At 33.8% G+C, this 140,607-nt stretch overlaps 16 protein-coding genes, 3 non-coding genes and 1 pseudogene across 26 annotated transcripts; 11 read left to right on the top strand and 9 right to left on the bottom strand.

Moving 5' to 3' along the window:
* The first annotated feature begins 6,850 nt into the window (after positions 1–6,850).
* LOC18100622 (probable F-box protein At2g36090) lies at positions 6,851–8,241 on the top strand. Its single transcript, XM_006381905.3, has one exon. It carries the CDS (start codon positions 6,934–6,936, stop codon positions 7,975–7,977), a length of 1,044 nt encoding a protein of 347 aa, XP_006381967.1. The 5' UTR covers positions 6,851–6,933; the 3' UTR covers positions 7,978–8,241.
* A 7,564-nt stretch (positions 8,242–15,805) lies between these two features.
* Positions 15,806–18,244, bottom strand: LOC18109442 (small RNA-binding protein 11, chloroplastic). Its single transcript, XM_006387664.2, has 4 exons — positions 18,028–18,244; positions 16,493–16,561; positions 16,304–16,410; positions 15,806–16,230 (listed from the first exon to the last, which is right to left on the bottom strand). Exons 1-4 carry the CDS (start codon positions 18,158–18,160, stop codon positions 16,120–16,122), a joined length of 420 nt encoding a protein of 139 aa, XP_006387726.1. The 5' UTR covers positions 18,161–18,244; the 3' UTR covers positions 15,806–16,119.
* A 1,144-nt stretch (positions 18,245–19,388) lies between these two features.
* Positions 19,389–22,660, bottom strand: LOC18109444 (mRNA-decapping enzyme-like protein). The gene is made up of 8 exons (XM_024602791.2): positions 22,342–22,660; positions 22,197–22,237; positions 22,078–22,127; positions 21,854–21,998; positions 21,623–21,679; positions 20,955–21,078; positions 20,034–20,501; positions 19,389–19,761 (listed from the first exon to the last, which is right to left on the bottom strand). The coding sequence occupies exons 1-8, from the start codon at positions 22,498–22,500 to the stop codon at positions 19,705–19,707; spliced, it is 1,101 nt and encodes a 366-aa protein (XP_024458559.1). The 5' UTR covers positions 22,501–22,660; the 3' UTR covers positions 19,389–19,704.
* Positions 22,661–27,152: 4,492 nt separating this feature from the next.
* LOC7492239 (casparian strip membrane protein 3) lies at positions 27,153–27,476 on the bottom strand. The gene has a single exon (XM_002309378.1). It carries the CDS (start codon positions 27,474–27,476, stop codon positions 27,153–27,155), a length of 324 nt encoding a protein of 107 aa, XP_002309414.1.
* A 1,016-nt stretch (positions 27,477–28,492) lies between these two features.
* On the bottom strand, positions 28,493–29,663 carry LOC7492240 (casparian strip membrane protein 1). The gene is made up of 3 exons (XM_002309379.3): positions 29,306–29,663; positions 29,000–29,123; positions 28,493–28,879 (listed from the first exon to the last, which is right to left on the bottom strand). Exons 1-3 carry the CDS (start codon positions 29,563–29,565, stop codon positions 28,664–28,666), a joined length of 600 nt encoding a protein of 199 aa, XP_002309415.1. The 5' UTR covers positions 29,566–29,663; the 3' UTR covers positions 28,493–28,663.
* A 4,979-nt stretch (positions 29,664–34,642) lies between these two features.
* Positions 34,643–47,051, top strand: LOC7492241 (probable UDP-N-acetylglucosamine--peptide N-acetylglucosaminyltransferase SPINDLY). 4 transcript variants are annotated; one of them, XM_052453941.1, is made up of 18 exons: positions 34,643–35,039; positions 35,633–36,081; positions 36,857–37,018; positions 37,117–37,292; positions 37,407–37,482; positions 37,687–37,815; positions 38,069–38,192; positions 38,275–38,339; positions 38,426–38,507; positions 38,898–38,992; positions 39,767–39,831; positions 40,457–40,655; positions 41,155–41,349; positions 44,083–44,177; positions 44,282–44,417; positions 44,535–44,752; positions 44,976–45,103; positions 46,105–47,051. In XM_052453941.1, the coding sequence occupies exons 2-18, from the start codon at positions 35,671–35,673 to the stop codon at positions 46,551–46,553; spliced, it is 2,805 nt and encodes a 934-aa protein (XP_052309901.1). In that variant the 5' UTR covers positions 34,643–35,039; positions 35,633–35,670; the 3' UTR covers positions 46,554–47,051. The 4 variants fall into 4 exon arrangements, with proteins under 4 accessions (XP_052309901.1, XP_052309902.1, XP_052309904.1 ...); XM_052453942.1 differs by having other exon boundaries at positions 35,645–36,081; XM_052453944.1 differs by having other exon boundaries at positions 34,743–34,760.
* Positions 47,052–55,403: 8,352 nt separating this feature from the next.
* LOC7466021 (WD repeat-containing protein LWD1) lies at positions 55,404–58,415 on the top strand. Of its 2 annotated transcripts, XM_006381907.3 has the most exons (3): positions 55,404–55,532; positions 55,743–55,830; positions 56,911–58,415. In XM_006381907.3, exon 3 carries the CDS (start codon positions 56,967–56,969, stop codon positions 57,993–57,995), a length of 1,029 nt encoding a protein of 342 aa, XP_006381969.1. In that variant the 5' UTR covers positions 55,404–55,532; positions 55,743–55,830; positions 56,911–56,966; the 3' UTR covers positions 57,996–58,415. The 2 variants fall into 2 exon arrangements, with proteins under 2 accessions (XP_006381969.1, XP_052309483.1); XM_052453523.1 differs by lacking the exon at positions 55,404–55,532 and having other exon boundaries at positions 56,913–58,415.
* Positions 58,416–64,337: 5,922 nt separating this feature from the next.
* On the top strand, positions 64,338–68,184 carry LOC7466022 (vacuolar protein sorting-associated protein 55 homolog). The gene is made up of 4 exons (XM_024602665.2): positions 64,338–64,408; positions 66,926–66,965; positions 67,041–67,125; positions 67,728–68,184. The coding sequence occupies exons 1-4, from the start codon at positions 64,376–64,378 to the stop codon at positions 67,909–67,911; spliced, it is 342 nt and encodes a 113-aa protein (XP_024458433.1). The 5' UTR covers positions 64,338–64,375; the 3' UTR covers positions 67,912–68,184.
* Positions 68,185–70,996: 2,812 nt separating this feature from the next.
* Positions 70,997–72,786, bottom strand: LOC7492242 (NAC domain-containing protein 90). The gene is made up of 3 exons (XM_002309381.4): positions 72,564–72,786; positions 72,032–72,333; positions 70,997–71,639 (listed from the first exon to the last, which is right to left on the bottom strand). The coding sequence occupies exons 1-3, from the start codon at positions 72,721–72,723 to the stop codon at positions 71,295–71,297; spliced, it is 807 nt and encodes a 268-aa protein (XP_002309417.1). The 5' UTR covers positions 72,724–72,786; the 3' UTR covers positions 70,997–71,294.
* Positions 72,787–88,109: 15,323 nt separating this feature from the next.
* Positions 88,110–88,208, top strand: LOC112328062 (small nucleolar RNA Z266). Its single transcript, XR_002982713.1, has one exon. It is a non-coding gene; the product is annotated as a small nucleolar RNA Z266 (small nucleolar RNA).
* Positions 88,209–88,262: 54 nt separating this feature from the next.
* On the top strand, positions 88,263–88,386 carry LOC112328092 (small nucleolar RNA SNORD14). The gene has a single exon (XR_002982743.1). It is a non-coding gene; the product is annotated as a small nucleolar RNA SNORD14 (small nucleolar RNA).
* An 85-nt stretch (positions 88,387–88,471) lies between these two features.
* On the top strand, positions 88,472–88,594 carry LOC112328081 (small nucleolar RNA SNORD14). Its single transcript, XR_002982732.1, has one exon. It is a non-coding gene; the product is annotated as a small nucleolar RNA SNORD14 (small nucleolar RNA).
* Positions 88,595–90,904: 2,310 nt separating this feature from the next.
* Positions 90,905–91,859, bottom strand: LOC7492243 (uncharacterized). The gene has a single exon (XM_002309382.4). The coding sequence runs from the start codon at positions 91,750–91,752 to the stop codon at positions 91,054–91,056; it is 699 nt and encodes a 232-aa protein (XP_002309418.3). The 5' UTR covers positions 91,753–91,859; the 3' UTR covers positions 90,905–91,053.
* A 590-nt stretch (positions 91,860–92,449) lies between these two features.
* LOC7492244 (sorting nexin 1) lies at positions 92,450–96,546 on the top strand. Its single transcript, XM_024604792.2, has 10 exons — positions 92,450–92,794; positions 92,867–93,002; positions 93,093–93,226; positions 94,068–94,142; positions 94,650–94,809; positions 94,942–95,075; positions 95,207–95,275; positions 95,405–95,484; positions 96,032–96,092; positions 96,169–96,546. Exons 1-10 carry the CDS (start codon positions 92,642–92,644, stop codon positions 96,376–96,378), a joined length of 1,212 nt encoding a protein of 403 aa, XP_024460560.1. The 5' UTR covers positions 92,450–92,641; the 3' UTR covers positions 96,379–96,546.
* Positions 96,547–97,033: 487 nt separating this feature from the next.
* On the bottom strand, positions 97,034–99,798 carry LOC18100626 (40S ribosomal protein S9-2). Its single transcript, XM_006381910.3, has 3 exons — positions 99,592–99,798; positions 97,701–98,082; positions 97,034–97,420 (listed from the first exon to the last, which is right to left on the bottom strand). Exons 1-3 carry the CDS (start codon positions 99,617–99,619, stop codon positions 97,237–97,239), a joined length of 594 nt encoding a protein of 197 aa, XP_006381972.1. The 5' UTR covers positions 99,620–99,798; the 3' UTR covers positions 97,034–97,236.
* A 2,907-nt stretch (positions 99,799–102,705) lies between these two features.
* On the bottom strand, positions 102,706–105,870 carry LOC18100627 (40S ribosomal protein S9-2-like; annotated as a pseudogene).
* Positions 105,871–109,201: 3,331 nt separating this feature from the next.
* On the top strand, positions 109,202–110,901 carry LOC7492245 (uncharacterized). The gene is made up of 3 exons (XM_002308426.4): positions 109,202–109,698; positions 109,894–109,947; positions 110,579–110,901. The coding sequence occupies exons 1-3, from the start codon at positions 109,390–109,392 to the stop codon at positions 110,810–110,812; spliced, it is 597 nt and encodes a 198-aa protein (XP_002308462.3). The 5' UTR covers positions 109,202–109,389; the 3' UTR covers positions 110,813–110,901.
* A 518-nt stretch (positions 110,902–111,419) lies between these two features.
* LOC18100631 (uncharacterized) lies at positions 111,420–127,844 on the top strand. 4 transcript variants are annotated; one of them, XM_052454176.1, is made up of 10 exons: positions 111,420–111,679; positions 122,269–122,403; positions 122,759–123,185; positions 123,355–123,504; positions 123,589–123,830; positions 124,161–125,092; positions 125,190–125,533; positions 125,736–125,999; positions 126,093–126,298; positions 127,033–127,844. In XM_052454176.1, exons 1-10 carry the CDS (start codon positions 111,554–111,556, stop codon positions 127,729–127,731), a joined length of 3,525 nt encoding a protein of 1,174 aa, XP_052310136.1. In that variant the 5' UTR covers positions 111,420–111,553; the 3' UTR covers positions 127,732–127,844. The 4 variants fall into 4 exon arrangements, with proteins under 4 accessions (XP_052310136.1, XP_052310137.1, XP_052310138.1 ...); XM_052454179.1 differs by lacking the exon at positions 111,420–111,679 and having other exon boundaries at positions 121,988–122,403; positions 124,161–124,545; positions 124,660–125,092; XM_052454177.1 differs by lacking the exon at positions 122,269–122,403 and having other exon boundaries at positions 111,420–111,814.
* Positions 127,845–128,782: 938 nt separating this feature from the next.
* LOC7491929 (protein ORANGE-LIKE, chloroplastic) lies at positions 128,783–132,574 on the top strand. The gene is made up of 8 exons (XM_002308427.4): positions 128,783–129,165; positions 129,313–129,430; positions 129,588–129,707; positions 129,952–130,038; positions 130,900–130,976; positions 131,101–131,228; positions 131,606–131,742; positions 132,196–132,574. Exons 1-8 carry the CDS (start codon positions 128,963–128,965, stop codon positions 132,271–132,273), a joined length of 948 nt encoding a protein of 315 aa, XP_002308463.3. The 5' UTR covers positions 128,783–128,962; the 3' UTR covers positions 132,274–132,574.
* Positions 132,575–135,506: 2,932 nt separating this feature from the next.
* LOC7491930 (beta-fructofuranosidase, insoluble isoenzyme 1) lies at positions 135,507–140,226 on the bottom strand. The gene is made up of 7 exons (XM_002309383.4): positions 139,967–140,226; positions 137,696–137,704; positions 136,738–137,594; positions 136,479–136,637; positions 136,078–136,322; positions 135,887–135,977; positions 135,507–135,799 (listed from the first exon to the last, which is right to left on the bottom strand). The coding sequence occupies exons 1-7, from the start codon at positions 140,145–140,147 to the stop codon at positions 135,605–135,607; spliced, it is 1,737 nt and encodes a 578-aa protein (XP_002309419.3). The 5' UTR covers positions 140,148–140,226; the 3' UTR covers positions 135,507–135,604.
* Positions 140,227–140,607: the final 381 nt, after the last annotated feature.

Genomic DNA, 140,607 nt, shown 5'->3' on the forward strand with positions numbered 1-140,607 from the left:
TAATACAATTTTAAAAACAATTGAAAGACATAACAACACTATATAATTACTTAGATTACAATTTATATATGTAAGAAGCTACTTTCAATTTAAAAATATAGACATTCAAATCTTGCACTCAATTATTAGTAGTTTAAAAATCTTAAACCATAATTTATTAATATTGAAGGGGCAATCACAAGTTTAACCTTTACAATTCCTACAATTTACAATTCTATACTTCTCAATGATAATGATTAAACAATTGAAATGGACAATACTATCTTCATAACACTCCATAGATCACTCACCAAGAAAGTCATCTATTTACTATCTAGATGTAACGTTTCATCCATTCCATAGACTATATCGTTCGAACTTAATCAATGTATTGTTAAGGTGAACTTCTCAAAAACAGATTTTGTTTTTTGTATAATCAATCCCAAGCATTTCAAAATTTGAAAATTTAAAATGTGCACTTTTTGGAAAATGGCAATAACTAATGTTGTGTCATGGGGGTTAGTGTGTATTTGATAATATGATATAGAGTGTATTTCAAAAGTATTTTTCAATTGAGAATATATAAAAATATTTTTTTATTTTTAATATCAACATATTAAATTATAAAAAATATATAAAAATATTAATTTTCAAACAAAAAATATTTTAAAAAATAATAAACCACAAAAATAAACTAGCCTATAATGCATTGGAACTCATTATAAATATGTAGTGTTAAAAGGAAGCTAGCAAGAGAATGGCTAGCAACTTCACTTGCAATCTCAAAAAGCAACATTTAACTAATCTTTTAAACATGTTTGGGAACGCGGTGCAAACCGCGTTCCCAAACAATTTTAATTTTTTTTTTGTTAAAATTTAATATGGTTTGTATGTTTTGGATCGTTTTGATTTGCTGATGTCAAAAATGATTTTTTAAAAATAAAAAAACATCATTGACATGCATTTCGGTACAAAAAGTTATTTGAAAAGTAACCGTTACTACACTGCCAAGCAAAGACTCCCGAGTTTTGATATTGATATAAATACCCCTATGGAGTGCAATAATTAAAAGGGAGCAGGTGCTGATCTGTTGACATTTTAGTTTTTTCAAGAGGTAAGGAATTGCAAATGGTATGATAAAAAAGTTGATAAGCCTAAAAGAACAGGGAGAGTTGACTTATGATGTACGCATTACGCAGGATACAGTGAAAAGGATAGCACGATTAGTTGAAGAATGAAATTACAGGGAGATGTTTTAAAAAGGTTAATTGCTGCATGAATTTAATAATTTATTAAATCAAATGTAAATATTCTTTACTGTCACTTGAACCATCCCCTCGGATTGCTCTCTTGCCCTTCAAAACACCGTTTCCTAGAGCGTTTTCCGTGCCCTAATAAATAGATAAAAATAAAAATATCAATATCACCAGCATGCATAATATATTATTTAAAATTTATTTTTTAAAACCACGGCCACATATATTATTATAATGTATGGTTATCATAATTTGATTTTGATCCTCCTGTATGTTTTTAATTTAATTTCTAAGAAGAAAAATCCTTAACCTTGATATTGTTCATCCCTTTTCTTCCCTCATCCTCAACACCACAGACACCACAGACACTACAGTACCTCCCACAACACCCCAATCGCCACTACTGCCCCTTTTGGTTCCACCCAGCTCCGGCAGTTTTCCGGTCAAGTTCCAGTAGCTCTCAAGAGGTTAAAATCGAAAACCCTTTTTCTTTTTGGATGGGGTCAATTTCTTTACCGAAAATATAATGCCAAAGCACTATCATTATATTCTAAAAAGCAAAAAATAAAATCAACGACTCATTATAAAAAAAATTAAAAATAATAATGATTGTCGAACTCCATGAATTAAACTGTAGAATGATAAAATCAGGAAAAAAACTCATGAAAAAAAATATTAAAAAACAAAACACCAGCAAAACCAAATGAAATCATTAAAACCCGTAAGTAGTATTATATCAATCCTTAAATATATATATAAAAAATAGTGAATTAAAGGGAAAAAGAAAAAAGAAAAATCAAATTCATAAAAGAATCTAAAACATAAAAAAAACAAAAAAAATTAATTTTCAACGAATTCAATGATGATGGATGAAATTTTTAAAAATAATTGAAGCGAACCCGGTCCAATCTTCAAAATTTATGATACAGATCATGAGGTCAGATCACAACGTAAAAGGCAAAAAATAAAATATAACAATGTAAAATGCTAATCCAACCAAATAATTAGGGATAAACATGAAAAAAAAATTTAACAAAAGCACGATTTAAAAAATATAAACCTGAAAAGAAAGAAAATCAAATTTAACACAAAAAGTAAAAAAAAAAATCATAATGGTTGAAATTAGAAGATAATTTCAATTAAAAAAAAGATAAGAATAACTAAAAAGAATAAGGATTATATTTGATATAAAAATAAAATGTCAAGTGATGAAATCCAGAAATAAATTAATTCAATAAAGGATTCAATACCAAAAACATCATGATTAAAAGAATTGAGACCAAATATAATATAAAAATAAAGTGTAAAGAGATGCAAATAAAAAAATAATTAACTTAATAAATGATCCAAAATCAAACATTACAATTAAAAAATAAAAATAAAAATTAATATTAAAAAACAAATTAAAAAAAATTAAAATAAAAATTTAATTCAAAACCAAATACATTACATCCACCCCCACCGACTGCGTCCCATCAGATTCGCAAATCCAGAACAGAAACGGCACTTGATGACCGAAGTCTAAACCAATACCGGCCCTCGATCTCAGGTTTCAAACAATCAATAATAAAATCTCCCCGTTAGACTATAATATATATTTCTTGATAAGTCTCCAAATGTCATTTTCTGGAGCTGATCTGAATCTAACAAGCGAATTATTAGCCAAGTTCATGTTGATCAATAAAGAGCTGGTCTTACATATCTTGCCTTTTGAATTAATTACGGTAAGAAAAGCAACTACTTATTCAAGGGTCCATTAGACAGATTACTTTTAATCTTTATCTGATAAATTGCTCTTCAATTTATATATGTATATAAAAAAAAGAAAAAGAGGGGAAGGTAAATTCAGCATGCATATAGAAAACCTTTTACTAATCCCCGGAAAAATCAATGGCGTTACTGCTGGGGTATTTCAATCTTTTCGTATTGATTATTAGAAATTTATCTAGGAATATACTTGTTTTTTGTAATTTTTATGCACAGGAAAATAATTCGCCTTTGTGTCGTTGGGATCGCCTTCGCGTTTTCTTCTTGATGGTGCGACGCGTGTAGCCAATAGGAGATGATTTTTCACTGGTGGGGCTTTCTTTGCTTTTTTCTTATTTTCTCTCTCCTCCCCTGAAAATTACAACTTGGTCCTTTATATTGTTGTAATCTCAACTTCAGTCCTTATTCTTTTAATTTCTATTTTTTTGTTCTCAATCCTTTTATATAATTTTTATTTATTTTTAATTTTATTATTCAATCCCAATTTATCATATATATTTTTTCAATTTGGTCATTATCCTTTTTTTTTTCTTTTTTTTCTTTACCTTTTTATAAAGATTCTATTAGTTTTTAATTTCATCATTCAATCTAAATTTATGGTATATTTTTTTTAAAATTTCTTTCTCATTCTTTTGATATTTTGTTAGAGTTATTTTTCTTTTCAATTTCACCCTCCAATAAAAAAATTATAATTGCCCTCTAATTTATTTTGTATTCTAATTTTTATTATCATTTTCTTAATTACCATTTTTTGTATTGCATCGTTTATGTGTAATAGATTTTTCCCCCTAATTTCATTATTTATTGTTTAATTTGTTAGGGATTAGGCTTTATGGTTTTTTCATACATGGTGCTTCCGATCTAATGACTTATGTCACAAGTTTGAAAATTTAATGGAGGGGGGGAGGGTTGACATCTTTTTTGGCTTATTTTCTCTTATGATTTCATCATTCATCATTATCTTTTTTTAAAAATAGTTTTGGTTTTCCTTGATTTTTTTCTATTGAGTTATCTCGATCTCATGATCTAAAATGTGGATTTAGTAGGTTGGCCCGGGTTGACTTGACTCTTATTGCCCAGATTACTTGTCTATCATGCTAACTCGGATTGACTTGAATTAACTCGGGTTATTTTTTATCCCCTTTACCTAATTTTACACTTCTATATTTAATTGAATGGAAATTAAACACCATTATTTTTCTGTTCTTGAAAAAAATCTATTTCTCAAGTTATCATGATCTTTTTTTTTTGTTTTTTATTCATCTATTATTTTATTTTATTTTTTTAATTATTTGATTAAAATAAAATCATTTTAGTTGATCAGTCAAGACCATATCTAGAGACATAAAAAATAATATAAAAACACCAGCTTGCAATACTTATATATTATTTTTAGAAAGAAAATATAGACCCGAGACGTCATCCAGATACACATGAGTCCACACTACATGATTCTGGAAGTAAAACAGCATTTAATTCGAAAGTCAAAAAACGTTAGATGGTGTAATTATAGTCTTTTTGACGAGGAAGCACGTATGGCATTCCGTGCGTAAAGAAAAGGGTGCCCGTCGACAGGGACACCACCCTCTCCCCCCATTTGCAAATTGATATAAAATATCTGCAAATATACGGTGGCGTTCAAATTTCAACCTCACATGATCATCGTACAACGTCATAAATGACGGAGCAACTAGAAAAACGCTGCCTATAAAAATCCAATTTACAAGACAATTTGACTAAGCCGGCACCAAATGGCGAAGCCCTATGTCGGTGTGCAGATTTTCCACCATGGGCGCACGTCATGGATCAGCTCAAAATACTTTTGTTTATGAATTCCTCTAATTATTTAGCAATCAATGTCGACAAAAAGATACATTAAAGAAATTAAATTAAATTAAATTAATTCAATCAATGTAGGTACATTCTCCCAGTTTTTTTTTATTAACATGAATATTCGGGTTAGCTTGTATATACCTCGATTAATCCCACGACCCCTGAAGTTAACGGTCATATAAGCTTCCGGTGACTCTGAGATTTGTGAAACTCGAACTGGTGATTTTTAGGGAATAAACCTGAAACCTGATCAGTTAAACTATACCCCTTAAAGTTACATTCTCTCAATTTTTATATACTCTTGAAGTGGAGTTTTTTTTTCAAATTAGCATGGTTAGCAAACTTATTTTTCAACTAGTATAAGTGACAAAATAGTTGGGTATATAATATATGATTAATTTATAGGTCACGCATGTAGTACTAATATGACAAGTGGTTGCGTATTTAGCATATGCATAATTTATTGGTCTAGCAAAATTATTTATGCACGACCTATATATTATGCATATGCTATATTTGTGGTTATTATTTGCATATGTTATTAGTGTGATCAATGGTTGGGCATGTATTACAGTGAAAATTATTATTTGAAGGTATTAATTTGGAAAATAAGTTTTAATAATCTTTTGGAGCGGGTGACATGATAACACTTGGACAAGTCTTGTATTAGTGAGAAAATGATGAACATGAAGTTGTCTGAGAGTCAAAAACCAATTTAATAATCCTAATTCAGCTGGATTGGATTTTGGAGGATCCATCTTGTGCCCCTTCACATCCTTTGGAAGTTTACGAGATTCAAGGGTTACAGAAATGCGAGAATTTACAGGAAATTCAGCTACCTCGCTGCCACTCTTTCCATTTTCTCTTCTCCATGCTATTTGAAAACACAATTTCAACCATAATGAAAAAATGAAAAACTTCAGCACGGTTACTATTTTTTTTTAATTTTTTAAAAAACTTAAGTAATTATTTTTAATGTTTTTTATTGTTTTAATATGTTGATATTAAAAATAAAAAAAATATTATTTTAATATATTTTTAAACAAAAAAACATTACAAAAACCCTTCTAACCAAACAAACATGTACTTAATCCCTTCTTGTTTACAAAGCTAATCGGCTATGCTATTGTTGTTCCAAGAATTATAATTTTAATCCTTTTTCTGAGCTTAGTTTATATTTTTTTTCAATTTGTTTTATTTTTTAAAAATAAATAAATAAGTAAGGTGATCAAAAGTTTAATTAGGAAAGAAGTATTAAGAAAAATATTAACCAAGAACGGTGTACACTAGTTTAATTAATTTTTTTACAATCTAGTTTTGATAAATAATAAAGATTGAATTATAGGAACAATTAACACACCGATTTATTAATTTATCTATGTCCACTATTTAGTTAATAATCAAATTACAGCCAGATAGAGCTCAATAGGAAGTCAAACTAATCCTTGACAATAAAGCATGTGTACACATTATTTAGTTGCCAAGACCAGCAGCAACCAGTTTTCAAAGAAATGGAATTAGTAATCTTGATATCGTTTCTTTATCTCAAGAAAAATTATAAAAAATACAAATATAGTAACTTGTTTTTGAAGGGAAACGGAACCAAGAGCCAAAGGCTGTGGTCCTGTTTTGTGACCGGTTCAAAATTCATACTAGGTTTTGAAACCTGGCTTGACCTGACACGTCGAGTAAGTAAATTTAGGGGAAGAAAAGAATTTAATTAGTCTAGTTAAAAACTCAGTTGTAACTCATTAATTATTTTTTATTTTTTAACAAGAAAATATAATTTTTTTATTAAAAATTAAAATTAATATGATGATCTAGTCAAAACTCGTGAGCCGATCAAAGCCTGTGACATAGATCTTGGGCTGAGTTCCCTACCAGGGGTTTAAAATCTATGGTTCAAGCAACTCGGAAGGAATGTCATTTCCGTTAATAAAGACAATATTAGGGGCCTTTAACAAGCCACCAAGTACACTCCTTAAAAAGTCCTATATAAAGTGAACAAGTCGAATGGCTACTACACTCAAATAACGCCCCCGCACAAAAACCTTTTTTTAGAGTATTTCTTTGTAAGGAGACAAAAAATACACGACACATGTCTTTCTCCACGCAACCACCGTGTTCCTCCAACACCGCAACTACCACCGTGGAACCCTCCATTGCTACCTCAATCTCCACCATCCACCCGGACATCCTCCAAGCCCACATCCTAAACCGACTAGACGGCCTCTCCTTGGTCTCCACCGCATGCACTTCCACCGAACTAAATTCACTAGCATCCCAACAAGACTTATGGACCAACATATGCCACTCCATTTGGCCTTCCACTAACACGCCACGTATACGCGAAATAATCTCCCGCTTACCCAGCGGCTGGCGCTCTCTCTTCTCTGAATCCTTCCCTCTCACCACAGGCCCCCGGGTAAATCCCCCACGAGACCACGACCATCCATCAGAACTGATCTCAGCCGTCGATATTCATTACAAAAATAAGCTGATTTTTTCCAAGGTTGTAGAAACAGAGACCTCAAGCTCGTGGTTTTTGTGCTCTCCCTTCAGAATCGACATGCTTGATCCGAAGGACACGTGTCCGACTCCCATACCGAATTCAGGTTCTGAGGAAACATGTCGCGATCTGGCTGGTGATTTGAGTTTGAGCTGGATATTGCTTGACCCGACCCGTTTACGGTCGGTGAACCTATCGAGTCACAAACCGGTGTCGGTTCAGAGGCATTGGCTCAGCGGCGAAGTGCACGCGCGGTTTGCGACAGTGTTGGCGGCAGGAGAGAGAGGATCAGCATCAGAGAGTGTGCAGTGTGGGATAGTGGTCACGTGCGGAGGGGGAGCCCAAGGAGGGGAGATGCAGGTGAGGGGAGTGAGCTTGCAAGTGGAGGATATGGATGGTGTTTTCTTAAACGGGAAGGGTAGTTTGGGTGTTTTGAATACGGGGTTTGAGGGTAAAAAGGGAATGAGCGGGAGGAGGGAAATGGAGGGACGGAAAAGGTACGGGATGTTTTTGGAAATGAAGAGGGAGAGGAGGGAGAGGAGGTTGAAGAAGGAAGGGGCTTTGGACATGCTGTGTGTGTCTTTCGGGGTCATGGTTCTTGTCTCTCTTGGGTTATTTCATCTGCTGAGATGAACTTCAATCTTAATTTTCCCAGGTTGTAAGAGTTGTAAAGGGGGAGGGTGGAGAGAGAGAGAGTTAGAAAAACACTCCTATCAAACAAGTGTACAGGCGACAAAATTGTTATTCTGTGACACTCGTCGGTGGAGCCAAGCAATTAATTAGACGGCAGAGGGGATGTGGAGATGCATGTTGTGTCTAGTTCTCATCTGCTAAACGCTGCGTTGCATGTATTAAAACTCATTTCAATAATATGGTCTGGAATTAAGTTCTTGTCAATAGGCCGGAGCAATTTTGCCGGCTCGGAGAACATAGAAAATGACAGAAACGTGAGGAGTTTACGAGTATGGGAGCAGCACAAAGAATGCCAGATGCCAATGCCTCTGTTTGTTGATTCACGAGGAAATGCTTCCCTTAATTTTGTCATCCCTGAAATGAAGAAAGTTTTTACAACAAAGAGTGTCAAAAACATGATTGAAACAAAGAGGTTTTCTTTAAAAAAAAAGATTCCAATGATCAAACATACAAAAAGTATCTTTTCAAATAAGCTCTGATATTCTTTCCTTATAGACAAGTAATGGCGAGAGCTCAATTGAGCTCAAGACCAAAAAAAAACATGAATGCTGTCTTATCAAGGTGTTGTTGGTCCGTGCAAAAGGAAGAAGAAGAATAATAGACGAAGAAGATTTTCCATTGGATGCTCATTAGCTAGCGTCTCCTTCTACGCTACAGTACGCATAAGTCGGCAATGTGACACATAAGCAATCGACATAGATCATTTTTTTTTTAAAAAAAATCATAAAATAAAACATTATAATAATTCATAATGATTTAAAAAAAAACGCTACTTGACTAAATTTTCAACTAGTTCTATATTAAAAAAAAAAATCAAAGATAATTAAAAAAACACAAAAAAAAAAGACAATCTTGAAAAAAAAAACATGTAAAGCCCAAAAAATAGAAAAAAAAATGTGGGAAAAAAAAGGAAAAAAAAGAAATATAAAAAAAAACAAAAAACAAATATGGCATGGGAAAGCTACAGTACTTTCCCCACGTCTTTTAGAGTATTGTTAATTATAGAATTCTGTGCAATTTCTTTTAATAATTACAAAGTTAACGATGAAATTTATAACGTCGATCGGTAATTACCGGCAATATAAAAATTTCCCTTCAATGTGACAAGTTGAATAAGTTATATTCATTTAGGAATTTCACATATAACGTGTAAAAAAATATATAATTTTCAAATGAATATAATTTTGATGTAAACTATAAATAATTTTTTTATGCATAGTATAGTTTTGAATTGGAACATACAAGAAAAATTAGTTTATTCATACTGCATGAAAAATAATAAGGCCTTTACCTTAATTAATAGTGGTAAAGCTTTTTTTTTTTATTGCTGCCGGAGATTCTTACCAAGTTATCATCAATACATAAACAATAAAAAAGACTTTTTGAAAGGTAAAGCTGAAAGGAATGTTGCACCACCAGTACTATCAGGTGAAGAATTAGATAATGTAGTTTCGTAGTATGAGAACATTGTATTTGTTTTTTTATTTTGGTAAAAAAAAGTTTACTAGTTTTGGTGTAACTCATAATTGGATAAAACATAGTATTTTTTAAAAGCTTTTTTTTATTAGAAGACTAATGTTATCCGATATAATTTGGATGTCATGCATATCGAGAATAACGTGTTTAATAATATTTCTAACACGGTTATGAACGTGAAAGGAAAAATAAAGAATAATATGAAAGCTATAATGGATTTAACTTTGTATTATGACTTTTGGAATATAGAGCTTTTTAATAATAGGTTATGTATCACAAAGCCCAAACCACATTTACCTTATATAAGAATGCATTGTTTTTTATTTACGAATAACTTAAGAGTATGTGATTTCTTGATGAATGTGCTTCGACATAACAAGATGGTGAATTTAGAGAAATATATTGTCTGAAATAAAGAGTCATAACTTTCATGTGTTTATGCAAACATTTATTCCAATTGCTTATAGAGATTTATTGCAAAAAAAACATATGGAATGTGTTGAGATTTTTTATTGCTGACATTGTCAAAGTATTTCTGTTCAATAAATCCTATTTAGTAGGACACGTAGACTAAGTTTATAACTGATTTCCTATTTGTTACCACGTAAAACGTGGGTTGTTAAGTTTTCTATTCACCATCATGTAACGCTTATATAAGCCAACCTTTACGTTGATTTGAATAACATTTTGAGTGCAACATCAATCAATTTGCAGTAAGTTGTGTTATAACCAACAAATTGGTATCAGAGCAGGCTATGAGATTTAGTCGTGAGTGACAAGAAACTGCAGTTTCTTAAGGAGAGTTAAACACAGAGAGTTATTCTTAAGGGGAGTTAAACACATAGAGGGTTATCAAATGGCAGCTGGAAATTCATTTGTCCAACATGCAATTCCTAAGTTCGATGGTTATTATGATCATTGGTCCATGCTTATGGAAAACTTTCTTCGCTCAAAAGAATACTGGAGCTTGGTGGAGAATGGTGTTTCTATTGCAGCTGAAGGAGTCGAAATTACTGAAGCACAGCGATAATCTATTGCAGATCAAAAACTGAAAGACTTGAAAGTTAAAAACTACTTATTTCAAGCTATTGATCGGACTGTTATGGAAACAATTCTTAATAGAGACACAGCCAAGCACATCTGGGACTCCATGAAGCAAAAATACCAGGGATCTACAAGAGTTAAACAAGCATAGCTTCAAGCTCTTAGAAAAGAGTTTGAAATTCTACAAATGAAAGAAGGGGAGAGTGTTGATGCATATTTTGCCCGAACACTCATCATAGCCAACAAGATGAAGATTCATGGTGAAAATATACAACAAGTCGTGATCATTGAAAAGATATTGAGATCAATGACTTCAAGGTTTGATTATGTGGTGTGTTTTGTTGAAGAATCTAATAACTTAGACACATTAACCATTGATGAATTACAGAGCAGTTTACTTGCCCATAAGCAGAGGATGAATGGGCACCAAAGAGATTAGCAGGCATTGAAAGTTACATATGATAACAGATTTGGTGGGAGAAGAGGCAGTCAAGGACGTGGAGCATTTCGGGGAAGAGGCAGAGGAAGAATCAATCTAACATTTAACAAAGCCTTAATAGAGTGTTATAAATGTCATCAATTGGGACATTTTCAGTATGAATGTCCGAAATGGGAGAAGGAAGCAAATTATGTAGAGCTTGAGGAAAAAGAAGAGTTGTTGTTAATGTCATATGTGGAGCATAATCAATCTGGATGAGAAGATGTCTGGTTTCTTGACTCAGGGTGCAGTAATCATATGTGTGCACATAAGTAGTGGTTCTCTGATCTTGATGAAGAATTTCATCAATCTGTAAAGCTAGGGAATGGTTCAAAAATGGCTGTGCTGGGAAAGGGTACCATACGGTTGCAGCTTGCTGGAATTACTCAGGTAATCACAAATGTTATCTATATACCTGAGTTGAGAAATAATTTTTTAAGCATTGGAAAAATGCAAGAACGGGGAGTAGCTGTTTTCATCAAGCATGGAATTTGTAAACTCTATCATCCAGAGAGATGACTTATTGTGCAAACAACAATGTTTGCAAACAGAATGTTCATGTTGCATGCAACAGTTGCACCGAAAACTTCCAACTATTTTCAAACAATCATTGAAGACAATACTCATCTCTGGCACTGCAGATATGGACACTTAAGTTATAAGGGTCTAAGAATATTGCAGCATAAACAAATGGTCAGAGGATTACCACAGTTGAAAGATTCATCCAAAATCTGCATCGATTGCATGGTGGGTAAGCAACACAAGGAGGCAATTCCAAAGAGAAGTTTATGGAGAGCATCTCAAAGGCTGCAACTGATTCATGCTAATATCTGAGGTCCTATCACACCTGTTTCCAACAACAAGAAGAGGTATTTCATAAGTTTTATTGATGACTATAGCCGTAAGGTGTGGATATACTTCCTTGCTGAAAACTCTCAAGCATTCACTGTTTTTAAGAATTATAAAAACATGGTTGAGAAAGAAGCAAGAACTTTCATTTGCTGTTTGCGCACAGATAGAGGTGGGGAGTTTACGTCTCTTGAGTTCAATAATTTTTGCAAAGTTCATGGTATTAGCATACAACTCACTGCAGCCTATACTCCCCAATAAAATAGAGTGGCTGAACGCAAGAATAGGACTATCATGAACATGGTCAGAAGCATGTTATCGGGGAAACAAGTTCCAAAGAAATTCTGGCCAGAAGCTGTCAACTGGACAACACATATGCTTAATAGAAGTCCTATTTTGGCAGTAAAAGAGATGACTCCTGAAGAAGCTTGGAGTGGTGTTAAACCAAATGTGAACTATTTTCGGGTCTTTGGATGTATTGGCACGTTCATATGCTAGATAATTTGAGAAAGAAGCTGGATGATAAAAGTTTCCAATGTGTGCTGTTGGGGATGAGTGAAGAGTCTAAAGCATATAGACTATATAATCCAATATCCGGGAAGATAGTAACAAGTAGAGATGTGGTTTTTGATAAACATGAGTGTTGGAATTGGCAGGGGAATAATGAAGTACCAGTTTCTAATACTCTTGAGTGGGGAGACATCTATGAAGAAGAGAGTGAACGTGATCAAAATGAAGCAGAAGAAGAAATAGAAGCTGATCAAAATGACGAAGATGAAGAAGAAACAGAAGTTAACTTACCTTTGTGTAATACAGAAGCCAATGCAGAAGCCAGCTCATCTTCATGCAATCCTGCTAGAGAAAATTCACGGTCACTTGCAGCATATTCAACAGAAGTTGAAACAGCAAGGTCACCAGAAGAAAGGAGCAGATCATTTGCAGTAGGGAGAAGCACAGAAAGTTCGCCAGAGAACTTGCACAGTTCTACTATAGAAGGTTCATCGGCAAGAAGAAGCAGAAGAGTGCCATTCTGGATGGAAGATTATGTGAGTGGAGGAGAATTTACAGAAGAAAAAACTGAGCAAAACTTACTTTTGTTCACTTCACTCACTAATCCAGTCACATTTGAAGAAGCAGTGAAGTGTTCCAAATGGAGAATTGCAATGAAAATGAAAATAGACGCAATTGAAAGAAATGAAACTTGGGAGCTGACAGATTGCCTAGAGGAATGAAGAAAATTGGAGTAAAATGAGTTTTCAAGACTAAACTCAACGAAAATGGCGAAGTTGACAAGTGTAAAGCTAGATTGGTGGCGAAAGGGTATGCCCAATAACATGACATTGATTATACTGAAGTATTTGCACCGGTGGCTAGATGGGATACAATTCGAATGGTGATTGCTTCAGCAGCTTGACATGGCTGGAATGTGTATCAGCTTGATGTCAAAAGTGCCTTTCTGTATGGCAAGTTAAATGAAGCAGTGTTTGTTGAGCAACCACGGGGTTATGAGAAGAAAGTTGAAGAGCACAAGGTGTACAGATTAAAAAAGGCATTATATAGCCTTAAACAAGCTCCTCGTGCATGGTATAGCCGGATTGAAACATACTTTATCAAAGAAGGATTTGAGCGGTGCAGCTGTGAACACACCTTATTCATAAAAACAGGAAATGGAGGTACAATTTTGATCGGAAGCTTATATGTTGATGATTTAATTTTTACTGGTAATAGTGAAAGTTTGTTTGTTAAATTCAAGAATTCTATGAAACTTGAATTTGATATGACTGATTTGGGCAAGATGAAATATTTTCTTGGTGTGGAGGTTCTTCAAAATTCTGATGGAATTTATATTAGTCAAAAGAAATATGCAAAAGATGTTTTGGAGAGGTTTGGGATGGAAAAAAGTAATAGTGTGAAGAATCCCATTGTTCCTGATGTTAAATTAATGAAGGATGAAGAAGGAGCCAAAGTAAATGCTACTGTGTATAAACAGTTGGTTGGAAGTCTTATGTATTTAAATGCAACAAGGCCAGATTTGATGTATGTTGTATGTCTCATTAGTAGATTTATGGCAAATCCAACTGAAATACACTTACAAGCTGCAAAAAGGGTGTTTAGATACTTGAAAGGCACAGTGGATTTGGGAATTTTTTATCAGAAGGAAGGTAATAAAGAGTTGCTGGCATATACAGACAGTGATTATGCAGGAGATGTGGATGACAGGAAAATTACTTCTGGTTATGTGTTTTTACTTAGTGAAGGAGCTGTTTCTTGGTCTTCAAAAAAACAACCGGTTGTTACTTTATCCACTACTGAAGCAGAGTTTGTAGCAGCTACATCATGTGCATGTCAAGGAGTGTGGATGAGGAGAGTATTGGAAAAACTTGGTAATTCTCAAGGAAAATGTACTACTGTGTTATGTGACAACAGTTCTACAATTAAGCTATCAAAGAATCCAGTTATGCACGGGCGCAACAAACATATTGATGTAAGGTTTCATTTTCTGCGTGATCTGACTAGAGATGGAGTTGTGGAACTGAAGCATTGTGGCACACAAGAACAAATTACAGATATTATGACAAAACCACTCAAGCTGGATGTATTTTTGAAGTTGCGTAAGTTATTGGGTGTGTGTGAGGTACCAGGACTAAACTGAAAGTATTACTACATCCAGTTTAGAAGAGGAATTGTTGAGATTTTTTATTGTTGACATTGTCAAAGTATTTCTGTTCAATAAATCCTATTTAGTAGGACACGTAGACTAAGTTTATAACTGATTTCCTATTTGTTACCGCGTAAAATGTGGGTTGTTAAGTTTTCTGTTCACCATCATGTAAGGCTTATATAAGCCAACCTTTACGTTGGTTTGAATAACATTTTGAGTGCAACATCAATCAATTTGCAGTAAGCTGTGTTATAACCAACAGAATGTACTAACGAAAATTAGTCATTTTTTTAGAGATATTTGCTTGGACAAGTTGTATACCCATCATATGGAGCAACTTGATATGAACATTATTGAGATAATACACAAGTTTGAGATGATCTTCCCTTCCTTATATTTTTTTGACTTAATAGAGCACCTATTTATATATTTAGCATATGAGGTAAAAGTTAGAGGTCTTGTGCAGTACAGATGAATATATCCATTCGAGAGGATAGGGACTACATGGCTTTTAAGCAATTGTCTATTGTCCTTTTATAAATATTCCATTATTTAAACTTTATTTAATTCCTTAAAGATAATTGTTTAATCTTAAAAAAGGTTAAAAACAAATCACTTTGATACATAAAACATATATTGTTGAAGAAATTTAACATTTATCTTGTATTATTTTGAGTCTTATTTAAAAACAAGAATCAATCATATTTTAAGATATGATAATAATAGTGAATTGTGTTTGAGGAAGAATCTGTTCATATTTTATCATTTCGGATGACCATTATTAAAGAATAAAACGAGGAAAAAATATTTGAATAGAAAAACAAATAATTATGTGTTATTCAATTGTGATGAATTAAAATTTTTTATTTGGTAAATCAATTTTATAATTATATAATTTTAAATTATTTTCTCTTGTACTCAATCCATTAACTTTTTTAATGACAATCATCAATTATTATTTTCCAATCGGTGGATGCCGGTATACGTGTTGAAATAATGAAGCAGCTTTCTTAACTTGCAGATATAAAGGAGCGATCGAGTTTTCTGTGAACCTTTTTGTTTTTCGTTCACTCGACTATATACACGGATGTAGTATTTCCTATCAATTCTAGTCACGGAAAAGATCAATTTTGATGACACCTTTTGCATTAGAATATGCATACATGAAGGTAATATAAGTTGACTCAACATTCTGCTCTCTCTCTCTCTCTCTCTCTCTCTATATATATATATATATATATATATATATGAAGAATAAGTAACTTGTAAAGTTCACATAATAGAGATCCGTGGTCAAACTATCATTATTCTTAAATTCAGCATCTGGTAGCTCACACGAACTTCTATTTGTAGCCAGGCAAATCTAATTCTACTCTCTTTTAGAAAGAACAGCCTATCCATTGGTTTCAGTGTGCAGGTATTTGATTCAGGTGTAGCATGTTGTCATGCATTTGGAATCGCCAAATAAATTTCATCACTTGCAGGAGAGAACGAAATGCCAAGATTTAACTGGGATAAAACTTGCAAGTATCTAAATCTTCCTGCAAATGACATAAAATTATATCCTCGTAGTTCAACTCTCAGATGTTGTTGGTTCAGGAGGTCCTCTAGCAATTGGTATCCCACCACCAAAATTAGTTTTGAGCTTTGCATAATCCACATAGATGACTCGTCCATTCAGTGCCTGCAATACATTTTACTTGTTATTCCTGAGATTTTGAGTTCAATACAAAATGCAGAGAGGAATCCAAATTTACCTTCCCATTCATCTCATCCAGAGCTTTCTGAGCTTCATCTTCAGATGCATAAGTTACAAAACCAAAACCTTTAGATCTGTCCAAGGCTCGGTCCATCACAATTTTAGCTGGCAAAGGAAAAAGAATGTGAACTAGGACTGATCAAATAATCCATGCTTAGAGATTTTATCGCAGTGAACTTCAAAATACCTTCAACAACCTGACCATATTGAGAGAATGCTTCTGATAATCCATTCTCTGTGGTGTAAATTGACAAGCCTGCAACATAGCACATCGCAATGAAGAAAAGAAAAATTCAATTAGTTTTGGAGAATTACAGCCATGCTAAATATACATGGCCAACTAAGTTGCATATAGATATTTGCAGTTCATAAGTAAAATGACAGTTTTTGGCATGTTAAACTTGTGAAGAGATAATATTATAAACAACAACTACCATCCAAAACTCCGCAGTCTTGGGCAGTTTCTTATTTAGTTTACCACAGAAGAAACCAATACACATCCAAAACCAAAACCAAAGCCAGCCAGCCCACCTTAGATTGGTCTGGTTGAATTTGTTTACCGGTTACACCCAAACAACTCGCATTCTAGACATTCTTAATTTATACTAGCCTTTTATAACACAACCTACTTTCCCAGTATATCAAAAAACATCTTACAATATACTTAAGTTTCGGCACAGCTAGTCTGCTATATATATATACCTGCTTAGACTATGGGAAGAACTTAACTATCTGATGCAAATCTGGAAAAGGGACCCCTATAGTGCCGTGACCAAAAAGCCTCCACAAACATTAGGAGCTGCTGCAATTCTATTTCTTTCCTGATAGTATTTTCCTAGTTTATTATTTTCCTAGTTAGAGTTAGAGATTTAGTCTGTTATTGCTTTCCTAGTTTCCTAGTTGAAATTGGAAATAGTATGTTTAGATTAATATTTAAAGGCTGAATGAAAGGAACAGAGGATCATTATTTTTTTTGGCCAACTAACGACTTTGAATAAAGTTATCATTGGAGTGATTCCAACAAACACAGAGAGATTTTGTGTCTTACCCTGTCCTTGGCTTTAACGTGAGGTTGATTCAAGGATTGCACCACTATCCCAGTCACGAAACTTCTTTAGCACTACATTCAACATTATGTTGCCATAGCAGCACATAAGAAGAAGTGTTTTTAATAAGAAAAGTTGCAAGTTTCCCTACCATCAACTCTGCTAGCTTATTGTTGAAAGACTGCTTACTCCCCCCACCACACAAAAACCATGGATCTGATTGTGTTATTACTTCAATTAAAACGACCGGGGAAATTGTTAAAAGTGTTTCTTGGCTGAAACAAAGCAATGAAGTGTCAAGATTGAAGCAGCCAATAGATGAGCAAATTGTAAGATTTTTGTGGCGGGGATGGATGACAAGTTGATAACCCAACAAGAAGTTTTTTTTTTATTATTTTAAAGGGAGAAAATGGAACATAGAAATAAGCAGCTAAAATAATCCATCAAATTAAAAATTACGAAACATAGCCATGAACACACTCCTAAGTCAAGTAGTTTTTTGGTTCAGACACTTTTACAAACCATTGACGAAACTGATGGATCAGACAAAAAAAAATTCTTTAGAATCACTCTACTTATTCAATTTGATGTTTTCTAACATAGAAAGAAACGATAAATATCAAGTTTAAAAGTGTTATCGTCGTGTAGTAGAAGAGAAGAGAGTAGAGCAGAGTACCTCCAACAAAGAGTTTAGTGGTTATGCCTCGCTGCCAAATGAAAAGGGCAGTTGGAGCAGCAACAAGTTTAGCACGAATACTTGAAAGCATAAAGCTTTTCTCTCCTGCGATTCTTCTAAGTGCCGCAGCCATTTACCAAATCCCTGCTTGTGTTTGTTTTTTGATATTTTGGGGAGGAGAGGACGACTCCAGGTTGAGGCTGTTTCCGCGAGGAGGGTTCTGTTTGTATATTATGCCCTTCTGGGTTGGGAGGACTTGCTAGTTACGAGCATGTTTTTGACAGCCCAAGTGTTGGTGGTGTTTGTTTGTGTTGGACTTGGATCCTCTAGTCCACAGCCCTATTCCAATATCCATTCCTCGCCGCTAAGTCTCGTGTTATGTCACCACTCACCAGTTCGTGTTTGTTATTAGGGTGTAATATATTTTTTTATTTAAAAATATATTAAAATAATTTTTTTAATTTTAATATCAGCATATCAAGATAATTAAAAAAACACTAAAAAAAACATCAATTTGATGTTTTTTCAAAGCAAATATATTTTTAAAAAGCACCTAGAAATAAAAACTACCACATTCCCAAATGGATTTGTTTGTCTATTAATTATTAATTAATAATTAATATTAAAAAAAACTAAAAGTTTTTACTATAGCTCAATATACAAAATAATATGGAATTGGATTTGATGATTTCTTTCAACCAGCTTGATATTAAATTCTTTTGATGTCGGGGAAAACCTAGAGTTGGTTAATACTTAAATTGAAAAATAAAATTCTATTTTATTTCTTTTCAACCCAAACTAAATGTTCAACCCCATGTTTTGTCACTAAACTTTTTTTCTTTCAACATGATCCTTCCACGTGTTATTGAATGTGGAATTTAACTTGATGATTTTTTTTTATTGATTTTAAATTATTACGATACCATGAAAAAATTCTAAAACTTGGTTAATACTTGATTTGACAAAATAAAATATAATTTTATTAATTTAAAACAACTGAATATTTAGAGACTAGATTTGAAATTAAAACAAATATTCATCCCCAGTAGAGAATTGATTGAAAATGTTACAGTGTCAACTTGTGAACGATGTCGTTGTAATACGGTGATGCATGCAGCATCCTCAAGATGTAAGGGTGGCTAAAATTGTCTCGACAAGGACTTCCTCTTGAGATGGTGCGTGACAACAATGAGGATCCGATGTGGTTTTAGCAACCTATTTTTCTTCTCTCTCCCATCTCCTTGATTTTCAGACCTCACTCTTTCCAAATTATATTTACAGGACCATAAAAATAAAGACACCATTCTCTACTCGCAGGGATCAAACCACAATCTTCAAATAATTAGAAAGAAAAAACGAGATCGTGGAAGTCGAAAACTTCATTTCTCACAGCTTGTCCTTGCTGGCTTACTACTACACATCAAGACATAACCAGTACAGTCCTACTAGAGAACCTAAAGAAACTGACATCACAAGCTCTTTGCTCAACCTCTGAGGCGTTTTCTATTCCTACTGTTACAACATTACATTGAACGAGAGAACCCATTCCTTTGGACCAACCCAGAGCTATACCCCCATTATTTCCAAGGACCAAGAGCTGTACAGAGAACTCATGTTACAACCATTCTGTATTTGCCACATCTGTCAAAGGGAAGGTCATCGTGTATCTTCAATACCTCATGGATGGTGCACCTTCAGCAGTGCTTGATGAAACATGTCAATGAATTGATCATCCTAGCATAAGAACAAATCAACAAACAATAATTAGACAGATGCTCACTTCTCTCTTTTCTTACTTTCTTTCTTTTTTTTTTCAAAAGGAAAAGGAGAAATCAATAATTCAAAAATCGCTTAGTATCCAAGCAAAGTAGTGGCTTTTAAAATTTAAACAAGAGAGAATAGGTGGTTCTTTTACCCTGCACAGATATTAAAAGTACAATCTTACATTAAATAAGCAAGCGAATGACCTAAAGGGGAGATGTAAGGATAAGAAAAGGATCAAGCACCTGAATAAGCATCAGAAGTGCATCACGGACTTTGTCCCTGCTAATAAGAGGTGTAGTGGCAGTTGAACTAGGAGTAAGAGATGGTGGTGGTGTGGGAGGTGGGAAGGGTTGAAGCATTGGAGTGCCATATGGTCGTTGCAGATTTAGGGGAGGCTGAAGTGCAGGAGCACTGGTAAGTGGCGAGGAGATAGGGGGTGGCAGCAATACAGATGAGGAAGAAAGGGGTGCAAAAAATGAGGGCTTCACAAGATTAGTGACATGACTGCCACTGCTGATTGGATCAGGAGTGCCATGAATGGTTTTTGAGGTGGATAAAGATGAAAGAGGAAGAGAAGGTATTTGTGGAACTAGTGGAGAGGGCATAACAACACTAGGTGTATGGGAGGATAATGGAATGGTGGGAGAAGGCTGATATGGCTGTCTTGAATTTGCTACACTAGAAGCAGTACTTCCAATATTCATGGCTGTCTGCAAGAATAGTATTCAAAACCACTTAGGCATGTTAAAAAAAAAAAAATTATGGTTAAAGTACAGAAAATTTAGCGAAATCAGACGAGAAAAGCATAGAAAGCAAGCAATAATGGGATTGGTGGTTAAATTAGTGCTGGATAATAATTATTACTATTACACTGATAGCACTAGAAACTCAATCAACAAAAGGGGATCACAAATTAGGCATTTGACAATAATGCAAGTGTATATTCAGGCATGGGATTGATAGTTTTCAGTAGAAAACATGCAAGTTTGAAATGAACCAACCATGTAAAGTATCAAACTGACAAATGGAATCCTAAATGGCACCATAGCAGAATTTACCAATATATTAATTGGCAAACAAAGTATAAAATCTAAAGAGCAGTTCTCCACAGTGTGTACGTGAAAAATAACTCTTGAGAACAAGCAAAGAAGTAAGGCACTTACACTAAAGAAGTTCTCAAACGAAGAATCTTCAGTGCTATCGTTGGCAGCAGAGGCAGTTGATGATGGTTCCAAGGGACCTTCAAACACTGACATATTTGGGACTGCTTCAAGCTCCTCATATTCACTAAGTGATATACAGTTTGTGCAAACAATAAGTTAGATGGCAAGCTAAACAGTCCATTTTCTCAATCAGCATAACTAAACAACAAATTGATGATTCAACATTAGCAATCACAGTTACATGTTTATATTGAGTTTTTAAAATTCCAGAGCAACATCCAAATGCACCATCAATTTCGAAGTCATGAAAGCTTGAGGACAAAACAAACTGATAATATTTGAGGGAAGCGATCATGGAGATGCAGTCTCATTTATGTTCATAGAAGAAGAATTTCTTCACATTCTAATTTTACCAACATAAAATGTTTCTTAATTATTTAAAAATCACTTAAACAATCCACGTTGATTCTTTTCATAATCAACTATGTTAAGATTCCCATATCCAATCCCAACCAATTCTTGGTTGAGCTGAATTAAAGGCTATATTCACATAGAAATATTCTAACAGCAGTAAGCATATCATGTGTTAAATTTAAACACCATTCAAATCAACTATACAAGATATCCAATAAAATTGCAGATGACTCAATTATTCGAGAACAAAATACCTTTTGCCTGAAGCTACTTTTGGCTTTGCAGGAACCTTTGAGTAAGCATTAAGGATCCTGTAAACAACAATAAAAATCTAATTAAACCCAGCTACTAATAATGCAAACAGCACCTAATCATTCACTCAAAACCCAAGCTCTAAAATCTATTAAGGAATTTAGAATATTTAAGTAAACATCAAACAAAATCTAACTAAATAAGTTGTCAAAGTAGAATTAAATTGTATGTACCTAGTAAAGAGGTTGGCAACATCCTCACATTCACGCCGATTGTAAAACCAAATACCATTAACTTCTTGAGATTGATTCCGATACAACAAATACGGAGCTTGAACTTCATACTCAAAATCCCCCAATAAATTCTCCACTAAGTTTTCTGCTCACAATAAATAAATAAATAAATTCAAAAACCCACCCAATTGATAACATACAAAAAAAGAAGAAAAAATAGAAACCTGTGTTTCGCCGGTTCATTACAATAAACTGAAACCGCGGTTGAGTATTCCTATAGAACAAAAAAAAATCAATATAATAATAATTACAAAACACAAAAGAAATAATTAATTCAGAGTACCTCTTGACTACAAAGAGAGATCCTTCAACATCCTTGCGGCTCTGAAATCAGAAACAATGAAATTAAGAAATCAAGAATGATAAAAATCAAACATCAGGTTCGAATATAATTGAAAAAAAAAAGAAGTAAACAAGCACGCACGTACCCACTGATTGGTTTCAATATTGAAAGCGTAAAAAGTGACATGCGCAGCTGTGATTAAAATCTCTTCGATGAAAGGATCCATTCGCTGGAGTACAGTGAGATTGAGCATCTTAGTGCTCTGTTGATCCAGATTTGGCATCAATTTCCCTGTCTGTGACATTTCCTTCCAACCCTAACTCAAACGATCAGATTTTCCTTTCGATTTTACCGGGAAAGGTTGTTCTAGTTTTCAGTAGTAAAAGAGAGCAAGAGCCAGAAGGAAGAGGGGAAACGCGTGTGGGGCTGGGCCGTGACTTATGAATTTTGACAGTGAAGAGACGATACACTCCACTCCAATCTATGTTTACTTTAGTATTAATTATTATTATTATTATTAATTAAAAAAAAAACTAAAAGGGCAGTGAAATTGCTATAGTGTTAAACAGTATTCTTCCCGACAAATAATTATGGATTATAATAGTGTATTTTTTAATTTTTAATTTGATTTTCAAATTTTTATTTTATATAATTCAGTGAATCTAAATTAAAATCTAATTGCATTTAAAAAAAATTAAATTAAAAAATAGAAAACCAAAATGAAAAAAACAAACATAAAAGGTAATGACTTTGAAATTTGTTTGAAAACTTCTCATTTTTTTATCTATTATATAACCGATTTCTTTAATTTTTGAAAATTTAATTTTTATGCTAAACTTCATTTTTTTTATTTTTTGGTAGAAGAAAAGAGAAATACTCACCAGATTCCAGTGTAGAGAGCAAAATTGTCTTTGGTGACGATTCCGACCACCAAAACAATTAATTTTTGTGTCAAATAGTTTCATATGATGATATGAGTTCAAATTAGATTTTTTTTTAACCTTGAAGGTGCCTAAAAAACATATCTGAACTTGAAAAGATTTTTTATTTTGGATTGATTTTGAGTTTTGAGGTGGGTGTTTTGCATTTCTGGAGATCATGGATTGATTTAACAAGGTCATTAAAGTGTTTTCTAGGTGTTTTTGGTCAAAAACAGATTGAAAATGAGTTTTTAGATGAAAAAACAAGAACCTTATTTTTCCTACCACCACAGTGGTCGAAATTTGAGGAATTCCATACAACATACAATCTATTTTTTTAAAAAAAAAATTGTCGTTAGCCCTATTAACTTACAAAAAATTTAAGGCCCCCCGCAAACCCTTTCTTAATGGGCGTTTGGCCTGACTTACTAAGCCCCGCAACACCTGGCCTCGTTTTTTTTTTCTTTTTAATTTTGGTATTTATAATTAATACCTTTTTATATGTTTTTTTAATAATTTTTAAGTTTATATTTTAATCAATACCTTTTCTATGTGTTTTTTTGTTTATTTAGTCTTTATTAAATATCGATCTTTTTTAATTATATTTGATGTGTTTAATTTTTGAAGAGGTTAGTATGACTCATCTGTAATTTTTTTTAATATATTTTATATAGATTAAATTTATTTTTAAAAATAACAAATATTTATTTTTTATAATATTTTTAATATTTGCAACCTTGTATAATATTTTTTTCTTTTTATTTTATTAAATTAATTTTTTGTGTGTGCTGATTTCTATTAGAAAATAGTTTTAATAAACAAATTAAAAAATGTAAATGATTTGTGTTGTGATATTAAATATCTTGATCTACATTTATCTCTTAATTTCTCTAATTTCATTTTTATTTATCATTAATAACTTTTTTTCATTTATTTACACAATAATTCTTGATTTATTTAATTAGATGCATGCATACATTTTTTATTTACATTTAAGAATTTTTTATATAAAGAATCAGGTTGAAAAATTCTATATGTTCAATTTGTTTTATCATATATTGATATTTTCAATTTGATTCTTATTTTTTTATTTCCAATTTTTTTTCCTTGACTCTTTTATAAAAATTTTATTGTTTTTAATTTCACCGTTCAATCCAAGTTTATAGTGTTTTTTTTTTTCATTTTAGTTCTTATTCTTTTCATTTCTTTCCTTTTGTTAATGTTTATTTTTTTTCAATTTAACTTTCAAATTAAAAATTTATTGTTGCCCTTTAATTTATTTTTTATTTCATTTTTAACCTCATTCTTTTAATTGTTATTTTTTATTTTGTATTTTTTTGTGTGTTATATTTTCCGATTTCATCATTCAACGTTTTATTTTTTAGGGATTGAGCTTAATGATTTTTTCATGTATAGTGCTTCAGGTCTGATGACTAGAGTCACATGTTTAAAAAGTTAACAGGGGTTGACATCTTTTTTTTTAATCTTATTTTCTTTTCTGATATCATTGTTTGATATTTTTCTTTTCTAATTTTGGTAATTTAATTTTTATGCTCCATCATTCCCCCTCAAATCTTTTTAAAAATCATGTTTGAAAGATTTGACCAATAAAATAGGAAAAAAATACTTACTATTTTATACAGTTGATGTTACCTTTTTATGGCTTTTGTTAACATGCATACAAAAGAGATGAGTGTTCAATAAATTTATTTATTTATTTCTTTTAAATTAGAGAACTTAGTTATTTAGAAAGCGAAGAATATTTTATGCGAAAGCAGTGTTAAAGCATTTTGCAAGGAGATGTCGTATGGATAAGGATTTTTATTGGAGACATGAAGATTTCAATGGAGACATAGAGATCTCGTTGTGGATATTTTATTAGAGACATAAAGATCTCGTTGTGAAGATTTTATTGGAGACATTGAAACTCGTTTGGAGACAGAGAAATTGTTTGGAGACACAAAGATTTCAATAGACATGGTGAAACACTACTATTTTTATTAAAAAGTTTAGAAGATTTTCTCATGCAAGTGGAGATGTAATTTTTAAAAATTATCTTATCTCAGGTAATGCATCTTAGAGATCTTTTTTTATTTATTCGGGTTGCACTTCCTTCCTTACACACTGTTGGATGTGACCTTTGATGATCAATCTTTCCATCTTATATTTTAGAGCATAACATTTCTTAATATCATGACCATGGTCATGGTAAAAATGATAAAAAATTGTTATGGTATCTTGTATTTGTGCCACTCTATATTGATGATAAGTGTTGCACAAATTCCTTTTTCTTAATGACAACCAATACCTCACCTCGTGTGACGGCTAAAGAAGTAGTCATGAGCTCATGGAATATTAAACGGTTATAAATGGATTATTTGATGCTTTTTTGGATGCTCTGGTAGAAGATTGATGGTGTTAGGAAAATTCTACTATTTATGGATGAAAACAAAGGTGTTCTTGTTTGATCATGCTTATCTTATCTACTCGAATGTGGTTTTCCATCACCTGTTTCACATTGAGAAGAGTTCGGCCAGGGAGAGTATATAGTCTTTCATATAAAGAGTAGTTATAGACACCACTAATTAAGGATTTAGTGGCAATGAGTTCGATTAAATTCTCTACACTTGCCATTTTCTTGTTAAATCTTTTGAGATATGCTCTGATACTCTTATCTTCTCATTGAGTGATGAAAAAAAAAGTTTAATATTGCTCTTTTTAGTTGGTATGTTAGTGTTGAAACAAAAGATGAGTTCAACGCAAAGATCATGAAGTTCGAGGATGGAACTAAGCTCAAGGCTTTAATATCATACCCGAGTATGTTCATAAAATGTTATTGTAAGGATTTTGTATATAGCATCAATCTTTTGTATAACAAACTCTAAAATATTTCTCATGTTTTATATGTGCTCTCTTAAGTCTGTAAGGTCATCATAGTTGTCTATGTTGGCCTTCATAGATATGCAATATTTAGAGCGATGAGTATATAACACTTGATGACAAAGTGAAGAACCTCTCAATTGGTGAAGGTGATGTTCATTCTTAAAGGCTCATGTAGTTACTGATCTTATCTCGCGTCTTTGTTTTTTTAATAAGGAGCTCATAAGCGAGACTCAAAAAGAGATTGATGGTTGAAGTCATTTCTATTGCTAGGACTTGTTTAGGATTGCTCTTCATAGTAGGAGCGACTCATTTGGACAGTTAGAGTATGAATGTTCTCATGCCTACTAACTTTCATGTCATTCTACCCTATTCCTTTTGGGAACATGGGTTATCATTATAAATTCAATGGTGCATGCAATGGAGCTACATGTTTTATTTCTTATTGAGAGAGTTGAAGAGTGAAATTATTGTTGTATGGTTAAAACAATATCGTTAAGTATTCTCACTTGATGGAAGAGTTGTTGGGGATCTGAAGGAGCTGAAGTATTTGTTGTGGGGAGGTCAATTAATCTTTCATGTCCTAGAGTTTCCAAGTAGTTGGCCATGGAAATAAATTTTTAATGAGGGGTATGAAAAAGGAATGAACCAACTTTTGTTCAAGTTTCTACAAACGACATCACTGATGAAGTTGGTGAAAGATTTAGTATGGATTGGGTTTTCCATAACTACGTTTTAAGCTAGAATATGATGCTTTTTAAGCTAGAATATGATGGGCTTGAATTTATGCTTTCGTCATTAGTTTTGGTTGTTCTTGAAAAACAAGTTCTTTGTCGAAATAAGGGATCCTTTGATATTTAAGTTAGTAAAATGTAAGAGAGAAAAATGTAAAAAAGAGAGTAAAGAAAGTGAGAAAAAATGTATATGTGAGTGTTCTTACATGAACTTAAATTGCCTCTCCTTGCTTGAATATTTATATGGTGACAAAGGTATTTATAAACTTTGATCAAGTTAGCTTACCTCGTGTAGCTGTGGAAAGTGTGTTGCAGACCCCTCGGTATGTTAGTGTGTTGCAGAAGATGGTTTCTATGATCTGAATTCAATGCTTCAATACTGTGTAACAAGAGATCTATGGTAAAAAACTGCAATGTGGTATCTAAGTATCTAACAATGGTAAGCAGATATTAATCATTGTATTAACTAAAGATAATAAAAGATTGACGTACTGAAAAGTGGGAAGATCATCATAGCTAGCTTGGAATTGGAAGAACAGAGTGAAGAAGGGAAGGGTCTGATCACTAGTTCCCATTGTGGCAGCGGCAGCTCGAGCTGCCATTACAGCACCTAGCCTCAGAACGAAGTGGAATATAGCAAGCCCCTTCTTGTATCCTCCATTTTCATGCGTGGAATCTCCTATTAGAGGTGCTGTTCCTTTAGCAACAGCACTTGTTTCAGCAGGAATATCAACTCTAGTTGACATTTTAGCTTAAAGGACAGAGAGATGAAAGATTCCAATCACTTATATATGGAGAGCTAGAGGAGCTGGTTAAATCGAGTTTGTACTGAGGATTGCAATCTTAAACAGTTTTTTATTTATAGGAATAAGGGAGTTGTTGCTCACCATTTCCATTTTATCACTTTTGATTAAAAGCCGAGAAGAAAGTTGTGAGAAGCAGAGGAACATAAATTAGCTGGTCCCCAGCTCAAGGCAGCAGCAAGTTGACCAGATATCATCAACCATTCAATTAGCACTTGGAAAGGACTTTCTTGAAAATAATTCTCTTGGCAAACTTTTGAGTTGTGCTATGTACCTTGCGGCTATATGATATATAGATGATGAGCTCTATGTGCCTGATACAATGGCTCTAGAATTTCCTTTGATGCATGGCTAATTCTCAATTTAAAGATACTTAACAAGAATTTGAAAGTAGGTTAACATTTTAATTCCGAGGGATTTCCTTTGATGCACCTCTTGTAACTAATGTTCAACAACTCCTCCTTTGTCTTAAGCAATGCAATTATATTTTGATTAGAAGTTTGTATTTAAGACTTAGTTGTTGTTGTTGAGGAAATGGAGGTGCGCTATGTTGGATTTCGAAATTATTGTGGTAACGGTATTTTTTATTTAAAAATATATTAAAATAGTATTTATTTTTTTAAAAAATTTATTTTTGATATCAGCACATTAAAATGATCTGAAATCACCAAAAAAATAATTTGAAGGAAAAAAAAATAAAAAAAATTAATTTTTTAAAATTAATTTTGAAACGCAAAAACAAATAAACTCGTATAGTTTTATATTTATCATTTCTGCTTACACAAATACACTGGTAGATTTTGATATAATTTGTTGGATAGATATTAAAGTCATTTCTATTTGCTTTCTTTTGATCTCATGGCTTCAAGAGCTATTTAAGTAATTTGTGAGTTATAATTTTATAATAAGCAATAATGTTTAAACTGCAAATCCAAGCATATTCACAAGCGACACAGCTATATATATAAAACACTTCAATTTTCATTGTAATTATCTCTTACATTACTGTAAATCACACCATTACTCTCACCATTATTCAATAAAAACACTGACAATAACAATGATAACAACAGCATAAACACCAAACAAGTCCAGAGATAAAACAGAACAAGTTTTACTCTTTTTTTCTCTTAATGCCTTCGCAGAGCGAAAGCTGACAGCACAATCAAAAAAACGAAGATGACAACAGTGATGAATGATGCCACCACAGCTCCACTGACTTTCTGGCAGAAATCACCATACTGTTGACAGATAGCAAGCCAGTTTGTGTTTGAGTTGCCATTGTGAGCCAAGTAGACTATGGCAGCAGCTGCAGCCCCAGCAGCAGTGTTTAGGGTAAGTGCAACCTGAAAAAAGAAAAGAAAAGAAGGGGGGGGGGGGGGGGGTTGAGATTTTCTTGTTAAAATGAGTTAAGAATTTGGGATTTCACAGCGAGATGTTAATTATACAACATTTAGAGAGCTTACAGCGTCCAAAATAATCAGCAGGAGCCTTGGTCCAACTGCATGTGGGCGGACAATAGCTACTATGGAGAATGGAAGGGAAAGGACCAGGTAGCCACCAACTATTGCGATTGCAATGACGAAAAACCTGAAAACAGAGATGCCTTAGAATTTCTGTAGAAATCTCCATACCTTCTAAATAGGCTACTATGTTGATTTCACGCCACCAGCCTAAGACATTGTAAAAGTATCATCCCAAAAGGCGTGTTATTGTGTGTAAGAATTCAGTGCATATTATACTATCCCTAGCAACAGGTTAAAATCACATACTGGAAAGTGGGAAGATCATCATAGCTAGCTTGGAACTGGAAGAATTGAGTGAAGAATGGAAGGGTTTCATCACTAGTTCCCATGGCAGCAGCAGCAGCTAGAGCAGTCGCTATAGCAGCTAGCCTTAGAATGAAGTCAAATATGGCAATCCCCTTCCTGTATCCTCCCTTTTCATTCCTGGAAACAGCTATGAGAGGTGCTTTTCCTTTAGCAACAGAGCTAGACTCTGGGATATCAATTGCTGCTGATTCACTCTTCATTTTAGCTCTTTAGAGAGTGGAGACCTGAGGAAGGTTGTAATACGAGAGTTAGAGAGCACAGACTCAGAGTTGGTGTGACGTGATTGGGTGGATGGATGAACCTTATATAAAGAAACGAGCAAGAGTTGGCTAGAAAAAGTCTATACCCGAGGCTAAGAGGAGTTGTTGCTTAATATTTTCAATTCCATATGATCAGGTTCTATAAGAAAGCAAGTAGAAAGGTGATGGCCATCAAGATTAGTTAGCCCTGCTTCAAACAATGAAAGTCTAACAACTCCATTAAATCATTTATGTTTGTCCAGGATCTTGAATTCTTGATAATCAGCGGTAGCCATTGTGCATGGAGATGATGTTATTGTGATATACCATGTAATATACCTTGGCTTATTTAGATTGAAAGATGAGAAGAAGAGGGGATCTATAAAAGAGCCTGGCATAAATTTTAATTAATTACTTAATTTTCCATAACTAATAAGTACAGATCTTTGCCGCTCACTCCAGATCTATACCCAGTTTTATTTTTTATTTTTACTATTTTTTCTTGCTAGCATGTTTTCAAAAAAATATTAGTGAAATAATTCTGTTTTAAAAAAATAATATAATATAATACTATATATATTAGGATTGAAAACACAATATTTATAGGTTGTTGCTATTCAAAATAACAATATTTAAAAAATTATAAAATGGGTTGTGAAAAAAAAGAAAAAAGACACTAGTTATTTTTTTATATATACTTAGACTGCGGATTTGACGGGTTGAATTAATTTCTTTTATGGTTGTTATTTTTTTAAAAAAATTAATATCTTTTACATTCTATCCTTCTACGTTAGATTATTTTAAAATTGAGCTTCATAATATTTCTTGATTTTCCTTCTATTTGGGTTATTTCACTCACACAATTTGGGACGCAGAGTTTAGTTGGCTTGTTTGGTTTGCTTTGTATTTTTTTTTGTCCTTCTTTTGTATTTACCTCTTTTAAATTTTATTATTCTACTTTGGATTTGTTTTGAATTAAATTTTAGCTTTTTTTATGTGTTTGTTTTTTATTAACTTATCTCGGTCTCATGACCTAACTTGCATATTTGATATGCTCACTCAAGTTGATTTAAGTCATTTTTTTTGTTCATTTACATTTGATTTTGCTGTAATCTTAACTTTATTGTTTTTTTTTTGTTTTTTTTAGTAATTTCTTTTCCAGGTTACCATAATTATTTTTTGTTCGAGTTGGGCTATTTATTTTTGTTATCTATATTTTTATTATCTAATTAATTATACAATCATTTGTTGATCAATCGGGTATATGTCCCAAGCTATGGTTATTTTTTTATACACGCTTGCATTACCCTAATTTTTTTTTATTGATAAGAAAAAAATATTCTAACATGTGTCTTAGTGCGCGAACCTACAAATCTGTGCGGTTGTTTTTCAAAGTGTTTTTCGTGCCGAAATGCATCAAAATGATATTTTTTCATTTTTTAAAAATTATTTTTGAGATCAGAACATTAAAACAATCCAAAACATACAAAAAAAAATTTAATTTTAACAAAAAAGAAAAATTAAGTTTTTTAGGAAAGCAATTTGCACCACGTTCTCAAATCAAATTAAAAGTGATGTCTTTATTGATTTATTTTTTTATTTTCTATTGGTGTTTTTAATTAACGCCTCATAATTCCAAACACAGAAGGCAATGCAAGAGGGCGTTGCGTAATAAAAGTCCATAAACAAATACACTTAGTTTAAATGTAGATGTAGATTAATTGCATAAAATCCGATCTCAAAGATATTTAATATTAGAGGGTTTAATCACCCTCTTAAACAACTAGAAATCTGTAGATTACTTGGTGGAGACAAAATATGAGAACAGAAATTTCAGAATATTGTAGATGAGAAGTTCTTTAGATGGATACTACGGAGAAACACTGTAAAAGTGATCATTGTAGATGAGAAGTTCTCTACTTCTGGCACTGATTGTTCAAATAACCAAGGCATGGAGAATTTAAAATACAATCTCCGTTCTTCTTTCTGCATGCAGGTGGTAGTATTTTGAATTCCCAAGCTGAAATTTAGAATCATTCAATCCTATCATAATTTGCTTGGTGACGAGCAATGTGTGGAGCATGTTCTAAGAATCCTCCCTAAAAGGTTCTCTACAAAACAACAATCTTTCCTTGCTGCTCTTGTAGTCTGCTCAAGAGGTTAAAAGGGTCACGCTCTCTTTGAATAGTAGTAAGGCCCCTGTTCTTTCAAGTCTGCCTGCGACTTTGTTAGCGATGAGGTGACCGATGCTCTATTGGATTCCTTCCGAGCTGGTAAAATGTTGAAAGCCATCAATTCCACTACTATCACTCTTGTTCCTAAGGTTGCAAATGCGAGTAAAGTAGTGGGTTTTAGACCTATCAACTGCTGCACAACTCTCTGTAAATGCATGTCCAAAATCTTGCAGATGAAAATTTGTCTTTATTTCATTATTAGACAAAATCAACCAGCTTTTGTACAAGATACGAGAACTGGAGAGAATGTTTTTAGAGTCCGATATGCAATCTGTAAATTGGCTACATGCTTGTATCTCCACCACCAGCTTTTCAGTGATTATTAATGGCAGTCCTTCGAGGTCATTTTAATGGCGAGAAGGGTTTGAGAAAAGGTGACCCGTTGAAATCTTATATATTTGTGGTCGTGATGGAAGTCCTATCATGTTCGTTGAATGTTGCTGCTGCTAAAGGAAGTCTCCCTTACCATCCAAGGTGTAAGAAAGTCTTTTTCAACTCATCTTTGTTTTGCTAGTGACCTCGTGTTTTTTGCTGCTGGAAATGTGAATGCTATTAACTCTGTGGTTACTATTTTTGATCAGTTCTACTCATTATATGGTCTAATATTCAATCCTTCAAATTGTGAGGTTTTTTTTTGGTGCTGAAACTGTTGCACAAATAGACAATGTTGCAGGATTTAAAATTAGGAGATTGCCTGTAAAGTATCACAGGAAAACGTGTTTTGCATAGTGGTACTGTGTTTTTTAAAATTTTGAATTGTTTTAGGTTTGAATTGTTTTTTGTATTTTTTTATTATTTTAACATGTTGGTGTGAAAATTAATTTTTTTTTTAAAATATTATTTTAATATATTTTTAAATAAAAAATACTTTAAAAAATAACCTCTATTACACTTTCAAATAAGTATTAATTAAAAAAAATGAAAATGGGCATATGTAATGAAAAATCTATGGTATAATACATTATTTTTAAAATACTTAATTTTATTTATCTACATCTTACTCTTTAGAAACCTAACACAACTTTATATATATATATATATATATATATATATATATATATATAAAGTAAAGCATAACAATGCATACTACAAAAAATAAAATTAACTAAGAAAAATATTTATTTTTTTAAAAAGCTCATGCATCAGTTTACTAGAATAAAAGAAACTCGCCATAGAGTTCGAGTTCAAACTATTGTCTTCCACCACAAATATTTTTATGTGTGAATCACTTCATCGTAAGTCCTTAACACTTTTATATATGTCTTTCCGTCATGAATCTCTAATATAACACTTTGATACGTTGTTTCATCGTGGATCCTACCACTAGGATTTTCTATGACAATTGACAAGGACAAAACTAACACTAGATCCTGAACGTTTCTTTCATGAAGGAGAACCTCCTCATCACCTCATGAATGAGCATATTTTTTTTAATTATTGTTATTCAACAACTAACAATAATTATGGATTCATAATACAATACTTTCATAACGAGTATCTCATCATCGGTTTTATCACCATAATATTCAATAACAACAATTTACACAAACAAAAATAATACACTAGTTCCTAGATGTCTTTTTCCTGAAAGGAAACCTCCTTATCATCTCCTGCACGAACATGTCCTATTTCGCAATTTTTTCCAGTAATGATTATTTAACAACACACAATAACTAACCATATAGAATTGTTGAGCCATGATACATGTCCTTTGTACTCCAACTATGGTGATTTGATAGCATAACAAAAACTATCAGAAATTGCTAGGCTCTGCTCTGATATCAACTGATCCAAATATAAGTGAAGAATAATGAGGTGTATTACAAGTCAAGCCCCACAAAGATCAACAACATCATAATTACGAGAAAACTCTCAAAAAGTTTAATTTTATTCATCCACTCTCATTGCTAAAATATTATGACAAATCTTTATATAAAAAAAAGCTAGAAAACACTGACTAAGTAATTATACTAATATTGAATATAAAAAATAAAAACTATTCTTTTCAAATAAAAAAATAAAATTAACTAAAAAAATATTTATTTTTCCAAATGCACTACACAAGGTTTTTCTTTTTGGCTGAATTTGGGTTCGAGTCATCTTATTAAAAATAGAAGTGCATGGAGTCTAAATGCACATAATGACTGCTCTTGGAATGGGAGGAAGATGTTAAAGAGCTTGTATTTCTTTGGAAATAATTGCTCCAAGGATTGTATTTCTTTGGAAAGGATCTGTAGTGGCAATTTCTCTTACAGGTATAGCTTTATTGCCTGGCTTTGCGATCTTAACAGGTGTCAGCAAAAGTCTGACAAGTGCAACGGGGAAGAGACATGCATGCTACTTGTTCTTTATGTAATCGGGTCGCAGAAGATCAGATAATATGGTAGTGCATTATACAGAGGAGTGGAGTTCAAATGCAAGCAAGGGACTGGCAAACAGAGCTTGCTTGGGCTCTCTCTGTTTTTTGTTTTACGTATAGAAAGGGAGCTTTCTCTCAGTCTTGCTTAGGCAGGTGTGGTGCTCCTATATCTACAATGTTTGGAATGAAAGGAACAGGAGGAGGGTTTATGGGAAGCTGACCTTAATTCAGTCGAGACTCTTTCAAAACAAGGCTTTTGCAAGAGGCTCAACTTAATACTAAATACTTCGATATTTACAGAAAAATTAATATTAAAAAAATTTAGGTTAATATTGTATTTTCTTTTTTAATTAATATGTAAGTTGTCTGAAAAAAGCTTAAAAAAGTATAAAAAAGAGAGTGCACACTTCCATTGCTACAATGGTAGCTGCCATATCAAAGAGTGATGGTACAAAAATGAAATTATTGAAGAGATAAGAGGGCAAAAGCAACACAAAACCAAACAAAAGGCAACAAGAGTCCACTCCTGTTTGTAATTTAACGAACACACCAACACCAAGCAGGTGGCTCTTCCTCTTTCTCTCTGGTTGTGGGACGCCTCTCTCTCTCTCTCTCTCTCTCCTCTCTCGCTGTCGGAGACCGGAATTTAAAGAGAGAGTGCCGTGTCTCCGTTTCAACTTTCTAATAATAACCTCTTAAAATTAGTATAACTCTCTCTGAAAATTCTGTCTTTGGACACTCACTTACTCCGGCCAACCTTAGCCTACACGTCTCTCTCTTCTTGTCAGACGCCATTCCTTATTAAAAGTCTTTTGCTCTAGTGGGTTTTTTTCTTCTTGAATGTGAGTATCAAAATCCCTATTTTTCTAAACACTTTTTTATCTTGTCTTCTTGAGTTTCTCGTTTCCTTTTTTTTTCTGCGTATCGAATTGGGTAAAAATCCTTAATTTTTGTTTTCTACTTCTATATGGTTTTGCTGGGGTTTAATGATTCTTTCGTGATGTTTTAATATTTTTTTCGTCTTTTAGGGTTTTATTAAATGATCAGCTGGGGTTCAAGATGGTAGCTTTGCTAAATCAAGCAGTTTCTTGAATCAGTTTTGACCTTGTTAGGGTTTCCAATTGTGTGTTCAATGCAGTTATAATGATGTAAAAACACTTCTTTCTCTCTTTAACATTGAAAATCCTGGTTTTTGTTGTGCTTGTCATTCCATGTAGGCAAGGTGAAGTGGTTGTTTTAGTAATGTGAAGTTGAATTTCAGTGCAATTTAATGTCTCATAAAGCCTGAAACTCTATGCATTTGATCAATAGTGGTGTTACTGTTACATTCCAGCTATATTTCCTTAAAAGTTCAAGCATTGGGTAAAGCCTTGCATTTGTGGTTTGTTTTTTTGACGTGCGGTGGTTGTGAATGAAAAGTTGATTACTTTCGTAGATACTCCTATAGGAAAGAGAGAATCTCGGTATACCCAGATGGCGTGGACAGAGAATGATGCTGGTAATGTGAGAGAGAAGGAACCAACTGGAGATAATGGTTTCTTGAAAGGATCACAGCCTTCACCTGACCCTAGTGGCTCTCGTGTTGGTTCGTCTCCAGCACAGAAGGGGTTTGACGGGAAGGACGCACTCTCTTATGCCAACATTCTTCGATCCAGAAATAAATTTGCTGATGCTCTTGCTCTTTACGAGAGTGCCCTGGAGAATGATAGTGGAAATGTTGAGGCTTACATCGGAAAAGGAATATGCCTGCAGATGCAGAACATGGAAAGGCTTGCTTTTGATAGTTTTGCTGAAGCTATTAAGCTGGACCCAGAGAATGCGTGTGCCCTGACACATTGTGGTATATTGTACAAGGATGAGGGTCGTCTGTTAGAGGCTGCTGAAGTAAGCTCATGACCAACAATTCATCTTCATCACATCAGTAAATAAGATGTTTGTTGTAATTAGAAGTCACAGTTTGCAAGTAAACTTGTATTGCAATTTTATTTACAGGTTGGATTTAATTGCTTGCTATTCGAATTGTTAAGTATGCTAGTGCAGATTAGAAGTCCCATTTCCCCTTTTTTTTTTGTGATGCTTTACTAGCATTCCTACGCATATAGACTGGCTTGATCGTGCTTGTGGATCTTATGCATCTAAAAAAAAGGGGATCGGTGATTGGTGATTGCTGATACTGATAACTAGTTCCTACGTTCTTTGCATGATAAATTGGAATTGAGAGAATTTGTAGTCGATATACTCATCGCTCAGCTGTCCGTGCATGTGTATGGACTCAGATGGATGCTTCATCCTGCATTTGTTGAAAATAAAGCTAAAAGTAAATATTGTTCAATTTCTTTTTCAAAAATAACTTAGTGTTTTCACTTTTCCTTCTTAGCTCTCATTTTGAGCTTCTGTATTTGCTCGTAAGGAATGTTCTGGGTAGCTATGAAATTCTGTCTATCAATGTCAGCCTGATACCTGCTATGCATAAGGGCATGTTTACCACCTTTTGCTGTAATTTTTTTTGTGAATTGCATTCTACAATGTACTGAAACTATGTCATTGCTAATTATATATGTTTATATATGAGTTGATCATGCTTTGGGTTTTGGTTTTGCAACTATATATTATATGCAAAAGTTGATTTATAAGATTTTAGTGATTTTTTCTTGTGTAGTCGTATCACAAGGCTTTGAAAGCTGATCCTTCATACAAGCCAGCTTCGGAGTGCCTAGCCATTGTTTTAACAGATCTTGGAACCAGCTTAAAGCTCTCTGGTAATACACAAGAGGGAATTCAGAAGTATTATGATGCTCTTAAAGTAGATCCGCACTATGCGGTAATATTATTTTTTTCTCATTCCCACTACCAGAATCTTGTGTTTCTATGTTTGTTTTCCACTTTTCATTTGTAAATAGTCATACTTCTTATGTGCAGCCTGCATATTATAACCTTGGTGTTGTGTATTCTGAAATGATGCAATATGACACTGCCCTTAGTTGCTATGAGAAGGCTGCAATAGAGAGGCCTATGTATGCTGAAGCATACTGCAACATGGGTGTCATCTACAAAAACAGAGGTGACCTAGAATCAGCCATTGCCTGTTATGAGAGGTATGCCTGCCACTTATTTTACTTTTCTATTGGGCCCTGCACATAAGGTGTATATACTTTCAATGTTGCTCTGCCTCTGCTGATGATTGTTCCTTAATTATATTATTCTTTCAGGTGTCTAGCTGTGTCACCCAACTTTGAGATTGCAAAGAATAATATGGCAATAGCATTGACAGATTTAGGAACAAAAGTGGGTTTTCCATCCTTCATGCTTAGTCTTATAATAGCTGTGAATTCACATTTGCAGAGTCTTTCCTTAGATTCTGTTTGTTTTACTTACTGTCAGTTGTGTTAATGAGATGCTCAAGTAGCTTGTCTTTTCATGAAAACTTTTAGTAGAATACCTTTTTTCTTGCACATGTTTGATTTTGGATTTAATCATTTGTGTATTCAGGTTAAACTTGAGGGAGATATCAATCAAGGTGTGACATATTACAAGAAGGCTTTGTATTATAACTGGCACTATGCTGATGCCATGTATAATCTTGGTGTTGCTTATGGTGAAATGCTGAAGTTTGAGATGGTGAGTGGTCTTTTAAGAATTTTACCTTGTTCTTAACCCACTATCCATTTGTACACTTGTGCCTCTAGAGCAATGAGGATTGACAAATTTATAGCAACATGCTAACAAAGTTGAGCTTGGAACTTATTTTTCATTGATGCCAAGTTATATATATAAATACACACATACACACAAGTTTTTAGCTAGTTTTATTTATTTCTTATTGCAATAATTTATCATTCATTGATTGAGTAAATCTATTCTATGTGAGCAGGCAATTGTGTTCTATGAACTTGCTTTCCACTTCAATCCTCACTGCGCAGAGGCATGCAACAATTTAGGTGTAATATACAAAGACCGAGACAACCTTGATAAAGCTGTGGAGTGTTATCAGGCAAGTTCAGATACTTGTACAGGTTTTAAGTTTTCATTCTTCAGTGATGGAAATCATGTTCATCATTATTTTTGTTTTGCAGTTAGCTTTATCAATCAAACCAAACTTCTCTCAGTCATTGAACAACCTTGGTGTTGTCTACACTGTCCAGGTCCTAAATGAAATCATACTTGATGCACATTATTTTAGTTGATTATATATCTGGCATGTTGCTGACCAGATCCTTCCTATTTGCAGGGTAAAATGGATGCTGCTGCAAGCATGATTGAGAAAGCTATCATGGCAAATCCCACATATGCTGAAGCATATAATAACTTAGGTCTCTCTCTCTCTCTCGCACACACTCTTGTATCTGCCCTTCGATAAAAAAAAAGGTCACTGTGAACTCTGATGAGTTTGCTTTTCAGATGTTTCATTGATTCTGAAACAAGTATCTTAGATTTTATTTGCAGTGTGACAATTTTCCTTTATAAATCCGATTCCTTTTCTATATGGAAACAAACCCACCCTCCCTGATGTGTTTGCTTTTCAGATGTTTCATCGATTCTGATATAAGTATCTTAGATTTCATTTGTACTGTGACAATTTTCCTTTATAAATTTGATTCCTGTTCTATATGGAAACAAACTCCCCCCCCCCCCCCAACGAAAAAGAAAAGGCTAGTACCATTTTTTTCTTCTGCTAAATGTCATTTTATTTATCCTTGTAGGAGTTCTTTACAGAGATGTTGGCAATATAACTATGGCAATCAGTGCTTACGAGCAATGCCTGGAGATAGATCCTGATTCTCGCAATGCAGGCCAGGTGCTGTTACACTTTCAGTTACTTGAGTAAATGCTAAGTGCTTTGCCAAGTTCTGTCGGTTGTCATAAACATGCTCCTTTTAGTGCTCTAATGCTATGAGAGATTTTACTCAATATGTTTGAACTGGAATTTTTTTTTAAGCTGGTCCAGTGGCATGAATGAACAGTTGAGTTTAAATATGAAAGGCTTTAACTATAACATTGGATGGGAAGGACATTGTTTCTTAGAGGCCATGGGAGTGGAGTGGAGGTTATGTATTGGTTAATGATTGTTGTGAAAGGAGAAAACATACTTCTTATTTTGTTCACTTGGTTTTATTCTTAAATACAGATGCTTTACATTCAGTAGAAGTAGTGCCACATGTGCTACTTTCCCCATTTTTCACTCTTTCTCTTGAATGGTAATTGGCTTCACAATTGGGGGAGGGGAGGTGGGTAGCTGCATGGAATGGTGATGATTGTAGAAGAAAGAATTCTTCTTGGTTTTATTCTTTTGCATGAATGCTTTTACATTCTTCAAGTGGCCTAACAGTAGAAGTGATGGCCGAGCTGCTACCTCCACTTTTTTTTTTTCTTTATAAAAAAAGATGGAAAATTTTATCAAAGTATTGTACTGTTTGAATGTCTTAAACATGGTCAGAGTTGATGCCAAGATCAAACAGCTCATATATTCATTGATTGTATGCCAGGCATTGTTGTCTGTTTGATGGGTGTAGGATCCTCTTTGTTGTATCATTGCTTTCTCTTATCTATATCTATGAACTTTCTATGCCAGAATCGGTTGCTTGCAATGAACTACATAAACGAGGGACATGATGATAAGCTTTTTCAGGCTCACAGGTAGGGTTTAACTCCAATGGACTAGGCATTTTATTTTCATTGCAATTCTTTTAAGAATCTTCTAACGAGGTCATTGCCTTCTCCCAGTGAAGCCATTTAATATGGTACTTGGAAAATATTTCCTATACTGATTATGAGGGTGGAAGACTACAAGCAAACACCATCATGATATAAAATAATTTGTTTTTCAAATAAAAAATTTAAATGAGTTGAGAAATTTGAGGAAGAACATTATTAGCATTCAGTTTGTGAATATTCTTTTTATGTCTGTTTTCTACTTTCTGTCCATTGTAGATTTTGGGATTGAATGATATATCTTCATTATTAAGCTACTACAATTGTCCTTCCATCAATTTCTTACATCAAAAGACTGAATTTTATTCTTTATGGGCTTTCAAAATGATTTTTCTTCAACCAAAAGTTTGGCATTTTCTTCGAACTCTATGGCTCATGCTATCATTTTTTGGTCATAGATGATTATATATAATTTGAATATGATAATACCATTTTATGTTGTAAGCTCTTGACATTTTATAAGAGTGCCAATTTTATTGTACTTTGTAGCGTTTGGAAACTTTTAGATTGAGCTTGGTGAGCCTTATCTGAAGTGAAATACTACATGCAGGGAATGGGGTAGGCGCTTTATGAGGTTGTATCCGCAGTACACTTCGTGGGACAACCCAAAAGTTCCAGAGAGACCACTTGTGATTGGATATGTATCTCCGGATTATTTTACTCATTCTGTATCTTATTTCATCGAGGCCCCTCTTGTCTATCATGACTATGCAAATTATATGGTGGTTGTCTATTCAGCAGTTGTGAAGGTATGCATACCATGGTTTGTCTCTATTACATATTTGTTGATTTTTGAGTATTTACTGATGTATAATTTTATGGATGCTTTTTTATTGCAAATATGTCTAATCAGTGTTGTCATATGAAATTCATTACATGTTTGCCTACATCAAACCACTCGGTTTATATTTTTTATAAAAAGAGTCTGTTTTTTAAACATAACTGATGGCGAGAGATGGTTAGTAGTAGTCTTTTTAGAATAAACCTCCTTTATATACCACAATTGCTCAGCAGTATTGCCAATCATTTTGCTTTATGTTCATTTTAATTTGCAACTCTGATGGTCAAGTTCACAATCCATGGCATCCACAGAACAAACAACTCTTTCCAGCACTTTGATGCTAATCACCGCCTTGATTCTATGTTTATACCATTCAATTAGAGCATTCTGTAGTATGCTTACAAATCTGCAAGACATCCGTGAGCTACTTTGTTGATATTCTGGATTTTCTGTTCTAATGATTGCAGTCTGATGCAAAAACGAATAGGTTTAGGGAGAAAGTTTTAAAAAAGGGTGGGATGTGGAGGGATATATACGGGATTGATGAGAAGAAGGTTGCAAGCATGATTAGAGAAGATAAAGTTGACATTTTGGTAGAACTCACTGGACATACAGCTAACAATAAGTTGGGAATGATGGCGTGCCGACCAGCACCTGTTCAGGTATGCCTTAGATTTTAGTTTCCTTTTCTTTTTTTTTTTTGTGTGTGGTTCTTTCCTTGATGTTATCTTGTGAGTAGTCCATTCATAGTATATCTTGTTTAAGAAGTTGTGTATGCTCAAACTTTTTATACAAACAATTAGTAGTATATCTTTCCTTATATGTTGTTTTGGATTTGTTGATGTCAGTAATTATCATGCTTTTGGCTTTGGTTTATTGATCATATTTTTGCCCATATATATGGCCACTTCTATGGATAACACATTGACTCATGGAGTCCATTTATGCTGTCTATATATTAGCACTTTGCAGAGCTTGAAATGGCCAATGTTTTATACACTTCATACCTCTTTGTTGCAGCTATACTTCAGTTTTATTTGACTCTGTAAAAGGCCCATATATACGTAACTCAATTTCCTGAACCTCCTATATTGGGAATATTCATTTTCCATATATGCTTTTGTACGAGGAACTTGTTAGATTTGTGCTTGTAGGTAGCGTGTGCATAGTTTCTTGAAGTGAGATTCTGGACCTGTTAAAATTTATGCCTCTGGGAGAATCATATTGTTTTGATTAGCTTTGGTACTTAAACAATTTGAATAAACATCTTCAATGATCAAGGTTTTTGTTATTGCTGCCTGCATGAGAAAGAGCGCAACTTTCTTGGAGACTGCTGACTCGCATATAGTTAATTAGGCTACAAAGTGGGACTGGACAGGACAATTTTTGTTGGCTAGGTGTTTGGGGTGAACTTGGGAATTTTCCGGTCCCATCTCTAAAAAATGTCCCATGCTTGTCTGATATGACTAAGTTATTCTGTCTCGTTGGTCCATAAAATAAATTGTTAGGTATTTTGAATGATTCATTGATGATATATCTATCCAATCTTCTGACCCGTCTACATGAAACTTAGTCAAGTTGTCTTTGGCAACTTCTATATGATGAGCTGTCTTAGCTACTGGAAATGCTGCATTGGCAGAGCATATCTGTGCATTAATCAAAGTGTTCGTCAACTCTTTTTCCTTCCTTTTCCATATAATTGGATACCGTATTTTCTTATCCGAGGAGTCTTCAGGACAGGGCCTCACATTAGGTTTGGAGGGGCCAAATTAGAAAAAAAAAATTATGAAAAGCTGAAAGTTAAAATCTACTAATTTTAGGATTAGAATTTAAAATTATTCAAGAGGGAGACAGGAAAATATTATTTGCCAAATTACACGTCCTATTTTGTACTTTTGAAGCTGAAATAAATTTGTTAAATTATTGTGAAGCTCAAGAAATAATGTCACTCTCATCTTCCACAGACCTGTCATGTCACTGTGATTGAGCTCGCAACTTCTCTGGCCATCAAAGTCCGTTTTTGTACCAACAAAATGATTCTTATAACAACCCAAGTATGATTCATCCTCAAAAATCATTTCAATTCACGGTTTAAATACAGAAGATTTTGGGTGTATTTTTTGTGGTTTTGTTTTGTTTTTACTTTTATTTTTTTTAATTATGGTGTGTGTTTGATCTGGTTATCCTAGGATCAAAACCTTCATTTTGATCTCTTTATCTCCATGTTTACTGCCAAAAACATTGAACACCAGAAACTCACATCATTCAAGGTTCAAAACAAATTCTAATCATATATAAACAACGAAAAAATCCAATTAACCTTTGATATGAACTTGTTTCGGACCAAACTTCCACTTTCCAGCCAAGGGAAGATTGGTGATGGGTGGCGGTCATTGGGACTCGAGGGTGCATTCAAATCTCCTGCCAGTAATGGCATCAGAAGTATTTTGTTTTCCAGTATTTCTCATGTTGCACTTTTCAGCTTTGCTGGTGATGTACTGTTTTGCTGGGTGGTTTTTTACTACTGCCTTGGTAGGCTTTCCCCCCCTTTTTTGTTGATGGTCTTGATAGTCCTTATGACCAATTAAGCAAATAATTATTGTTTGTGACATGAATATAATATTTGTTGCAATTTAAAAAATGTACTCCCACTAGTTTGTGATATGATTAAAATAATTGTTTGGTTAATTCAATTGCACATGAATTAAAATGAATTTAATTGTTTTCTCTTACATTAAAGTACCACAGATTAAAAGCAAAATAGGACAAGGTTATCGTTATTGTTATCATATGTTGTCCTGTCCTGTCCGGTATCTTGTCATCCATAAAACAGGGCAATTGTCCAGTCCACTCCACTCCAGTCCTCTGTGCACTGACTGAATAATGGAACAGCCACGTGTTGCGTCCTCTCCTGTCCTATGTATCGAACACAGCCTCATGGAATAAGCTTTCACCAATGTCAACCAGTGGTGAGTTGAAAAATGAAATTAAACCATATGATGCAGATCCTACCATTTCCTCTTCGATCCTTTCCCAATCTCGGTCATATAATCTATTTAGTCAAGATATTGGTTTGGATTGGTTCATGGTTAGCTTGTCTTCAGGATATGATCGAGGGTCAGGATTCTTTAAACCATTAAAAGTTAGCTAGAAAAAAAATATCTGGATGCTAAAAATGTTATAAAAATCCCTAAACGATGACAAAACTCATGAAGCATTAAAAAAATAGGCATAAATGCAGACAATATTTGCACATGTTAAAAAAGAAAAAGAAAATCCCCGTCTCTACTTATGTTTTAGATCCTATTCCTATTTGCTCAACTTGGATTTTTTTTCATTTGGAATGGACTGGTAATTTGTCTCTGACCTTGTTTTTTGACTTACCTTTATTTTAGGTGACTTGGATTGGTTACCCGAACACAACTGGCTTGCCTACCATTGATTACAGAATTACTGATTCATTCACTGACCCTCCTCATACTAAACAAAAGTAGGCCCACTTGTTACTTTCTTGAAGATATTGTTCTTAAATATAGCTCAGTAGGGATATTTATTTTATGTTATCCATGACCTTATATGCATATTCAATGACAGGCATGTTGAGGAGTTGGTTCGTTTACCAGAATGCTTCCTTTGTTACATACCTTCTCCAGAGGCTGGGCCTGTTACTCCAACTCCTGCTCTTTCTAATGGCTTTATCACATTTGGTAGCTTTAATAATCTGGCAAAGGTACTGGTTAGTTTTGTAATTAGACTATTAAACCACAATCTATAGTGGCAAAATTCTTCTGATTGCTTCCATGTTTTGTGTCCCTCTTTTTGGGCCTTTTATTATGTCTCCCCACAGATAACACCTAAGGTATTGCAAGTTTGGGCTAGGATACTCTGTGCAGTTCCGAACTCCCGCCTTGTGGTGAAATGCAAGCCATTTGGCTGTGATAGTGTTAGACAGAGATTCCTTACAGTGTTGGAGCAGCTGGGGTTGGAACCACTGCGTGTCGATCTCCTGCCTCTAATTCTTCTTAATCATGATCACATGCAAGCATATTCTTTAATGGACATAAGGTAAGATCTTTAGTTATAATATATACTTGCAACCACCTTTTGTTTCTTTCTGGAAACTGTTAATAAGCAAAATATGCTCTATATATGCTCAGTTGATACCTAACCTTCTATCAACCTATGCTGAGATTTGTTCACATTATTTAGATGTGCATACTTTTCCAGTGTGCTTCTGGCTTGTCATTTGAATCTTCTTCATGGCTTACTTTATATGTATTTGATGTAGCTTGGATACTTTTCCATATGCTGGTACAACAACAACATGTGAATCTTTGTACATGGGAGTTCCATGCATTACTATGGCTGGTGCTGTACATGCTCACAATGTTGGCGTGAGTCTTCTCAGCAAAGTTGGTGAGGACCTTTCATTTCTTCTTTTTGTTTCATTTCTATCTCAAATTACTCTCGGTTTGTATGCCTCATTGCATTCGTTGCTTACAAAGTGCCTGTTTGGCTTGACCTTGAGTTTACCAAAAGCAGGTTTCAAGTAAAAAAAGCTGGTTTATGAGTGTTGGTAACCTTTTAAAAACATGATTTTGTAAACTCAATACACTTAAAGACATGGTGTTCATTTCTTCTTTTTGTTTCATTTCTATCTCAAATTACTCTCGGTTTGTATGCCTCATTGCATTCATTGCTTGCGAAGTGCCTGTTTGGCTTGACCTTGAGTATACCAAAAGCAGGTTCAAGTAAAAAAGGCTGGTTTATGAGTGTTGGTAGCCTATTAAAACTATGATTTTGTAAACTCAATACACTTGAAGACATGGTTTTGAATGCTTTGTCAAAATCGTAGTTTTGAAAACTCAATCCCTAATAGAGCCAATAACAAGAAGGAAAAGAAAAAAACAGAGGTCATCTCATATGATGCCCTAGTAAAACGAAAAGGACAAACTTCTTGCCTTAACCATAGAGGGTCTGGATGAAACATAGCCTTTTGGATTTATATGAAATTTTCCATGATATTATTCCAAATGATTAACTCTGCTGGAATGAGAATTTTATGTCACCAAGCATTGTGGTGATCTAATGGTATGAACACTGTATATGCGCTGCTTTCATGTAATGTAATGTTTTTTTCTTCTTTAAAGTTTCCACCATTCACTTTCAAATTCAAATTTAATATATGCTGTTTTCTGATATTGAGACTCTCATGATTCGGATTGGAGCTATTCGGTTGGAATTTTTATTAGCTTGAAGAATCTGAAGCATTAATTATCCAGAATGAATCATAATGTTTTTGTGCACATCTATGCTTTATGAGTCTTTTCTTTTAGCCTTATTAGCTTTGAATTTTGCATGAGGATGTTCGGATTCTTCATAAATCACTGCGGACCTTCTGGCTGATTGTAATGCAGGGTTAGGACATTTGGTTGCCAAAAATGAAGAGGAATACGTTCAATTGGCACTACAACTGGCCTCAGACATTTCAGCTCTCTCAAACTTGAGGATGAGTCTCCGGGAACTTATGTCTAAGTCTCCAGTCTGCGATGGACCAAATTTTACTCTTGGTTTAGAGACAACATACCGGAACATGTGGCACAGATACTGTAAGGGTGATGTGCCATCTTTAAGGCGCATAGAACTGCTACAACAGCAGGGGATTCCTGAGGATGTACCTATCAAGAATTCTGATTCAACGACGATTACATCGTCAAGAGATGGCCCTCCTGAGTCAAGAGATGGCCTACCTGAGTCTGTCAAAGCAAATGGATTCAGTGCAGTCTCACCACCCACAGTCAATCATTCTTGTGGAGAAAACAGGAGTCAGGTAAATAATACTATAAACTCAGGCAAGCTGAGCTAAAAAAAAGGTGGTGTTCTGGTGAGACAGATGTCGAGACTGCTTGGTGTGTGCTTGATGGATAAAAACTCCAGCATGTATAATATCTGTAACTGTTATCTGCTGCTGGGATTTGAAGCTAGTATTGATTGCGGTGGCGATCCCATGATACTTTGATCTGGATCAAATCTTTTGGGGGAAAGAACTGGCGATATCTGGCAGTTCTTTGAAGTTGGGCCAGAAAGAAATATAGTTAATTTGGAAGAGGTGATTATTAGGCATCTGTATCACATTTTTTTTACCTGAATCATAGAAATTAATGGTGGCGTGTAATTTGTAATCTTATTTTGTTTTACTTTTTTTTTTTTTTTTTATGATTATGAAATGGTCTGGGGCAGATCAACATAGAAGAGGGAGTTATGATTTAGTTCTAGCTATTGTGTATGATTGTCAGTCTGATCTCTTACAGTGAACAAGATGAAATAGAGCAAAATATTGATACTGTGATTTTACTGACCCAAATGCTGCTTCTTGTTGCAGTGAGATGCTCGTCAAGAGAGTGTGTTTTTATATATATTTTTATTATTGAGGTTTAATGATTTTATTTTTTATAAAGATAGACCTGTGGTTTAGGAGCGTTTGGATACCTGACAGTTGGTTTTCATACCCTGACCTCTAAAATCAAGTCAATTTTTCGTTAGGTTTCAAACTCAAAGAAAAGCGACTCCACGTGTATTATTTTTATTGGTCGTTGCTTTGACCACGCACCGGATCGTGGCAAGCGTTAGTGTCTCATTGGATGCTGCCATGGGTCCACAAGCCACGCCACCATCGACCAAAATCATGATGCTCTTGGTCACTCCCTTGCAGGTTTTCAGCTAGTATTGGACTGTGTAATGCTTTTAAGGCTGAGTTATGCTGTGTTAGGATTTGTCTGGAGTTTGCATGGAATATGCCGTTAGGCCTCTGCAATTGGAGGCTGATTCCCAGGTGGTGGCTGTCAGTTTCGTAAGCTCTTAACTACACAAATAATTGTTAAAAGCAAGAGACTGTATTATTGCAGTTGAAGAACTGAGGCTTTATATCAGCCTTTACATAGCAAGAATATTGGAAATAACATAACCACTAAAGACGTGGTCAAACGATTACAAAGAAATCAAATCTAAACTGAAGTCCAAAGAATCAGGACATTATTAACCAAAAACAGCAGCAACAGTTAAGACTAAGTCAACAAAAGAACACAACAAACTCTCCCTTAAACTGACTTGCAATTTTCGTCAGTTTACATTTGGTGCCATGCAAACTCCAAGCAGTTCTCTTAATCTTGTGAACACTTCAAGCGTCAAAGGCTTAGTCATAATGTCTGCTAACTGATCTTTGGAACCACAATACTCTAACTTAACAATTCCATCCATTGTTAAGTCACGAAGAAAATGAAATCTAACATCAATATGCTTGCTTCTTCCGTACATAACAGGATTTTTTGATAATTTAATACTAGAGCTGTTATCACAGAATATATCAGTGCACTTACTTTGTTCAAGACCAAGCACATCAAGAATTCTACGCATCCATATACTTTGACATGCGCAAGAGGCAGCAGCTATGAACTCAGCTTCAGTAGTGGAAAGAGTGACTACTGGTTGTTTCTTTGAAGACCATGCGATACACCTGAACTAAGCAAGAATGCATATCCTGATGTGCTTTTCCGGTCTTCAGTATCTCCTGCATAGTTGCTGTCCGTGTAGGCTGCCAATTTCTCTTCTTCACCTCTTTGGTAAGAGATTCCCAACTCAGTTGTCCCTTTGATGTAACGAAGAACTCTCTTTACAACTTGTTGGTGTAACTCAGTTGGTCTTTCCATGAATCTGCTGATTAAACTTACCACAAAGGCTAAGTCTGGTCTGGTGGCAGTCAAATACATGAGGCTGCCCACCATTTGCTTATATGTTGTTGCATCAACACTTACCCCACCTTCATCTTTTACAAGTTTGAAACCTGGTATAATTGGATTTTTGACAGGATTGCAGTTTCTCATGCCAAATCTTTCAAGCACCTCATTGTCATATTTCCTTTGATTGATGAAGATCCCTCCACTATGTTGTACAACTTCCACGCCAAGAAAATATTTCATTCTCCCAAGATCAGACATGTCAAACTCTTGTTTCATAGAGTTCTTGAACCTTTCAAACATTTCTACATTATTTCCTATAAAAATAAGGTCATCAACGTATACACTTACAATAAGACATTTCCCTTCCATTGTCTTTGTAAACAAAGTATGTTCACTCGGACACCTTTCAAAACCTTCTTTAATGAAATAGGACTCCAGTTTGTTGTACCAAGCTCGAGGAGCTTGCTTGAGTCCATATAGAGCTTTCTTGAGTCTATAAACCTTGTATTCTGCTCCTTTTATTTCATAGCCTTGTGGTTGCTCAATAAACACTACTTCATTCAGCTCTCCATGTAAGAAAGCACTTTTCACATCGAGCTGATACACATCCCAACCTCTGCAAGCAACAAGAGCTAGGATCATTCAAATGGTATCCCATCGAGCTATCGGTGCAAAGACTTCAGTATAATCAATTCCAAATTTCTATGAGAATCCCTTTGCTACAAGCCTTGCTTTGAGTTTATCTACTTTCCCATTCTCATTTAGCTTGGTCTTGAAGACCCATTTTACTCTAATTTGTTTGGCTCCATGTGGAAGTGTAGTAAGCTCCCAAGTTCCATTCTTCTCAATGGATTTGATTTCCAAATCCATTGCTTCTCTCCACTTCAGGCTTTTGGCAGCTTCTTCAAAGGAGATAGGATCATTGGAGGTTGTAAACAACATTAAGTTAATTTCTTCATCTAAGTCAGATAACCCTTCACCACTTATATAATCCTGCAAGTGAGCTGGTATCCTTCTAACTCTCCCTTGAACTGGACCGGAAACGGCTTCGCTGGATGAAGAAATTATCCTAGTAGAATTGTCGCCAGTAGCACTAGAACTGTCACCAATAGCACTGTTGTCAACCTGCTGCTCTTCTTCTGCATTATCATTTTCTTCTGCATTGTCATATACTGGTTGCACATTATCTTCATTACTGTTGTCAACCGGTTGCTCTACTGCTGGAGCATTTTCTGTAACCTGCTGCTCTACTTTTGTATTTTCACCCCACGCAAGAATTTGATTTCCAGTTTCTTCAGTACCCCAATTCCATTGCTTATCTTCTTCAAACACCACATCTCTGCTCACAATAATTCTTGTAGATACTGGATCATACATTCTATAAGCTTTAGATTCTTGACTCAACCCCAAAAAGACACATCGATGGCTTTTATCATCAAGTTTCTGCCGGTGTTTGTCAGGAATGTGAACATGACCAATGCATCCGAACACTTTAAAATATTCCACTGATGGCTTGAACCCAGACCATGCTTCCTCTGGTGTCTTGTCTTTTACTGCAAAGGTAGGACATCGGTTGAGCAAATGAACAGCCCAGTTGACAGCTTCTGGCGAAAATATTTTTGGTACAAGCTTCTCTGTTAACATACAACGAATCATATTCATAATCGTTCGATTCTTTCGCTCTGCAACCCCATTTTGCTGTGGGGTATAGGCTGCTGTGAGTTGTCTAACAATACCATTAGAGCTGCAATATTCATTAAAATCAGACGAGGTAAACTCCCCACCTCGATCAGTTCGGAGACAACATATAATATTTGCAGATTCTTTTTCTACTAGACTCTTGAATTTTTTAAACATGGCAAGTGTTTCTGATTTAAGATTCAAAAAATAAGTCCACAGCTTTCTACTATAATCATCTGTAAACGTGAGTATATACCTCTTATGACTGTTTGACTCAGGTGTAATGGGACCACAGATGTCAGCATGGATGAGTTGCAGTTTCTGTTCAGCTCTCCACATACTCTTTCTAGGAATGATTTCTCGATGTTGCTTTCCTATCATACATACTGTGCAAACAGCAGAGGACTCACTGAGATGAGGCAGGCCTTTCACCATCTTCTTACGAGACAAGGTACTCACGCCCTTGAAATGCAAATGCCCGTATCTACGATGCCACAGGTCAGCTGGACTTTCAGATGTGGTTTTGAAGCATGTAGGAATGGAGACTTGAGCTTGCACCTGTGTTTCTCTTTCAGCCAGAAGGATAAACATCCGATTAGCAGACATTTGAGTACTCATAAGTAACCCTCGTTCATGATGATAAATTTTGCATTCACCATGTTCCATTAGAATAGCCAGTTTGCGTTCTTGGAGCTGACCAATACTAAGAAGATTATTTTTTAGCTCAGGTAAGTAAAATACATCAGCAATCATCTGACTTGTACCATTAATTCGAAGCTTGATGTTTCCTTTTCCCATTACATCCATTTTGGTGTTATTAACCAAAAACAGCAGCAACAGTTAAGACTAAGTCAACAAAAGAACACAACAGTGGCTTTGGCTATGTACAAAGACGGTGAACAAACAAGAGACAGTATAACTATCCTCACCAAGCATATTCGTGGTTTGCGGAATAGAGATTAAGCATGGATATAGAGGGAAGCTAATTTTTGTGTCGACAGATTGGCTATATAACATTGGGATAGATTCAGGTAATAGTGTTGTACTAGGTATGCTACCGCGCAAAGGTTTCATGGATGGCGGTTGAATCCTAAAGCATGCTGACAGAGAGAAAGTTAATGTAGCTAAACTGCAAATAGAGTTAATTAGTCTAAGCTATTCATTGAACACATAATGAAAATGTAAAGATTATCTATTTGAAAGCCATCAATAATTTTGTGAGCGATTTAGGGGGCGAGTGGGGGAAGAAATGGCAAACAACCACAACAAAAGAAAAACTACATACACACAATTCCTAAGAAGTGCAAATCAGGAAGCCAAGTAAAGTTAACAGAGAGGGGGAAAACATGGAGAAATATAATAAAACTTTCATATGTAGCAGTGGCAAAATACAGAAGCAAGCAGCTAATTATACTATACTCGTGGAAAAAATACTGTGTTGGTTTTTTGTGTATACAGAGTATTTGTATTATGGACCACACTATAGATATAAAGTGTTTGTATCATAGATCGAACTGTAGATGTTCAGAGAATCTTGAGAGTTGCTTGAGAGTTGATTTTTATTATTTTATTTAATTTTTTTGTACGAGATTATCTCGACCTCATAATAACGCCATGAATTTAACATACTGACTTGAGTTAATTTTTTTGTTTTTTTTTAAATTGATTTTTCTTTTCAATCTATCCTTTGACATTTGGTTTGCTAGTAATTGAGTTTTTTTTTCTTTATAAGATTATCTCATTCTCATTTATTTTTTGCTTTGTTATCAAATAATTAAGATGACCTTTTAACAATACTTAGAGGGTATATTTTTATAATATTAGCAAGCATTTATTTTTTTATTAGTCATTATTTTTTTCTTTTAATTTTTTTCATTGTTGTTGTCTATTTTTTTTATAATTAAATTATTAAATTAACCGAGCTTATTAAATCTATTTCAATCAATGACCTGGTCCCATATTTTTCTTTCTCCTTTAAAAATGTTATCATTACCTAAGCATTCTTTTTACATTAAAGAAAATTTATTCCAGCCCACAGTGTAGTGCGGGCCATCTATCTAGTTAGGACTAATAAAAAGAAAATCATGATTTGTAGAAAATGAAGAGAAATCTCCTGCCTCTCATTGTTGAACCTAAATCATAGTTTTTGAACTCGACCTTCATCGACTGAGGCAAATCCTGAGTCATAGGTCAGGTGGGTTGGATGTCGTACTTAATCCAGGTCAATCTAATTTTTTTATTTTATAAAAAATAAAAATAATATCATTTTAAAAAATATTTAAAAAAGAAAAAATCAACAGGTTTTGATTTAGTTTTCCCTGGGCTGATTGGGTCATAGGTCAACCCGAGTTTTTGACCGGGTCATACTTGTCAATAGTCCTCCTATTTTTGCTAAAACCTAACCCGACGTAGTCCCTAAATCACTCGAGTCATGGGTTAACCTTCTGAGTCGGGTGATGACCTAAATATTAGGTGTTTAATATATACTAGATCATTTTCTTACGCTACATTGTGGATCATATTATTTTTTTAATGTAAAAAATGTCAAAGCTTTGCACATGTGTTTTCTAGTAAAAGTTTTTGTAAAATATTATTAATGTTGACTTGATGTGACTTAGTTGAATTAGCAGATTTAAAAACAACCTAGACGAGGAATGGTAAAAACTTAGTTTGACTAAAAAAATAGTAATTCATGATGACAACTATTTTTGTTTTAAAAATTAAGACAACAATATACTAGACCAAACTATGTCAACATAGGTTAACTTGTCATATCTACGATCCAAGTCATGAGACCGCGATAACCCTATATAATAAAAATTGAAACAAATTATGAAGCCTAATTTACAGACAACCCAATGTTGAAGAATTGAGTATATATAAAAAAATCAATTAAAAATGGACAAAAAAATAACTAGAGGCATTCTGAGTTAACCAAAACCCTCGATTTGGGTCATAAGACCAATAACCCTATAAAAAACAAATTAAAATAAATTATGAAATCCAGTTTCCAAAATCAATTTAATGTTAAAAGATGAGATTAAAAAATAAATTGATTAAAAAACATATAAAACCACGAGTTAGCCTGAGTTAATTTACAAACTCGTAACTTGATTCATAAAATTAAGATTATTTCATAGAAAAAAATTAAAATAAATTATGAAGATCAATTCAAAATTAATTCAATATTAAAAAATAAAATAAAAAATAAACAATAAAAAATAAAAAACTAAAATACTGTTAATTCAAAATTAACTCAATATTAAAAATAAATAAACAATAAATAATAAAGAATAAAAAACTAAAATACTGTTATAATAAATAATGTTTTGTAAGCGGATGATAATAGATTGTAGTTTGTAAATCAAATTGAATGTGAGCTTCTTTCGAGGACAAGACAATTACGAATTTCTTTTCACGTTGATGTGTTCAATCAAGCTAGAATTTATTTTGGAAAATATCACCATTCAATAAATTTTTTGATACACTAAGCACAATTTAAAAATAATATTTTAAAAAATAATATATTCTCAATGTAACCCAATAGATTGTGCGGTTGGAAACAAGGCAATTTTTTTTTTTTTTTTTGAGATTGTGCTTTTCCAAAGAACATAATCTCAAAAAAATTTACAAAAATTATGAAGGTTGCATTATTCGGTAATAGTGCAACTTTCACAAGACAAATGAATGTTCAAATTTCGAACATTCAACTCACAATTTTTTTTTATATAATTTAAAACCAAATAATACAAAATATATACCTGATGATTTGAGACTCCATCTAAATCAAATTTAAAATTAAACCGATCAAGGATTTGATCGGTTTAGATTTAATTAAAAATCGATTAACCTATTTAACTCGGTCCAATCTCAACATGTTAACTATGAGATATGTAAAAAGAAAAGAAGAATTATAACATTTTCCCCCGGTCCTATCAAGTTGTTTTAATGAAATAATAAATCAACTGTTCAAATTTTTTTATATATTTTATAGTTAATTGTTGGGATAAATCAATGGGGTTTCGGGTCAAGTTTTGAGTTGCTTGAATATAAAATTTGGTTCTGTTCTCGAGTTACTCAACATTGGTTTGTTTTTAAAATGTATAAAAACGTTGAGGGTTTGATGTGCAGATTTTAGACAAATGCATGTTATCAATGTTACCGACAACATTTTCATTCATTTGTCATGTGAAGCAAGGTTGTGTTATTATTAATATATAGTGCAACTTTCACAACTATATATATATATATATATATATATATATATATATATATATATATATATATATATTTTAGTTTAATGTGAGTGTTCGGGTCAGCTTGCGTGTACCTCGACTAATCCCACGGGCCCTGAAGTTAACGACCATGTAAGCCTCCAGTGGCCATCATATGAGCAACCACAGGGCTCGAACCTGAGACCACAGAGGTAGCAAACCTCTTGATCCAAAGCTCTTACCACTGGACCACCACCTAGATAATTATATGTTTTTATTATTGAGGTCATGCTGTTGGGAACAATAGTACAATATCAAAAAAATTATGTGCTGTTTTTTATAGGATAACATGAACATTTTGTTAAAAAATTATCATTGGATTGCGTTGTATTTAATTAGAAGGTATTTGATAGGGAGTTTTAACCTGTTTTTCATTAAAATTTAAATATTTTTTTTTTAAATTATTATTTTTTGATATTTTAAATCATTTTAATATACTATGTCAGTTATATTTTTAAAAAATTATTTTTTTAAATAAAAAATATATTACAAAACAATCACTACAATATTTTCGACATATTTGATAATACAATTTATATATAAACTTGTACTACTTTTTTAAATACTGCCAAAACTTATTTTGAATTGTGCTATTAAAAAAAAATGAATTCTAGGAGCTAAGATTGAAAACATATCTGTAAGACTGTAACTACGTACAGTTAGTTGGATGTGAATAATGTCATTGTGTTAAGAAATTAATTATTAATTAACAAAATTCAAACTGAAACCTGAAACAGAAACTTGGTATGGAATCAAACCTTAATTTTCTTATCAATAGGAACAACTCCCAGGAGACAGTTGCAAGTGTTTCTTAAGTTGTATAACCTTCGTGTTTATATATGGAAACATTCAGATTCTTGAAAGCCTCTCACACCTACAACAAAGAAGAAAAGAAAAGAAAGTAGTTCGTTAAAACGTGCGACCTTATCCTGAAGTAAAGTGAACCAACCATAGACGCATTGTCCTCGTGAATACTTGACCATTAGGTTTACCTTACCTTCCCATATAATTTAAATAATAATTGTTTGCTTCTCAAGTCTGAACTTCCACCATCCCTAGCAAGCTTCTGTGCAAAATACACACATCAACTCCACTTCTCCTCCCCCCTCTTCTTGTGCACAAGCAGAATCATCCTCTTCGCTGATCTTGAGTGCTGTAAGTTTCTCTTTATCTCGTAGTACGTAGTAGCAGCTGAGACTGCGATGCAAAGGAAAACATGCAACTTTGTCTTAATGCTTTTGATTTTCTTTGTATATATGTGTGTGTGTGTGTGTGTGTGTGTGTGTGTGTGTGTGTGTTTAGCTATATATATATTTTTCCTATTTTTGTTTCATCTTTTCTGTTCTTTTCATTCTTCCCGGTCAGAAATAACTTTTCTGGAGTGCGGTGCAACACTGATAATAAAGAGAACAAAGAAAATTGATCAAGTCGCATACGTTTCGGAGGAAATAAGGTGAGAATAACAAAATCTTTTGCATTTCTTTTAGTGTTTGGGAGTTGAACACATTTTTGTAGTCTAGGTGTAGTTGCTTTTTACTATAACTTCTCTAACGTGTTGTATGCTTTTGCATGGTTACAAAGTTTCCACTGATTATGTAAACAATATATCAGAAACGAAATATTTATTGAGGTAAGAATATGGCCAGCGAACTACTAGCCAAGAACCAGGCCTTCTCATGCCATCTTGTATTTGATGCTTGAGAGTAAATCTTCAGAAAATACCCTCCATTTAGTGTACGGATTCACTTTGTTATAATCTCTTTTCTTTTCTGACTTCAGTACTTCGCATCTTAAAATTAAAACTTTTGGTGATTCCTTTGAAAAACTATTTGACACACATTTCTATCAGATATAACTTAAATCGTGTGTGTGTGTATGTTTATGCTCGGGCATTAATACTCAGTATTTAAAAAATGGGGGAAACAAGAACTATATATATATCGCAATCTCATCAGTCCCCTAGCAAAAACTAAAGGACCTCTAGTCAATTTTACTTTCAAAGTATTTCATGCCTCATGTATGTTATTGTTTTCACTAAATTAAGCAAGCATACTTTATTGTTTGGTTTTTCTGGAGAATCTTTGTGGTATTATTGGGTATGTGCGTGTCAATGTTGTTCATGAAATTCTCCTATGTTAAGCCAAGTAAGCAACCTCCTGTCTCAATGGAACTGCAGCCTGCTAAGACCTCTATACATTTAGCAAACTCACGGTGCAAGGAACTAGTGACTTGCTTAGGATATCAAGAGTTCTATCTCATTAACCTAATACTAGATCGATTAGCTTCATATTATCAGTTAATTAATAACTTGTATCAAATGATGTTAGTGTTAGCTTTATCCTGATCATATCAGAGGTATACTTTGTATCAGAGGTATACATATATATGTATCAGTATTGAGAAGTACTCACCAGTTTGCCTGAGTGAAAACGAAAACCCGTCTTCTATCATGCTTTCCTATAATATGAGTAACTTATTTGTAGAGAACAAAGATATGAACTTACTGTTATTTATTTATTTAAATATCATGCAGAGAGATTGGATCGGAGAGGCTCGCTTTCGTATTCTCAATAATAGATCAAAGCAACCATGCAAAGCTCTTCAGAGAAAAGACCAGGCATCTACACTTACATAGCTCAGTGGCCTATATATTCACTAGCCTGGTCGGTTCGACAGGACAAAAAATCACGTCTTGCCATAGGAAGTTTCCTTGAAGACTATAGCAACAAGGTGGAAATTGTTCAATTCAACCGCGACACTTCTGATTTCACCACTGATAGCCGCCTAATCTTCGACCACCCTTATTCACCTACAAACCTCATGTTCTTCCCCTCCGAGGATGCTGCAAATCCTGATATCATCGCTACCTCCGGAGACTACTTGCGCATATGGCAAATTCATGATGACCGAATCGAGTTGAAGTCTCTCCTTAATGGCAATAAGAGTAGTGAATTCAGTTCTGCCATAACTTCATTTGACTGGGCTGATTTCGATGTTCATCGTGTGGCCACTTCTAGTGTCGATACCACTTGTGTGATTTGGGACATAGAGAAGGAAGTTATAGACGCTCAATTAGTTGCACATGATAAAGAAGTGTTTGATATTTCATGGGGTTCATTCAATATTTTCGCATCAGTGTCGGGTGATGGCTCGGTTAGAGTTTTCGATCTAAGGAACAAAGACAGATCAACAATAATTTATGAAAATACAATGCAAGACTGTCCTTTGCTAAGGCTAGAGTGGAACAAAAGAGACCCGAGATTTATAGCCACAGTTGGCATGGACAGTAATAAGGTTGTTATTCTGGACATTCGCTTTCCTACAACTCCTTTAATGGAGCTATGTAAGCATAAGGCAAGTGTGAATGCTATATCTTGGTCTCCATGCACCGGAAGGCAGATATGCTCGGTAGGTGATGATTCAAGGGCTTTGTTATGGGAAGTGGTTAGCAAGGCCGGAGTGCGACCAGAATACAGCGGTGCTGGCGCTAATAGCCAAGTGGAACCTGAAATGTGGTATGGATCAATGGCGGCGATCAATAATGTGAGGTGGTCACCTGTGGAGTTGGATTGGATTGCTATTGCTTTTTTTAGCAAGTTACAACTCCTGAAGGTCTAAGACATTGCTGCGGCATCGATCGTAGCTTAAAATGCAAGTGATGGAATTGTACTCATTTAAAGGGGGAAAAAAAAACGAGCGAGGGCGTCCTTCTATATCTAGAAAGAAAGGGTAATTATCTTAAAAAAAAAAGAAAAGTAAAAGAAATGCCACCATTTCTTTGTGAGAGTCTGCACCCAAACTTCAATATAGTTGAGTGGGTAAATAAGAAAACAGTCACATGCGGGGGGTTAGATTATATGAGAGTGGTTGCTCATGAACGTGGTGGTAGGTGGAAAGGGAAAACACACAAACTGGATAGGTCCCGCTGGTGACCCATCACTGTACGAGCATACGAGGTCGGAAAACTGCCTTTTCCATCCTTGTACTTGTTAAAGTGTTGACTGTAAATCTAGCATTATGTATTGTCGTTTCATTAAAGTTGGAGTATGAGTCTCTATTATAGGATTATTGTAGGGGATTATAACCCAAGTTCCCATATCGCACACTGCTAAAAAAGAAAAGAAAAAAGAGGGGTCATTATCTTCGGATTTTAGTAATAGAATAATTCAGATGATGATTTAGCAATCAACTAACAACAAATTATGTATATATTAAAATTTTAATATTAAGATATTTTGTTTCTAAATCCATTACTAAAAAAGAATAAATAAATTTTATTTTAAAAATAATATATTAAAAATCAGCAATAAAATTTCCATTAACATTATAGTAAAAAAATTGCAGCGAAAAATCCATTACAAAAAGAAAAGAAGATTAGAACTACTCTTTTATGGAAAGAAGATGAAATATTATTGCGAGTTAATAATTAATTAGTGCATGCATACTTAAAAATCAAGTCTTATTTATATTTTCAGTGATCTTACACATGAAAAAACTATTAAAATTTAGTTTTTTTTTCCGTAGGTAAATTCGTTGCTATTTAGCGAATTTCTAGTAGTGTTTAAAATAAAATATGAGTTTTTCTTTATCTTCTGTTTTTGCATTTCAGCAATTATACATGTAAAGTGGCCTTTTACTTCCAAAAATATAGTTATTGTAGTTTGGTTTATACAAATTAATAAAATGTTAATATACCATTGTTTTGGTTTTTTTTTTTTTGTTTTCAAATCTGAATATCATAGAGAAACACAAGCATTATGGTGTCAACATTTTGCATCTCTTGTTATGGTTCCATATGTTACCTTACAGAGTTGTTAGCCTGTAAATATACTAAATGATTATGGGAGTGTCTTAAGTCTCAAATGTTTTCGTGTTTATGTAATAGTATTGCAAAATGACTAGTTGTCTTTTAGATTTAAATGAATGAAAACGATGGTTTTTTTTGGTTTGTTTAATGTTAAAATCAAAGGTATATATACTTCATTGCTTCTAGTCTATGCGGTTCCTTTCTCTTGAATTTGTTTTGGCAATTGTTATCATACTTGGTCTATCTCGGCAGCTCAACTTAGAATTTAGGTAATTCATGGATTTGAACGGGTTTATTTTATTCAAAACTCGGGTTTGTAATGGGCTCGGAAAAAATTCAGTAAAGATCTTGTTTTTTTTTAATATGTTTTTTCTTTTAGTTAGAGACTTTTTTTATTATTTTTTTCGGTTGGTTACTAATCCATTTCAAAATTTACTATATAAATACTATACAAATATTTTATTTTTTCAATATGAGATTTGAAGTCCTTTAGTATATATACTCTATAACACAAAAAGAAAGTTATGTTTTTTCAATGTGGAATAAAAAATCTTTCTAGTTTAAATACTTCAACTTAAAAAAATAAAATAGTATCTTTTCAATATGAGATAAAAAAAACTATTTGAAATAATCTTTTAAACTTCATTATTTACAACATGAATAGTTTATATCCACATGGATTGTTTCTTAATTTTTTCATATGAAATATTAAAAACTTAATTTTTTTTTTAATTTTTTCAGGTCAACATGTATAACTTGGACCCGGTTCCTTGACCGGTCAACCCTCGAGTCAGATTTTATAACTATAATTCCATTCCAGGATTGATTCAAAATGAGAGAAAAAAAAAAAAAAAAAGACAGAAGACATATATAATAAAGAAAGACTTAGTTTAAGACAGATTATATTTTCAAGGTCCAGACTTGACCTCTAATTTGTATGTCATTATATGTATTGATTGGCTGGGCCAGCCAATTGATAGTTGTTATTACGGTCATCCCCAGAAAATAGAGAGCATCCAAGAACTGAATTGAAAACCACTCTCTCTCTTTCCCTTCACTCTGTTTCTTTCATTTTCTCAGCAGCTAAATAGCTCAGAGTAGAAACTCTTACTTCTATATATCGTCGATGCTCAATATATTGTCGTTAATGGTACTGATAATTGGACGTAAATATACGATTTCTTCAGAAAACTACAAACAAAATTTGAACCTGAGAACTTTTGCAAAACGATTATTCTTCTTATCTGAGGTTCGATCATGTCGAGTCTCGCGCGCTGCTGGTTTTTGTTAGATTAATATGTTAGTGTTTTTATTTGTAGAAAACAAATACACAAAACCTCCAATATACAAACAAATCCCTGAAATATCATTAAAATTTAAATGAATAAATAATTAGTTTAGTGTAATACTATTTCTATATATATTTGTAGAACTTGAAATAACACTCTGAAATATGTTGAAAAGATTGTGGTAGAACTTGAAATAACTCATTTAAGGAGAACTTGAAAAAACTTGAAATATGTTGAAAATATGTTATTAGAAGATGTACCTGATCTTTAAATATAAATTAATTAGTTGTTGAATTAATAATAAATTAAATTATTTAATTTATTTAATTATAATAATAATTTATATTGGGGCCAACATATTAAGAACCTAATGGGTCACACATATTAAGAACCATTAGTTAAAAATTAAACTGGGATAATTTAACTAAGTATGACTTGATTAAAATATATTTTAGAAATTAAGAACTAGAATATAATTAATACATAGATTATATTTCTAGACCTAGAAAAATCAAGTAAGGACTAGGTTGAGTTAATTTCTAAAATTATCCTGAATTAATATATGGATATTATTCAGGTGATAAATTAATATTTTGTCAATTTATAGGGTTTTTTAGATTTTTCTATAAATAGTAAGTTATGTTTCATATTTTTAGTGGTTGTCTATTAGACAGAAAAAATCACGTGAATAAAAAGCTAACACTCTAGGCATATAAATCTCTCTTTCCTAAATAGAGATTTAGAATATTTTTCAATGGTGGTTCATGTGAATTACCATTGGATACTGGATAATTAGACAACTTGTGGTTTGCGATAATCTAACCTTTAAAAAATTATTCAAAGTCAAAGAAGATTTTCAAGTAATAAATCCCTAAATAACTCTAGATCTGTCTAACTAAATTTTAAAAACTCTCGAATAATTTTGTTTTATTATTTTTATCGTATGATATTCAAAAACCCAACAAGATTTGGTGTTGGAGCTAAGAAATGATTAGCTATTTAGCTACACCAATGGTTGCTGTTTCTGTGTTGCAGTACCTACTGCACGCTGTGCCTGTGATAATTGTAGGACACCCTGGTCAGCTTGCCCTCTCTGTTGTTGCCATCGCCACCTCCATCACCAAAGTTATTTGTATCATGAAAACAATATTAGTCGACCGAAGTATCGAATACCCATCCAATTCATGCCGTTAAGGGGATCGAGAAAGAATGAGACTTGAATTTCCTATAGACATTCAAATTCTTACAGGAGTCCTTGAGAAAAAGATGTTCTCATCATTAAACTATATGACAGGAACACAAGTAGGGAAATATTAGGATTTCATGGCAGGAAAAGATCATGAGATTAAGGATCCATTCTCTCGCACAAGCTTAAGTTTTGTTGTAACTAAGCGAGCCACTGCTTGATTATTAAACACAGTACCATAATCCTTACTGTTAATTCCCTTTCGTCATTGAAGACGTTGCTTAACCATCCATTCTGATGCAGAGTGAGAATAAGTGCAGCTCTTTGCAGATGTTCTTGAGTCCGTGCCTTGAATACACAGAGCTCTCTTACCGATAGTGGGATTTTCAGGCTTTATGTGCAAGATCTTCTGTTGATTCCAAATTCTAGAACAATTCAATTATTCAACTTCATCTGTTCTTGGGCGTTGCATCTTTCCGAATAGATAAAGTTTATTTACAAGGGTTTATCCTTCACCGAACAAATATATTAACCAAATAAAACTTATATTAAACCCAGCCTGCACAAAGGCGCGGGCCTTATTACTAGTATAATAATAAAATATATACAATTCTAACCAATGATTAAGACACATAGCTTATTTATTTGTCAATTTTAACCAATGATTTTTTGCCATGTAGTAGAAAATGAACATATTAAATGAGTCCCTCTAGTCACATATACAAATAAAAATAAATAAATTAAAACACCAATACCATGTTACAAGAAGAGAAAACAAGAGAAACTTTTAATGAAAAACTTTAAGTTATCTTTACTTAAACTAATTTAAATTATAAACTTTGATTTAAAATGTATATTGAATATCTTATATATGATAAGATGTGAGAGTAGAAAAAATAATTAATAAAACTATTTCTTAAATCAGATTAATTCACTTCAATGTCCTTTGAGTTTTTCAAAAGTTTATGATAATATAGAAGTTGAATTATGGATTATTTTGGCCTTTACTATTTTTCAATTCAATCTATATAAAACGGATAAAATAGTATTTTTTTAAAATAAAAAATAACTAAGAATTTAATTTTGATACGCATCAAGAAAATAATTATATTATGTTTTTTTTAAAATTGCATTACTTTTTTATTTCAGTTTTAGGATAGGATTTTTGAAAAATTCAATATAAAAAAACAACCTAAATAATGATACCAAATAAAAAAAAAGTTCACAAACACAAAATAGTATACATATCCCCATGTCAAAAAAAAATATAAAAAGATGGATACTAACAATCAAGTGTTTTAAACTATCTAGTAGGTGACTTAATGATAAGAGTTTGGGACTAAGAGGTTTGCTCCCCTATGATTTTAAGTTTAAGCCTTGTGGTTGTTAATATGATGGTCACTGGAGGTTTACATGGTCATTAACTTCGAGATCTATTGGATTAGTCGAGATACACGCAAGCTAACTCAAATACCCACATTAAAAAAATATACATAAAATTAATTTTTACGTTATTATAAAATGAAATATTGAGTTACCTTCCACACCATTATCACAAATAACTATATAAATAACTCACTCCAAATTATAAAAGTAGTAGCAGAGTGAAAGGCTATAGCAATTAATGCAAATTAAAAGAGATACATAAAGATTAAAAAAAAATATAAATCCATTCGATGTGATTTCTAATGATGTGATTTCTAATATATATTATATATTGATATTAAATATTTTTTAAAATATTTTTAAATAAAAATTACTATAAAAAACAACTATTATCCTCCTTTTAAACACCGAAACAAAAATCTAAAACAAGTAGTTTATTTATTTATTTACTTGTAACTTTCTGCCCTCCCTCTCGTAACAAGAAAACCGAACTTTATTACTTCTAGTCTTTCTAAAGCAAGTCGTTCTGTTCATACACAACAGAAAAAACTCGATCTTTACCAAACCGAAGCTTCGTTCTTGTTTAACGAAATGGCCATGACAGTTGAAGGTACGGCTTAACAATTTTTTTGCTGCTTCGATCTCTTTAATCGCCCTATTATTTGTTACTTCTTCGAATGCTAAATCAATTTTACTGTTGTTTTCACCGTACCTTTAAAATTAAACTTTTCTTGAAAGAAATTGCATGTCGAATTATCAATTTTGTTTTTTTAGTTTGGTTTGGTTTCTAAGGTTTGGACTCGATAAGTGTGGAATTTGAGGGTTTTTTTAGAAAAAGATTTTGTGGGGTTCTTTCAAAATTTGATCTTTAATGATGGATTGATTAATTGATCGAGCCCATTACATAAAGGTGCTTAGATTGATATGTTGCGATAATTTTAACAATTTGCAGCATGATTAATGTTTATAGGGCAACAGTTAGTGTTGTTAGCTGTGCAGTCTAGGCTATTTTGCGGATTTGGAGATTAACTTTCTAATAAGGTTTAGTGTTTGTTCATAAATCGCAGTTTTGCTACATGTTTTAATGCGTGGAATTGTGTTTATCAGCTGTTGTTAGATCATTTTAAAATAATTTTGGGAGCTCACTATTTTATTTTATTTCCTTTTTTTCTGGTTTCGTGCGTTGCTGATTTGGGTTCAATGGAATGGTTCCTGTTGTCTGCAGTGTAAGTTTCGAAGTTCATTCTGTAATCTTAGCTTGTCTTGGGTACATGGTGAGATTGCTTATAATTTGATTTTGTTGAATTTCAGGCTTGCTGGTCTTGCTTTTATGTTTTCGGCTAGCATTCTGCTACAGATATTGGTATGCATCCAGTAACACTGGTTGTGTTGTGGCACTTTTCTCTAACTGCTGTTTATACGTATTTTATTTCATGAATTATATATATCTAGCATGCAATGTGATTTATAAATGCTTTCTGCTGGTTTTTTCATTTCTTACTCTCAATACTTATAATAGAAGAGATATTTAGGTGCAGAAACTAATCTTTTGCTATTTCTACTCCTTGTGCCTCCTTTTGGCTCTTTTTTTTTTTTTATGGCCAATTTTTTTTTAGGATAATAAGACAAGGAAGAGATCACATACTTGTCTGCAAAATGTAGTCATTATCTTTAATGAGTTAGAACATCCTAGGCTATGTTTTTTTCTGTGCAGAATAGAGGTATTAAATCCTATTTTAGATTAATCTGAATATAGGATGATGATTGATTCTATTCTGACATTTAGAATGACTAGAAATCAATTGATGAAACAAGGCAACTATCACCCGTTTTCTTAGTCAATTCAATATAGGATGATGATTGATTCTATTATGACATTTAGAATGACTAGAAATCAATTGATGACACAAGGCAACTATCACCCGTTTTCTTAGTCAATTCAATATAGGATGATGATTGATTCTATTCTGACATATAGAATGACTAGAAATCAATTTGATGAAACAAGGCAACTATCACCTGTTTTCTTAGTCAATTTCCAACCTTAACCATATAGAGTTTACATGTTAACCACGTTAAGAGAATAGAGAATCCAAGATTTGCCTGCCTCGTTTAGCTGTGACTGCATAGATCTCATGACAATCATAGCTCTATTACCAGTTGAGGAGAAATTGAAGTTTCTTATTGAAAAGCCACAGCAGGGGCCAACAAAACTGTATCTAATTATCTAGTCTCTAGCAAATATGAAAAGAGGACTGGACAGAGGATTGTTATATTTTGATATGGAATTGTGAGTGATCAAGAAGAAGTTAACTATTATGAAGCTATTATGAATCAAGCCGGGATTGTTCACGAAGTAATATTGGGCAAGGTGGCTTTTGGAGTATGTGGAAATGTCAAACTTTTCAATAAGAAAATGAAATTTCTTATTGGAAAGCCACTGTTGGGGCCAGCAAAACTTTATCTAATAATCAAATCTCTAGAAAACATGAAAAGAGGACTGGACAGAGGATTGCTGTATTTTGATGTGGAATTCTGAGTGATCAAGAATAAGTTAACTATTATGAAGCAATTAAGAAGCAAGCCAGGATTGTTCACAAAGTCATATTGGGCAAGGAGGCTTTTGGAGTATGTGGAAATGTCAAACTTTTTAAGGTGGAGAAAATTGTCATTTTGACATTAGGCAAAATATAATCTCAGTTTTACCTTTGTGAACAAGCTGAGTTTCACACCTGTTACTGGCTTATGTAGCTTGTATATTCTTAGGTGCTTTGATACAATTTAAGTAGAAGAGCAACATAGTGGAGCTTGGTCTAATATTTGCCTAGCCTATTTGAGAGTGTGGTTGCGGTTGCTTTTCAAAGTGTTTTTCACTCATAAATGTATCAAAATAATATTTTTTTTATTTTTTAAAAATTATTTTTGATATCAGTGCATCAAAATGATCTAAAAACACCAAAAAAAATATTAATTTGAAGCAAAGAAATAAATTCAATTTTTTTCAAAAACGCTTTTGAAACGCAAAAACAAATGGTGATTTGGATTTGAGACATAAAAATAAATTGTCAGATATCATTGTATTCTCTAATAAGGCTCACAATTCAGGTCTTTTTGTTTTTAGAATATCTAAAGAAAAGTGTGATCCTCGCCATGTAATTCTCATCAAATTAAACTCTCCAAACTGACCTTTGAAACCCTACTTGATTTGCTGCTAGAATAAAGGCTGTATTTTTGGAGAAAACTTCTTACTTTAATTTTAGGGCTGTGGAGGGAGAGCTGTCACATCTCTATGTTTGTTTAGATTGATGGATTATAAGATGGAACTTATGCTTTGGCATAGTGAATGATGTTTTGGAGATATTCTTTCAGTTAGAGGTTTTTTAGAATTACTTTCTTGAACATTAGGTTCATGATTTTGTATATGGGTTGCACCCTCATGATGCTCCTCACTGAAGTTTTTGCGTATTAAGGAGAATTAAGGTATCATGCAAACCTTAAATGAAATGTTTTTTTTTTTAAAAAAAGAAAGAGAGCACAGTTTGATTTCTTAATATCCTATAGAGAATATGATTTTAGATAGGGCAGAATGGACGGAGAAGACTTGTGTAGTTGTCCTTAACCAATTTTTTGATATGGCAATTACAACAGGACTTATTTGTTATAAAACTACCTATCAGGGAACTGTTTCATGGTGTATCATTGTATCGGATGGCATCTTGTGGTGACTTTTGGCATTCCATTAACAATAATGCTGGTAATGAGCACCAGGCTGGAGATGGAATGCCAAATGGAAGCCTGAAAACTCTTTCTGTAAAATGGATCACATGTATTATGCTTTTCTATTTATTGATTTTTTTTGTCAATTTTTTTGGGATGGCAGGCTTGTGCAATATACAATAATTGGTGGCCCATGCTATCAGGTTTGTTATATCTGTCCTGTAAAGTAAATCAATGATGCATTGAGAAGTTGATAATGTACTTTACTGTTCCTGCAGCTCTCATGTATGTGCTGGTGCCTATGCCTTGCTTATTCTTTGGGGGTGGATCCACTCAGTTTCTGACCAGCAGGGATGGTGGGGGGTGAGTACTAAACAAAACCCTGTATTACATTCTTTAGTTACTTATTTTAGAACTCCTAATATTGCTGGTTGGTGTTCATATCTTTTATGTGGTTTCTTTCTTTCTTTCTTTCTTTTAGGCCTCATGAAATATTTGTTTTGCAAATGTTCCCATTATAATCAGGACCAAATTATTGATGAGTATATTTCATGCATCATGATAACATTCATTGCATGTGGTTGGTTAACAATTCTGGTCAAAAAACTTATTGACTTCCACCCCCGCAAGTCGCTTTTACAGGAATTTGGTAGAAGTTTAGTAGGAATCTTGCTTTGAAGGAAGACAAAGAAGAGAGAAAAGAGGGATGCCCCTTTTTACAATTGATCATCTTTCTTACCTACCAAACAAATCAAACTTTTTTATTTGATAGATCGAACACTTTCATGACTTGCTGGCACTTCTATCATTTGCATATATCTAGCTTTGCATGCAATGCATGGTCACTCCATTAAATATTCTAGAATGTCTTGGTTAGCTAGTCACATCAACATTTTTCCTTGCTCTTGTTATGGCTCCACCTCTCACAGCATTTTGTTCATTTGCTGTAAAATCTCGTGTTGCAGTTGGATAGATGCTGCTAAATTCCTGACGGGGGCGTCAGCTGTTGGGAGTATAGCCATTCCCATTATCCTTAGGCACGCTCATATGATTGAAACCGGGGCTATGTGGATTGAGTTCACATCATTTGTCATATTTGTCTGCACTGTCATGTGTTTTCACCGTGCTAGCCTAGAAGACGAGTGGTGATTGATGCCACGCTTGCTAAATTCTGATGCGACTTGCATGCTCTTGTTCGGTGGACAAATTGCCATATGATCCATATGCATGTGCATGGGAAGAGAAACATATAATTTCCCATTTGTAAATCCTTTGTATTTATATCTTCCAAATTATATTATGAGTTATCCGTGTTTGGTTGACTTACTTTGTATCTCCACATTAGGTTCTGTTTTAAACGGGATATGCTCTTATCGTTCTTATTTCTGAATTCAGTTCCAGTATTTTTATATCCCCAAACAACTGTAGCACAACAGGAAGACCGTCCAAAAACACAAATTCTAGAACTATAGAATAAGTGCTGCCTACTCTCTTTTTTCACCCTTGCAAGCTATGTTTCTAGGGTTGCCCAGTATCGCAAGGCATGTTCTCCGGTTCGAATTCGGAACACTGTTGCTCATACTGTGCACCTCACCATTCTATTATAGCAAGCCTATTATAGCAAGCGGTCGTTCTTCGATAAAAATTCATGATAAATCTCCCATGTGTTACCTTTGGAAAAACAAGCCAAACATGTAGTCTTTTCTTTTTAGTCTCTTCAACACGGAAATGATGGCTCTTGATTGAAAATTGCAGCCCTCTCTCCTTCACTGTGACCTTGGGACAGCTTAGACTTTTTATTTTTTAATTATTACTTCCTAGACTTTCTTTTACCAGTGCAATGATGAATTTAGCTCTTTTTTTTTATTTTTTTATTATTAAGACTTTCTTTTACCAGTGCAATGATGAATTTAGCTCTTTTTGCTGCGAACACTGTCATCAGAAATGTGATGGTGTCTTTTGAACTAGGTAGCTAAAATGAGTTTTTGTCTCTATTTTATTTAGAGATGATTTTTAGTTAATTTTCTGTCATGGACGGAGGGGACACCAATACAATCAAATTATTATTTTTTTCATAAATATCCCTTTAAATATTTTAAATTTTCAATCTTTATTATTATATTTATATCTGATCCATCGTTTTAAATTAACTTAAATTTCACCACTACATGTGAAAACTATAAAATATATAAAAAATGTGTTAGATTTTAACCAAAACTAATGAAGAGGTGAGAACTGAATGATAATAAAAAAAAGAAGTGCATTTCTGATATTGTCTTGTGATTTCAATTATGTTAGATTTTAACCAACACACACGTCTCATATGATTGATTTAATTATTTATTTTACTATAAATAGATTTGGAGAATTGATCATTTAATGATTGAATAAATCGTGATTTAATTATTTTATTTTCTTAACAATGAATTATGTTTTTTTTTATGGTTACAAATTCTTTTTTTACGTGATTTTGATTAATGGAGAAATTAGGATTTTAAGTTAGTTAAAAAAAATAATCAATGTTCATTGTAAACTGAAGTAAAAATATCTTTCTAAACTAAATCAGAACCATTCCCCGTTCTATCTCATCCTCTCTATAAAGCAAGAGCTAGGTAAAAAGGCACCTGAATTCGTAGCCTGGCAGGGGAAGGGCATTGTTTCCTTCCTCTTTACTTGGGTTTGATTTTCTCTGTGCAAGTTTATCATCCCTGCGGTGCCTTACCTGTTTACTGAATTTATAGGGTGTTCAATGGACTTATGGATTAGTCATGGTGTGCGTAAACTGGTCCGGACATCCCGGGTTATCAAAAAAAAAAAACTAAATAAAAAGATCTAATTAAATTTTCCAAGGTTGAAAAAAAAATTGTCAATGAGAGCCAAGACTAATTAAAACGGAGATTAAGATAAAGTTGATTGGATGAGTGGAAAACGGGGTTCTCGTTTGATTAGAAAAACATAGATTTCAATTTTATTAGTCGGTGGATTAATAAGTGTTTGGTCATTAAACGACAACGATGACTTAGCGACTTCAAGGCAAATTTTCCACACAAATCTAAAGTTCCAGTTTCTCCCTCCGATATACGACAAAAAAAGAAAAGAAGATAGAATGTTTACACCAAAGTATTATCCTCATCGTTTGTTAAAAAACAAGAATAATATGCAAATAATCCAAAATAAAATTATAAACTGATCATACACGTAGGGGATTTGAGAGTATGGTTCTAGTTGTTTTTCAAAATATTTTTCGTGCTGAAATGCATCAAAATGATATTTTTTTATTTTAAAAAAATTATTTTTAAGATCAGCTCATCAAAACAATTTAAAACATATAAAAAAATAATTTCTAATAAAAACAAATTAATTTTTTAAAATATAAATACAACCGTGTTTCAACGTTGTCTTAATAGTAACATTACGTTCTTTACTTTCACTTGTATGGAGGGACACCGTCATATTTACATCACATATGGCGGCGAATTAGTTTACGGTGTTTGCTCTCTTTCCTTTCAACGTCTGCTATTTCATGGGGGAATGCTTTGAAAAGTAAAGCTCAAATCATATATCAAAAAACTTTCTGACGAAGTGCGTTATGTTGGAGTGCCACTGATCATTAATTCATTTGCAAGCTTGCCAGGATGAAAAATTCTTATTAAAATCCCTTGATTTTTAGTAATTTTTTTTGTTTTTTTAGTAATTTCTCATAACACTACTGTAAAAGATTTATCTTTGGTAAATTTTAAAACTTTTATATGCTTGAGTAAGTAATTTTTTAGAGGAAGAATATTTAAAGAAAGATAATATATATATATATATATATAATAGAAAATAAAAATTGTAAACCTATAGCTTAAAAGAATTCATGGGATATATATATAACCTGTAAAGTTTTATTTTTTTGTGGAGAGAGAAGGGCTGATGAATCATTTATCTTGATATCATTTAACATCATTTAATGAGAAATAAATATACTTTACATATATATTAATGAGGTATAAATTAATATCTCCTACACTAACTTTAATGAGATGAAAACATTGTAGGTTATTAAGAGATTTTTTATCGACTTATAAGTATAGAAAAAAATATAATCTAATTAAAATATATAGTTCAACTCATAGAAGCCGAGCTTTTTTCCTGGCTCAGACATTTTTTAGTCTTAGTTTTTTAAAATTGAGTTTATAACTTATTTAATAACAAGCAATATTCATTCATGGACATAAAAACTTACACTGTATGTCGTAACGAATTAATCATTATGGAGTGAAATAGCTAAATCCTCGTTACACATGCTAAACAAAGCTATTTATACATCCACGCATATACAGAGAGAGCACTAAACAATACTATGATTTGAAAGAAAAATACAACGATAAGAACACTTCCCTAGTTCTGAAGTTGTTCCATTAGTGTGTGTGTGTGTGGAAATGTAATTAATATTATAGATAATAATTACATATATATGAAAATGAAACGTCCGTGAAGTTGTTTTTGATGTCCATATATATATAATTAGACTACTTCCTTTTCTTTAGCTATGCAGATTGGACTTTTTCAATATTGTCCCTGTCACTGTAGCACCATTCTAATTGCTCCCAGTCCCAAATAGGTTCATTATCAGTATCGATGCTTGCCGTGTAACTACTTTCTCCAGTTTGGAAGGTCTGGCCATGGTCTCCTAAGGATAAAATAGCATGCGAGCATGGTACTGTCTCCGCCGTTGAAGGGTTTTGATGAGATGATGATGATGTGACCTCGTTGCCGGGGGTTGCTTGAGCTCTCATCTCAGTACCCATCTCCACTCCTGATGGCCGTCTATCAAATGCTCGCACGAATTTGGACTTCTTGTAAACCCGACACAAACTGAATTCTTGCCTTAGCTGCAAAATATATTCAAGACATTAGATAAATTAAGAAGGAAGAATTCTATGGTAATAAAAACACGATCTTAATATATGCAGTGTACCTGGTGAGAAATTAAGGGGACATAAATTTATGGCAGATCATAGCACACAACATTACAAATTAACTATACTAGGTTTGCCCCTCAAAATTTATTTATTTTTTTTAACTTTTCCGTGCCCATAAAGATAAGTTAATAATAGAGGTTAACATGATTATATTCTTTTAGATGAAGTTTATCGATGACGAACCGATGACCGGCCGGTGAGGATTCAGTATTAGTTTTATATGACATTAACCGCCCCTTAACATATATATTGAAAAGACCTAAATTGATCGTAATATACAGTATGTAGTATATAGTTTGCACCCTTGGATGTCCACCATTTGAATATGATGCTTCTGCTTCTTCTTCCATAGCCTTAAATTCGTTCATTTTCCACTCGGTTTTTCGTCCTCTTGGAGCCCTTCCCTCGTAGAACACCATGGTTCTTTTCTCGCCAATGCTACGATTACTATTGGAAGAGTAAACAGGAGAAGGAGAGCCAGTAGCTTTCCAATAGCCACTACTTGTGAGTCGCTTCGGCCTCCCTCCACGGGCTTCGCTTTCTTGCCTTCGAATGAAGAAAAACCATTCTTCAGGATCTCCATGGCACAAATCTCCTGAAAATTCTGAATAATCAAAGTAATTGAATGAGAAAGAGAAACACACACACACACACACACACGCACGCATATATATATATATATCCTTCATCAATCACAACTATTCTATCAAATTAACGACGTGGGAATTAAACATAAAGAGAAAGATAGAAATGGATGAGGAAAGATGAAAAATACTAATAATGTGAGTAAAAAAGGGCATTAAATAATTAATTCGACGAAGAGAAGATTTTTACGAGGAAGCTCCCATGGATTGAACTCGTATATATCAAGAACCGGTATAAGGCGGTCCATAACCCGTAGGAGGTCCTCTCTCCTTGCTTCAAGCTTGTTATGCAGATAAAATGAGACCAGTTCTTCTTCTGTTGGGTAAAATCGAAACCCTGGTGGAATCATATCCGTCTCAGTACTCTCTCTCTCTCTCTCTCTGTTGGGCCGGAATCACCAAAAATTAACCTTTCTTACTCCATATATAAGGAGAATTAAAGACGACAGAGAGAGACTGGGAGAGAGATTAAAGGCCTCAAGGGGTAAATGCACACGGGGTTGCTTGGAATCTTCCACGCAATTGTGTTCCATGGAACTTTCATTCCCTGTTGCCCCCCGGACCCATATGTTTTTTCAAGAGATTCATGGGAAATGGACCTAATATGTTTGAGAAATTGTTAGGTATAAAAATAAAACCCTTTGTGTAACAGGAGAAATTATTATGTTGTGCTGACAAGAACATAAAAATAAAACCCATTTTGTAACAACAATTCATGAATTCAAATTAATAATTATTTGGATAAATAAATAAACAATGAATTTTACCCGGATAAAACCCATTTTGTAAAGTTGAGAGTGACTTAACTCTTTTATAAGAAAATTCAAATTTATATAACAAATTTAATACACGTGCATAGCCTCTCAAATTTTCAACCATCTATAAATATAAAAATAAATATTAAATTGAATACATAAATTCAAGAGAATGTTTTCGGATTTGAATTTTATATTAGATTTATCATTATAATAGCATTTAATTTTTTTCTTAAGATAAAATAAATAAAAACAATGAGGATATGTTCTCATGTACTTCACATTTTGAAAGTACATGAATTCACTTTAAAATTATCTCAGATATATATTTATTTTATATTATTATCTCAATCTTTTTAATTAAAAATGTTTTTGTTTTTATTTTTTGTTCTTGTAAGTCATATTTTCTCTACACATATTTTCTCACACTTTATTTTTTTAATACACAAACTAATTTAAGTATAGAAAAACCAACTTAAGTATAGGAGAATCTCTCGTTTCATGAAACACTAAATTTTTCAAGAATAATAAAGCTCATAACCAAGCTCAAACATAAAGTACACAATTAAGCTCGCACATTTTAATTTTACCCTTCTAGGTTTATATTAATTTTACCCTTCTAGGTTTATATTATAATAACAATTTATATTATTTACAAATCTGAATTCTGTCACTATAATAACAATTTATATTATTTAGTTTTCTTTTTAAATGAGATCAAGCGATACTACAATTTATATTAATTCGTGGTATGAATGACTCAGGAAAATGACCCCTAATTGCGTTGCTCAGAGCTTTAATGAATCTCTCATTTCCACGAAAGAAAAGGCTAAAAACTTTGAATTCGCTGCTTAATCAACGAGTGATAATATCAAGACTATTATTATTATTAGTATTATTATTATTATTATTACAGCTGGGACTCGTTGAATGAAATTAATATCCACGAACGAACTGAAACATCAAAAAGCAAGTTCTTAAAATGATATTGTCCTTCAAGGTCGAAAAAATCCCATGTGGTCCTAAGTGGTTATTGGGTATGATTACGAAAGTCAAGCTAAGTAATTTATATAGATTATTACACAGTGTGATGGGGAGTGGCTGTAAGACATTTATATTGAAATGTAACAATATATGGTTTGCCTTGAATTCATGTCGTGTCCTAGCGGTCTTCGCAGGAAATTCCTGGCCTTTACATCTAGGTTTGATTTTTTATGTGCATACATGTTATCCGTGGTGTTTTATTTTTGTTTATTGAGCTTGTAGGATGTTCAGTGGATCCGAGAATTAGTCGTGGTGCGCGTAAGCTGACCCGGATATCCCGAGTTATATATAAAAAAAAACAATATATGGTTTGCGAAGGTATTACACTAACTCTTTATTATTTTTCCTCAATTGATTTAATGGATTTTAATTTATTTTGTTTTGGTACACCGATTTGTACCTCCGTTCGAAAATTATAAATTTTTATTTTGGATGACCTGAGACCAACTAGCTTTAAATTTTAGGTTTTTTTACGAAGCTTTCCTGTGTCACAATATTGTATTTAATAAATAAAAATATTTCTAATATATAATTAAATTATTTTATTTTGTTAAAAAAAAAACCCTTTTGAAAGGATTGTTTTCTTTGTCATTTCATGATTTCTTTATATTTTGCAACCATATAATATAGTTGAATTAATTAGTTTTCGATCAAGCACTGAAATTACGTTCATCTCCTCTCCGTTTCTATCAAAGACAAGCCATTTGCACCAAGGATAAAACTATTTTATGATTTAATAATAATAAATTATTAATGAAGATAAAATATTATTGTTAAAATAATACTTTTATTTTAAGCTAAATAATTATTCTTTTTAACCAAATAAATACATTAATTTAATTTAAAAAAAAATTATTAAATATAATATTATTTTGAAAGGAAATTTGGTTGGTAACAAAGCTCTGAATTTTAATTTAATTAGTTAAAATCAACTGAAATATCATGAAAAGAAAAGCATAAAATAAATGATTTTTTAGTTAAAATTCTTTGACTGACACAACTAAAAAAGTTGGTCTATCAAAAAAAAAAATTGCATGAACTAAAATTAAAAAAACTTTATTTTAATATGTTTTGAAACTCGATATACTTAAAATAATTTTAAAAATAACTTATAAACTGTTTAATAGATGCTAAACCAATCTAAGTTGGAAATGAAAAAAAAATCCAAAATAATAAGGAAATAAAGAAAGAAATACGGAAATAAATTTTTAAATAATTTATCATATTTTTTTATAATTTTCTTTTAGTGTTTTTAATTGTTTTAATGTGTTGAAATTTAAAATACAAATTAAATCTGAAAAAAATCTTTTAATATATTTTTAATTAAAAAATACTTTAACAAAAATATTATGCACTGATTACCATACACATACTAATATACAGTGTAAACCAATTAAGAACTTGTTTAAGTTTTCGATGCACATTGCAATCTCACTTAGGTTATTAACTAGATTATTAATGTCGTGCTCTTGCTGTTGATAGGAACAAAAAATTTTGGAACGTGAAAAAAATTAATACCTATATTGTGTAGGAGTGTTTTTAGCTTTATCATTAAACTCGATATATAATTGTTTAAATTTAAAAATTCTCAACTTGATTTTTTTTAATTTTTAAATTAAATAGTAACCTTATCAACTGAACAGATTCAAAGAAAAAAATAAAAAAAATATTAGATACCCTAGTCAACCCATCAAATCCGTGATGTAGATTATGAATTCTATTAGATTGAATTAATTTTTTTATTTTATTATGTAAAAAAATATAAAAATTGATTTATTATTAATTCAATTCAAAAATAAACGATAAAATTTAATAAAAACTTTCATGAGATAAAATTAAAAAAAAATAAAAGATAAAAAAGAAAGCCATGAAAAAGAAATGGCTTGTTAGGCTCGAGGGAGGCACTTGTCCCAATTTCTTTTTATCACCTGTCCTTTTTTTTTTCCCAAAAAAATACATTAATAACAAGTCGTTTATTACCTATAGCCAAAAAATATTGTTTCCAACACGAATCAAACCTGTGGCCTTAGATGAAACACATGCACTAACCAACTAAGTGACGACATAGGGTTGCATGCTTTGTCTTAATTAAGAAAATAAAAACAGAGGAGAGGAGTGGAGTGGAAGAGTATTTCTTGGAATGTTCCCAATATTTAGTTGGGTAAACACGACAGAAATCTTCATGCAAACAAACAAAGAGTAGCTATTTGGAATGATGTCAAAGTACGTAATAACTTGTCACAAAACTCGGGAAAAAAAAAAGAAAAAAAGAGAGGCTTCATCGGCTTTAGTCAAGCTGCTGCCATGCGGGAAGGTGTGGAACCAAGGGTTGAGATTGAAAACAGTATTTTACCACACGGGATACTGTTTTCTTCAACGATCGGGTCAAATCCTCAGACTATGTCCCTTCAGTTGACCGACTACGTGGAAGACACAATTCAAAGCTTTGTATTCGAGCTAAATCGATGAACACAAAATCCACGCGGACAAATCATGTCTACATGTCAGACAAAAAGCACTTCAGAAACGGAAAGCTACCGGAGAAATTTGTGGCAAGAAAAACAAAATAATTGAAGCTGATTTTAGACAGCAAAAATATATTCGGCTTGATTTATGTATGTATTTCTAATAGATATCCAAACACTCTTAAATTTATATTTATGTTTGACCATTCACTTTCTATACAAGCTAGCCTATATATTAGTACTAACCAATAAAAAATAGGTTTTTTTTTTTTTTATCTAGTTCTAATACCCAATTTGTTAACGTAACTTCATTATTAGTAATTTTGTCAAGGGAAGTTCGAAGCAGCTTGATATTTGGTTTTATATGGAGGTTCGAAGAGACGAGGACTTCCTGAGAGTCCTTGATTATGGAGGTCCCAAACTTGATCCATTCATGGCTACTAACACAAACAGAAGAATATCTCATCGATCGCGGAAAGAAGAGAGAAGAATCAAGTCAAGGGTAAGTACTGAAACAGCAGGCAGGCCACCCCACTTCAAGGGAGCTTTTTGTTGAAGTCAAGCAGCTTTCACGCGGTGTAAGAACAGACAGACCACGTGCAGAAGGCAACCTCGTGTTCCCACCGAGTGTGAACTAGGCTGGACGAAAAAACAACAGGAACTTGAAGTATCCAATACGTACACTTTGGAAAAATTAAATCAACTTCTTACATTTTGTGTGCTTTTTCATTATTGGACAACGAGTTAACCAAGATTGGTAAATAATTTTGAGACTTGAAATTAAATATTGTTTCTTGCCTTTTAATTTGTTTAGAAAGGAAGAATTAAATTCATGTTGGAATTTCAATTTTAAAAAAAAAAACTACGAGGAAAGATACATACCCGTACGTAGACTAAATGATTTCAAAACACGTCCAAATTTGATCTAGCCTGGCTAATTTGGTCAGTAGAAAACAAAAATGAATCAATATATTGACCCCCACCTCGATTGACAGCGTAATTGGAATCATTCTTAGCCAGTGGGTATAGAAGACCATATTAACACCATTAATAAATCAACATGCAAGATTCGGCAAATGATTCTTTCTTTGACTAGCCTAGACTAGTAATTTCTGGAGGCCTTCCAAAATTAATTAGTACCACAATAAACGTAGCAAAAAGTGTAGTGTAACAATCCCTTATATTAAATTGCATATGATTTCTTGAAATTTGGTTTCAGTTAGATTTGCTTTTAAATTAGGTTTAGAGTAGACTTCATCGATCTAGATGATGCTATTTTAGAGAACGGGTGCTTTTTAAATGAATTTCAATAGGAACTTGTGCTTTTTAGAGAGCAAACTTAGGTTCTAATTAATTAAGTGGCTGCGGGTGAGGTACACCCGCAGCCACAATTTTTCCTGTTTGGTAACATTTCCACCTCAATTTTTCAATGGTGAGTCCCATCATTAACTGTGGTGCAACCACAGGTTACAAGAAGCAGCTCTTGTCTGCTTCTTGTAATTGGAAAATGGACATGCTCCACTGTTCATCCATATTTTCTTCGAACAGTGGAGTCATGGCTCCACTGTTCATCCATTTTTTTCTATGAATAGTGAAACTGGTCCGATTCAAAGCTAAAAATATATTGAACTGAGTCCGATCCAACAAAATATTATTTATTTATTTTTAATTGTGTTTTATTAAAAAAAGTAGCGTTAAACATTATTCAATGACTACATAAATTAGCCAGAGATCGCTTGACGACGTCGCATTTACAGAATTTGATTGCAATCTCAATTTCATACGTGATGGAATTGTAGGTAGTTTAATGGAACAATAAAAAATATTTTAAATAAAGTATTATTTATTTCATGATGTAATAGCAATAGTTAAATCTACAATATTAAAATTAAAAATCATCAATATTAATATATATATTTTTAAATTATTTTATAACCTCAATTTCAAAAGCATTCTTAACCAAACACATTAAACTATTTTTTGTTCAACCTCAATTTCAACCACAGTTTTAACCAAACACTTATTTTTTCAAACCAACCTCAACTAAAAGTACTTTTTATAAAATAACTTTTTTCAAACCACAACCACAAAAGCTATCACAATACCAAACACGCTCTAAGCTACACTCTTCAAAGTTAAAATGATGTTATTTTAGTTTGCTAACCAAACAACATCATTTTATTTTAAAAATAAATATAAAACAGTATTGTTTTGAAATACCTCCAAGTTACTCGATCAACCCTTAAACATAGGCCTTAGATCATGTGTGTGTATCAAGAACAATGAATAATTATATTATATATTAAAAAACCAGGGTGAAAACACTATTTATATAACCAACGAACCACCTCAAGTTTTTTTTTTTTTTTCATTTGCATCTTTTATTTTTTTATTGGGTCTTCAAACTTTTTTTACCACCTCAAATCTTTTTTTTTTTTTTCATTTCCATCTTTTTCTTATTGGATCCTTTTGCTTCCCATTTAATAATTATAGTTTAATTTTACGAAGTTAACCCTTAGTAAATTATAAAATAATGTTTGGAATTATGAATACACAAGAAAATACAAGATGAAAAAAATATTTAAAAATAAAAGAAATGCAATATAGAAGAAAGATAAAATTCATTATAGATTGTAATAATACTGTAACGGTTGCTTTTCATGATGATTTTTGCTTGAAAATATATCAAAATAATATTTTGTTATTATTATTTTTAAAAAATAAATATTTTTTATATAATTACATCAAAACAATTCAGAAAATTAATAATTAATAAAAAAGAATTTAAAAAAAAGTCAAAACATCATTCGAAACACGTTTCCACTATTTTTGTCTCTATGTTCGGCTGCGCAGGCAGTCTTTTCTTTTCGCTCTCCAGCTATTTCCATAATGGCATTGTCGGCCGCGACACGGCGATCACGATCGCAGTAAAGTTCCAGTTAGTGGGTGATTGATTCTCTTATATTGACTTACTGCCAGTCAGTCCAACAATACCATTTTGTGACTATTTTTTTTTTCTCCTTCGAAAACAAAAATAAAGAAAGAAAAACGATGTAATTAATTATATTTTGAATTCCAAAATTCTGAGATATATAGAACGATTTTTTATTGGCTAAAAGTTAAATAAAATCTCTTAGAATTTGTTTTCGTAATACAAAAATATATCTAAGCTGACTGTTTAATTTTTTGAATAATTTTCAATTCTACATGCAAGGATCCACCTAGATAATTAAAGTTTGTATTTCTGTCTTGGCTACTGGAATTCAACCTTAATTATTATATGAGAAGTAATCTTTTCTGTAAATTCTCCAATTAATATTAACTAGCCTCCTACTCATTCGTTAGTTGTTGTGGGTTGATTTTCAAAATGTATTTTTATTGAACTTCGTGATAATAAAAATTTATATTTTAAATAATTCAAATGATGTTGTTAAATATTTATTTTGTTCACAATGCATATTTATAAAAATTTAAATTTTGAGAAAAAAATTATCTTGTCAGAATTCCTTTTAGCTATTAATGTTTTTTTTGTTATTTTAATGGAGTAGTAATTCTTTTATTAAAAACTATAAAAATTAAAATAAATGATTTTTTTTAATTGAGAAAGTTATTTCTTTAAACTTAATTGATACCAATTTTCTATATTAGAGGATGCAAATGCAGCCTATTCATAAGGTTAGGGGGTTTATTCCTTTGTTGATGATTCCTTTACTTGTCCTTTCTTTTGTATAGTTTCCACATATATGGTTGCTCTCATGATCAATTTCTCTTTTCATTTGTGGAAACAATAAGATCAAACAATAAAATTATCTAATTATGAGTATTATTTTATCCTCACATGCTACTAACTTGCACTTTGTTATTGATTGCCAAACATATTATAGCATAAGATAAACTTTTAAAAAAGCACTTGCTTCATCATCCAATTCCAGAGTTATACAACTTCATGTTTCCTTTCAAGAGACATAAAACAAGGAAATGATAAAATCATTGCTTATTTATAGAAGGCAAAGTCTTTCTTTGATGAATCAGTTGTTATAAGGAGATTGATCTCTTTGAAGGACTTTAATATTTATGTTTTTAGGGGGTTAAGAGAAGAGTTTAAATATTACATGATAGTAATGGAGAAATAATAACAACATCAACACTTTTCATGACAACAATGGATATAGTTTCGGACACAATTTCTAACAGCAACATACTTATTTCTCTTCTTTAAATTCATCCTCAAATCAATGGTCCAACAATCGTTCTATAAAATGTCAGTTATGTTATGGTTTTGGCCACACAGCATAGTAATATCCTTAGTTAACTACTTATAATTTGCAAGCTGATGTTGCTACTCATGTTACTTGGTTTCCTAATATTAGTGCAAATCATTATGTGACACCTGATCTTACTAGTATGACGAGTTCAACTTAACAATAATCAATTGTGTGTTGGCGATGATAAATGATTTTTCATATCAAATATTGCTCATTCCATCATTCACAGACCCAAATGCACTTTTACTATATCCAATAGATTACATGATGCTCATATTAAAAAGCCATTACTATTTGTTCAAAATTTTTATTTTGGAAATAATATGTTTTTTTTAATTTCATCCATTTTTTTTTATGTTAAGAATCTAATAACCATAAAGGTGTTTCTTTTTCACCATAGTGTAATGGTATGCATGTTATCTCTAAGTTTTCTGCAATGTTTTTACCTCAAGCTTTCTTGTTTATATATGTTTATGCTTTTGTTGATATTTGACATCGTTGATTTGGGAATCCTAGTACATGAATTTTGAGTCTTTTAATATTTAATAAAAAAAGTGTCTTGTACTTTAAAACTTTTTTAATTTTAATTGTTTAGTATGTCTCTTAGGAAAAGTTTTATATTTGTCTTTAGTCACTACAAATCATCAAACGTTTGCTCCTCTTGAATTGATATATAGTGATGTTTAGGGATCTTTCTCTATATTTTTTTATGATGGTTTTCTCTATTTTGTTATTTTTATGGATGCTCAAACTAAATATATTTGGTTTTTTTTCTTTGTTTCCAAATTTGATGTTTTTATTGTTTTTCAATAATTTCAAGCTCAAGTCGAAAGATAATTTTCTACTAAAATTAAATATGTAAAAATAGATTGAGGTGGTGAGTATAGAAAATTAAACACTTATTTTAAAACTATTATAAAAAAGAAGAAGAAAGAAAGTATGTGGACTAAACAAAAGTGTTTCTTTGTTTTACACTTTGGTCCTCTTTTGTTGGAATTTTTCTTTCATTAACAAATTTTAATAAATTTGTCATTAATTTGGCTATAGAAGGCTGAAACTGGAAAAAAAATTGAAGATGAAATGGAAAACAAATTCGGCTAATATGTGTCACAACCCAATTTTTTACCTTCATTTTTGTAGATTTCAAAAAAATAAAAAAATCTAAAAAAAAATCTTTTTAGTAAAATTTGTTGATTTTAATCATTTTTTATTTCCATCATTTTTATGAGCTTAGAAGTAATCATAAAAAGTATAAAAATACAAAAATAAAATACATAGTTAGGGTTGAAATCGAACCAATAATTGAGTATCACATGCAAAGATTGAGTTTGAGAAATTTTGGGTCTCAATTGAGGGTTGAATTGAAGAAGAAATAGAAGAAAATGGCTTAATTTGGTTTAATTTGGCTAAAGTTGAAAGAAATTGAAAGTTGAAGGGTGAGTTTGAAACAAATCACCAAGTTAGAAAGTCAATCGGGGTCTTAAATGAAGAAGAAAATTGAAATTTGGAGTGTATTTGGCTTAAAATTATAGAATTAAGAAACCAAGGACTAAAATAAATTCAATGAAAAAGTCCAAGAGCCTATCTTAATTCTGGCAGGGGCATAATTGAATTAAAAGAAGCCAAATTGACCAAAAATAAAAATAAAACTTAAAGAACAAGGACTGAAGCACAAGAAGCGAGGAAATAAGAGGATAAGTTTGAGGTTGGTGTAATTTTTTATTAGAAAACCTAACTCTAATTAAAGATGAAGACGACACCGTTTCACATTAAGAGAAACGGTGCATCTTGATAAAAGGGGGAAGAACAGGGGATGAATGGGCAAAGTACAGAAAATCTAGAAAACGTTGTTTTGCTAAGAAAAGTACAGAAAATCTAGAAAACATGTGGGAAAAACAATCCAACCTGTTTGTTTCACAATGCATTTATTTTTTCTGTCTTATTATTTCCTTCCATCCCTCTGCCTCTGTTTGCTTCGTGAATACATATGCAAGGGATTGGAGAAAGGTTTGGGCCATATTTGGGCTTGGTATCACCGGTTTTTATTTTAGCCTTCTTAGAAATGGTGAGACTTGGGCTGTGTAGGATAGGTCATAGGCTGTGTTCATGATAGTAGGCTAGGGCTAGGTCTGGCTTAAGTTATTTTTTATAAGTGCTTTAAATACTGAAATACATTAAAAATATATATTTTTTATTTTTTAAAATTATTTTTAAGATTAGCACATCAAAATAATCCAAAACATATAAAAAAATTAAATTTTAATAAAAATAATTTGAATTTTTTATAAATACGATTTACATCGCGTTCCTAAACAACCATATGCGCTCTGGTTTCTTATAACCTTGCCTGTATTTATGGATTTGATGGGTTTGATTTAAGTGTGCACGTGTTCAAGAAAATAAAAATAATAACAAAAACAAATACAATAAAATTTATGTGAATGTATATTTTGTGTGCATTATGGCCAAGGTCCCCCGTGAAAAAATCATTATGGCATATTTTATCATTTTTCTTCCACAAAAATAAAACCTTTATCTTGCTCTTCACAAGGAAATAAAAAATATATATATTTCTTATTTTTTAGCATTTTTTTACTTTTTTTTATCCAGCATTATCATTAAAAAAAATTGTCTTTAAAATAACATAGATGCAACAAACTATGAAAATATACGAAAGAGTAAAGGCCCATTATTTTCAAAGCCAGATTTTTATTTAATTCAATGACAATTAAAGTAAATATTTAAAAGCGTTTGAAGGATTTAAATTTTAGAGGAAAAATGTATTTCTTTAATAAAAATATCCCACTTGCATTTTTTCATGTTTTGACCAAACATGTCTTTGTCAATGACATAGTTTTTTCAATGAAATATTAAGGTAATTAAAATAAATATTTGCAAGAATTTTGGTAATTTCAGTTAATAAGAAAAAAATTACTTCTTTAGTTAAAATCTCCTTTTCCTTATTTTTTTATTTTAAAAAAAATGTTTTTTTATTAGGAGTGTTTTTTTAATAAAAACTTATCATGATTTGAAAAGAAAAATTCAATAAAAAAATAAAAAAATCATGACTTTATAATTTTTATATGAATGTATGGAAAAATTAAAGAATAATTAATTCATAACAACTGTATAAAAATTCTCAATCACACACACATATATATGAATTTAATATATTTTTTTATTAAAACATTTCACATTAATATCCAATGGGAATAATACACACACATATATGAATTTAATATATATTTTTTTATTAAAAACATTTCACATTAATATCCAATGAGAATAATACACACACACACAACACACGCGCATGTTTTTTTTAAATGATGATTAAATGTCATGTTGTCTGCTAATCTTTTTAAATAGAATGAATGACATGTTGTTCATGTAAATAGATGATATGTTGTCTATTGAAACATATTCGACCCTAAAAATTCAAATTTAAACTTACTTTCACCTAAAAATATCTTAGAAATCTTGATAATTCTATTTCCAAACTTACTACACTCTCTAAATAGTGTAAAAAAAAAATCAAACCATATAAAATAAACTGTATGGACCCCAATCTAAGTTTCTTAGCATAATAATAAAAAAAAAAACCACCTCCATTAAATTTCATTCTCCTATATAAACTTATTAATTTTTGTTATCAAAATTTGCTATTTAGCTAACATTTTATCTCAATTTACTATTATGGCATTGGCATGAAGATGTTTCACCTAATATTTTATCCCAAATTACTATTTAAAGTCCCAACATTTCTTTTTCCTAAGAGTATTATTACAGAATTTGTCATTTAGCTAAACAATCATGTTTACCTTTTCCTGTAAGTGATATTTTTTCCCCAATGATTTCTTTGAATTGTTACATTTTAATGCATGGGTCCTTATTTTGCGTCTTCTCTTAGAGGTGGATAATATTTTTTAACCATTATGTATGATTACTCTCATAATACTAGGATTTATCTTATACAACACAGGTTCAAAACACTTTCTCAAGTTTATTTTTTTTAACCATTATGTATGATTCAAACTCAATTTAATGTATAATCATGTATAATTATGAGTGATAATAGCTTAGAATTTTTCAATTTTCAATCATGCAGCTCATTAGTTTTTTTTGCTAGACTTAGAGTTATCCATCAAAATAGTCATCCCAAAACTTCTTAACAAAATAGAGTAGTTGAAAAAAAATATCATAACCTCTTAAATATTGCATATGCTCTTAGATTCTAAGAACACACAACTTTGAAGTTTTGGGAAGATTGCATTTTATTATTATTGATGAAGTTGTGAAAAAACTTTACATAGAAATCAAGCTTTTCGTAGGTTTCTATCCCGAGTTAAGATGTGTAAGCTTAAATTAGGCTTAGTGTATGGGCTTGATTATTCTTGAAAAAATTAAGTCTCTCATGGAATGAAAAACTATTCAATGCTTAACTAAGAAAGTGTGTGGGAGAAAATAAGAAAAAAACATAAGAATGAATTATTGAAGAGTGAAATGTTGAGTCAAGAAAAGTTGTGACCTCTTTTGTTTATTTGGTGACCCAATATATTTATAGATCTTAGACACATCAACTCACTTTAGAAAGTTGCATGAAAATTGATTAGTGAAAATACTGTTGCTCATCATTGTTTGTAGTGTCTAGCTATGTTACTAGTGAAATGGTTGGTGAATATCAAATGACATATTGGCTAGGAATAATCACTCGTCAAGAAAAGAGGTGTTTGATTTGATAAGAATATGGTGCATGTTGCACTAGAATCATTGGTTCAAAATGTGGTGATAACCTTGTATATAAGTATGCACTTATAAAGAAAAGAATATCTTAGTAAAGCATAGAAACTTTTGTACGTGTAGAAAGTGTACGACATTGATTTTTTACTACTCAAAACTCAAAAAAATAATATTTGCATTGGACAGCCCACTGCAAAGGTAAGGTTGTAGCCATTTGTAATGCGACCCGAACATCATGGGTGTTGTCAAGGCAACAAATGTGTTACCATTTTTTTATATAAAAAAATATGCACCGTCATTTGCCTTTTTAAATCTTTTAAATGTATATATTTGAAAGATTTAACTAGTAAAAGTGGAGAAAGAAAATACTTACTTGTTTTGTAGGTGATGTTACCTTTTTTGTGTATTGTGAAGGACTTCTCATAATTTTTATCAATGTTTATGCATTTTATGTATTCATACAATATGAATAGAACATTATAGTAAATAATGAAACTCATTTTATTTTTGTATTTCTTTTATATTTGCAAGAAAGAGTGAGATTTTATTATAATGATAACTAATTATCAAGAAAACCAGTAAATTCAAACCACCCACAATCAAGATCCACCACATTTCTCCACACCAACCCTTTAGTGTTGAAAAGAAGAAGGAATTATTAATGAAATTATGGTGAAATAGGGAAAGGAACTTATTGATATTTTTGTTATATTTAAGTCCAGAAGCTATTTAGTCATTATTTCAAATATAATGATAGTCTTGTAAATAAATATATATTTTTTATTGGTTTTATCCGGCGCCAATTCCTGAGGATGTAAAGTTTTACTCACTTTTAAAATTTAGATTGCAAAGTATAATATTCAAAAACTTGATTGCAAAGTGAAAAAATGATCAAACCATAGGATGCTTAGAGTAATTTACCCTTTAAAAAATTATGTTTTAGTCCCTACATTTTTCAATATTTTCATATTTGCTCCTTTTAGTTTTTGTTGTTTATTTTTTGACTCTAAGCTTTTTTTTTTCCCATAACATTTGCCATCCCTATAAGTTGATAATGGAGTGAGAAAGTTGCTAAAAAAAGAGAGAGAAAGCTTTAGAACAACCACATTCCAACTAAAAAAAAAAACCGATCTTGGTGTTAATTGATTGATATTGAATTTGAAAATTTAATGCAGGTGGTTTTGATTTTTAACCATGCAAGAAAAAGTTATTCGGAGTGAAAGTTTTTTGATTCAATTTAATTTTGGGTTTTTAAAGTGATGAGAGGGTGTTTTTGGTTGAAAATAGAGTTATTGAAGTTTAAATGATGTTATTTAAATATTTTTAAGTAATAATAGGTTGAATTTTTTATTTTTTATCTTTTAAATATGAATGCCCCTTCATAGCTTTTTATATAGTATTTGAGAATGTGATGGTAGTTGCTTTTCAAAATATTTTTTTGCTAATAAATGTATTAAAATAATATATTTTTTTCAAAAATTATTTTTAATATCAGCACATCAAAACGATTCCAAAATAATAAAAAAAAATTAAACAAAAAAATTTAAATTTTTAAAAAACACGGTTTCAACCGCGTTCTCAAATGGCGCCTTAGATTATTAGTTGCAAGTTTTTTAACTTGTCACTTAAGAATATTTGAGAGTGTAATAAATATTGTTTTTCAAATTATTTTTTATTTCAAAATATATTAAAATAATATATTTTTTATTTTTTAAAAATTATTTTTGAAATTAGCATATTAAAAAATTTAAATATACTAAAAAAATTAATTTAAAATAAAAATAAAAAAATTTAATAAAAAAAACATGTTAAAACTCAAACTAAAACACTCTTACCAGCATGCAAACTCCAAGACTGATTTTTCATACTTAAGATCGTCAGTGGAGAGGCCCATTTGGGCTTTTCGGGCCTATAAAGATTAAAGCTCGCAAACCACTCAGACAAAGGGACGGCTATAAATTGCGATGTACATCTCTTGTGACCCTCACGGGGAGCTCTAGGGTTTCTCCAGTATAGGGTTTTACTCTTGCCTCTCCTTATAATCTATCAAACTTTTTTAGGGTTTTTTTCTTCTAATAAGCGCCGCCCTTAAGATCGCCTTCCATATAAAATGGAAGCGTTTTGAGTCATAGCTGCGCAATATTGAACTTTCTTTTAGGAGATTTTCAAAAGGGTTCTCCTATTGAATTTCTCTTTATACTCCCACCTGAATTTTCTTCGTGAGGCATTTTTTCTTTGGATCTGTTTGCTTTTCCTGTTTTTTAAACTGCTAGGTATGCAATAGTGTTAACACTTTTTCTTATCTATGCTTGTTTCAATCAATGGGAGCTACAGATCCTCTGATATTCATGTGAATGGTTCATTATTAGGTGGGAAACATTTAAACCCTTCTTTATTTTTTGTTCATCGTTACTTTTTTGAGTTGGGTTGATTTTTGTTTAGCTCAATTGGGCTAAAAGATTCATGAAGTTGGCAAGGATGATGAATCAATTAGATGTGTGAATGGAGCTTAATCTATATTGAACTCGACTTTTTGAGGCATATTTAACCGTCTGATTTGCTTGTGTTTTAGAAATTACTTGTGTCGCAAATATGTAATTTAGCGATTGGAGTTTTTGGAGGTCGATGATGATAAATTCGAAGGCTTGTTTCTCAAAACATTCGCAGTGGCCGCCTAAGTGCTTTCGCCTTCGCCAGGCTTGAGTGCGCATGCTGCTTTTATCCTTCCTTGGATGTCTGAGATCTCAATTCAATCTTATTATTGTGCCGTATCGGTTATATGATTAAAGGAAATATTTTCTCAAAATATTTTTATATTCTTTAAATCTCAGTTGATGATGACAAATCCAAAGGCTTGTTTCTCAAAACATTCGCAGTGGCCGCCTAAGAGCTTTCGCCTTTGCCAGGCTTGAGAGCTTATGCTGCTTTATCCTTCCTTGGATGTCTGAAACTCTAATCCACTTATTGCATTTAACTCATAGTTTTTGTTTATAAGGGCACTTGTAATTTGCAGGTGATGTTATTTTGGTCTATGTAATGTTGTATCTTGACCTATGTAGGTGATACGCTGGAGTCGGATAATTTCTAGCTTATCTTTTCCTTGAAGCATACATGTGGTCAAGGAGTTGACATCGATTGGGATTTATAAATCCAAGGAGTTGACTTTTGGAGCTAGTCCTTCTCTTATCCCTGAATGCTTGAAGCTGTTATCTTCTGTACACTTAGGGTTGTGTTGTGACCGGGAACCTATTATGAAAGAGGTTCAACTTGTAATGATAGCCTCTATGATATTTGTAAAGGATGGTTTCCTCTTGTCCGCCAAGTATTGTATTCTCCATTTTACAATTGTCTTTTCTACTATTGTGGCCGTGGTTGAACAGGGCTTTGTAATCCCGAGACCTTGGCATGATGGTTCAATAAATATGGCAGTGTATTCTTTGTCAAGAAGTTTGTGAGGGCAGAGCTTAAGATAGGGACCCCCATGTATTTATGTACCTCGTATGTTAGCGAATCTCACTTGTGAATCCGGGTTCCATGTGTGATCGGTGTGGAATACATGTTATTGGTATCAGTTTTTTTTTGTTGTATATTTGATGATGATAGGATGAGCCTATCTTTCAAGTTAAAAGAAAGGCATATAAACAGCGCCAGTGCTGTGAAATCATCATGAATATTAAACTATAACGACGACTAAAAGTAGTGTGTGTGAGAAGTAGATTTGAAGTGGTAGCTTGGGAATCCGACATTTCTCAGTTGTATCTCTCTTCGTCTCCTGTGGCGCGTGTTTGATGCGATATGCTTATCACGCAAGAGGTGGACTGTAGCGAAAACGGCAAGCACTAGAGAGCTTTTGATGAGAATATTACTCCTGTCGGGATCGCTATTTGGTCAACCACAATTCACGATGATAGAATCAGTTCGTGAGAATGATATACATGGAAAAAACAGTTCCAAAATCTGTTACCATAATTTTATGCAAATCCTAGCAATCCCTCTCATCTTTCAAGTGTTTTCTTTCTATCCATAAATCAAAAGGCAATCGATGTTTTCTTCCATAATGGAAACTCGGTTGGAAACAACTACTGAAGGAAACCAGATCACTTCCCCATGGTAACAACAAAATCAATCATATTTTCTCTAACAATCCCAGGTTTGTTACAAGCACAGCAAGCCATGATTCTCTATCGATACTCTTATCAACTCAATTTGCCCTAGGAGATCGATCTCAGGTTCAAATCCTGTGAGGGTTGGGTTGGGGATTCATCTGCCAGCCTATCAGACCTTCCATTGAATAAAAGAAAAACCCAAAACTAGATTAACATAAAACAATAACCAAAATCAATCAAAACCCATTATGATCTCATACAGCATTCCTAACCTATCCCACATCCCTCCCTTCTCAAGGACTCTCTACCCCTTCAAGCATCGAAAGGCCAACTGCTTCAAACCTCTTGCCACAATTTCTTGAGGCGGAAAGCTCTATTCATCTCCATCAAATTCACCATCATTCATTGTCCTTATAACTTACTATTCCTCCGCTTCACCATTGCAAAGCAAATTGCTTGTCCTTTGAACTGTTTTCTGACTATTATCATAGTTTTCCTTGCGTTATCAAGTGTGGACACAAATTAAGGGCAGTGACTTCGATAAATGATAATACCTGCTGGAACAGAAGGGTTTCAACAGCCAGCAACAACGGTCAATCTCCTATAAACTTCAAATCATTTCTCATGATGAGCTTGGGACCAAGACAGTTCGTTTGAGTGGTTTCTCCAACTTCCATTCCCTCGACATAAAATCAAGAATGGCAATGGCAGCATGCTTGTTTGTATTCTCCCAAAGCCCTGCAGACACCCAACGTTTCACACCACACACCATACCTATCTAGGAAAATAGTAATGGAAACCAAGAATGTTCTCTTGCATTGCAGTAAGCACATAAAAAAGAAAAAGTAAAAGGAAAATCCTACCGGTACCATTTTGACAACAAATATATACTGGAAAACAGGAACGGGGTGAGCAGTGAGAAACCAAACTAGCATAAGAAAATACTACCAGCCGAGTGCTCTCTCATCTCATTCAGTGTTTCTACCCATAGTCGAAAGGCAAATAATAATTCCTCCACGAAAGCAAACTTATTTGAAAAAAGAAAAAGTCATGATCAATTTCCATTGTAGGAAAACAAAAAGGAAATCAATTATTCTAGCTTAAACAAAAAAAGCAATAAAATCCCAATTTTGCTACAAGCATTGCAAACCATAAATAGAAGGAAAGGCTATTACTTTTAAGAACTAGATTCAATTTTAATTAATAACGTTCAAGACCTATTAGGCTATTACAACGATTGCATAGCGCCAAAATAAATAAATAAAAAACTTTTAACATTAGTAGTAGTAGTAAGAATAATCAAAATCAATCAAGGAACCCAGTCTGACGCCAAATTGCGTTCCTAACCTGTCTCAGATCCCTTCCTTTCAACGTCCTCCCAACCCCTTCAAGCACCGAAAACGTTGTCTTGGGCGACTGCGTCGATCCTCGTGCCACAATCTCATGTGGTGGCAGCATCTCTTCATCTCCATCAAACTCACCATCATCGTCCTCCTCAAACCTGCTACTCCTCTCTTTCGCCATCGCCATCGACAACACCGGCACATTCATCGGGGCCGATTGGTTCATTTTTCTTATCGGCACCGACTGCGACGCGTATTCCGCCACGTGTGGGGACCTCGGAATTAATGGGATTGCTCTAGACGAGGATGAAGAAGGTGATGGTGGGAGTGAAGGCTTGCGGTAAAGAACCGTGTTGTGGTTGTATTCTGGTAACGCAGCGAGAATCCCCGAGTTCTGAGGGAAAGCTGTGTGGCGGTTAAATTTATTATGGTGGCTGTTGTTGCTGGCGGTTGTTGGAGAGGACGAGGAGGAATTGCTTTGGGTTTGATTGGTGGAATCGTTGGTCAAGAAAATATCATCCTCGTTGAGCTCATCTGCGTTGCCGTTACTGTCACCATTGCCGTCGGTCACGTACGAGGAGGTGGAAGAGGAGGGGATGCCGAGGAAACGGTAACGGGAGGTAGAGTCCATCTGATTTGTTTTTATAAATGGTGAATTCATGATGTGTGGAGTAGGTAGATACAGGAATTTATGTGCGTTTCTGTCTGAATTTATACATATAAATATTTTTTTTTAAAAAAAAGAGAGTAAAAGGGAGGGGTAAGAATTATTAGGGGGGGACTGTTGTGGCGGAGAGGAGTGGTAAAGGAGTGGAAGTTGAAGAGGAGAGAGACAGAGAGAATGACGTGGCACGTTGATTTATTTAATTAGTATGCGTTCGGTTCTTTTTGTGGATTTTTGAAGCCGTTGTCCTGTTCATTGAGAGCGTGCCACGTTGATTTTGCGAAGAAGTTTAGGTACTGATTTTGCTCTGATTTTCTCTCTTTTTAAAAACGGCTCATTTTCCTTGTAACACGTGAAGGAAGACCCGATCATTTCCTGTAGCTTTGCTGTTGAATTTCTATCACTACCCACATACTTTGTATGGAAATTGCCATTGCATTGCATGGATACTTCGAATCAGAATTTGGCTTTAATTTTAATTTTAATTTTAATTTTAATTTTTCTCTCTAACATGTGTTTAATGATATAATTACACGTGTATTTGAGAGTACGGTTGAATAGTAATTTCTTTGTTACAAAAGTAAAACACTTTTGTTCTTGGTAAAAAAAATAAATATATTTTTACCCAAATCAATAAAACACAGCTACTAATAATAAAGTACTGCTGGGCTCATAAAAAAGCGCGCCGTGCTCAGTTCTCCCCGAGCTTCCTTTTGTAATATAAATATAAATAAATAAGGGCCATGTTTTCCACGGTAAATTACAAAATCTACCGCTTCCCTTATCTCCTTCTCTCTACCTGCTTTTTAGCTCAATCAGTTAGCAAATACTCTAACCAGTTGACAGTTTATTAAATTCTGTTTGCTTGTTTGTTGGCACTCATCAAATGGAGCAACAGCAGCAACTGCAGAGAAGTCCATCAGGGAGTCCAAGCCCTAGATCTCCGTCATCGCAGCCTTATTTATCGGTTTCGGTGACTGATCCTGTAAAATTAGGGAATGGCGTCCAGGGTTACATCTCTTATCGCGTTATCACCAAGGTAATGTTTTCATTCTTGATGGAGGTTTTAGGGTTTTAATTCTTGATTATGATTAAATGTTTTGGCGTGTAGACAAATTTACCGGAATACCAAGGGCACGAAAAGATTGTGATTCGGCGGTACAGCGATTTTGATTGGTTGCGTGATCGGCTTTTCCACAATTACAAAGGTGTATTTATCCCTCCTCTTCCAGAAAAGAGCGCTGTAGGTAAGGGATTGGTCTAATTTGCAGCAATGAGTTGGTTGGAGCAGTGAGTTCGAATTTTATTTTGACTAATTATGATTGGTGGTAATGCAGAAAAGTTTCGGTTTAGTGCTGAATTTATTGAGATGAGGAGACAAGGGCTGGATATATTTGTCAATAGGATAGCTTCGCATCAAGAGCTTCAGCATAGTGAGGATTTAAGGACCTTTTTGCAGGCTGATGAGGAGGTGAATCATCTATATATGTAGTGTATTAACAATTTGCATTCTTTTGGTGCTGTACGTGAAAGTTTATTATCGTTTCACTAATTTTCTTGTTAATCCAAAGGATAAATTCATGTACTTGTTATAAATTATCTATAATCTTGCAGCAAGCATATAGTGAAAGTCAAATTTTTCTCTTTTTCCGTGAAGAGGATCCTTTATTACTGTGAATTTTCTCCCTCGTTGAAAAACATTTCTGGACATGTTTAGGGAAAGAGAGGAATGAAAAACTGGATAAAAAGCACAAGTAAAGTGGAATATGGCTGGTTGCCGTGCTTTATCACTTTAGTTTCTGGAATATGTCTACCTAAGATCTGTCCAGAAAGTGCAGTGACCGGCTTTGGCAGGCCAATAATGGTTTTCATCAGGATTGAGCGTGAGACTGCATATTTGATCTTTTATTGTTTTCACCAGTATCATTCCCAGGAGCAAACACTGTGGCCATATATAGCATTTCCACTCAAATTATCTCAAGAGATGCAATACTAGCAAGCAATCTGTTTTGTCACGGGATAATTATTTTTTTAAACACGGAGAGATAGTTTTATAAATACAATTGATGACAATTCATTCTCAAGCAATTACTTACATGACTTGGACCTATGAATTCCTTTCTGAATCATCAATAAGGAAGAAGTAACTGTATTGATTCGTATAATGTCATTCTTAGCATGTAGCTTAGAAAATTAACATGTATATTGCCTATGATGATTGTTTGTGATTCCTGTTCTTTCCTGTATTTTTTATATCTAAGAGTACAACCGTGAGCTTTTAATTCAACATTAGTTTATTACCTTCTTTTCAGACCATGGAAAGATTAAGATCTCAAGAGACTGGTATGTTTAAGAAGAAACCTGCTGATTTGATGCAAATTTTCAAGGTATGATGAGCTCTCAGTCTTTCTTTTCTGATTGACACGTGAAATTCAGCACTAATTTTCTCATGCTTGAACACTGCCATGCAACATCTGAACACTTCTTTCCTTATTATGAATTCGCCTATGCTATAAATTAATTATCAAATTAATCAGACGTTAGGTCCTTATCTGAAAGCACATCACTGAAGTTGGATGACCGCTTCTTAGTTCACTGGATACTTTGCTTCTGTTGTGTGGATACTTCAAGATGATGTTTAACAACTCCAGACATACAATTTTGTGGTTGTGTTTAGTGTTTATTTTTAGATGACTTGTTTCAGGTGTCAGATCAAATTCTCTTTATTTAATTAAGAATCTTTTTCACTACCTGTTGGTTAAGTACATAGCACACGAGACAGCAGTCAATTCCACCTGTACACTGCAATTTACAGAATAGGCCATTCAAACAAGCATGCTTTCAGTATGCTAATTATAGTATGATCTAGCAACCATGGTCCAAATGTTTTGCAGGACGCGCAATCTAAAGTGAGTGACATTGTTCTTGGGAAGGAAAAACCTGTTGAAGAATCGAATCTTGAATATGAAAAGCTAAAACATTACATCTTTGAGCTTGAAAACCACTTGGCTGAAGCTCAGAAGCATGCGCATCGTCTTGTAAAGCGACATAGAGGTAATGGTGGTTTATGTAGTTGTTACATGTAACACATGATAAGTCTCATTTCACGTTATATATCCTTTAGAGTCATTATGATGCTGTCAGTTCTTGTGATGTGATTGCCTGTGTTTTTTTTTTTTTTGTCAGAATTGGGGCAATCGCTATCAGATTTCAGTAAGGCAGTAAAACTCCTTGGTGCTTGTGAAGGAGATGCCCTAGGAAAGGCATTTTCTGAGCTTGGGACTAAATCAGAGGCATTATCAGTTAAGCTTCAGAAGGAGGTAGGCTTAAAGTCAATCGTGCCTTCTGCTACCAGATTCAGCATTTTGTTTTATGGCCCTCATGTATTTTTAGTCTTTTGGAGTTAATAAGCTTCTTTTAAAATCTTTGATGCATTTCTATGAACTTCCAGGCCCATCAACTCTTAATGAATTTTGAAGAACCATTGAAAGATTATGTCCGTGCTGTTCAATCTATTAAGGTGAGTTTGGCTTGCCTCCTTCCATCTTTTTCCTATCTCTTCACCCTCCTTTTTTTTTGTGTGTGAGTGCCCGCTCGCCCTCTACATTTGTCTTTGAAGCTCATCTTGTTATTCTGTGTGTTCTGACAGGCTACCATAGCTGAGCGGGCCAATGTCTTCAGGCATCAGTGTGAACTGGCTGAAACAATGAAGTTGAAAGAGATAAATCTGTATGTCCTGGTTGCTCCTTTCCTTCTTATAACTTTATTTTATCTGTGATTTCGATGGTACCATGTGAAATCGTCACGAACATTGCAAGATACAGAACCATGACTTTTCTCTTGATTCTTATTACTGTACTCTGATAGGTCTTTAGTGGTAATGACTTAGTTACATGCAACTTGAATTAAGTTTGTAAATACAAGTGTCATCCAGCAAAGAAGCACTGTTGAAAGTGTTTGATTAGGTTCCATGCTTATAAGTATCTCTCACCACATTTCAATTGGTAACAAGGCTGAATTTAGATTGTGTGATAAAGACTCTGCCTTTTAGCATCTAACGCAATGTATAGTTACATTTTATTTTCATACATGTGTAGTCGAAGTTTCTCAACTGGGAATTCTAAAAACAAGCTCAGAAATCCTGAAACTTGAAAACCCCATTGCATCATTGAAGTTGTCACTTATTGATGGCCTTTTCCCATTGTTCCATGGTAGTCAGTTTTGGCTGCTGGCCCAGATGATCTCTGGAGTTTCTAATTCATATCTATTGCTGCAGTGACAAACTTATGCTAACACGTTCTTATAAAATGGGAGAAGCAGAGCATGAGTACAGGGAGGCAAGTTATCTTACAGTTAGCATATTTGCACGTCAGAAATCTTAGTTCTCTGACTTGAAAGTTTGTTTTCATGCAGTTGAAAGTGGAAAATGAGGAAGCAACTAGAAGGTTTGAGACAATTGTGAGACTGATGAACGAAGAGATAGTGCGCTTTCAAGAACAGAAAACATTGGATATGGGGATTGCTTTCCATGAATTTGCAAAAGGACAGGTACGCTTGGCAAATAGCATTGCAGATGCTTGGAGAAGTCTTCTTCCTAAACTTGAAGCATGTTCCACACAATGAATACTGGAAAGTGAGCTCTTGTTCACTTTCTTCATTCTTAGGAATGCTAGGACCAAGCTCTTGCTTTGTAAAAACCTTTGTTGAACATCATACGGCACTTTTGCAAACTTTTGTTTCTTGTACAAATTTGAGATCAAGTGAAGAGCAAATTAGGAGCGAACACGAAAATGGTTGTCTTATTTGCATCAGATCCTTTCTTCTCACTGAGATTTACACCTGTGTCGGTGTCCACACTTTCGAATCTAGCGTGTCTGGCATTGTGGTTTAAAAATAATAGGTTTAAGAAAAATTATGCCTACGGTTTAAAATTCAATTATGTGTTTAATGCAAAGAAACAGAAGCTACTTGATTATCTCCGTTATAGAATTCTAGCTACTATGAGCAAATGACATTTTAAAATCAGATTTCCCAGCCCTTTTTTTTGTTTTTTTGAAGCTCTTAAATTAAAATTCTAGCAGCAAAAAATCTTCACAAAAATAATAACTGGCCCTAATTTGATTTTACAATTCAACCCAACCTAAAATTCTTCAACTGCTCAGAATCTCAAAACAATTTATTTTCAACGCATTAATTATAACTAGATAAGCCTATAAAAATAAATCCATGAATCGAGATAATAATTTAAAAAAAAAACGACCTGCAATAAATCCTAAGGTGGGAGCGGATAAAAACTATAAATTTACTTCAAGGCATAAAACCAGGACAGCTAACAACATATCCCAAAGAGAACTCCATGACGTTAAAATCCACAGAAACATCTTATCTTACGATATGAAACAGCTTGAAAGATCAACAATACAAACTCTTGACCAAAATTTATAACATTAAATGAAAATCACCATCACTGAACATTACAGCTCATTCTTCATCCTCTTCATCTCCATCTCCACCAGCAGCCTTCTTGGAAGCAGCCTTCTGATTCTTTCGCTTCACTCTACCAGGGCGTCCACCACCAAAGGGGCTTGTGAGTGAGAAATCAATGTGCTTCTGCGAGTCAACTCTCACCATGAAGGATGGAATATTGACCACCTGCCTCCCAACCCTGCAGGGCCAAACAAGTACCAATCGAGAGGCAAAACTTCAAAATATAGAATCTAAAGGAGTAAAATAACTACATTCGAGGTGAGAATTCTCAAGTTCTGAAATCACAAGATTTCACAGCCAAAAAGAGTAAAGAAAAGCACCCAAAGTTTAGACAAACAGGAAAAATAATCAATATCAAAGAGGCGAAACTTTAATTGCAAATGTATTGCGTCTTTCATCCAGAATTTTAACTTGCATTGATTAACAGCTCAGTAAGCATAAGAATTTATTATGCATACCTAATGTGCCTCTGTTTGATGAGCACTCTGGCATGGTGGATGGACTTAGCCATACCAGCCTTGAAAACAAGAGTCTGGAGGCGGCGCTCGAGAAAGTTTTCCACGGTGAGAGCCAACACATAATCGAGCTTGTTCTGGCTCTCTTCCAAAAGCCCATACCTATTCATCCTCCTCAAAAGCGCCTCACCCTCAAAAATACGGCGTTGGTTCTTCTCATCAAGGGTGAGAAGCATTCTGGCAGCATTACGAATGCGACTCAAAGCATATTGCACCCTCCAGAGTTCCCTCTTGGCACGGAGCCCATACTCTCCGACAAGCTTCAGCTCAGCATCCAAACGTTCCTTCTCATAAGGACGCCTTGGCTTCTTAAAAGTTTTCCCATCTATATGAAAACGAAAAACAAATCTCACTTCTATTATTCAAAATCTAGACGCCAAACTCTATTGGTACACAAAGTACATTCAAATCATCAAATCAAGATTAAAATGCAAATCTCAGATGCTAAACTCTATTGAGGACAGAGAAATGGAAGCTGAATTTTCTGAATTCTAAAAAAAATAATGCGCATCAAATTTTCCATGTTTCACTTACTTTATAGTTTACAAAGAAAAGAAGATAGAAAATGAGCTAAAACTCAACAAAAAAAGAGTCCAGGGATTGATTAGAATACAAAATATGTTGAAATTGTAGTGAAAAGGTTAAAAAAAAAAAAAAAGATTGAGAGGCAACTCACAGTTCCGATAAACGTGAACCATTCTGTTCGCTGTCGAACTCAGTTAGGGTCTAGGGAGGCGGTGAGGAGCTATAAGTGCTGTATTTATAGTTACAAGATTTCTCCCCGTCTAAAAGAAAAACCCTAATTCTTTGTATACTTTGGGCTGGTTCAAATGCTATAAGCCTATAACCAAATCGGGCTAAGCCTGAAACTTTCTTCTTCTTTTTTTTCTTTTTTTTTTAATTTTAATGTGTCACAGTAGAAGATATAATTGTTGCATAAAATTTTTACTCGAAAAGAATCATCCGAATATGGTATATTGTGCCGCCCCTTGAAGTCCAAAACAAACCTCAGCCATAACAAAAATGAATTTTGGTTAAAAAACACATTTTCTCATAATTTAAATATATTATGATTGTTAAAGATATTTATTTTAATTATTATATATAAAGAAAAAAAGTATTTTAAAAAATAAACTCGTGAATACTGTGATTATAACTATTTATCAAAACAACTAAATTATTGAGATTAGTTTAACTATTTATATAAATAATAAATCAATTTAATATATTATTTTAAGTCTTAGTTAGCTAATTTGTCTTGTAATCCAAATTGTGTTACAAATATTTTAAATAAAAGTGGATTCTTGATAAAATGTGACTAACACAAGCTACGCTACGCGTCCTATTTTTTTTTTTTTTTTTTTAAGAATAATGTTCGCCATATTTTTTCTCCATAATTTTATTTATTCATTTTTATCATATAATGTTTATTCATTCACTTTTATTATCATATACACAAAGAAGAGATAGATTATTCACAGATTAGTTATATAAAAGATCTTACAACTCCATGGGCGCAATAAAAACTCACAAATACTAGCACTTTCTTCTTAATCTCCACTCACCTCTACTGTTCAAAACATTCCAATCAAAATCAACACGAGGTCTACTACTGCTAAATCTCCAAATTCTAAATAAAAATATAATGAATCCCTTTTCTATTATCTTTCTCAATAATTTACAAAAATAAATAGAAAAGTAAATGACCAAGATCTAAACGTCCAGAGCTAGATTGTAAATCAGGAGTAGTTAACTGAGAAGCAAAAAAGAAAAAGAAATGAGAGGTTTAACAGATCAGTATATGAATCAGGAGAAAAAGAAGTAGGTAGCTTACAGTTGCGGTAGAAGGAGACGTGCACCATGCTTGCTTGTTCAGTGCCTCCTTCCTGAGATCTTAGTTACAGCGTTGCAGAGGCAATGGAAAACAGCGAAAGCGATAGTTTTATATTTTGAAAGTTAAATGGAAACCCTAGCAACAGCTTTTAAGGATTTGGGACTGCTCATGTTTTACAAGCCCGAACAATATTGGGCCAACCCTGGACTGGTACATGTATTACGAGGATCCAAGTATATAAATATAGATATAGAAGTTTGCTTTATTATTTTAGATCTTTTTTAATTACATAAAACAAAAAACAAATAAACAGGTAAATATTGTGTGTGTGTGTGTGTGTGTGTGTGTTCACTTTTGCTAGTAATAATAGAACATAAAAATCGCCTTTTCTTGTCATATATATATATATATATATATATATATAAATGATTAATTATGCATATACTTATGGAAGGACCAACCAATAATTATGTGTAAGAAAATCTGCCACAAATAGAAGTCTTAGCAGCAAGCTAGTCTGGGTGCTACGCTTCACTGCGGTTCAAAAGTTAATTTTAACGTAGAAAAAAAATGTATGCATTATCAAGTTTTTTTTTAACTAAATAAATTTTCAAATAAGAATTGAAAATTTGAGACATATATTTAATAAAATTAATTATGAGTCATATGCCCTAATAAATACTAAATATTATTGTTAGTGATAACCAAATACTAAACTAGGAAGCTGAGAGATAGATATAAATAAAAAAACAAGATATCGCGTCATGTTATCCAATTTAATTTTTTTATTTAATTATATATTAATATTTTTTTGAGAAAAATACAAATAAAATTGAATTGAAATAAAATAAAACAATTCGCTAGCATAGCTTCCTCTTTTCTTATTAATTTGACTCGGACAAACAATGTGGCTTATTACATGGTTTGAGTTCTAATAGACTTGTTTGACATAGCAGGTTTAACCGCGACTTGATCATCCCATTCAAAACTTGAATTTACTAAAAAGAGTTTGCAAGCCTTTGCTTTTTTATTTTTTTTAAAAAATTGAAACGACATCATTTTTAAAAAATCAATATTATGAAGGGTTGAAAAAAAAAATTTGCTAATATTATAAAAATGTTATAATTTTATTAAAAAAACAAAGTAAAAAATCCAATTATATTTATTAAATAATACCCCAAATATATTAATTAATTTATTTAAATGAATTTCAATAAAAACAATTAATAACCTAGCTTGACTTGAAAAAAATATATAAAAAAAACATAGTTTCCCTTATTTTATAAAAAAATATTAAAATCATGTTTTGAATCAAAATAGATACGAAACTCATGATCTCAGTCATAAATTTACTTAAATTTAATATGTATTTTAGAATTTATCTTTCATTTCAACATTAAAAATAGACATTAGTGAGAGAGCAATAGAATAAAAATAAAGATAAAATAATTTTTTTTTATTAAATTTAAATTAAAGATGGAAAAATTTAAAAACAAAAAACAAGTTATATATTTGGATCTGAGTGGACCAGAAAACCTGGCCCATAAAATAAAAATGACACTCTTATGCGGTTATGCCGTTATGCCACATAGGGGTGTTCAAAAAAACCGAAAAACCGATTAAACCGAGAAAACCGGAAAAAAAAAAACCGAAAAAACCGAACCGAAAAAAAAAACCGATTAAACCGATTAAAATTTTGAAAAAACCGACCGGTTTGGTTCGGTTTCGGTTTTTTAAGCCTGGAACCGGAAAAACCGAACCGAACCGAACCGGAAAAAAAACCGGAAAAAAACCGAGCCAAACCGAGCCAAACCGGAAAAACCGAGCCAAACCGGTTTGAACCGGTTTTTTCTCTAAAAAACCGAACCGAACCGAACCGAAACCGGTCGGTTTGAACCGGTTTCGGTTTGGTTTCGGTTTTTTTTTTTAAAAAAAATTTCGGTTTGGTTACTTTTTTTGATAAAAACCGAACCGAACCGAACCGTGAACACCCCTAATGCCACATGCTGGACATTTTCTATTCAATTTTTTGTTGCTTAGCTGATGTCATCCATCCTTTTTTCTTAAAATAAAAACTACCCGACAATGCATTGTCTCATCTCAAAATCTACTTTCTAACTATTTTATAGTTGATCAAAAAACTATGATGTTAATTTTTTTTATTATAAAAATTAATTTTTTTTTTATTTTTTTATTAAAATATCTAATAAATATCTTTGTAAACTCAAACAACTAATATCACAACACAAATCATTTTTAAATCCATCCAACAACAAAATCAAGTCGAAAAACATTTCTTTATCAATCATGATCTATTTTTTTTTTTAAGATATAGAGCAAAAAAATATTTAAATAATTTTTTTTTAAATAAAACTGACAAACACAAAAAAAACAATTTCACCATTAAAATCTAGTCAATCATCAACTTTCTTTTTCCTCCATAGTAACTCCCTCTTTTCAAACCCTAAAACTAAAAAATAAATAAATAAAATTTTAAAAATAAAAAAACTAAAATGAAAATCAAAACAATTATTTCACGGAAAAAAGCCTAAAAGGCACGATTTGAATATATATAAAAAATCTTTTATCATGGTAATTACACAATGCGCAATGATAAAATGAAAAGGTCTGGTTATAAATTAAAAAAAAAAAAAGGCACAAAGAAAAAAGTAAATCAAACACCTGGAGAGAGTGAACAAATGTTGGGACATTTGGAGAACCTCAATATTTATTCGGCCCTATTCTGAAAAATTTATAAAAAAAATTGGATCATAAATTTTTTTAAAATAACATAATGTTTATGTTTTTTATTTAAAAATATATCTAAATAATATATTTTTTTATTTTTTAAAATTTATTTTTTATATATAAAATTTCCACTTTTTTTTTCAAATTTCAGGCAAACATGCTGGTAATTTGGAACCACTAGCTGCTGACGTGATTTTAGAAGTGCCAAGTCAAAATTTAAATCTGAACAACCCTTTTTGAGATGCAATACAATGAAACCGCCTATACACAGTTTTGATGATGATCGATCACAACCTGATGATAGAATTTCTGCACATTTTATGAACATATATTCCAAAGATGATGAAAGATCAACAGGGCAAAATCTTAAACAAGGCTGTCAAAATTATCAAATGAATATATATTCCAAAGACAATGACAGAGGTAATCTAAAGTGCCGAGAGAGAATATAACAACTCCCTAAGTTTAAAATTTCGCAAAAACCTCTAATTGATGGATAGGAAAGAGATTGAAAGATCAACAATACAAACTCTTGACCAAATTTATAACATTAAATGAAAATCACTATCACTGAACATTACAGCTCATTCTTCATCCTCTTCATCTCCATCTCCACCAGCAGCCTTCATGGAAGCAGCCTTCTGGTTCTTTCGCTTCACTCTACCAGGGCGTCCACCGCCAAAGGGGCTCGTGAGTGAGAAATCAATGTGCTTCTGCGAGTCAACTCTCACCATGAAGGATGGAATATTGACCACCTGCCTCCCAACCCTGCAGGGCCAAAATAGATATCAATAACGAGGCAAAGCTTTCAAATCCGGAATCCAACAGTAGCAAGACAAAAGACAATATGCAAAGCCATGATCAGGTAAAAATGATTATAACTACTTTCAAAATAACAAGCAAAAAGAAAATAAAAAGATACTATGAAAAGAAGTAATCGGTTAACAGGATGATTTCTGATCATATTTTTAGAAGAGGATCCCAGTCATAAACACGAGAAAGAGAGTAAAAAAGACAGCAGACCTTAAGCTCTGAAATCACATGACCTTAACATGGATACCAATTCTGATTAAAGGGCAGTCAGGACATTTTATAATAAAGTAAATCACAACATTGGGAAAACAGAGGGAATCGGGAAAATCATAAAGCACAATTTCAACACTAACAACACACATATGTTGCAAATGCATTGCACATTTAAGATAAAATTTATCTAATTCATGAAGAGCATTTTAACTTGCATAGGTTGTATGCCTACATAACATGAAAACATAAGAGAAAGATCCAATTATTTACCTAATGTGCCTCTGTTTGATGAGCACTCTGGCATGGTGGATGGACTTAGCCATACCAGCCTTGAAAACAAGAGTCTGGAGGCGGCGCTCGAGAAAGTTTTCCACGGTGAGAGCCAACACATAATCGAGCTTGTTCTGGCTCTCTTCCAAAAGCCCATACCTATTCATCCTCCTCAAAAGCGCCTCACCCTAAAAAATACGACGCTGGTTCTTCTCGTCAAGGGTGAGAAGCATTGTGGCAGCATTACGAATGCGACTAAAAGCATACTGAACCCTCCAGAGTTCCCTCTTAGCACGGAGCCCATACTCTCCGACAAGCTTCAGCTCGGCATCCAAACATTCCTTCTCATAAGGACGCCTTGGCTTCTTAAAATTTTTCCCATCTATACAAAAAAAAGATAGATTCTTCATGGATTAGTTATATAAAAGATTTTACAACTTCATGAGCACAATGAAAACTCACAAATTCTGGCACATTTTTATATGTACTCACTTTTACTGTTCAACATGAATGTACAGGTCAAGGTGCTACTACTGCTAAATCTCCAAATTCCAAATAAAGTATCATGAATCCTTTTTCAATTTTTTTCTCGATAATTTGTTTTTTAAAAAACATAAAATAAATTACAAAAACTAAATATCTAGAGCTAAATTGCAAATCAAAAGGGGGTAATTGTTTTTGACACTGAAAAGAAAAAAAGACAAAAAAATAAAAGATGAAGAATAGAGGGGTGGGTAGCTTACAGTTTCGGTAAAAGGAGACGTGCACCATGCTTGCTTGTTTAAGGACACCTGCCTATGATCTTAGTTATCAGGGTTCCAGAGGCGATGGAAGATATGAAGAAAGGCAAATCAGTGTTTATATATTTGGGATTTAAATGTAAACCCTAACACTACCTTTAAATATTTGGGGAATTTTTCATGCTCTACGAGCCCTTACAATATTGGACTAACACTCCACGTATTCCGAGCTGGGCTAAGACACCTGAACAACAAACCCATAAGCCGAGTACTTCACCACACCTGAAACAATGAATTTTAAAACCAGAACCATGACCCGTTGTTTTTATTTTTATTTTTTATTTTGCTGAGTTGGCCTAGGTTGTGTGGTGGTAACCCTCTGGTTATTGTCACACCCACCGCCTCTATTATATTCCTAGCAGCTTGCGACTTCTCTATTGTCAAGGCCCTTTTATAAGCCTTAGAAACTGTCCATAAAGATTGAAGGCATAATACCTCTTGTATAGACCGCCTCGTACTATTAAGATACATTACTACTAACTGTTTTTTTGTTTCTACCATATCATTTTGAGCTACTAACTGGTAGAAATTATTAGTGCAATCATTTACAAGCTTTACTCATTGCCTTAGCGTCTGAAGCTTCTAGTATAGGGTTTGAGAATAATCAAAATAAAAGAAGTGCCACCTCGTCTTCTTCTTCATCTTATCCCAATTGCTATTTTTTTTTTTATCTTCCTTGCCTCTCCCACGTTATCTTCAACTATTCCCACTAGAAAGATGTCTGACTTGTGATTTAGCAGAAAGTTTTCCACGGTGAGAGCCAACACATAATCGAGTTTGTTCTGGCTCTCTTCCAAAAGCCCATACCTATTCATCCTACTCAAAAGCGCCTCACCCTAAAAAATACTGCGTTGGTTCTTCTCATCAAGGGTGAGAAGCATTCTGGCAGCATTACGAATACGACTCAGTGCATACTGAACCCTCCAGAGTTCCCTCTTGGCACGGAGCCCATACTCTCCAACAAGCTTCAGCTCGACATCCAAACGTTCCTTCTCATAAGGACGCCTTGGCTTCTTAAAATTTTTCCCATCTATACAAAAAAAAGATAGATTCTTCACGGATTAGTTATATAAAAGATTTTACAACTTCATGGGCACAATGAAAACTCACAAATTCTGGCACATTTTTATCTGTACTCACTTTTATTGTTCAACATGAACATACAAGTCAAGGTGCTACTACTGCTAAATCTCCAAATTCCAAATAAAGTATCATGAATCCTTTTTCAGTTATTTTCTCGATAATTTTTTTAAAAAATAACATAAAATAAATTACAAAAGCTAAATATCTAGAGCTAAATTGCAAATCAAAAGGGGGTAACTGTTTTTGACACTGAAAAGAAAAAAAGACAAAAAAAATGAAAGATGAAGAATAGAGGGGTGGGTAGCTTACAGTTTCGGTAAAAGGAGACGTGCACCATGCTTGCTTGTTCAGGGACACCTGCCTGTGATCTTAGTTATCAGGGTTCCAGAGGTGATGGAAGATATGAAGAGAGGCAAATCGGTGTTTATATATTTGGGATTTAAATGTAAACCCTAACACTACCTTTAAATATTTGGGGAATTTTTCATGCTCTACGAGCCCTTACAATATTGGACTAACACTCCATGTATTCCGAGCTGGGCTAAGAAACCTGAACAACAAACCCATAAGCCGAGTACTTCACCACACCTGAAACAATGAATTTTGAAACCAGAATCATGACCCATTGTTTTTTTTATTTTTTTTATTTTGCTGAGCTGACCTAGGTTGTGTGGTGGTAACCCTCTGGTTATTGTCACACCCACCGCCTCTATTATATTCCTAGCAGCTTGCGACTTCTCTATTGTCACGACCCTTTTATAAGCCTTAGAAACTGTCCATAAAGATTGAAGGCATAATACCTCTTGTATAGACCGCTTCGTACTATTAAGATACATTACTACTAACTTTTTTTTTGTTTCTACCATATCATTTTGAGCTACTAACCGGTAGAAATTATTAGTGCAATCATTTACAAGCTTACTCATTGCCTTGGCGTCTGAAGCTTCTGGTATAGGGTTTGAGAATAATCAAAATAAAGGAAGTGCCACCTCGTCTTCTTCTTCATCTTATCCCAATTGCTATTTTTTTTTATCTTCCTTGCCTCTCCCATGTTATCTTCAACTATTCCCACTAGAAAGATGCCTGACTTGTGATTAATTTAACTCGTATTTGCTTAGGAACGTTTTTATACTAAAAAAATTTTCTCGACTTCATTTAACCAATCTATGAACTTTTTTGCTTATGAAGTCCTAGCAAACTTAAGGATTTAGATGGAAACCTAAAATCTCCAGATTTGACCTCTTCCCTTGCCTTATCTGATTGTGCCCTTTGGTTTCAATACTAGTTAGGGATCTATGGTCACTCTCCTGGGTCTGTTCCCGCTGTTTTTTCTCTTCTAGCCAATGGGTAAATTATGTGATCTATCTCTACATGTCCTCCATGGTGAGCTCTAGAACGTTTCTCTTCTCAAAGGAAGCCTCCTCATCCTCCCCTTGAACACACCCTTCTCCACCATCTCTTCCAACCATGGTTGTTAGTGGAGCATAACAAGCAAATAATTATCCACAAAACTACAACACACATCAAGCGATATAAACCCCGGGATCGTCGGGCTCTAACACTAACTAATGTGGGCGAAAGCTAAGTAGAATAGTGACAACATAAAAGAATTGCTAGAAAAGACACAAAAGATTTAATCGAAGAGGATTGCAAATGTGAACCCTAAATTCACAATTTTATTCTTTGAAAAATAAAATATATATTAGTTGCTTTTTTAAGAGGTTTACAAGACCTTTAAATAGGTTAGGAAAAACCAACCTCCCTTAGAAAACAAACTAAAGTCCAAAAACATTAAGCGAAAGAAAATAGAATTGTCATAAAAAAACAAGAAATCTGAATAAACCTAGGAAAATAGCAAAACTGGCCTCAACAGGGGCACCCAGACCTGAAACTTGATTCCAGAAGATCCAATGGTATGAAAAGAGACACAATGTTTTCTATATGAAAACTGCCTCTAGAATCATTTAGAAAAGTTTGAGCTTGATTTAACGGTCACATCGTGTAATATTTTAGTTTTAAAGTGCTAACTTAACCTGGCGCAATTAGATCTTTTTCCTGGGCATAAACTTGTCCCACTGATCTATAAAAGCATTTATTACTCTGTTAGGCAATTCATATAATCTTTTTAGATTAGATCCTCATCCAATAATATCATATTGTCACCGGAATGCTTAAAGCCAACCGTGTGTGTAAGCCCGACTACATCAAATTGTTTAGAGATGCTTTTAGAAAATCAATTGATGACAATTCATTCATTGTCAAGTTATTGCATATTTGATATCTAAGAGTCTAATTGTGAGTCTTAAATTCAATACTATTTTCTTACCTGTTTTTCAGACAATGGAGAGATTAAGATCTCAAGGCACTGGTATATTTAAGAAGAACCCTGCTGATTAGATGCAAATTTTCAAGCTGTGATGAGCTTTGAGTCTTCCTTTGCTGATTGACACGTAAAATTCAGCACTAATTTTCTGGTGCTTGACCACTGTCATGTAACTTCTGAACACTTCTTTCCTTATTATGAATTCTTTATTAGATCCATCTTGTCCGAAAGCAGATCACTGAAGTTGGATGACCGCTTTTTAGTTCATTGGACACTTCGCTTCTGTGATGTGGTTCTTTAAGATGATGTTTTACAATTTCTCTACATTGTAAAACAAATGGTTTCAGGTCTGATCATATCTAATTCTCTATATTTAACAAGAATCATCTTCACTGTCTGTTGGTTAATTAGTAGTGAATTCCACCTGAAATCAAGAATAGGCTGTTCGAACAGCGCACTGTCGGTTCGCTAATGATTAAGCAACCATGGTCCAAATGTTTTGCAGGACGAGCAATCAAAAGTGAGTGACGTTGTTCTTGGGAAGGAAAAGCCTGGTTAAGCATCAAATCCTGAATGTCAAGAGCTGAAACATTAAATCTTTGTGCTTGAAAACCACTTGGCTGAAGCTTAGAAGCATGCATATCGTCTCGTGGAGCGACATGGCGGTACGTAATGGCGGTTTATGCTGGTGTTACATGTTACCCATGATAAGTCTCTTTCATGTTATCACTTCTTTTTGACACGTTACGATGCAATCAATTCTTGTAATATTGAGGCAATCACTATCACATTTTGGGAAGGAAGCAAATCTTCTTGGTGCTTGTGAAGAAGATGCCTTAGGAAAGGCATTTTCTGAGCTTGGGACTAAATCAGAGGCATTGTCATTTACGCTGCAGGAGGAGGCAAGGCTTTAAATCAATTCGTGCCTTCCGCTTCCAGATCCAGCAATTTGTTTTACGACCGCTGTGTGCGCGTCTCTGCATATCAAGGGGAGTTTGAAGAACCATTGAAAGAGAGATTATGTTCGCGATGTTCAATCTATCAAGGGGAGTGGCTCGCCCCTCTCCTCCCACCTTTTTCCTATATTTTCACCCTTCTTTTTTAAGTGTGTGCGCTCTACATTTGTCGATATCTATTGTGGAAAACCTTGATAATTTCTCAGTTTGAATGATTCAAAACCTATAATAAATTTTTATTTTTGTATCGTTAGTCTAAAAAACACCCTTACCAACCCAGATAGCCTAGCGTAGAACTACCATTGGCTAATTGTTGCTAATTTTCAAAGGAAAAAACATGTAATTGTTGCTAGTATTAGTCTTTTGTTGTTGTAACCTGTGCCTTATTAAAGCAATTGAAGAAAAAACCACAGAAAGATACAAGGCTAAAAAATCAGTTTAGAGAGGGCTAGTGGGCCGTTCCCTACCTCAAAACATCACAAGACTCCTTGTATCGTATCGTGTCCCCTTATCCAATTCCCTTCCCTCCATTATCCCAACTTCTTTTCAATCTCCATTCTGTTAATTTATCTCACTTCTTCATTAACTACTAATGGCCTCTGCAATAACACCATTAATTCTCTTCTCTACTTGTGCCACTTCCCATCTACAACTACTCTCCTCTCCATCTCCTCCACCTTTCCTTCCTCTAACGTCTCTTGCTTCTGCTGCCTGCAAAACCCGTTTCTCTAGGCTGCCTGAACTTCACAGCCACCGGAATATATTACCAGTCCCTAAATCCAACCCTGAAAATGACGGCATCGTAGCTGCTGATAACGACGGAGAAGATGGTGTCTCTTTGGGGACCTTGAAATTGCCTGGCAATACTGATCTTCAGAGATTTGAGAACTTGCTTTTCCAGGTTAATTAAATATACATTACTCTTTACTTTAGTCCACTTCACCTTAGCTATTTTCGTAAATCTGGTTAGCGAATAAAACAATAAAGGAAGATGAAATTTAATGGTGTGAAATGGTGGTTGAATTTTATGTATTTAATTGAGTAATAAATATGTATTTTTTTCTTCTTATGATTCCCATTTTGTTTGAAATGCCAGTGGGCTAACAGTCTTTGCCAAGGAGCGAATCTGCCGCTTCCTATGCCATTAAAGGTTGGTGTTTATTAGTTTTTTACTTCATTTCTTGATTTCTAAGATACAAGTTGACATATGCACCAGCACATTTGGATTTCTAGAAGGGCTAGAATGAACAGGTTAGAGGTCAGCAATGGAATTAAGATCGGAGGTCTATATATTCGCCATTGCTTTTTCCAACCAATTTCAACTTATATATAGCGCATAGGGCCTGGCTTTGGCAGATTATGAAATTTATTGTTAACTGACAACTGGTAATGTTCTTTGTTTTGTATGGATAAAAGACAATTCGATTGTGCTGAACTTGCATGCCGCATGTATCCATTGGACAGATCTACGTGGGGAAAATTTTTAGAATTTCTCCTTACCTGCCTAGACGACTCACGAATTGACCTTATTCCTAACAACCTTGGCCAGCATCCCACGAGAAGATAATCTTGCTGTGTAGATTATACTACTATAATCAAGCTCACTGGATTAGGATCATGTAAATGTTTTCATTTCATTGTCTTGCTCCTAATCTTGCCATTCGTGTGGGATATAATTTGCTTTTACTAGGTTCCTTAGTCAGCAGTACTGTACTTAGATAAAGAATATGAAGATCAAGAAAATGTTTCTCTTAATAGCTTAACGTTATCTAATATAACAGGTAGACAAAATACCAGGTGGAACTAGGCTGGGTTTCATAACAGTTGGAGATGGAAAGACTGAGGTCCTTGTGTACATAGATTGCTTGGTTTTCCCAGCTACAAGTGATTCAGGTCCGATTTTCCGAGCCATAAGAAATGGAACATTAAAAGATGTATCACCTCCTGGTGAGCCCAGAATCATGAGGAGCCTTCTGCAAGCCCTCCAAAAATCGGTTCGAATTGCTACAGTTTGAGTTAGTTTGTTATTTGAGATGTAAATGTATGACACATGCTTGAACTTTTTCTTGTGCAGTGATGAAACTAAGTATTGTTTTTGACAAAAGATCCTAGTCTATGTGTACTATATAGCTTCTTGACCTAGAGATTATTATAGGTTTTGTTCTCTAAGGGAAACACGTGGTTCTCTTTGTTTCAACAACAATGTTATAAGGGTTTATGGTGACAGACATACAGACAGACCTCGTGTAATGTATAGTTTATTCACCATGAATTCGGTAAGAATTTTATTCTCTAGAAGAATAGTCTCAGGTTCTCATTGTTTGCATTAAAATGCACGAGCTGGTGCTAGTGTATTGACGACATAGTGGCTGGAAACCTCGGAACCTAGATAATTTGTTCGTACTATTGTCTTTTATTTACAGAAGAAAACCGTTGTTTTTCTTCAGAATTTGTAATGAAGAATGTCTATGTAACATCACGGAGAATAAATCAAGGTTTCTTGTGCACACGCATTTGTCTCGATATATGATTCTTTCACGCCAGCTCACGCATAAAGTTAAAACCCTCCTTGAACTATTTGAGAACAAAATTATATATCACTTTCATGGAGGCGGTATATTCAGCTATAAATTCACCTGAATCTGAAACTGAAATTCTCCAAACTTCCTTCTACTTGTTTTATTCTCTGGCCAGTAAGATATATATTGCCATTTACTCCTGGATTGCTTATTCTGGGGATAAAAATAAAATAAAAAATGGAGAAACAAGCAGAGATAGAACTAAGGCCTGAAGACAGAGGAGATGATTATGATGCTATTGTTGTGGGGTCTGGATATGGTGGTTCTGTTGCTGCTTGTCGAATGTCAACGGCGGGAATAAGGGTTTGTCTGCTAGAGAAAGGCCGGAGATGGAAAGCAGAGGATTTCCCAACTGACAGCTGGAAGATTATATCAGCTGTGAGGTATGAGAACCAGAACTTAGGCCTCAGATTTGGACCAGAGGATGCTTTATTTCAGGTCATTCTCTTGTCCTTCACTTCACCTGTACTGTTTTGTGTGCATTTTATTTGCTTAAAACGAAAATAAAGCAACTAGATCTAGGTTTGGTCTCTTAGCATTTGAAGCCATACGATATATTAATAGTTACTGTAAAATATTATAAAAAACATTTGACACAAGTGCTAAGGACATGACACAACAATGTAATTCGACATATTTTTCGTATGTCTGCACAAAAAACACCTTCAAGCCATCAGGAAGTGAGAGTATTCTAAACACATGGAATCTAAAGCTCAATTAAAGCATTTTTTTACCATCTCTCTTTGAGTTCAGTCAATCACTGACTTTACAAAGTTCTAGTTATATGAACAGAATGATTCTTTAGCAGCAGTGGCTTGTGGACTTGGTGGAGGTTCCCTAGTCAATGCTGGAGTGATGCTGCCAACACCAATTCGTGCTAGAAGGAATCTAAAATGGCCAAAGGAATGGGAAAGGGATTGGGATATTTGTGAATCTTCTGCGGCAGCAATGCTGAGAATTCAAAGCAGTTCAGTCAAATTTCCTATAGCAAAAGTCATGGGAGAAATAGCTGAAGGAGAGTTTGAAGAAAATATTGAGAGCTCCGTAAAGCTAAGTGTGAAGTTTGATGTTGAAGAACCTCCTTCTAATCCACCAAAGCTTGAGCAGATTAATAACTGCTTTGCCTGTGGAAATTGTCTTGCTGGGTGTCCTTACAACGCCAAAAATTCTACCGATAAAAACTATCTTATCTCAGCAATACAGGCATGTTTTCCACTATTTCTAATATTATTTAGACAATAAATTTATGATAAACAATATGGTGTAAGTAAATCCTGTGGTCCAACGCACATTGCATATACGTTCACCAGAATTTATTTTTTGCAGGCAGGATGCACTATAAGGACAAAATGTCAAGTTCAGTATGTGATCAAGAATCCCCATGGAATTTGCCAACCAGGCGGAATTAGCAGAAAAAGAAGATGGCGTGTTTACATAAATGAGATTGACTACATAACATCCGATTGGGTAATTCTGTCAGGTAGGAAAAAGTCAATAAGAGTTTTGGATTTAGTCAATATATTTTGGTTGTTATATTTAACAATTTCAAAACTTGTTTCCCACAGCTGGAGTTTTGGGCACAACTGAGATACTTTTCCGGTCACAGATGAGAGGATTGAGGCTTTCGGATACTCTGGGATCTGGATTCAGTTGTAATGGCAATACTCTCGCTTATGTTGCTGGAAGCCCTGCACCCCTGAATGGTTATGGATTAAACAGAAAGCAATTATCAGAGATACCTTTCCAAGATAGGCCAGGGCCATCTATCTCTTCATCTCACACTTCTTCATTGGGTTTTACAATCCAGGTTTAAAACTTTTCTTTATGCGCAAACACTGGAATTGGTTTAAACTTTAAAGTGTCCATTAATGTTTTATGCTAGTCACAGGATGGTTAAAATCAACTTGAAAACAATGTTCTTTAAAACCAAACTGGAATTTAGGTTGATCACTGATGGGATGGTGTCTAACATGCCCATTTTCCTTGATAATCACCTCAAGTGCTCCTTTTGATGACCTTGGATGCTGACTGGTCCATCCTAAGAATAGGCAGTCTGTGTGAAAAAGATGCAGCACTGTTATCTATCCATGCAGTAGCCTTGACTCAAGGTGATTGGTATGGTTGAGATGGAATTAAATGACTACCCTTATGTTTAAGCACAGGCGTATAATCTTAAAATAACTGAATGAAAACAAAAATAAACATTAGAGTGGCTGATGTTCTTCTATACGAGTCTCCAGCACTTAACCATTTTAATTTTCACTGCAGAGTGCTATACTTCCAAGAGCTTATCCGTATCTGTTGTTTGAAGGGATTACAACTTATACCTGGCCAACTGGTTACCAGTTCTTTCATGGGATTGTCGATAGGCTGAAACATTTTATAGGTCTTAACTTAAGCCAATCTATCATTCTCAATGCAATGGGTTATGATGAAAGTAATGGGAAAATCATGTTAGAAAAAGACACGGACAAAATCTGCTTTCATCCACCCCAGGATCCTTTACTTCCACGAAAAATCATGGCTTTTCAAAAGCTGACCAAAAAACTCGGGGGAATCCTTTTCATGTCTAGGTACAGAAGCACAGCAGTTCATCTTTTAGGCGGTTGTAATGCATCATCAGATTCTTCAGGTGGGGTATGCAACCATAAAGGTCAGGTTTTCGACCCAAAAACTCCTGCTACTGTGCATGCAGGCCTCTACGTTTGTGATGCTTCTCTAATCCCATGTTCCGTTGGCATAAACCCATCTCTTACTATTGCAACAGCCGCTGAACATGCAAGCAGGTACCTTGTGCAGGACATTCTCGAGTACAAAAGCAAAATTAGTACTAGTGTTGCAGCTGTTGATCGGAATCAAAGTCCTGCCACTGGTAAAAAATTAGAGCATGACGATGGATCAACTGTTCTGATTAAAGAAACAATGAGAGGCTATGTGGGGGGCATGCCATGCACAGTTCATCTAAAAATGAAAATGCACTCACAGAATCTTAAGAGCTCTGATAAACGGAACTGGTTTATAGGAGAACCTCACCCTCTTCTGAGGGGAAAGGCTGGTGGGTATGTAGTGTTCAGAGCCATTGAAAAGGACAGATTACATGTCATTGATGGGGAAATGGATTTGTGTTTGGTGGATTGCAGAACTCCTTATACGCAGTATATGCGCTATCGTCTTCTCCTTGCAGCTGCTTCTGGTTCCAGGTGTGATTAAATTAGATTTTGTTTATTTACTCGTACCCAAAAATGTCAGTTCTTTTCCTTTTTTTAATTATATTGAACTCATTAAATATAATTTAATGCAGATATATACTTGAGGGAAAGAAGATAATGAATCCTTGCCACTTCGCATTGTACGCTTGGAGGGAGACAACAACTCTGTATGTAACATTTAATAAAGTTGCTCCGAGTGGCTCAACAGACACCATGCTGAATTTGAAAGGAGAGCTTAGAGTTTCCTTCACAGAGCTTCTGAAGTGCTTTATAAGCCTTAAAGGAAACGGGAGAGGAAGATTCATAAATCTTCTTATACAGACACTCATAAGGACTTACATCTTACAAATACCACGAGGGACTCGCGAGAACTTCATCGTAACAGATTCATGCGATGAGAGTTATCCAAGCAGCACTATCGATGATATAAGAACAGGTATTCAGAAATCACAAGTCTTAAAATTAAGGAAGGAAAATAGGATCACGGGGGTGTCAATTAAGATTAAACTGTCAACACTTTGAACTATGTTGCTTTTTCATGATTTATTAACTCGTCATAAAAACAACTGAACGGGCCACTGGACTCTTGTACACATCATTTTCTGAGCTTGAATATCTCTACATATATAATGATGTTGGCTTCAATATCATGCAGCGGATGGATATATCATTAGAAGCAGGCACTGGAAAAATGCTAGAAATCCCTTGTTGCTTAGCAGAGAAAAAGTACTAAATCCTATCCTCCTTCTCAATGGTTATTCTACTGAGAGTTACTGGCTACCAACAGAACCACATGATTTAGTCAGAACTTTGTTGGAAGAAGGGCATGAAGTTTGGCTATTGCAGACTAGATTGCACCCTCTGAATCCTGCAAACAACGCTACCATTGAAGATATTGGAAAATATGACATCCCTGCTGGTATGGAAAATGCAAATGAACATTACACGAATGTTGATCCTTACTTGTTCATTACGTTCAGCATTGAGCATTTGCTGACCTTTATGTTTTCAGCATTTGGTAAGATCCTTGAAGTTCACGGGCCCAGCACAAAGATTCATGTAGTGGCACACTGTGTTGGAGGCTTGGCCATTCATATAGCTCTCATGGGAGGGCATGTCTCTGCGACCCATATAGCTTCTCTGTCTTGTACCAATTCTTCAATGTTCTTCAGGCTTACGGCATTGGCCACAATCAAAATGTGGCTTCCCCTGGTCCCAGTAAGCTCTTCATCTCTGCTCGCTTATAGTTATGGGATTTCTTTGATTTTTGCTGCAAGATGTTAATATGATTGTACATAGCATTGGTTGAAATTCACTATTTACAGTGTGAGTGAAGGAACAACTAACATTGGAATATCCATTCGAACTAATCAAGATGCTTGATCTTTACTACTCTAGTCTATGTTTATTGTGCAAAACCCAGGAAAACCAAAACAGAAACATTTGTAAAAAATATATGTATATGAAAACTCTTCTTCTCCATCCTCATTAATTCACAAGAAGCTAGTTCTCTATGCTCCTCACAACTCTTCTTCTCCGTCCTCATTAATTCTTCTAGATCACTCTTCAACCTCGTATTATAAAATTGGACATGGCCCTTTCTATGACAGTAAAAACACTCCTTATTACTGTAATCCACTATTGGTTTTGAACTTCATCTTGGCTTCCCTCTATAATAATTATTCCTTTGTAACATTTCCTTATCGCCACGATGAAAGTTCTCTACACAAGTTTTATCTTCATTCTCACCATCAAGCTTCTAAACTTCTCACTCTTCAATAGCATAATAGTGATGTCCATTTATATGAATCATCTTTTTCTCAATTAACAACATCATCACCATCAAATCATCATAAAACTTTGGAAGAGATGCTAACAATATCACAACCAAATCCTCCTCATCACGAGTAGCAATAACACATCAACACTCATCAATGGGTTATGAGTTGTCTCGACACATAGACCTTCTTCACATCAAACGAAAGTATTTTTTCTTAGACAGAATGTGTCAACACATTCTATTCTTGTTTAGGATACCACACTGTGCAACTATCAATCTAACCTTAACAAGTTCATCAATTTAAGCCATAACTCAACAATATCCTTTCATAGTTAAGCCCCTGCATTTAGTGAATATTACTTCTTTTTTTTAGCTTCGATAAATTTAATTTCATTTATGAAAACCAAATTTATACAGGTATTGCTTCTTTAATCTATTCTTCAATTGTTTGTTTTAAGTGGATAGGCAAAGGAGATTATGCTTACTATTTAGTAAGTTACTACACAGTCGGATATAAAATTGAAGATTCCCAGGACGTGGAAGTATGTCATGCTAATAACCACACCTTGAATTGACCCAATAGGGCTTTAAACAATTTCTTTAGGGTTTAAACGAGTTCATACCAGTCTTTTCTTCTTGACGTTCAGACTCTTTTATAACCAAACTCAATCTGCAGATATCAATGGCTATACTAGGCAAGAATAAAATCCTTCCTCTTTTGGGAAAATCAAAGGGAAGTTCTGGACACAGGCTTTTGAAATACATAGCTCTGTATTTACCACGATATGAGAGATGCACGTGGAAGGAGTGTGAGGTCTTCTCTGGAATATTTGGAAATACATTCTGGCATGAAAATGTAAGCCCCGCCATGCACCAATGGTTGAATAAGCAAAGCTCAACAAAGCTTCCCATGTCAGCATTTCCTCACCTGAGAAGAATCTGCAACTCTGGATATATTGTAGACAGTAATGGTAACAACTCATTCTTGATCCATCCAGAGAGAATGGCAATCTCAACGCTGTATATTTCTGGAGGGCGGAGTCTCCTTGTGACCCCAGAGACTTCTTATCTTGCTAACAAGTACATGAAGCTGCACCAACCTGGTTTTAGACATGAAAGGGCGGTGGTGGACGGTTTTGGGCATTCAGATTTATTGATTGGAGAGAAGTCTCATGAGAAAGTTTTTCCTCACATAATATCTCATATCAGATTAGCCGAACAAGAAGGAAATGATTTGACTCCAAGAAAGAAGGACAGCAAAGAGGCTTTGGACTGGGGTGATGATCCTTACAGAGAATACGGGGACTTCGGTTGTTGGATTTTCGCGTTGGCTATTATTTTCTTCTTTTTTTTTTTTTTTAGTTTAACGTGGATGTCCGGGCCAGATTGCGCGCACCTCGACTAATCCCACGGGCCCTGAAGTTAACGACCATGTAAACCTCTAGTGGCCATCATATGAGCAACCACAGGGCTCGAACTTGAGACCACAGAGGGAGCAAACCTCTTGGTCCCAAGCTCTTACCACTGGGTCACCACCTAGATGGTTATTATTTTCTTCTTCTTGTTATTACATGTGTTGTTCTGGTAATGTTAATGTGATTTTGAATCTGTAAGAGGAAAAGAATGGAGTTTTAGCTAAATAACAATAAGGTATTTTGGATTCAACCAAAAAATAAAAATAAAATTAAGAGGTTGGATTTATTTGGTTCAGTTGGATCAGGGTATTCATCAAGCATATTGATGAATATGGAAAATTAATTAGGGCAGTAATAGTGTTTAAGAAGATTTATTATCCAATATATGTTTGGGATTCCGATCGGTGATGTTCTGATATTGCTCATCGAAAGCTTAGCACACTGACACAATATTTAATGTGGTTCGGCAAATCGTCTACATCCATGGAAAAAATCGATATTATTAGAGATAGAGAAAGGAAACAACTTAGATACATGGAGGAAAAGGATCACATTCACTCTACTCCACTTCTATTGCTCTCACTGCTGCACTTGCAGCTGCTGCAATGATAGCAGTTATTACAGTCACTCTCTTCTTCTTTTCTCTCTTATTCTCCTCACACTTTCACATCATGCTCTCTAAATAATACCTCTATTTATAGAAAATAAAGACAAGCTCCTCCAACATATTTGTCAACATTGATGGGACAAGAAAGCCATAAAACATGATACCAATTATGCCATAATATATGCTTTCACTTTGTACGAAGTGGGTGATGAGTTGTTCTACTTGTACAAAGTGGAAGTGAGGTATTTGCCACAATAATGATAATTTCCTAACAATATATTATTATGTTACCCGTGCTGCTTGTATTTTCTTGGAGGTTGTCGATATGAAAATCACACACTAATAAATCAAGAATAAAAAATGTTAATTAGATGGGATTTTCTTATCAAAAGGATGGCTCCAAATTAGTCACAAATCTTGAGATACTCTTAATCTCACCTTGCTGATATAGTTATTTTCATCTTAATTAATTGAATTTTACAGCATCCATAAATCTTTCATAGATTGCGAATTGTGTTTGTATTTTAAAACCAATTCAGGTTACTTGTATTCCATCTTCCAAACAATGACAAATACATATATTTTTTTGAACTCACCTTCTTCCCTAATCATTTTCATGCCATGCCATACCAACTGAGAAGTCTTCGAAGCACACAATTTTCCAGCCGAATGGATAGCAGTTTTTGTTTTGGGACTCATTGTGTAATACAATATATATTAATTTGAAGTTTTCTAAAACAATTACAAGTTGACTTAAGCACTTAAAGTTAGTTATGTTTTGTCTTGTCTCTCTTTGTTGTAGATGCCGGGACTAGATCCCACCGCACCCGCTAAATCTGTCTCATTTGCCTTTATACATGATTCTGTCAGGCCGTTAAAACCTTCCTTTAGCAATGAAGTTATATGTCACTTCATGGCGGCGGTGTATTCCCCCACTGTTCTTCTTACTTGTTTTCTTCTCTGTTCAGTAAGGTTTATGTAACTATTTACTCCTGGATTGCTTATTCTGGGATTAAAATAAAAAAAAATAAGAAAATGGAGGAACAGGCAGAGATAGAACGAAGGCCTGGAGAGGTGATGTTTATGATGCTATTGTTGTGGGGTCTGGATATAGTGGTTCTGTTGCTGCTTGTCGAATGTCAATTGTGGGAGTAAAGGTTCGTCTGCTAGAGAAAAGCCGGAGATGGAAAGCTCAGGATTTCCCAACTGACAGCTGGGAGATTATGTAAGCTGTGTGGTATGATCATGGTTGTAAAAAACACACACAAAAAAATATATAATATAAACTCGGATTCCTAATAAAAAAAATTTCAATACATTGTTTACACAAACAATAAGAAATTCTATGTGTACTTGTTCTTGCATGATAAATCTTACCATGCAAGATCTAAGAAAAAAAGTTGGAAGTAGTTAGTAAGGCTCTACGTTCAAGAAAAAAACATTGAAAACAACTATGTTTTTACACCTATACTCTCTTGTTGGCTAATACCAATTCCAGTACTTCCTCCAAATACATGATTATCTACATTAATAATTTTAGCTTATCTGATTTTTTTTGTCTTGATGAATAATAATACATCACTTTTAGATATTGTTATGCTTTCTTTTAGATATTATTATATTTTTATAAGTTTCAAATATTATTTGTTACACACCATGAATCTCAACAAGTGGATCAATAAGAAATTATAGGTTTTTAATGAATTAAAACGAATAAATCAAACAATTCAAAGAAGGACTTTTTTTATAATCTTTAAGTTTGATTCCTTATTAAATCATATATTAGATAAGTTATGGAATTTTCTACAGAGAAATCATAATATTATAAACTTATTTAAAAGACTGATATTTTAGCATAAACATGTGGTGGATTAGACTTTAGAGTATGGTTCATCACTCTTGTCCGTAAAAATATCCTTATAGAACAAGAATTTTCAAAGTCTTGTCTCATAATAGGTAAATTTTTTATTTGTTAAAAAGGGTTTAAGCAAGATTATATTTCATTCATCCTTGCATTATTGATTGAAGAACGAATCCATGGATACAAGAGCTTGTAAAGCTTATACGTCAGTTAGCAAACACAATGTTATGCAATGAGAAAAATAAAAATAAAAATTTTGGAATTATTGTAAAATCATAAATTCAGTAGTTAAATCATGATTTCACCTGATTTTACATGATTTTATATTGATTTTATCTTATTTTATTATTTTTATATGATTTCACATTTCACACTGTAAATAAATTTTAACTCGTAAAATTATATAATTTTTACATGATTTCACACCGTAAATATATTACCATTTACTCTTGGATTGCTTATTTCCGGATAAAAATAAAAATAAAGATCGGAGAAACAAGAAGAGATAGAACTAAGGCCTGCAGACAGATGAGATGATTATGATGCTATTGTCTCTATATTTTTTTGTAATATTATATTATTTATTGTTGTTGTATTTTTTTATATTATTTAAATTATTAATTAAATCAATATTTTGAATTTTTTTACCCTAGTATTTTTAATGTCGAAAAAATATTTATGTGATCTGCGGCAAAAAAAAAATCTTCGAAATGAATTGATAAAGTTTTCATTTTGGCAGTGATTGTGTAATACAATATAAGACTAATTTGAAGTTTTTTTTTATATATAATATTTACAAGTTGAGTTTTAGTACCTAACGCTAGCTTCTACGGCTGCCAAACCCGCTCAATTCATCTCATTACTTGCGGATTTGTTTAAATTACAAAATAGCCACGCAAAGAAACTTCGATGCGTCTAATGCCCTTTAGGAAAACAATGATAATTTCAAATTAAATTGTAGGATCGTGTTTAAATTTCTTAATTCGTGTTTTATTACTAAATAATTTTCTTAATATGGTTTGCTTTTCTAAAATGTTCATAGCTATTTAAATAGGCCAAATTCGATTTTTATAAAATAGGAGAATTAAAGCCCTAAATAAAAAAAAATACAACATAAATTCTTAAATTAAATTGAAAACAAATTTTTTTTTTAAGAAAAACAATAAAATTTGCTCAATCATTCATCGGATATTAATTTGAGGATACTTCAAAACTCAATTATTTACAACCAACTAATGCTGTATAAAACTGAGCCTGTAAAATTATATAATAAAATTCAAATATGATGTTGTAATTTGGTCAAAAAATTATAATATTTTTATATTAAAATATTGGTTTGACATGAAAAAATATTTTATTTGACTTAACTCAATCTTACTATTTTATAAAATAAAAAAATTTAATTAAAATTTTTACATGATTAAAGATTAAGATGGTATTTAATATTGTGGTCCAACTACATTTAAAAAAAATATAGTTTCAAATTAATTTTTTGTATATATTTTAGATTGTGTTTTAATGTATTATATTAAAAATAAATTTAAAAAAATAATAAATATATTTATTTTAATATATTTATAAATAAAAAAATATTTTAAAAAGCTATCAATCCAAACTTCAGAAATATCAGACTCTTCGATACGCTTACATCACTGCCTTGAATGCTTTGAATATCCAAAGCAGCCTGTCTTGAATGCTTTCTTCTTTGAATTTTCAGCTGTAATCTTTATATTAACTCTTTCACGCCAACTCATGCATCAAGTTAGTATATATAAATTTGCCTGAATCTAAAACTGAAATTCTCCCATTGTTCTTCGCACTTGTTTTCTTCTCTGGTCAGTAAGATATATATTGCCATTTACTCCTTGATTGCTTGTTCTGGGATAAAAAAAAAATGGAGAAACAAGCAGAGATAGAACTAAGGCCTGAAGACAGAGGAGATGATTATGATGCTATTGTTGTGGGGTCTGGATATGGTGGTTCTGTTGCTGCTTGTCGAATGTCAATGGCGGGAATAAAGGTTTGTCTGCTAGAGAAAGGTCGGAGATGGAAAGCAGAGGATTTCCCAACTGACATCTGGAAGATTATGTCAGCTGTGAGGTATCAGAACCAGAACTTAGGCGTCAGATTTGGACCAGAGGATGCTTTATTTCAGGTCATTTTCTTGTCCTTCTCTCTTTCAGGGTCACCTGTACTGTTTTGTCTGCATTTTATTTGTTTAAAACGAAAATAAAGTAACTAGATCTAGGTTTGGTCTCTTAGCATTTGAAGCCATACGATATATTAATAGTTACTGTAAAATATTATAAAAAACATTTGACACAAGTGCTAAGGACATGACACAACAATGTAATTCGACATATTTTTCGTATGTCTGCACAAAAAACACCTTCAAGCCATTAGGAAGTGAAAGAGTATTCTAAACTCATGGACTCTTAAGCTCCATTAAAGCATTTTTTTTTACCATCTCTCTTTGAGTTCAGTCAATCACTGACTTTACAAAGTTCTAGTTATATGAACAGAATGATTCTTTAGCAGCAGTGGCTTGTGGACTTGGTGGAGGTTCCCTAGTCAATGCTGGAGTGATGCTGCCAACACCAATTCGTGCTAGAAGGAATCTAAAATGGCCAAAGGAATGGGAAAGAGATTGGGATATTTGTGAGTCTTCTGCTGCAGCAATGCTGAGAATTCAAAGCAGTTCAGTCAAATTTCCTATAGCCAAAGTCATGGGGGAAATAGCTGGAGCAGAGTTTGAAGCAAATATTGAGAGTTCTGTAAAGCTAAGTGTGAATTTTGATGTTGAAGAACCTCCTTCTAATCCACCAAGGCTTGAGCAGATTAATAGCTGCTTTGCCTGTGGAAATTGTCTTGCTGGGTGTCCTTACAACGCCAAAAATTCTACCGATAAAAACTATCTTGTCTCAGCAATACAGGCAAGTTTTCCACTATTTCTAATATTATTTAGACAATAAGGTTTTTTTTTTGTCTTGAATATTGCGCAGATGTGATTCAAAACTTGAGACCACCATAACATTTTCAAGGTTTGAGAACAATATGGTGTGTAAGGAAATCCTGTGGTTCATCAGAATTTATTTTTTGCAGGCAGGATGCACTATAAGGACAAAATGTCAAGTTCAGTATGTGATCAAGAATCCCCATGGAATTTGCCAACCAGGCGGAATTAGCAGAAAAAGAAGATGGCGTGTTTACATAAATGAGATTGACTACATAACATCCGATTGGGTAATTCTGTCAGGTAGGAAAATGTCAATAAGAGTTCTGGATTTAGTCAATAAATTTTAGTTGTTATATTTAACAATTTCAAAACTTGTTTCCTCAGCTGGAGTTTTGGGCACAACTGAGATACTTTTCCGGTCACAGATGAGAGGATTGAGGCTTTCGGATACTCTCGGATCTGGATTCAGTTGTAATGGCAATAATCTCGCTTATGTTGCTGGAAGCCCTGCACCCCTGAATGGTTATGGATTAAACAGAAAGCAATTATCAGAGATACCTTTCCAAGATAGGCCAGGGCCATCTATCTCTTCATCTCACACTTCTTCATTGGGTTTTACAATCCAGGTTTAAAACTTTTCTATACGCGCAAACACTTGAATTGGTTTAAAGTTTAAAGTATCCATTAGTGTCTTATGCTAGTCACAGGATGGTTAAAATCAACTTGAAAATAATGTTCATTTGCCTTGATATTAAGAGCTCCTTTTGAATTGACTTTGGATGCTGATGTACTCAAGGTGATTGGTATGGCTGAGATGAAATTAAATGACTGCCCTTATGTTTAAGAACACAGGCGTATAATCTTAAAATAACTGAATGAAAACAAAAATAAACATCTGAGTCGCTGATGTCCTTCCATACGAGTCTCCAACACTTCCATTTTCGTTTCCACTGCAGAGCGCTATACTTCCAAGAGCTTATCCGTATCTGTTGTTCGAAGGGATTACAACTTATAACTGGCCAACTGGTTACCGATTCTTTCAGGGGATTGTCCATAGGCTGAAGCATTTTATAGGTCTTGGCTTAAGCCAATCTATCATTCTCAATGCAATGGGATATGATGAAAGTGATGGGAAAATCATGTTAGAAAAAGACACGGACAAAATCTGCTTTCATCCACCCCAGGATCCCTTACTTCCACGAAAAATCATAGCTTTTCAAAAGCTGACCAAAAAACTCGGGGGAATCCTTTGCATGTCTAGGTACAGAAGCACAGCAGTTCATCTTTTAGGTGGTTGTAATGCATCATCAGATTCTTCAGGTGGGGTATGCAACCATAAAGGTCAGGTTTTTGACCCAAAAACTCCTGCTACTGTGCATGCAGGCCTCTACGTTTGTGATGCTTCTCTAATCCCATGTTCCGTTGGCATAAACCCATCTCTTACTATTGCAACAGCCGCTGAACATGCAAGCAGGTACCTTGTGCAGGACATTCTCGAGTACAAAAACAAAATTAGTGCTAGTGTTGCAGCTGCTGATCAGAATCAATTTTCTGTCACGGGTAAAAATTTAGAGAATGACAATGAATCAACTGTTCTGATTAAAGAAACCATGAGAGGCTATGTGGGGGGCATGCCATGCACAGTTCATCTAAAAATGAAAATGCAGTCACAGAATCTTAAGAGCTTTGATAAACGGAACTGGTTTATAGGAGAACCTCACCCTCTTCTGAGGGGAAAGGCTGGTGGGTATGTAGTGTTCAGAGCCATTGAAAAGGACAGATTACATGTCATAGATGGGGAAATGGATTTGTGTGTGGTCGATGGCAGAACTCCTTATACGCAGTATATGCACTATCGACTTCTCCTTGCAGCTGCTTCTGGTTCCAGGTGTGATGAAGTTAGAATTTCTTTACTCGTACCCAAAAGAATGCCATTTCTTTTCCATTTTCCATTTTTTTTTTATTATTATATGAGTTTAATGCAGATATATACTTGAGGGAAAGAAGATAATGAATCCTTACCACTTCGCATTGTACGCTTGGAGGGAGACAACAACACTGTATGTTACATTTAATAAAGTTGCCCAGAGTGGCTCAACAGGCACCATGCTGAATTTGAAAGGAGAGCTTAGAGTTTCCTTCACAGAGCTTCTGAAGTGTTTTATAAGCCTTAAAGGAAACGGGAGAGGAAGATTCATACATCTTCTTTTACAGACACTCATAAGGACTTACATCTTACAAATACCACGAGTGACTCGCGAGAACTTCATCGTAACAGATTCATGCGATAAGAGTTATCCAAGCAGCACTATCGATGATATAAGAACAGGTATTCAGAAATCACAAGTCTTAAAATTAAAGAAGCAAAATAGGATCACGGCGGTGTCAATTAAGATTAAACTGTCAACACTTTGAACTATGTTGCCTTTTCATGATTTATTAACTCGTCATAAAAACAACTGAATGGGACACGTCATTTTCTGAGCTTGAATTTCTGCATATATAATGATGCTGGCTTCAATATCATGCAGCGGATGGATATATCATTAGAAGCAGGCACTGGAAAAATGCTAGAAATCCCTTGTTGCTTAGCAGAGAAAAAGTACTAAATCCTATCCTCCTTCTCAATGGTTATACTATGGAGAGTTACTGGCTACCAACAGAACCACATGATTTAGTCAGAAATTTGTTGGAAGAAGGGCATGATGTTTGGCTATTGCAGACTAGATTGCACCCTCTGAATCCTGCAAACAACGCTACTATAGAAGATATTGGAAAATATGACATCCCTCCTGGTATGGAAAATGCAAATGAACATTACACGAATGTTGATCCTTACTTGTTCATTACGTTCAGCATTGAGCATTTTCTGACCTTTATGTTTGCAGCATTTGGTAAGATCCTTGAAGTTCACGGGCCCAGCACAAAGATTCATGTAGTGGCACACTGTGCTGGAGGCTTGGCCATTCATATAGCTCTCATGGGAGGGCATGTCTCTGCGACCCATATAGCTTCTCTGTCTTGTACCAATTCTTCAATGTTCTTCAAGCTTACGGCATTGGCCACAATCAAAATGTGGCTTCCCCTGGTCCCAGTAAGCTCTTCAACTCTGCTTGCTTATACTTATGGGATTTCTTTCATTTTAGCTGCAAGATGTTAATATAATTGTACATAGTATTGGTTGAAATTCACTATTCACAGTGTGAGTAAATGAATAACTAACATTAGAATATCCATTTGAACAAATTAAGATGCTTGATCTTTACTACGCTAGTCTTAGTTTATTGTGCAAAACCCAGGAAAACCAAAGCAAAAACATTAATAAAAAAATATATATGTATATGAAAATTTAACGTTGTTGGTAAATCCTGTTCCACAAGATTTTACTATCAAATATAAGAAATTACAGCCATTACCCAATATCAGATCACATCTAAGAAATTACTCATAAGAAAATACCATATTAATTTAGCTAAAGATTTTGGCTACAGCACTAATTCTTTTAGTTGTGACCACATATCATTAATATTGGAAGCAAACATAAATTAGTAGTAATAAAGTCCTTTTTTCATTAAAAAAAAAATACTTCAGGTCCAACTCCAAGAAGGAAAGTGTCTTTTCCTAAACACAATATGTCAAAAAATTATATTCTTGGTATTTTGTAAATCTCTTCATGTAAAAATCATCTTTACGACCCATCAATGCTAATAACCACACCTTGAATTGACCCAATAGGGATCTAAACAATTTCTAAACGGTTCAGAAGAGTTCATGCTAGTCTTTTCTTCTTGATTTTCAGACTCTTTTATAACCTAACTCAATCTGCAGATATCAATGGCTATACTGGGCAAGAATAAAATCCTGCCTCTTTTGGAAAAATCAAAGGGAAGCTCCGGACACAGGCTTTTGAAATTCATAGCTCGGTGTTTACCACGATATGAGAGATGCACGTGCAAGGAGTGTGAGGTCCTCTCTGGAATATTTGGAAATGCATTCTGGCATGAAAATGTAAGCCCCGCCCTGCACCACTGGTTGAATACAGAAAGCGCAACAAAGCTTCCCATGTCAGCATTTCCTCACCTGAGAAGAATCTGCAACTCTGGATATATTGTAGACAGTAATGGTAACAACTCATTCTTGATCCATCCAGAGAGAATGGCAATCTCAACGCTGTATATTTCTGGAGGGCGGAGTCTCCTTGTGACCCCAGAGACTTCTTATCTTGCTAACAAGTACATGAAGCTGCACCAACCTGGTTTTAGACATGAAAGGGCGGTGGTGGACGGTTTTGGGCATTCAGATTTATTGATTGGAGAGAAGTCTCATGAGAAAGTTTTTCCTCACATAATATCTCATATCAGATTAGCCGAACAAGAAGGAAATGATTTGACTCCTAGAAAAAAGTACAGCAAAGAGGCTTTGGACTGGGGTGATGATCCTTACAGAGAATATGGGGACTTCGGTTGCTGGTTTTTCGCGTTGGCTATTATTTTCTTCTTCTTGTTATTACACGTGTTGTTCTGGTGATGTTAGTGTGATTTTGAAGTTGTAAGAGGCAAACAATGGAGTATCACCCCTTCCACACACACAGAGTACGTATTATATTGTAGAATTTTTTCACCGTGAAAAATTAATTTTAGACAATAAATTATAATAGTGTTTAAAATTATTTATCGAATATAGTTTTGTGTTACGCGAGCTTCTTGCAGGATATCGGTATGAAAGACACGCACTAATAAATAAAGAATGAAAAAAGTCAATCAGATGGGATTTTCTATACAAAAGGATGACTTCATTGAATTCCCATGTTAGTCATAAATCTTGAGATATTTTTAATCCCCTTACTATATAGTTATTTCCATCTTAAATATAAGCATCAATTAATTGAATTTTATACAAGCGGTCTAGAATCTTTCATGGATCAAGAGTTGTGTTTGAATTTCTAAACCACAAAAAACTTAATAAATAGATATTAGAGTTGGGTGGCGAGTCCGGAGTTTTGAAACCTAATTAACTCGACCTGACTCCATACCCTATACTTTTTTTGTTTCAATATTTAATAGTTTGTGAATTAAATATTTATTTTTATTTTATTTAAAAATATTTTAACTTTAAAGTTCTTATTTGTGAGTTTTTTTGTTGGAGGAAGGTGGTAATTATAATTTAATTATGGTGTAAAATATAACATTGTTAGAGGAGATGAGATAACTAGAATTTAATAGTAGTGTAAGATATAAAAACTAGATCTAATAATGAGGGTGGCACCTACAATCCATGTTGTGGGTCTGTCTATAGATATAAAACCATAAAAATTAACAATATAACAATCCAGGTCTAAAAAAATTGAATATATTAGATTTATAATTTATAAAATATAGAAAGTTAAGTTTGATATATGAGCTAAAACCTGACCAAACTATATTCTTGAACTCGTCTACTTGGAAGCACACAATTCGGACCTAATTGATTAAAGTTTTTGTTTTGGGAGTTAATTTATGACTGGGTAATGCATTATAGATTAATTTGAAGTTTTCTCAGAAATATACAAGTTCACTTGAGTCCTTAACGTTAGTTGTGTCTTGTCTCATTTTGTTGTAGATGCTGGATTTCTTCTACTTGCTAGATTCCACCGCCACCAAACCCACTCAATTTCTCCCCGACGTTTGCAAGAAACAAATATAGAAAAAAGAAAAAAGGAGGACTATCAAATTGCCAAAAATCCATCTTTGTAATGAGCTAATCCAAGGATAACACTACAATGGCTACCTTTTCTCTTTGCTCCTATCATCATCGTTTTCTTTCTCCAAATCTTATTTCCTCAAAAACCTTCTCTCCCTCACATGGAAATCCAAGACTCAGCTTCTTATCACCCAAACACGACAACTCTCCTTCTCGACTTCTCCGCTCTTCTCCTCCTACTAACTCCTCCGATTCTCTTCCTTCCAATGATAACTATTCCAGGTTGATTTCATTTCTCTTTTTATCATATTCTGAACGCCTATTATTGGTTGTTTTTTCACAGTAATCTTTTGATTAAAAGAAAAGAAGAGAACGAATTAAGGGTTTTTGCTAAATTGTTTGCTCATGTCATTTTCTTGTTTCTTGCAGCAATTTTTGCATTATAGAAGGACCAGAGACAGTTCAGGATTTTGTTCAAATGCAGATGCAAGAAATTCAGGACAACATAAGGAGTAGGCGTAATAAGATTTTTCTACTCATGGAAGAGGTTTTTCTTTTCTTTGATTCTTCTTTTGTTATGAAGTTTTTCATTTTAAATTCTGATTTATTTATTTTGTTCTGAATTGAATTACTCTGTCTTCTGGGTTTGGTTTATTTTTGTGTGTACTGTAGTTATTTTTGTGGTGTAAATCTAATTTTTTTAGGTAAGGAGATTAAGGGTGCAACAGCGAATAAAGAACCTGAAAGTGGTCGATGAGAGTGGCGAGGAAGATGCAGATGAGATGCCTGATATGCCGTCATCAATTCCTTTTCTTCCCCATGTGGTCAGTTTCAAACAAACCCTGTCCTTTAGCTTTGGACACGCACTTGATAAATGAAGCATATACTAATACTAGCAACCCCGATAGATGCACGCACCGGAAAAGTATTGTATCTCGTAATAATTTCCTTAGAGAAGAGAACAACACCGTGTTTGTATTTTAATTGATTCGCATTCTTACTACAATGTTTAGTAAAGAATTGAATTTGTGATTTTGTCTAACCACTGGGATTTTTGTTTTGAAGTAGACACCGAAGACATTGAGGCAGCTTTACCTGACAAGCTTCTCTTTTATATCAGGAATTATTTTATTTGGTGGCCTTATTGCTCCAACTGTAAGCTCTTTCTCTTGAAAACACGAATAGTTGCTGTAAACAATTGCTTGATATTTATTGGTTCTGATAAAGTTTTGCGTCGTGGATACCTTATACATGGAGCCTTTTTATTCCAATTTACACCTTTAAGACATTTTTTTTTTTCATATGTATATGTGGCCCAGGCAAACATTGAAAAGCGACTTTCTTTTTCATGATGATCTATATTACTGCATAGTTAGAATAGCTTAAAGGTGGTTCTGGTGCGTATGGATGTGAGTGCGAGATGGGAACAAGATGTGTGTTGCAGCAAGTCATTTAAGTGTTTGATTAAGTCCTGATGTGAGCATCTATTAACTTTAGATAGTTGGTTTAAAGGCAAAAATAAAATCTAAGGAGCTGATGCATGATGCAGTCTTTTAGTATACTGAAGAACAACCTTAAAATCTCTGCAAGATGGCACTATAAGTATAGGCTTGTGACAAATGTTTGATTAGCTAGGATAAAAATTAGAAGCTGACATTAACAATAGTTGTATGGTTAGGGTGTTGTGTGCCTGATGTGCACGGTAAATAAGCAATACAAAGTTTGAGGGTTACAAGAATTTGGAGAGAATGATAACAGGTGTATTTGACCAAAAAATAATGCTAATTGGCTAGAATGCATGGTTTGGACTGGAAAATTGTCTTCTCCTCCTTTATTCTTATCCACCCAAACTAATTAGCTGAATGAAGTCTATGGTTGTCTCATATGTGGATGGTCATTTACATCTACTTATTTTTCTCTATACATTGTGAGTTTCTATACTGGATATTGAATTGCTTTGATGTCTTACAAATTCTTCATAATGACTTGTTTGTGCTGAGATATGTTTCATGGCAGTTGGAACTAAAATTAGGTCTTGGGGGCACCTCATACGAGGATTTCATACGCAGCATGCATTTACCGTTGCAGTTGAGGTATCATTTCCCCATTAGAAATTTAAAACTTGATGCAAACAAAACTGTAGTGTCAGCCAGCTACATGTTTGTTTTGATAAGAATCTTTGGATCACGCTCATAACTTCTTGATTTCTGAATTCAGTATGGTCGATCCCATTGTAGCATCATTTGTAGGTGGGGCAGTGGGTGTCATTTCATCCTTGATGTTAATTGAAGTTAACAATGTTGAGCAACAAGAGAAGAAAAGGTGTAAATATTGCCATGGAACTGGTATGTATCGAGTTGTTGTGAGGATATGATTTTGGTGTCAAATAGAATTTGGATTCCCTCTGCTGAATTAAATAGTACATTATTTTCCTGATTGTTGTTAACACTTGAATGAGGGGTAAATCGAATAGATGAAAACTATGATAGTGACACAAACAGAATAATATTGTATCCACTTGAGCTAGACCTGAATCTGTTGTGGTGAATAAATGATATATTTTTGGTTTGTTGAAGTGATTTCAATAACTTAATTGAACAGCCAATTATTCTATTACTCGTAAATGTTGAAAGCATTCCCTGAAATAAGAAGGGGAAACAAGAAAAGGTCTTTTCATTTCTTGCTTTTCTTTTTGAATTTTTTTTCATGATTCTATGAACAGGATACTTGGCCTGTGCTCGGTGTTCTGCTAGTGGTGTTTGCTTGAGCATTGATCCCATTTCACTATCTAGTGCTTCTGATCGTCCATTACAAGTGCCCGCGACTCAAAGGTGTCCAAACTGCTCTGGTGCAGGAAAGGTAAAGAATTCTGTGGAAAGTAGGAGCTACTTTTAAATGAAGTATTTGGTGGCATTTTTAATTTTAAATACTGCACTTGTTCTTGAATATAGTAGTGATTTGGTGACAGTACTTTTATGCTATATTTTGCATAAGATCTTTAGCATTCACCTTGTGATTATGGCTTAGCTCATACCAAGCTGATCAAGGGAAGAGATTGTGACTATGCAAATATTGCAAATTGAATTTCAATTTTGGGCACAGTTGCCTTTCTATTTGTTGCCAATGTTAGCAGCGGGTACAACTGCAACAATTATATGTTGCTCACTGCTCGGTGTATGTACATGAGCACATAATGTGACAAGACTGCAAGTAGCTGTTAACTTTGATCTATTATGATTTTATTTCTTTCTCGCTCACCGTTTCTCGCACCAAACCAAGTTTATAATGTAACATTTTCTAATGTAAATTTAGGTGATGTGCCCTACATGCCTGTGCACTGGGATGGTGATGGCAAGTGAACATGACCCGCGATTTGATCCATTTGATTAAGGGTGGCCAACAGCTTCATACTTGGAAATGTAATAATTAATTTTCTAGTTTGTTTATGACTATAGATTTATCAGAAAATAAGAAATTGCTTGGGGAAACATTCTCTCTCACAGACAAAAGCACCATTGAGAAAGGTGCCAACAGAGCGTCCAAAAGCACAAAAAGCCGGTATGTAAGAAGCTGGCAAGTTCGACTTGTAGAAACCTGTTTGTGTAATCATCTTTCATATAGTATCCTGTAAAATACAGATTTGGTGTTCGGTTTGTATGAATGAAATGGGGATACACCCTTGCGGATGAAATGCAGCTGTTTTGGTGGGCATAGTAGTTAACATATGATCTGACATAACAAAGACTCGTTTCCTGATCATGGAACAAGATTATAATGGTCGAGTAGAGGAGGATACTTATTATTGTGATATGAACTCCCTCCCTTGTAGCCTTGTGTTGAGTCACGGTCCCTTTCTTTTGAGGTGTGATACCAAGTAAAACTGACTGCTTCTTCACCATCCATGCTGGGGCGATGATTTCTGAGGTATATCCTGACCAGTTATTTCGTTCATTAATAGACAAGCAGACTTTGCCTGACTGCTTCTTCACCATCCATGCTGGGGCGATGATTTCTGAGGTATATCCTGACCAGTTATTTCGTTCGTTAATAGACAAGCAGACTTTGCACCAGAAGACAATCCTAATCCTAGGTGTGGAAGCACACCTTTCGAACGGACAACTCACAAAATCAACAATCAGCTGGCACTCGAAAGATAAACAACAGAGAGAAAAGAAACCTCTCCCTCCTGTGATTAATTACAAATGGAAACAGCAATACTTTCCCCCCTCCTCTCTCAAAATAAACTCTCTTTATCGCTCATCTTCTACACGCCGCCGGTTTCCATTTCAGACCTTCACCAACCTCTCAATTTCTATTTTTATTTTAATTTGTTATAGAAAAACATCAAATTGTAATTTTTATTTTTATTTTAATTTGTTATAGAAAAACATCAAATTGTAAGGCATGTCCAAATCACATGGTCAATCTAAACTTCACACAAAAAGTTCTTTTTATTCCTATTTTTCCATTTCTTCTGTCACAATCCCTTTAGATTTTAAAAGTTTTGTTTTTGTCTAAAATTTTATTTTTTTCATTTGTTTAGTCCCTGATCTTGGAGAGCACAAAGAGATTCGTCAAAAAATAGCAAAGAAGAAAAAATCATTTGTTGACTACATTCTGGTCACAAAAAAAATCATTCTTGTTGTCGATGAGTTACATTCTATGAGAGGAGTTCCATTAAAGGTTTTTTGCCCTGTATATTTTCAAAAAAATAGATCGGGATTGAGAAATGATTTTATTTTCAGTTTGAGTTTGTATTTTTAGACTAATTTAGAGGTGTTTTGAGTTAATTTATTGGTTTGTAGACATTATAAGGATTGTTTTAGGTATTTTAAAGTGAAAATAAACTGAAAAATAAAATTTCTAGTAAAAAAACATCATCTCGATTTTCTAACCACCTCTTCAATTGTTGAAAACTGGCAACAGATAACGCGTTATCTAACTTTTTTTAAAAAAAATAAGGTGGAAAAAAAAGGACCAAGCTTGCGTGCGTGGTCTGTTCTTTAATAGGTCGTTACTCGTGTTACGAGATCAAATTTCTTAATCTAAATCTATTTCTTCACTTTCTAATTTAGTTTTTAATTAATATAAATATTTTTTTTCTATCTTTATTAGTAGTACATATAAATCTATTTAATTAAATATATGCATTAAATTTTTTATTTACAATTAATTTTTAAAAAACACTTGCACGTTAATTATTTTGGGCCAAAATCGTATCTTGATTTTATTCATTCACTAAGACTTTTGAATTACAACTTTTATTTTTTGTAATGCAACCATGAATGAATGCGCCAAGATTACGTTATAGATATACTAATTGAGACTTGTATTATCCCAATCAGTAAGAAAAAAACCTAAAATATTATAAATTAAACAAGATTAGATTTTTATAAGAATCAAAATCAGATTTTGACCGAATAAATGAAGCACAAATAAAATCATAATTTAAATATTATTTCTAATTGGAAAGGAAAAGGGGACTAACAATCAACATTGACGGAAAACTGATGGTGAAATTACCTGAAGAAAGACCCTAACATTGATGATAATCAACCTGCCATGGACAGGTATGGCATCCACCCACTCATCATGCGCATGCTTCACCTGCACCGCACCCCTCAATTTCATTCCACACCAACACTGCCATCATTGTAGAATCTGTATCCCACTGTTACATGGATCCAGCTGATAAGGACAGCAATGATCGAAATGACCCAACAAAAACCTCACATCAGTAAACGTTGCTGTCGAATTTGTTTCCCGATATATATGCCGGCCCTGAACCTCCCAGTCCTATCAAGAAGGCTTTTAGCTCTGCGAATCAAGCCAGAATCTGCAGCAAACCCATGCTATTCAATCACCTCTTTTCTACGTACTTTTGTGATGTCCTGAGGGTCGGCCGCCACGAGGCTCGTCCACACCCCTTTAAGGTGTCATGATCGTTATTGCTTGCAAGGTTTACAGCACCACGTATCCGATCATCGCACAGTACTTGTATTTTACTTCATGTGATTGCTCATGGAGGGATTTGAAAGATTTGATCGTTGATTCAATTGTTGTTTTTTGAGAGATACCATGGTTGATCGCTTGAAAGAAGCTCCAAGCACTTGCAGCTTCTTTGACCTGGTCAATGATTTGGGCTCGGTGAGAAGAGTGCGAGTTAGATAGGTCAATGATAGTTGATGGAGGTTTGATCAAATGGTTTTTCCTTGAGATCAGCTAGAACTTCCGGTGAGTGAACGAAGAATTTAGGAACGAAATATTGTTCTTAAAATTTAATATTTTTTTACATATTTATAACACCTTTTTTATATAAATATACTAATTTGTGTGTCCGAGGATCTCAAATCTATAAAAAAAAATAGATTTTTATAGATATCATGAGGCATTACGAGAAATGAAAGTAATTGTAAAAACACTTAATTAACTCATAATTTAACCAAAAAAAAAAAACTTTATTTATAAGCATCTTGGCTGATATAGGTGAAGGGAGTAAATTCTTACTCCCTTCGACAGTTGAGCCCCTCACATCTTAGATCTTGATTAAGTACTTGAATTTTTTTTAATTTGATAAGGAATGTTGGGTTGTGAATTATGACGTTGCTACACTATCCCACTCATAAAGTATATTGAAGATTTATTTATTCCTCATAAATTGTACGGGACAATTTCATCATCCATTGATATAGAAAAAAAGATAAAAATAAATCCTCCCCGTTCAGCTCTTTACAGGGACATTCATCACAGGCACCTTCATGCTCCAAGCATTGAGAGTCTCTACAGTGACGGTCTCGCTTCCATTGTTGAACACAAACAAGTGAGCCTTGTCAAAGACTGCAATGATCGGATAAACCCTGGATGTGATGACGGTTCTTCCTCCAGCTCCAAAACTTTCAACAACAGAGTGATCAATCTGCAAAGAAAAGTCATCATAGCCGAAAGCATGTTAAGATAGTCATTCCTCTAATAGTTTTCAACCAAGATAATGAAGGGGGCATACCAAACTCCTGAGTGTAAGTTTCTTGTCAGTTAAATCAACGTCAACAAATCCAGCAAAAGGTGGTTTATATAGTCCTACTCCCAAGGAAGAGCTGTTCAAAAGAAACCACGTATAAAGACCATGTTGCAGAGGTCGACAGCAGGAATAGGGATGGGAGCAGATGTCTCAAGAAGAAAAGCTGTAAAACATACCTCCTCGCGTCAGAGCACAAGAGAACTTTGTGCTTGTCTGCTGCTTTAAAGACTCTAAAGAAGACGGGAGTGAATTCTTCAAGCTTTTCTGAAGCCAATGTCAACAGTCCGAATGGCCCAAGCCCGCCCTGTGCTTTGGAACCCTTTTGGGCACAGACATCAAGTGCATCAAGCTTGGCCCATTTAGGATCAAAGGGCTCAGCTTTGTCCAAGCTTGGGAAAGAGAAGGTAACATCGACATCAGCCTGTCAAATACATGAAGCAATTAATCAGGAAAATCAAGGCTTCACTTCATTACTATTCAAGGTCACAATCATTGACTTAATATTGTTTCGTGCCCTTCATTTTTTTTTTATTGCTCAATAAGAAGAGAGAGAGAGAGAGAGGAAAACGAAACAAACCTGAGCAGCAGTGATGCCTTTAACTTCGACGTGATATCCTTGGTAGAGCTTTTGATTTCTCAGTTGAACATTGTGGCTCCTTAGTTTCTCCAGTTCTGCAACAGGCCATTGTAGCAATTGCTTTCCACTAGGATCTAGCCACACCCTCCTTGGAATCAACTAAAAGAATGCAATTGAAAAAAATATTATTAACCAATAAAAATGACTTTAAACAAGTTAATAATAATCCCCAAGAATTCAAGATTCCACCGAGGATTACCTGAATTCCTGCCCATCCTTTGTTCTTGTCTTGTTGTACAGAATCAGACTCGTTAGCCCAACCCCACAAAATCCTCCTGTTTGTGCTTGGATCGAAAAATGTCTTAGAAGCATAAAAGTTTCCACAATCATATCTGAGCCCCGCCCAACCATCAACTAAGGCTTCATCAGGATAATACCTATCCTTCTTCTCATCATAAGTACCTATTGTATAGTACTCGTATCTTGTCAAGTCTAAGCTAACCTTCAAGACATGCCTTACATTTGATCCACCAACTGAGGTATCCAACCCGTCTTCACTGGACAAAGAAACGGGGAAAAAATCTGGGCATTCCCACATACCTGTACCTTGAACTGAATGTAACGGGTGTTTGGCCTTGAACCATTTCTTAAAATCCAAACTCCTATACAAATATGCAATCCCTCTATCTCTCTTCTTGCTGCCAATCAAAATCCTCCAGTGCCCATCAACCCTCCAAGCAGTGGTCGGGTCACGAAATGCGCTAGCGTTCACGCTAGGATCTGGATACACTATTGGATTATCATCAGGTTTAACCCATTCACGAAGATATGGATCCGACGAGTTTGCAGGCACAGCATAGTTTTGGATCTGACGATTATTTTCATCAACAATACCCGTGTAGAATATAACGGGCTCACCATTTGGGAGAATTGTTGCAGATCCAGACCAACATCCATAGTTATCAAACCATTTAGAAGGGTAGATTGCAGGCTCAAGGGATTCCCAATTGATCAAATCCTTTGAAACTGAATGAGCCCAGACAATGTTGCCCCACACGGCACCTTTGGGATTGTATTGGTAGAATAGATGGTATAGCCCCTTGTAGTACAAAGGCCCTGCGCACACATATTAGCATTGCATGAAACATGGAAAACTAGGATTGATTCAAAAACCAGAGGCTTAAAAACTTTGAAAGTTTTTTGTTGAATTGGCTTACCAGTTGGATCTATAGTTGATTAATTTGTTCCAGTCAATTGGAGCCGCGCCCAGAAGCAACATGGGACATAAAGAACAAAAGTTAGCCATCATTGTTAAAGTCAATTTTCACTCAAAAACTAATAAATGTATAATATCTGACACATCAACTGATCTGCACTAGCGCAGAAAGTTCCCACAGCAAGTAAATGGTACACTCTTTTCTCAAGTCAAACAATAACATCAAATCCTTGGGTCCTGCCATTGAAAATCTAATGAATAATGGCGCTGGATTATCCCACCAGGTCCGCCCTACTTATCTTCAAGATAATTATTTAGAAACATAGGATAGACCCATTTCATTAAGCTTGGTTTATTTATGTACTTCCTGTTTGACTTTTCTGGGGGTAAGGTAAATTTGGATCTCACCGTCCTGAGATGTGAACACAGTAAATAAATTCTATCGACATGTGAGAACTCTCTGAATATAAGCGTTGAACCATCCATGAGAAGGTAGAACCTTGCCTGCTCTTTTTTAAAGAGAAAAACCAGCATGATAAAAATAAAAAGTTTCTAACCCTTTTCAAGTATACATCAGCACTAGTGTTATCTAAAAAGGACCACAACCCCGTGCATCAAGTTGGGAAAAAGAAAAAAAAAACAAAAGTTGGGAAAAAGAAAAAAGATTCGCAACCTCCATTGTCAGTCTTTAGATTGCTGAAGGATATGCTTAACTGGTGACAAAGACTTGTGCTTCATAAAGGCACGCGTTGCGACAACCTTTCGGAACACCTTTCTGGAGTTTGAAAGATTAATTCAAATGTGTTTCGTCCTCTATGTAGGTTGTCATTAGAGAGTTTTCATTGAAATCACAAGAAATAAATCAAAGAATTTCGGAATTACGACCTCGAAACCTTGTTTTCGATGAATAACATCCTCAGCCACAACCAAATCAAGTTCCAAAAGTCGAAGAACAAAAAACAGAAAAAAAGACATGGTGGTAACAGAGGCTCAGACGATTAATACCACCTCAGCCGGCCAGCAATAATTAACGGTGTAAATTGATAACAGCAGGATACGTATATAAAACAAATTGACAGAGTTCAGATAAGGAAAAAGAAATTTATTCATCCTGTCTCCATTAATTGCCAGCCAGGTATTTCTGGAGTCCAAAAACAGGGCAATTAAATATGATTGCAAGGAAACAAAAAGGACATGATTTAAATAATGGGTTTTGCCTACGACAATGGCTTTGAATATCTACCAGGCAATACATAGAGATACCTTTCTTGTTCAAGTATTGGAAGGAAGTGGGATATTAAAGGTTTGCTGTCATTATTTTTGGCAGACAACGTGGGACTGCACCTCCCCACTTCTTACTTGAACCTAAATATCCACAACTGCCAATAACTTTCATCTTTTTAGTGTCTAATTCCAACCATCCATTTCTGTCAAATCATGTAACTTCCGAGGGATTTCCAACTCTTTCACCGGAAAAGAAAAGAATAAATTTTTTTGCCTCTTATAGCTCTGTGCCCTACTGCCCACGCTATTGAAATACATGTGCGCGACGATGTTGAAAATTCAAATATTCACAGCAATTAAACTAATAATTCATGATGGAAAAAGTAAGGTTGACATCTTTGCTAACAATCAGGCAAAATATCTCTTGAAGAGTGCATGTGGAAACTGTACAAGTATGACTCTGGCAAAAAAAAGAAATAGTGACAATGAAAGTTTGATCTTCTTGTTATTTTTATATTATATATATTGAAATATGTGCACACCGGAAGGATGGTGCAAAGAGAAATTATACAGAGCAGAAAATGAAATGCAATCTATTAATCAGTAGTATTTATCTATATATTCTACGATCGTTTTTTTTTTAAAAAAAAAAAAACGTAACATGCGAAAGCTAAAATTGTTGAAAGATTAATTTTTTTTTCTATGAATATTCGGACAGGGAGATAAGTTTCAAACCCACAAAGCGTAGAGCTTCATTTTAAAGAATATGATAGTAGCAATTAAGCAGATATCACGACTCAGGGGAAACCAACAAAAATAAAATCATTAATTAAACGCATCTAGTTAAAGATCGAGATCGATGGAACCTTATGTATCCTTAAGAATATCTATGGCGGACAAAACAAAAAGGTAATACACAACAAGAAGCAAAAAGAAAACTAAAAAGAAGAAGAAGAAAGCAATGTATACTTCTTGTACTTGAAAAAAAATATATATCATGGAGACTGTTTGCATTCTACGGGGGAAAGAAAAGGAGATGATCATGTACCGTTGATCCAGTTCTTAGGAGGCTGGAAGTGATACCCGGTTCTATGGGTTTGCTTCACCTTGTCAACACTAAGGCTCTGATAGCGAAGATAAATCTTATGAGAAGCCTCAACTCCATTGTTGCTGAGCACAAAAAGCAAAGCAAACAATGCCAAGACTGGGAGAAACTTTAACAAAGCCATCCCTAATTGTTTATCATAGACAAGAAAGGCAAAGGAGAAAACAGGCACCACAGAGAGAGAAGGGAGAAGGAAGAGAGATTTTTATATTACAAAGAATGGCGAGAGAGCTGAGAATGAGAGATTACGTGCGCAACGAGGGATATATATAATGAATTTCTATGTTGTTGTTAGAGTCTGAAAAGGAAAGGAGGCTTATATTTAAATGTTGAAATTTAATTAAAAGGATTATTTTTTGGATAAACTTTGCTGTTTAATTGCTGACCAATTGTCAGTTTTGTTCCGAGAAGTTTCAACTTCGAGTTCCTGTTTTCTACAATATCCTTCACTTGAAAACTCATCTAGCTGGAATTGCAAAGCCCACTACTTCGATACCAGCTACTTGTCCCGCCGGTTAAATAATTCTTTTTATAAAAAATAAATATATAATCTTTTTTACTGTGTTTTTAAACATTCAAGAGTC

This window comes from Populus trichocarpa, chromosome 6 (genome assembly GCF_000002775.5).
Source record: "Populus trichocarpa isolate Nisqually-1 chromosome 6, P.trichocarpa_v4.1, whole genome shotgun sequence".
NCBI classification, from domain to species: domain Eukaryota; kingdom Viridiplantae; phylum Streptophyta; class Magnoliopsida; order Malpighiales; family Salicaceae; genus Populus; species Populus trichocarpa.

What these genes read in the sequence shown, in the direction of transcription:
- LOC18100631 (XM_052454177.1), top strand. Translation starts at nt 111,554, where the DNA reads ATGGAGAAACAAGCAGAGATAGAACTAAGGCCTGAAGACAGAGGAGAT. An exon ending in CGATTGGGTAATTCTGTCAG is followed by an intron (nt 123,505 to 123,588) that starts GTAGGAAAATGT and finishes TTGTTTCCTCAG; the next exon opens with CTGGAGTTTTGGGCACAACT. An exon ending in TGTGGCTTCCCCTGGTCCCA is followed by an intron (nt 126,299 to 127,032) that starts GTAAGCTCTTCA and finishes CTCAATCTGCAG; the next exon opens with ATATCAATGGCTATACTGGG.
- LOC7492242 (XM_002309381.4), bottom strand. Translation starts at nt 72,723, where the DNA reads ATGATTCCACCAGGGTTTCGATTTTACCCAACAGAAGAAGAACTGGTC. An exon ending in CAATCCATGGGAGCTTCCTC is followed by an intron (nt 72,334 to 72,563) that starts GTAAAAATCTTC and finishes TTGATTATTCAG; the next exon opens with AATTTTCAGGAGATTTGTGC. An exon ending in CAAATGGTGGACATCCAAGG is followed by an intron (nt 71,640 to 72,031) that starts GTGCAAACTATA and finishes TATATTTTGCAG; the next exon opens with CTAAGGCAAGAATTCAGTTT.
- LOC18100622 (XM_006381905.3), top strand. Translation starts at nt 6,934, where the DNA reads ATGTCTTTCTCCACGCAACCACCGTGTTCCTCCAACACCGCAACTACC.
- LOC18109442 (XM_006387664.2), bottom strand. Translation starts at nt 18,160, where the DNA reads ATGGCTGCGGCACTTAGAAGAATCGCAGGAGAGAAAAGCTTTATGCTT. An exon ending in CACTAAACTCTTTGTTGGAG is followed by an intron (nt 16,562 to 18,027) that starts GTACTCTGCTCT and finishes GCTATGTTGCAG; the next exon opens with GCTTGTCAATTTACACCACA. An exon ending in TGGATGAGATGAATGGGAAG is followed by an intron (nt 16,231 to 16,303) that starts GTAAATTTGGAT and finishes AATGTATTGCAG; the next exon opens with GCACTGAATGGACGAGTCAT.
- LOC18109444 (XM_024602791.2), bottom strand. Translation starts at nt 22,500, where the DNA reads ATGTCACAGACAGGGAAATTGATGCCAAATCTGGATCAACAGAGCACT. An exon ending in ATATTGAAACCAATCAGTGG is followed by an intron (nt 22,238 to 22,341) that starts GTACGTGCGTGC and finishes TTCTGATTTCAG; the next exon opens with AGCCGCAAGGATGTTGAAGG. An exon ending in TCTCTCTTTGTAGTCAAGAG is followed by an intron (nt 22,128 to 22,196) that starts GTACTCTGAATT and finishes TTTGTTCTATAG; the next exon opens with GAATACTCAACCGCGGTTTC.
- LOC7491929 (XM_002308427.4), top strand. Translation starts at nt 128,963, where the DNA reads ATGGCTACCTTTTCTCTTTGCTCCTATCATCATCGTTTTCTTTCTCCA. An exon ending in TTTTTCTACTCATGGAAGAG is followed by an intron (nt 129,431 to 129,587) that starts GTTTTTCTTTTC and finishes TAATTTTTTTAG; the next exon opens with GTAAGGAGATTAAGGGTGCA. An exon ending in GTGGCCTTATTGCTCCAACT is followed by an intron (nt 130,039 to 130,899) that starts GTAAGCTCTTTC and finishes GTTTCATGGCAG; the next exon opens with TTGGAACTAAAATTAGGTCT.
- LOC7492239 (XM_002309378.1), bottom strand. Translation starts at nt 27,476, where the DNA reads ATGTCAACTAGAGTTGATATTCCTGCTGAAACAAGTGCTGTTGCTAAA.
- LOC7492243 (XM_002309382.4), bottom strand. Translation starts at nt 91,752, where the DNA reads ATGAATTCACCATTTATAAAAACAAATCAGATGGACTCTACCTCCCGT.
- LOC7492241 (XM_052453941.1), top strand. Translation starts at nt 35,671, where the DNA reads ATGGCGTGGACAGAGAATGATGCTGGTAATGTGAGAGAGAAGGAACCA. An exon ending in TGTGGAGTGTTATCAGGCAA is followed by an intron (nt 38,193 to 38,274) that starts GTTCAGATACTT and finishes TTTTGCAGTTAG; the next exon opens with CTTTATCAATCAAACCAAAC. An exon ending in ATTCTCGCAATGCAGGCCAG is followed by an intron (nt 38,993 to 39,766) that starts GTGCTGTTACAC and finishes TTTCTATGCCAG; the next exon opens with AATCGGTTGCTTGCAATGAA.
- LOC7466021 (XM_006381907.3), top strand. Translation starts at nt 56,967, where the DNA reads ATGCAAAGCTCTTCAGAGAAAAGACCAGGCATCTACACTTACATAGCT.
- LOC18100626 (XM_006381910.3), bottom strand. Translation starts at nt 99,619, where the DNA reads ATGGTGCACGTCTCCTTCTACCGCAACT. An exon ending in CGTCTCCTTCTACCGCAACT is followed by an intron (nt 98,083 to 99,591) that starts GTAAGCTACCTA and finishes GTTTTCATATAG; the next exon opens with ATGGGAAAACTTTTAAGAAG. An exon ending in ATCAAACAGAGGCACATTAG is followed by an intron (nt 97,421 to 97,700) that starts GTATGCATAATA and finishes TTGGCCCTGCAG; the next exon opens with GGTTGGGAGGCAGGTGGTCA.
- LOC7491930 (XM_002309383.4), bottom strand. Translation starts at nt 140,147, where the DNA reads ATGGCTTTGTTAAAGTTTCTCCCAGTCTTGGCATTGTTTGCTTTGCTT. An exon ending in AAGGCATCACTGCTGCTCAG is followed by an intron (nt 136,323 to 136,478) that starts GTTTGTTTCGTT and finishes TGTATTTGACAG; the next exon opens with GCTGATGTCGATGTTACCTT. An exon ending in TTGTGCTCTGACGCGAGGAG is followed by an intron (nt 135,978 to 136,077) that starts GTATGTTTTACA and finishes TCTTTTGAACAG; the next exon opens with CTCTTCCTTGGGAGTAGGAC.
- LOC7466022 (XM_024602665.2), top strand. Translation starts at nt 64,376, where the DNA reads ATGTTTTCGGCTAGCATTCTGCTACAGATATTG. An exon ending in GCATTCTGCTACAGATATTG is followed by an intron (nt 64,409 to 66,925) that starts GTATGCATCCAG and finishes TTGGGATGGCAG; the next exon opens with GCTTGTGCAATATACAATAA. An exon ending in TTGGTGGCCCATGCTATCAG is followed by an intron (nt 66,966 to 67,040) that starts GTTTGTTATATC and finishes CTGTTCCTGCAG; the next exon opens with CTCTCATGTATGTGCTGGTG.
- LOC7492244 (XM_024604792.2), top strand. Translation starts at nt 92,642, where the DNA reads ATGGAGCAACAGCAGCAACTGCAGAGAAGTCCATCAGGGAGTCCAAGC. An exon ending in TCTTGTAAAGCGACATAGAG is followed by an intron (nt 94,810 to 94,941) that starts GTAATGGTGGTT and finishes TTTTTTTGTCAG; the next exon opens with AATTGGGGCAATCGCTATCA. An exon ending in CAGTTAAGCTTCAGAAGGAG is followed by an intron (nt 95,076 to 95,206) that starts GTAGGCTTAAAG and finishes ATGAACTTCCAG; the next exon opens with GCCCATCAACTCTTAATGAA.
- LOC7492240 (XM_002309379.3), bottom strand. Translation starts at nt 29,565, where the DNA reads ATGAAGAGTGAATCAGCAGCAATTGATATCCCAGAGTCTAGCTCTGTT. An exon ending in GATGATCTTCCCACTTTCCA is followed by an intron (nt 29,124 to 29,305) that starts GTATGTGATTTT and finishes CTCTGTTTTCAG; the next exon opens with GTTTTTCGTCATTGCAATCG. An exon ending in TGCTGATTATTTTGGACGCT is followed by an intron (nt 28,880 to 28,999) that starts GTAAGCTCTCTA and finishes TTCTTTTTTCAG; the next exon opens with GTTGCACTTACCCTAAACAC.
- LOC7492245 (XM_002308426.4), top strand. Translation starts at nt 109,390, where the DNA reads ATGGCCTCTGCAATAACACCATTAATTCTCTTCTCTACTTGTGCCACT. An exon ending in TTGAGAACTTGCTTTTCCAG is followed by an intron (nt 109,699 to 109,893) that starts GTTAATTAAATA and finishes TTGAAATGCCAG; the next exon opens with TGGGCTAACAGTCTTTGCCA. An exon ending in CGCTTCCTATGCCATTAAAG is followed by an intron (nt 109,948 to 110,578) that starts GTTGGTGTTTAT and finishes CTAATATAACAG; the next exon opens with GTAGACAAAATACCAGGTGG.